Raw genomic sequence first — 144,179 nt, 5'->3', positions numbered from 1 at the left:
GGAGGCGATCAATGAGATTATAAAGAATGTCTTTTGTGTATTCAGGATGGCCTTGAATCCCAAGAATATGATCTCCAATTGTAAACATTTCAACTCCTGTTTTATCCGAAAATGCTATCACTTCTGCCCCTGAAGGCACCTCCCAAACCTCATCTTGATGACACTCTATTATCGAAAGAAATTGTGGGATTTCATTTCCCAATTCCTCCATGAAGCTACAACTTCCCAAATCCCTCACCATGCTCACTCTTCTCAGCCCAATATCCCATCCTGTATAAGCCTTCCCAACTTTCCCACCCAATGCCCTACACAAAACCTGAGAACAAAACCATAGGATCACAAAAGACTCTCGTAAATTATCGGTAAAATTTTCATATGCCAATCTCTGCATTCTTTTAAAATACTTTTCGCTAAGAGTTAAAGAAGGGTTTGTATAAATTTTCTTNACTTTCTATCTGGTTCAGCTATCTCCAATCCAAGCTTCGCATTATCAGCAAAGTCACTCTGCAATTCATCATGAAATTAATTAATATCAAAAACCAACATGATTATATAAATTAATTAATCTGCGTTAATTAAATAATTACTACCTGAATGCAATTGTTATTTAGGAGGCGATCAATGAGATTATAAAGAATGTCTTTTGTGTATTCAGGATGGCCTTGAATCCCAAGAATATGATCTCCAATTGTAAACATTTCAACTCCTGTTTTATCCGAAAATGCTATCACTTCTGCCCCTGAAGGCACCTCCCAAACCTCATCTTGATGACACTCTATTATCGAAAGAAATTGTGGGATTTCATTTCCCAATTCCTCCATGAAGCTACAACTTCCCAAATCCCTCACCATGCTCACTCTTCTCAGCCCAATATCCCATCCTGTATAAGCCTTCCCAACTTTACCACCCAATGCCCTACACAAAACCTGAGAACAAAACCATAGGATCACACAAGACTTTCGTAAATTATCGGTAAAATTTTCATATGCCAATCTCTGCATTCTTTTAAAATACTTTTCGCTAAGAGTTAAAGAAGGGTTTGTATAAATTTTCTTTTAACCATCTCTTTGAGTGAACAGTTTAAAATACGAACGTCTGCAGGAGAGACAGATTTAATTGTTATTAAGAGTTCGTAAAATCAGGACGTCCGCTGCAGAGAATGAAATGAAACTGAAGTTTGAAATTTGGTTACCTGGTGACCAAAGCAAATGCCAAGAACTTTTTTCTCTATGGAATCTAAAATTTGGAGCAAGAAGCAAAGCTTGACAATCCAGTAGTCATTTCCATAGGCATCAAATGGGCTACCACTGACGACAAATCCATCGTATTTCTGAAGCTCATTCATTTCAGGGAATTCTCCTTCAACAACTCTGAACAAATCCCATCTCTCTCCTTCTTCTCCGAAAGCTGCAACGAAGACATTGAAGTATCCGCCATAAACTTTCTTCACATAATCTGAGTCTCTTGCTGCCAGCAAAAGAGCATATCGTTTCTCTTCCATAACAATATTATTCATCTTCTTCACCAAGAAGTTAAAAAAAGCAAGATTTAGAGAATTATTAAGAAGAATAAGAAGAAGCAAGTTGTTGGTTTGTACATGGAAAGATGAAGAAGGGATGGCCAATTTATAGAAGTAGCCCACAAAGGTTCCCTACAATGAGAGATGTGTCAAATAATGGAAATTTCCATGTGGTGGGTGGAGTCACTTTGATAATCCATCAAAAATAAAAATAAAAATACAAAAAATAAACCTGCCAATAAGGAAAATGTTGTAAATTTGTATGTGAAAAGTGAGGGAGACGGAATTCTTTTGATTAAAAATTGAAGTATGACTTTGAGAGCAACGCGGTGGTGTCTTTTTTTTTCTAGGCTAGTTAGGCAAAATAGCATTCTCACGTTTTTTGTAAGCTTGTAGAAGACGGAAAATCATGTGACTTTGGATCAATTAAAATCGATGGTTTATGCATGGTACCATTTTGTACTATAAATTATTAATGATATTATATATAATGATAGAATCTTGGGGTTTTGGATCAATTACAAAACTATGATTCATGCATGTAGTATTTTGTACTAGAAGCTATATTTAGCTTGTGTTCATTGATATGGCCTAAATGTTTTAACATCAGGAAAAGATCTTGATCAGTTCCCAAAAAATATCACTTAACTAAATATAGATAAAGTGGGTGACCCACCCTCGGCTAGTTTAAAATCTTTTTATAGTGATACTCTATATAGTCATAAAAAATTTTGGTCTCAACTTGGACCTGTTATAAATAAGAATAAATTTTACATTATAATAAGTTATAGTTTTTCTAGATCCCGTCTTAAGTAATTTGCCTCTATATAATAATAATTGTATGTATATTATTAAAAAAAATATATTATGTTACATTAAATGTTTAAGATGAAATAAAATATTTATCTAAAGTTGTTTGTGACAATGATTTATGTTTTAGAGTTATTACTATATCTTTTATCTTGAGGGTATGTAATAAGTCGCCAACATGGACACCTTCTTGTTGAAGCCAAAATATTTCTAACTGCATGTTTGGAGCTTCTTGGCACGAAACTTTTGGTATTTGCGTACTATATTCATCCTCAAGATTATCCCCTTCCTCCTCTTGTCTAATACCAATAATGATTTCTTCTTCAATTAAATCATACACGACTTGTTGCTCATTTAGATAATTAAGGAAGATATTAATATCCATTTGATTAGTATGGTGAAGTTGTTGAATCTAATCACTCAATTTTGTAATGACCTCTTTGATATTCATTTCCATACTATCAAAACAATAATTCTTGTAACTACACATCTATTAAGTTATAACATTCTTATAGTAATAAATTTAATTGGTCTCAGTATTGGGGGTGTTGGGGGTGGTGGGGGTGTTGGGGGTTGTGGTGGTGGTGGTGGTGAGGGCCTAAAAACACTTGGAAAGAAAGAAATGAGCTTAGTCAGTTGACAAAGCTTTCGTTTTAGGGTAAATGATTACATGATCTTGGCTAACTAGTTATGTCACTAATTATAATATTACTAAATTTGAATATTATTGTTGCATTTTTTTTTTTTTTTAATCTAATATCAAGGCAAATGAGAAGATGAGACTATCTCATATAAGTTTTTCTCCTCACTCCATCAAATCTATTTCTGTTCTTTCCATTATACATACATAACAAAAATTCATCAATGTAACAATTGAGATACAATAGAAATTAAGAATGTAAACGCACTGGTCGGGTTCCAAAATAGCAGCATTGAAAGCTTTAAAACATATCATGTGAATCGGTCAAATGAAACGTGAAACTGGTAACAAAATACAAGACAAAGAACATAGAATATAAGACTATGGAAAGATAAATCAATCATCCATAGAATTAATATACGTGAAACTCCACCACTTTAATTCGCCACCGGTCTTTGTCCACCGAATAAAATCTTAAATGAACCACCGTTCCTGGTTAAATATTCTTTTTTTGTTATATTTTTTCTTGCATTTGGGCACTAATTCTGTTAGTGTCTTTCCATATATTTGCAGTCTTTTGAAGCTCTCTCACTCTGAGAAATTAAGTCAAAATGTCAAAGGAAACAATTACCGTCACCATGGTCAACTTGAAAATTGATAAATTAATTCCTACATAGTATTTATTGACCATAAAAGTCAAAGTGCTAAGATGTTGCCTCTGTACGCTGTCGTTTGGTTTGTTAAAACTCTGTCTTTTTACGTTGTCGTTTTGAGCAGCAGTTAAGCTACTGAAGTAGCTACTGAGCTAATTCGTATAAGTGTAATTGTTACTGTTCTTCTCTTTAAGAAAATATCAGAAAGTATTTTTGCCCCTTTTTCTTCCTGTTTTTCTTTCGATTTAACTCAATAGTCTTTCTTTTGTACATGGTATCAGAGCCACTGACTTGCGTCAATGGCGAATCCTTCTAAACCTACTAATGGACTCAACAATTCAAACGAATTGTTGAATCACTCAGCAAGTCGAACTTCATCAGCTCTAGCCACCAACTTACAAGTCATCAATCCCAAACTCACTCAAAGCAATTATCGCTTTTGGAGTTCTCAGGTACTATCTACCGTTGGTTCACACGAACTTGAGGATCATCTTCTTAGTAAGATTGCATGTCCCTCACCTCTTATCGTTGTTGATTCTGATATTACGCAAGATTTAGGTCAAATTAGTGGTGAGGTTAAATCAAGTAATGTCTCTGTTAATGAACAATTGAATCCAGCCTATATATTGTGGAAACGAACTGATAAATTTCTAGTCAGTTGGCTCTTGGCTTCAATTTTCGAAAGTATGTTTGGATATGTATCGAAGTGTAGGAATTCCACTGAAATATGGTTTGCCTTAGAGAATGAATTCATTACTGACTCAAAGGCTAGAGCATTACACTTTAAGAATCTTCTTCAAACTACACAAAAAGGCAAGCAATCTAAGTGTAGGTGATTATGTTAAGAAAATGAAAGAAATTGTTGAAAGTTTGTTAGCTAGTGGAATGGTAATTGCTGATGAAGATCTCTTACAGTATGTTCTTGATGGGCTAGGACCTGAATTTGATGTTGTGGTAGTAAATTTAACATCATGCATTGAGTCAAAATTTGATTCTGTCACACTGCAAGAGGCTCAATTTTTACTGTAGAAGTATGAAATAAGACTTGAAAAGTTCAATGCAATAGATTTGTACAACTGTTCAGCACATATAGCCTCAACTGTTACTTTAAACAGTTCACATGGTTCCACCAGTGACACAAATCGTGTTTCCAAACCTGAGGTAGAAGGTTCACAACCTGACAAAGTGCCTAGTTCCCTTTATCCTATTACACCTACCTTAATATCACTAGGTAATCCTCATTATCCCTAATATCCCCTTTTAGCTGCTCCTCAACAGTTTGGTCAGAATTTTGGGTAAAGTCTTGGGCAATCTATATATCATAATAGACCACCTATTTTTGGAAGGATGTCATATGGTAGGGGCAGAGGTCGAAATTCTGGGAGAGGCAAGTTGATTTGTCAATTGTGTAACAAAGCAGGACATTCTGCTAGTCAGTGTTATCATAGGTACAATCCTGCCTATAATGGATTGCTTCAATCCTCTACAGCAAACACATCACAATAGCCAAGCTCCTTTTATGAAAATTTTACTCACTCACAACCCAATAGCCACTTTCACCATAATGTTCTTCAGTTGAACAACACTGGACTGTATACATCTGGCAATCGTCCATACAGTGGATTTGGGAAACTACCTTATGCTTAACAGACTCACTCTTCTCATTTGGGCACTCCATCTAACAGATTTAATTCTAGTGTTACCTTGTCTGTTGATAATGCTACAGCTAATGGTTTTGGTGTTCCTAGTCAACAGATGCCAAGCCAAAGCGAAGCTTACTATGTAAACTCAGCACCTGCTCCACAGTATCACCCTTTAACATCTCCTGCCCAGTCCTCTCCTCAACCGCAGCAGTTTGCTTTTGCCACATCACTCACACCCACTGATCCAATATGGTATATGGACTCGAGAGCAACTGATCATGTTACCTCAGACTTCCATCATCTGAATCTCAGCAAAGGCTATTCTAGAAAGGATCAACTTCAAGTAGGCAGTGGTAAGTATCCCCCTATCTCTCATATTGGCCATTCTGTTATTCCAAGTGCCTTTCATTCTAAGTGTTTACACCTTAAAAACATTCTATGTGTGCCTAAGATAACAAAAAACTTACTTAGCATCTCTAAATTCACTAAAGACAACAATGTTATTGTTGAATTTGACTCTAACTGCTGTGTTGTTAAGGACAAGTACACATGAGCAATTTTACTGCAAGGGGACCTTAAAGGTGGTTTGTATTAGCTAAATTCCTCCTCTACCCAGTCATTACCTATCCCTCATTTGTTATCTGCCACTGCCTTATCATCTAATGTAGCCTCTACCAATACTCCTGCTCTTGCTTCACAAGACTTTCAACATATTTCAAAACATTGTAGAAATTCATTTACTTCAATTGAGTCTGGTTCTTCACGTGTTTCAACTCGACCTGATGATCAAGGTCACTTTGATGCCTCTTTTGTGTCAGTAGAGTCTAATGGTCAAGGTCAATATGACTTCAATAAAATCTGTAGTACTTCTATTAGATACATTGAGTCTGATACTGGTAATCAGTATGTGTCTAACATAAATAATGATGATGTAGCCAATGTTCCTAATACTGCTCAGTGTGGTTCATCTCTGAATAATAAAATTTCTTGTTCTGATATGTGTACTGCTCTAACACATGGTTCTGATTTGTGTTCTATTTCTACTGATGTTAATACTCACACATCTACAACCGAAAATTGTACTGCACATTCATATGTTTCTTATTTGTGTTCTGCTTTTGTTGCTGCCAATAATTGCACACCTATTATCGAGAACTGCACTACACATACACATACCATTGCTCCACATTGCTTGACAGTGAGTGTTGACACTGATGGTTATTTACTTTGGCACAAAAGGTTGGGGCACCCTCACTCACAAGTTCAACATCACATACTAACAATATGCATATCAAGTTTCCTACAAAACTAAACACTTCAAATAGCTCTCATGATACTTTCTGTGATGCCTGCCAATTAGGCAAATTACATCACAATACTTTTCCAGCTTCACATTCTCATGCCTCAGCACCCTTAGAACTAGTGCATAGTGATGTTTGGGGTCCTGCCCCTATGACATCCATTGAAGGTTTTAAATACTACGTTCAATTCCTAGATGACTATAGTAGATTCATATGGTTGTTTCCTCTCAAAACCAAAGCTGAAGTTAGGTCAGTTTTTATAAAATTTCATCACTTAGCTGAAAGACAGTTTGGATATAAGCTTAAAAGCTTACAGTCTGACCAGGGAGGAGAATATAAGGCTCTTCTACCCTACCTAGTTGACCAAGGTATCCAAATTAGGCAATCTTGTGCTTATGTTCACCAACAAAATGGTAGAAGTGAGAGAAAGCATAGGCATGTTGTAGAATCTAGATTAACATTGCTTGCTCATGCATCCATGCCCCTCCAATATTGGTGGTTAGCCTTTGAAACTATTGTATATTTGATAAATAGAATGCCTACTGCCACTCTTTGTAATATGTCACCTTATCAAAAGTTATTTAACAAAGTTCCTGTTTATGATGGTTTAAAGGTCTTTGGATGTACTTGTTTTCCCTACATGAGAAGTTACAATAAACATAAGTTTGATTTTCATACCATTAAGAGTGTCTTTGTGGGGTATAGTTTGGTTCACAAAAGGTACAAGTGTCTAACTCCTGATGGTAAGATTGTAGTTACCCCTAGTGTGAAATTCAGTGAATGTGAGTTCCCTTTTGCTATTAATTTTTTACATCCTGTTTTTCAGTCTTCTAACTGTACACTCTCTAGTTCAGTTTATAATACTGATCCCTCCATAAACACAAACACTTCATCCTTTCCTTTTCAGTCTGTTCCTCATTCCTTGCAGTCTTTAGCAGTCACTGATCCCTCTGCAGTGAATATTACTCTTGATAACCATGTTTCAGAACATACAATAGTTGGTAAGAATTCCTCTTCTCTTAACCCTCCTGCTTTCAATCCAAATACATATTCTTCTGCTTATACTAGTTGTACCAACCTATCCCTACCTAATGATACACCATTACCTACACCTAATAACTCTCCTGACAAATGTTCCTTACCCTGTAACAATCCTGGTGGTTCTTTGGAATTTGATCCTGCCACTAACCCAAATTCACAAGCTACTGTCCCTACAAGGCCTACAGATTGCTCTCTCTCACCATGTCCACTTGTTGTTGATCTTACTTCCTCACAATTTACTGGTGCTTCAGCTGGTTCAAGTCTGGGTTTACACAATACTGTCTCATGTCCTACTACCTCTGCCACTGTCAATATACACGCTATGATCACCAGGTCTAAATCAGCCACTTAGACCTGTTGTTTATCTGATTGTCAAGATGGCTGTCATTTAGCTTTTTCTGCTGAAGAGTTAGAGTCCCCTGAACTGATTGAAGCTAAACCAAACACAGTCTCTGGTAATATATATGTACTTGTATATGTTGATGATATATTGATTACTGGTTCTGATGAGGTCTTTATTGCTCGGTTGATGAAGGATCTTAATGATCATTTTGCATTAAAAACTCTTGGCTCTCTTAAGTATTTTCTAGGGCTAGAAGCAACTAGGAATTCAAATGGTATTCACCTAAAGGAGTCCAAGTATGCATCTGATTTGTTGATAAAAACTAAAATGATGGAAGCACATGCTTGTTCCACTCCGATGGCTGTTGATGTCAAGCTTAGCTCTACAGATAGTGAACTTTTTCAAGATCTTGGATTATACCATAGTATTGTAAGGGCATTACAATATCTAACTCTTACCAGGCCGGATATCAGCTTCACAATGAATAAGCTAAGCCAATTCTTACAAGCTCTTACTGAGTTGCAATGGCAAGCTTGTAAAAGGGTGTTACGGTATATAAAAGGTTCTCTGCATTATGGTCTTCATTTTAAACCATCAAGCACTCTACATCTACATGTAGAGTGCTATGCTGATGTTGATTGGGGTGGTAATTTAGAAGATCAAAGATCAACAAGTGGCTGTTGTGTTTACCTAGGACCGAACTTGATTAAGTGGAGTTCTAGGAAATAGAAAGTTGTTCAAACTGCCACAGAAATAGCATGGTTACAGAGTATGTTTACTGAGTTGGGGTTATCCTTCATACTGTTCCTGTGATATGGTGTGACAATGTTAGTGCTGGAGCACTTGCATCCAATCCTGTGTTTCATGCCAGAACGAAATACATTGAGATTGATGCTCATTACATTCGCGAACAAGTCTTGGCAAAGAAAGTAGTTATCCAATATGTTCCTTCCAACTTACAGATTGTTGATCTTCTTACTAAGGCACTGTCAGCTGCTCAATTTAATGAGTTAAGGTTCAAACTGAATGTGATATCCCTTGATGATAGCTGCAAATGAGTGTGAGATTGTTGTATGTTAGTATGGTCGTATGGTTGGTGTGGTGTGAAAGTTTCTGGTGTGATATTACTTACTGATATCCCTTGATGATAGCTGCAAATGAGTGTGAGATTGTTGTATGTTAGTATGGTCGTATGGTTGGTGTGGTGTGAAAGTTTCTAGTGTGATTCTGGTGTGATATTACTTACTGATAGCTGCACATGAGGTTGATGTATGTTAGTAATGGTAGTTTTTTTATTGATGCTCTGCAATCATCAGTCTGATCCAGGTTTTTTTTTTTTTAATTGGTCTGTGTGCAAGCTTCTGGTGCACTATTTTGCTTATTTTCTTATGGTCTGCAAATGGCAGTTTCAGCTTTTTGGTTCTTTAGTGAGAAACTGCTGATTTGAAGTTGAAGTTTCCTGTGTTGTTCTGCTTCTGCAGATTTGAAAGTTCAAATTTGAAGTTTTTCTTTAGTGAGAAAATGCAGTTTCAGCCTTTTGGTTCTTCAGTGAGAAAATGTAGTTTCAACTTTTTGGTTCTTCAGTGAGAAATTAGTTTCAGCCTTTTTGGTTCTTCAATGAGAAAATGCAGTTTCAGTCTTTTGGTTCTTTAGTGAGAAAATGCAGATTTGAAGTTGAAGTTTCTTGTGTTGTTCTGCTTTTGCCGATTTTTTTAGTGAGAAAATGCAGCTCAACTTTTTCGTTCTTTAGTGAGAAAATGCAGTCCAGCTGTTTGATGGTAGTTTGATCCAGTCTTCTTTGGTTGCAATATGAATAAGCATTTGATCTGTTGTTGGTTGCAAAATGAACAAGCATTTGAACCTGCTGTGCAAGTTTTTTTTTATTTAATTTGTTTCCAGTGTTCTCTCAATAATCAGACAGTTCTAGAATTGCTGCATTAGTTAAGAAGAAGCTCCAAAGTGAAAGCTCAGATTTGCTGCATTAGTTAAGTAGAAGCTCCAAAGTGAAAGCTCATATTAGAAGTGGTTTGGTTTAAGAGGGAATATTGACCATAAAAGTTGATGTTCCCTAAATAAAAGTTGATAATTGAACTACTAGTTAAGAAGAAGCTACCAGTAAACTGCTTAGATTAGAAGTGGTTTAGTTTAAGGAGGAATATTGACCATAAAAGTCAAAGTGCTAAGATGTTGCCTCTGTACGCTGTCATTTGGTTTGTTAAAACTCTGTCCTTTTACGCTGTCGTTTTGAGCACCAGTTGAGCTACTAAAGTAGCTACTCAGCTAATTCATATAAGTGTAATTGTTACTGTTCTTCTCTTTAAGAAAATATCAGAAAGTGTTTTTGCCCCTTTTTCTCTCTGTTTTTCTTTCGATTCAACTCAATAGTCTTTCTTTTGTACAGTATTAAGTGTTAACTGACCTTGTCCTGATAATTAATAAAAAAACTGGTGATGGTGGTTTTCATGATCTTTTGATCATCAGTGTTGGGATATTATGATTCACTTTTCTATTTGTTCCATTTGAAATTGTATGTCTTAAGGAAAACTATTTGGTAAGAAATACAATTGTAAATCAGAATAGAATTTAGGAGTCCTAATAGAAATTGAAATATGAATCATATTAGAAAAAAAAATATATCATATACTACCTATAAATATAGTAGTGATAATCAATTTAAGGTCATGAGAGAATGTAAGAACACGAAATATTTAATGTAAGGGTTATTAAACACCATGAGTAGAGTGTCTTAGAAACTGTGATTGTTTTCGTTCTAAGTACTGGGTTGAGCATGGTTAGAAACTATGATTGTTTCTACTCTGTTAATTATGTACCAGGTTTATGGTGTTGTGTAATCTTGTATACCATGTCACGAAACTATAGTGGATTTCTCTCATCTGTGGATGTAGGCAGGTTATGCCGAACCACGTAAATATCGTGTCTTTTTGTGTGATGTGATTTTATTCTTATGCTATTAATTTCGAATGTATGTTTTCCGCTATGTAATCACCTAACAATCAGTACACATTATTATTTAACAAATTAAAAGAAAATCTTCATATTTTATTTATGATTTTTGTTTGCTCCCTTTCGACAGTGTTCAGTTTGTTGAATGGAATAGATTGAAATGAGAATGGAAGGTGAAGATTATAGTTTATTTGTTTTAATATTTGGTTCTAACAAGTGAATGGAGCTCAATGAATGAAAATCACTTATATATGGAGTGTTTGGGCAAAGTTATCCTCTAATTAAATCGATACTTTAAAATTTTAAAATAGTACCCGTTTGGTACAGTTTTTTAAATAGGATTTGTAAAATCCTATTCTAAATACATTTTAGGATATGATTGAGAGAATGTGTTTGATACATTATTGGAAAGCATTTTCTAAAAATATTTAGATTACTTTTTAACCCCCTACATTTGTTAATTTAGTAAACACCGTCCCACAATAAAAGTTTTATAAATTAAAAAAAACACCCCCACTCACCCAATCGACTTCCAACAGTCGGCCACTACCATCAAACGGTGGCCGTCGGTCGTCAGAATGGTGCACAATCAACTAGGTATGATCAGTCGTGCGTCAATCTTGCCTTTTCCGGCCAGATCTATGGCCAGAAACTAGCTGTCAGTAATGGCCATAATCTGGCCGTTGCCAACTGCCAGATAGATCTGGCTGGAAAAGGCAAAATCGACGCACGATTCACCAAATCCAACCGATCATGCGTCATTTCGGTGGCAGGCTGTTAGAGTCATGAAAGTGACTCTATTTTGGTGATAAAAAGACCCTATGTGTGATTAAAATGAAATCATATTAAGATAATTGAAGAAATTATGAATTTATTCACAAAAATCGCTTTCTTGTATTTTTCTTACGAATTTAACATGTTTGGAATGATTTTGGAAAGGGTATGAGTTGATATTAGGTTGTGGTTTATGGATTAGGGGTGATTTTGTCTCATTTGTGCTGTTTAAAGGGTAAACTATCATATTTATAAGGGTTGATTTTGTCACTTTTCAATCATACAAGGACCAAAGTGATATTTTTTACTTTGTGTATAAAAAGAACGCGAAGGATCATCATCCAGCACGACCCCACCGTGATAATGCATCACCGCTGCAAATCAAGCCATATTTTTCAGTGACACTTCACATTCCAACCGTGATTTCGCCATTTTTCGATGACGTTTCATCTCCCTGGTGGTTGATCTAGCTTTCGCACGGTTAGATCTACCCATTCCAAGCTTCAGCTGCTGCCAAAACCACCGGAATCCACCATCACCGCCGCCGCGGCGACTCTTCACCTTCCAGTTGCGATCTCTCCCATTTTCGGCCACCTTTCATCTCCCCAGGACCTGATATGAATTCCCCATCACCTGAGCTTTCTATTGGTACCTTTGGATCCCATTTTCGCCAACATTTGCCGGAAGACTCACCGGAAAACTAATGTATTCTTGCGAGTGCGACTGTTCATATTCCAGGCTATTTGTTGGTCATTTTCGCCCCTTCTTCACATCATATCGTTGTCGATTACTTCCTCTCTGCCATGATCAGTTTCGTTTCCACCGCTTTAGCCTCTATCGACACTACCATGAGCGGCTGAGTTCTTGGTTGTTTGCTATGGCATAGGCGAGATCGAGATTGACTCCACTGCTCTCCTCATCAGCTCTCAACTAGTTGGATGAGCCCGATTGTAGGACATTTGGTAGTATTGTGTTTTGAATTATATTTGTTTTCGTTTCATGTTTGATTTCGATACTTGAATATGGTTTGAGCATAATTTGTGATGAATATAGTTGTCCATTGTGATTAAATGTTTTCATAAAACTTACTGAATGATAGACATTGGTTTGATATAATTAAATGATGAATATTGCTTTTCATTACTTCGCATCGATTGTAATTGAGTTGTATTTTGATTTAATTTCATTTCTACTGTTGTTGCGTTTATTGTGAAGTTGGTTGATTGGAAGATACGTGTTAACAAATTGTATTTGTTAATCGCATACCAACTAGTGGTATTGTCTTGTAGCGTTTATTGGCATTCAATGATAGTCTTTAACCAATCAAACTTGAGTGATCGGATGAGATAGGATAGATTATACCTAGAGTGCCGGAAAGCCATTTCATTGATTTACCTTGCCTTGTAAGTTTAGGGGATCGTAGAGGGTGGAGGAGAATTGTGTGAGTTGGTCTCGTGTCGAACCAAAACCGTAGTGACAACGTTTTTATTATAAATTCTTCATTAGTTTTAATCTCACGCTTTTATTATTTGCATTTAGTTTGTTTAGTTTAATTAATCGAATTGCTAATTTCATTTCCGCTACTCAAATATACATTAGGTTGTTAGTCTTGCTCTCTATGGATTCGACCCTGCATACCGCTAACTACGGTATTTAGGTTTAATTTTGTGACTGACGATTGGTTCGACACAGGCGATGGCAGCAGCTACTGGCAGATGATAGTGGCTCAAGTGGGTGAGGGTTTGTTAATTTATAAAATTTTATTGTGAAAGGTAATTGTTAAATATTTTGAGTTAAATAGAATATGATTTGATTTTAAATTGGACGGTCAATATTAAAATAAACACGTTTTTCACTGGATTGGATAGAATAGTATAATAGAATAGAGTATGAAAAGTATACCAAACGCATTACTCTTCTTAAATGATATCCTCAAAAACTTCATCTCAAATGATTTATTGTCACGTGTTATTCACATATGACTAATTATTATTAAAAAAACAATTGATAATGGGAATTGACGTGATTCCAATTATAAACTAAAAGAAAAGTGGTGCAAGCAATGAACTAAAACGTGTAAAAACAAGGAATCCAAAAATTCATTAAACGTGTGAATATCTACATTTAAAAAAAAAAATAGTAAATTAATGTAACACAAAGTTTTATGAGGATTAAAACATTATCAAAAAGAAAAAAAAAAATTCCACAAATTATTCTTGTTCTTTTGAGTGCACGCCTTCAATATCAACCTCCACTAAGTCTAAACTTTTTAGAGTAATAGTACGTTGATAAACATTTTTCACTAATTTTTTCTTACAAATGTGACGTGTTAGCTCGCAATGGGTTTCATCAGCCCAATAGTCGATCCCGTCTAACTAAATATGAGCTAACCAATTGTGAGCTGTCTTGTCACGTTTATAAGAGAAAGTTAGTGAAAAGTGTTTGTCAACCTATTTTTAGTCTTAATGTATTAGAGGTCTAGATTCTTAAGAATTTCCGTGTCCGCAATTCAAATGATTATAAATTCAATTTTTTATAGATAATATATGGTCCAGAAACATTTTTGCATCATTGATTTTTCTGTATTATGTCATCAAATTTTATACCGATAAGATTTAAATCTGGTGATATGAATGGACTTAAGTGGCCGTTTGGTTCAGAGAATATTATATTACTGGGAATGTTATATTAATGGGAAGGTGAATTATATTGAAGATTAATAGAAATGTTATATTAAATATGTTTGGTTAGATTGGAATAAATTAGTGGATATAAATAATTAATATGTTTGGTTGGGGGATAAAAGAATGCTAGGAGAAACCCTTCACAGAATTACCCTTCTTTTTCAATAGTATTATTATATTATCATTATTATTAATATTTGGACTTTCTTAACCTCTTTCATTTAAGAATTTAGCTAAAACACTCTAACCACAATAAAAGCTTAAAATTTAACAAAATACCCTCAACCACCCAAGACCACAATCGGCATTAGCCACCATTGCCGATGCACGACAAGAAGAGGAAAGTAAGGACAAGGTTTTGTAGAGGAGAGTGAGGAGGTTTGATAGGTGGTGATGGGGTGAATTTCCGACAGTCCACGTGATGCAATATTATTTGATGGTCTTGGGTGGTTGGGGGTATTAATTTGGTGATATAATTTGGTGGAAATACAAAGGTAATAATGTCTTAAAAATCTTGTATATAAAAATAAAATAGTTCATGAATATTTTTGTATATTGTTTTTAAAATAAGGGCATTATTGTCCAATTTTTTTATTAATTAGGAGTAAAATTATAACAAAATTAAGATTATCAAATAATCTTAGAATATTTAAGAAATAAGTGGTATTCAGATTATTACATATATAACATACAATCATTATTATTAGTATTAGAATATTATCAAAATCTTTTATTACTTAACAATCAAACATGATAATACGAGTAATATAACTGAAATAATGAGATTATCCACTATCAAACGCACCCTAAGATTTTTATTATAATATTATACAAATCCTCTCTTCACGTCAAACAGGAACCTGATAAATTATTTAACCAAATAATCATATTATATTGTATATTATAAAAATATTTAAATCGAAACCATATCTTATCTTCCATGTGATGCAATATTATTCTAATAATTGATACGTAACTTCAGATATCTAATAGGAAGCGACATTACATAATAAACAAAGAAAAGTGACAAATAAAATTAATGCAGGGCTTCGTTCGGTGCACGCATTATTTAATTTTTGTTTGATGAATTATTGTCGTATAATTCCGAGATGATTCACGTGATTAATAGCAAATGTTTTTCTGGCTTTCTTGTCGGATTAAACGATTTGGAAAACAGCCAAATAGCTAGAATTATAAAAGGCTAAATTTATTACTTATAACCACAGCATTAGTGGACAATTAATAAACGTGTTAATTGGATTATGATTGTGAGAGGAGAAATTAAAATTATTTGTCCAGATTTCACGACAATCATTCGATTAAATTGATTAATTAATTTCCATTGTTATTATATGTACGTAATTAACAGTATTAACATGATAAGAGAGAAAGATTTCCTACATTACAATCTTGTTTATTTTCTCTATTAGAAGATAAAATTTTTGTCTTTTTTTTAATATTAAAATTGAAACTTTGTCGTTCTCTAATATTTACGTTGGTTTTAATAAACAAGAGTTTAAATTGTTAAAAAAAAAAAAAAATAGGAACATTAACAAGTGAGAATTTTCAAATGTAGACATAGATGTCCTAATTTTTCTAAATCATTATTTATTAGAAGAAAACATTTTATATTTATGGTTTGAGCTATTATGCTAACAAATGAATCTCATAAACCCAACGTGATACTTCCACTACACCCTAGACAACATCAATTGGCAGAAAAATTTATCAGAAAACAAAAATCAACTAACACATTGGAATTATGAGAGAAAATTTGTAAGATTTGATTGTTAACCTATATTTATTGTTATGGTTTTTAGCATTATCTAATATAATAGACTACTAACTGGTATATAGAATTAAAACAAAATATAGAATTAAAACAAAAACAAAAACGAAACGTAAATGTGCATTAGAGAATAGTTATATATTTAAAAAAAAATTACAAAATCTATATGCTTATATAAATAAGTACTTATTTCTTATTCTAAAAGGTCGTAATTCATGGGGCATCCCAAAAGGATATTTTTATTTATGAACCAACTTAATCTAATACAACTTGAAATTTTAATTAGATCCGTGTAAGATCCGTATTTTTATTTATTGCAATGACTTATATATATAGTTTATATAAGTCAAATTGCAGCTCACGGTTTCACTTGGAAGACAACCTAAAAATATTCTTAGAGGTTTTGGTCAAATTGCACAACAAAAATTTGCCACCTCTTTATTCTTATATTATATTCGTTTTCCTGTTCTTTGTGAAGGATCGATCCTAATTATGATTCAATATTTCACTTTTAACATGTGATAAATTCTTAAAGCAATAAATTAAATTCGACTCTACATGATCGACCTCTAGAGACATAGTAATGGATTAGACTTCTCATGAGGTCATTTTAATGTCCATCATAAAGTGGCGTTATAAAAGTTTATATGCAAATTATGTTTTAAAGCTTTTGAACATAATTTTTTTTTTTTTTAATCGACATATCATGCATGTTTATTTATTAAACATCTATTAAGTTAACATTTTTATATATAGACATCTATTTGTTTAGAAATGCTCAACTACGAATATTTGTATTGACAACTAATGAGATTTACGTTTAAAATATATATATATATAAACATCTACGGAAGAGACGAATAGTCTATTTATTTTGTGACTCGTAATTGTACAGATTATATATATTGAATATTTTATTCGTGTTTGTAGGTAAAAGGAATAATATCTAGTAGATCCAAATAAATCTACAAAAGCTTGATTGGTCCCCTTTTTGTAAGTATATTTGACATATTGCATGGTGATTGTCAAAGAAGAGAACATAATCTTACAAAAATTTAATTTGGGATCCTTTGGAATAACACCTTTATTCTTGGTCACGGCTGGCAAGTGCATTTAAGTGTTAATACTCAATATGGAAATTAACTTATATTTCAAGAAATCTGAATTTTTTAGCCATAGAAATTAAATTTCTTCTCTAAATGTACAAGATGATCATAAGAATTCTTCAAATTGTCCACATGGATATAGTTAAAGTTTAGAAAGAAAAAAAAAAAAAGTGGTAACTCTGGAGCAAATTGGCTTAAGAATCAGCTTCATATGAAAGCAAAATTAATGGTTTAAATTTGGGAATGATACTGTATGATTTTTGGGCAATTGAATCCGAATTTTAATTTAGTGATTTAGAATAAGAACATGGTACTTAATCTTCAATGGTTTAGGATGGATTTGTCAGAATCTTTTATTTGTTGCCACTAACAGGGTCTCCATTTTGCATCTTTCTCAGTTCGTTTCAAATGGGGTGACACATGACCCGTCGTTTTCAAAAACTAAAACAATAAAAAACACTTCATATATTTTGACATCAAAATATTATAAATGGGCATATACAAAACATAAATTATGTGTGTTATTATTTTGTTTCATATTTCAACATCAGATACATTGTTTTTAATTCTTTCCTTATTTAATATTTCATTCTAAACTTCAAAACGAAAAGGGCAATTCAATTTAGTTTTTTAAAATGTCAGTTGGTTGCTTCATTATTTTGTTTCATATTTCAACTTCACATACATTTTATCATCATTTAATTCATTCTAAATTTATAAAAATAAAAATAAAAAAAACTATAAATAGTTTGTTTAATCACAGGAGAAGAATTAACAGGTTTACCCAAAAATATTTAAGTCGATTTATATATATGCATGCGTATGTAATTAATAATTTATAGTTAGATTAGAGATTTATATCAATATATTATAATATATATGTTGAGCCCTCACCTCCAAGTTTAAACTTTTAAATGATACGACAACTTAACAGTATAATAGTATATAAACTATATATGATGCTGGTTAAAATTAAAAGATGAAACTGTGTTTTTATTACTGATTAATTATTGTTATATAAGCTTTAGTTATTTAATTATCCTACACAAGTCTAGCTGTCTCCTTAATTTACAAATTTAACTTTAATTTATTATTAGAAAACACTGAATGCTGGTAAAATAAATTATTTTCTTGACCAAAGAAGAGAATCGAGCATATCGGCAAGCTATTAATTAATCACTTACGTACTCATTTTTAATTCTCTTGTACGTTCAAATTTTGATTCTTGAAAGAAAAATAGTAGTATCCTTTTGGCTTTCAGTTTCTTCTAATTTGACCCTTTGAAAGATGTCAAGATTATGTATATAGCCTGCTTCAAGAACTCAATACATTTCGTCTAGGAACTTCAGTTGAATTGTTCTAAAAGGCTTCCACAAAACTAAATTGTTCGTGCATGACTTAATTTTGTATATATGTTCCATTTTTCTTCAAAGTAAATACCATTCTTGAAAGTTGAATGTAATTTGAAAGTCAGCCTGTATTATACCAGGGAGGTATAACTCAAAAAAAACTTGACTTGAANGAATACTAAATTGTTATTTTAGTTTATGTTGTATTTTCTTTTAATTTTAGTGTTTTTAAATTAGTGTTAATTTTTATTTTGAGTTATTTTAGTTTAATATTTGCATTGAATAAAATTCTATTTTGAATTTTTCATCATTTTTTGAATTATATCATTATTATAAATAATAATCAAATTAAATTAAATACAAATAATCAAATTTGGTGTGATTTTTGGTGTAAAATTTAATACTCAAATTAACTTAACAAAATTAAAAAAAAAATTATTCGTGCTACAGTGCCACGCCATTTTGGTGTGGCGCTATAGTGCTACGCCAAATTAGCACCACGCCAAAATGGCGTGGCGCTTTGACATGGGTTGGAGAATAAATTACGTATTCGTTTTTAATTCTCTTGTACGTTCAAATTTTGATTCTTGAAAGAATAATAGTAGTATTCTTTTGGCTTTCACTTTCTTCTAATTTGACCCTTTGAAAGATGTCTAGATAATGTATATAGCCTGCTTCAAGGGCTCAATACGTTTCATCTAGGAACTCAAGTTGAATTGTTCTAAAAGGCTTCCACAAAACTAAATTGTTCGTGCATGACTTAATTTTGTATATATGTTCCATTTTTCTTCAAAGTAAATACCATTCTTGAAAGTTGAATGTAATTTGAAAGTCAGCCTGTATTATACCAGGGAGGTATAACTCAAAAAAAACTTGACTTGAAAATAGAACTTCAATCCAGCCTGTGCCAATTAACGAGGTTTACATTTTTTTATTTTCTGTAGGCTCCTTAATATGTTTGATAATTAAGAGCAATTAGAAAACAGGTACGGACCCGGATAAATCATGCATTGGAAATTTTATTTATTTATTTTTTAATTCAAAGACCGACAAGATGATTGTGTGCAGGGGCGGACCCAGCCCCGCCTACCCTCACATTTAAAAAAAAAAAAAAAATTTTATATGGGTCATAGATAAATTTCTATTAATATATATATTCAGGTCTATCTTTCACATTTTAAAAAAATAATAATAAAAAATATTATACATATATCCAAGCTTATAAAAAATTTGTTATTAATATATATATTACAGGCTTACATCATATTAAAAGTTTAAAACTCTCACCACTTTTTTCTACATCTACCTATTTTTTATGATTTTATCCCTAAAATTCTTTATTCTCTCGTTCTGTCTTTTATTTTCTCTATATTATTCGTTTTTAAAACTTTTAAAGACTGAAATTGTTGAAGTTTTCACTAAACAAGGTATCACAATTAACTTCGTTTTCTGTTTTATCAGTTTTAAGTATGTGTATTGTTCATTTCATTTTAATTTATTTTAGGATTGAATCATGCTTATTTTTTGAAGGTTTTTTATTCTAATTTGATAGAAAAATGCATGGATCTTGTGAGTTTGTTTTGTGTTTTGTGTTTAAGAATGTGCATGCTTTCCTAAATTAAACCTTAACTATATTTTACTGAACGTTATTCTTCATCTTTCACCCATCACTTTCTTACATTTCAAACGTCACCGTTTGACTGCTCAAAATTATTTAAGAAGTTTGAGTTATTATCTATGTTTATACTAAGAAAATTTCCCCCTTTTTATTAATTCATATTAAAAGTCAAGGCAACGTTGATTTAATTTAAGTTTTGATTGACTTTAGCTTAGGTTAGGCCGGATCAAAATCATGAAAATTTATATTATAATCTTTGAGAGCGAAAAAAAAAATAAATAAAAAAAGAGGAGAAATAAGAAATTTTTGTAGAATATTTTTTGTAGATTGTGATTGTTGTAAACTCTTTTAATTATATTGGATTGAAGTGGATCATTAGATTCCCGTAGTCTTTTGCTCTCTTTAATTGAAGAGATTTTTCCACGTAAAAAATTTCTTATGTTTCCTCGTGAATTGGATGTTATTTTTAACATAATTTGCTCAAGGTTTTGCTTCTCATAGATTTATTCAAGTAGTAAAGTATTGTGTTATTGCATTATTTTCTTTCAAATTTTTGATATTGTATTATATCCTTTGCTTAAGGTTTGGTAATTTTTTTTAAAGTTTTCATTAGTTGTTTGACAAACAATGGAGGAATTGTGGAGGCCCCCTGGGCAAATATCCTGGATCCGCCACTGATTGTGTGCGTGTAAATTGTGAAGAAGATCAAATTAGAAATATTGGGAATAAATTAGAAGCAATTAGAAATTAAACATATACCAACACAAGCCATAGAAACTCAACTAAATCGGTAAAAAAGAAAACCCCATATATCATGCATTAAGATTGATTTAATTTGTAGATGAAGTATGGTGGTAAAATTAATTAACTTAAATTCCTCAAGTGGAAGAAAGTATCAAAATAGAAAAACCAGTTTGCGTTAAGTATTACCATTTAAGATTGTAGACACAGTTTGGCATCGATGTATTGCGAGAACATCGACGCCAAGTTCCTGCGTTGAGCCTTACATTCCGGTGGAACAAAATCGGCTAAATTAGCTAATGCGTTTAGTAGGAGAACATAGAATTTAAAAAAAAAAAAAAAAAAAGGCTAAATTAGCTAATGCGTTTAGTAGGAGAACATAGAATTTAAAAAAAAAAAAAAAAAAATTACGAAAAGGTGATGAACCACATGAGTAATATGTTAAATTAGTTTACACATCATTTAAGATAAAAATAACTATAATTTATTTTTAAGTTATTGATTGCATAAGTTTTAATTACTTCCTACAAGTTCAACAATTATTAGGAGAGTTGTACTTAGTAGGATTTGCGTTACATTTAAGAGGAATGTGATTACGAACAATTATACTTCAATATTACTAAAGACTTGAAAGGATTTTGAAATATGCATTTAAGGAATTAACGAAAGAGATTTGAGAGAAAAATGATTTTATTAGCTTAAAAACTTAATCTGAGTCGCAACAGTAAAGCATATATATATATACAAAATACTTTGCTCTAACAACTAAACCTGTAACTGACTCTTAATACGAAAATATACTATCCGGTAACCCACATGAAGTATATATGCTCAATTTAAGTTTACATCCATTGATATGCTATTCATTTAGATTGTCGTATTACATCACTCATCACAATAATATCGATTACAACATTCATACAATAATAACGACACATCACTTAACTATATAAATTTAGTGCAAAGGTTACTATCATTGATCCAAAATCACATGTTCATTTCTAACACAACATTATTATAAACGTGAAAGAATTGCCCATACCACGAAAGAGACATAACCGTGTCACCGTGTTTTAGAAAACCCTACTTCATTCGTATAGTTTCAAAACAAAACAAAAATAAATAAATAAATAAATTTCTCAATTTCTTCTCTCTCCCTTTGTCACTTTCGATTCAGGCAAAATTACAAAAATTTTCCCAATTGCCCTCCTTTTTTTTTTTTTTAGTGTTTTAGTGACTCACCTCAAGCAATAATTAATTTTCCATTATTTTGTCTCCTCATTAAACAGTAGGGCACCCTCTATAAACTGGCCACGCATTCTTCAGTTTTTCACATGTGCAAATAAACCAATTATTTCTTATCCTCAAACACCAAGAAGTTCAATTCATTCTAAAGAATTTTGATTTTTTTTGTTATGGAAGAGAAACGATATGCTCTTTTGCTGGCAGCAAGAGACTCTGATTATGTGAAGAAAGTTTATGGCGGATACTTCAATGTCTTCATTGCGGCTTTCGGAGAAGAAGGAGAGAGATGGGATTTGTTCAGAGTTGTTGAAGGAGAATTCCCTGACATGAATGAGCTTCAAAAATACGATGGATTTGTCGTCAGTGGTAGCCCTTTTAATGCCTATGGAAATGACTACTGGATCCTCAAACTTTGCTTCTTGCTCCAAACTTTAGATTCCATGGAGAAAAAAGTTCTTGGCATTTGCTTTGGTCACCAGGTAACCAAATTTCAAACTTCAGTTTCATTTCATTCTCTTCAGCGGAACGCCCTGATTTTACGAACGCTTAATAATAAATAAATCCATCTCTCCTGTAGAGTGTTCGTATTTTAAACTGTTAATTCAAAGAGATTATTAAAAGTAAATTTTAACAAACCCTTCTTTAACTCTTGGCGAAAAGTATTGTAAAAGAATGCAGACATTGGCATATGAAAATTTTGCCGATAATTTACAAAAGTTTTATGTGATTCTATGGTTTTGTTCTCAGGTTTTGTGTAGGGCATTGGGTGGGAAAGTTGGAAAGGCTTATACAGGATGGGATATTGGGCTGAGGCGAGTGAGAATGGTGAGGGATTTGAGAAGTTGTAGCTTCATGGAGGAATTGGGAGATGAAATCCCACAATTTCTTTCGATAATAGAGTGTCATCAAGATGAGGTTTGGGAGGTGCCATCAGGGGCAGAAGTGATAGCATTTTCGGACAAAACAGGAGTTGAAATATTTGCAATCGGAGATCATATTCTTGGGATTCAAGGCCATCCTGAATACACAAAAGACATTCTTTATAATCTAATTGATCGCCTCCTAAATAACAATTGCATTCAGGTAGTAATTATTTAATTAACAAATTAATTAACGTAGATTAATTAATTTATATAATCATGTTGGTTTTTGATATTAATTAATGTTAATGATTAATTGCAGAGTGATTACGCTGATAAAGCGAAGCTTGGGTTGGAGATAGCTGAACCAGATAGAAAGTGTTGGGAAAAAATTTGCAGGAATTTTCTCAAGGGATGATTATAGAGAATAATTTTGGCTTATTTTTAGGCTAATTTATGGTTAATTTTCTTAAAACTCTCCAATTGTAATTTAAATGTTTTCTTTATTCTAACCCAAAATGGTTAGAATATATAAGAATTTAAGGTTCAGTAAACTGAAGTGCTATATATTTTGATCACCGACGAAATTTCAAGCCAAAAAAAGAAAAGGGGGAAGTCAACCATGCTACAGGAGAAACCTTGCTTCTAAAATTGCATCATATTAATTTGTATATAGTTAATCAATTATTTATTAACCATGTAACGATTTGAGACTAAACTAAACACCAATCTACCAATCAATCACACAAGGAATCAAAAAACAACCAAACAAACACTCAAGATTTTACCGTGGTTCACTTGCTCTAGATTTGAGCAAGATATGTCCACGTTGAGCTCCGAAACACCGAGGCTCGCTGCACTAAGAAGATTAACAATGTTTACAGAGTACACTTTCAGAATCTCAAACACAACCCAACTTACTTTGTTAATCTAACACAACTCTTTTACCATAATCTTCAAACCCAAGAGAAAGACTTCCTAAGCTTCTCTACCCATAAAGGAAACACCACCTTCACTGACCAATCTAAATGATTGTACAAAGATTACAAGAATTGGAATAAGCAGAAAACAGCCCTAGCAAAGTAAAAAATACAGAGTCGAGGAGAAGAGATCTATTTTGTTGTTATGCGCTGAAGCAGAAAATGAAAAGCTGCTTCTTTTATACCTTGACTTTTAAGTGAAATAATAGCCCTTAGATGTGCCTCTAATCTGCGGTCAAGATTGCAAGATGACTTGAATCTGCAGTAGTTCACTTACGCTGATACGCGTTTTTGGCTTCAACTATTAACATTAAAACTGCAGCATTTCACTTAAACTGATACACTGCGTTTTAGCTTCACATTTTAACATTCTCCACCTTGAAGCTAACAAACTCCTCTAGGTTGTCCCTCCATTAGTGCAGCAAGCTTCTCAATGTTTCTTCTCAGCTCTAATGTGTTACCTTATATGCAGTAGGTCCAAGCAATGCTTGAACTTTGATGCAGTCACAACCTTGGTCCCCATATTTGCTGGATTTTCTTCAGTTTGTATCTTCTCCATGAGTAGTTGTCCACTTGAAATGAGATCTCTGACAAAATGAAACTTCACATCTATGTGCTTGGTTCTCTCATGATACACAAGATTTTTGCTCCAGTGGATGGCACTTTGACTATCCGAATAGACAGTCACAAGTCCATCCAGCATATTGGCTTCTTGTAGGATTCCTTGCAGCCATATGGCCTCCTTGAAAGCATCCGTGACTGCCACATATTCAGATTCAGGTGTGGACAGTGCAACCAAAGGTTGCAACTGGGATTTCCAGCTCACACAATTTCCTCCAAGCGTAAAACAGTAGGCAGTAGTGGACTTTCTACTGTATCTATCACCTGCAAAATCTGAATCCACATACCCTACAAGATCAAGTGTATCATATCTTTTACAATAATCTAAACCAACATGCACAGTGCTATTTATGTACCTTAGCAACCNATATTATAACTTATAACCGTTGGCTGTGACCATTGCCAGCCAACGGTTAAAAATAAAAACATAACCGTTGGCTGTTGCAATATTTATATTATAACTTATAACCATTGGCTGTGACCGTTGCTAGCCAAGGGTTAAAAATAAAAACATAACCATTGGCTGCTGCAGGCCTGTAGCAGCCAACAGTTATTTTAAAACTTTTTTTAATAAATTTTGTAAAATTCTATTTTAACCCTCGTATTTTATGTTTATTTTAAAATTGATAGGGGGTTTTATGTAATTTGATAGGGACTATATTGAAAAAAAAATTGGGCTCAGGCTTGGGACCAGTACTAAGCCCAGGCCTTGGAAAAGGGCCCAATGGAGGGCTCGGGCCCTCCTCCTTAGGCCTAGTCCCAAAGACCGGGTTTTGGGGCTGGGCTTTTGGGCCCAGTCCCAAATGCCCACCTCTACACACACAAGAGTTTACCATGGTTCACTTGCTTAAGATTTGAGTAAGCTACGTCCACGTTGAGCTCAGAAGCACCAAGGCTCGCTGCACTAAAAAGATCAATATTGTTTGTAGAGTACAATTTCAGATTCTCAAACACTACCCAAATCACTTTGCTAATCTATCACTCAACTCTTTTATTGTAACCTTTAAACCCAAGAGAAAGACTCCCTAAGCTTCTCTACCAGTGAAGGAAACACCACCTTCACTCAACAACCCAATTGATTGCATCAAAATTACAAGAGTCAAAGTAAAGTAAAGAACCCAACAAAGCAGAATTTTACGGAGTTGAAGAAGAAAAGAAAAACTGATTTGTTCACTATTGCTTTTAATTGGAGAGCTGCCCTCTTTTATACCTTTGACTTTTCAGGGAAATTTCAGCCATTAGATGAACCTTGAATCAACCATCAGGATTGCATGAAGCTTGAACCAAAACGGCAACAATAGACTTAAACTTATACGGTTGTGGTTTTTTAGCTTCACACTTTTACATTCTCCACCTTGAAGCTAACAAACTCCTCCAAGCTAACAACCCTCCATTAGTGCAGTAAGCATCTCAATGTTCCTTCTCAGCTTTGATGCGTTACCTTATATGCAATAAGTTCAAGCAATGCTTGAACTTTGATGCAGTCACAACCTTGGTCCCCATATCTACTAGATTTTCCTCAGTTTGTATCTTCTCCAGGCGTAATTGTCCACTTGAAATGAGATCCTCACAAAATGAAACCTCACATCTACGTGCTTAGTTCTCTCATGATACACAAGGTTTTTGCTCAAGTGGTTGGCACTTTGATTGTTCAAATAGACAGTCACAAGTCCATCCAACAGGTTGGCTTCTTGTAGGATTCCTTGTAGCCATATGGCCTCCTTGAAAGCATCCGTGACTGCCACATATTCAAATTCAGTTGTGGACAGTGCAACCAAAGGTTGCAACTAGGATTCTCAACTCACACAATTTCCTCCAAGCGTAAAATAGTAGGCAGTAGTGGACTATCTATTGTCTCAATCACCTGCAAAATTAGAATCCACATACCCCACAAGATCAAGTGTATCATATTTTTTACAATAATCTAAACCAACATGCATAGTGCTATTTATGTACCTTAGCAACCATTTTAATGCAACCCAATGTTCAATACCAGGATTTGACATGTATCTACTAAGTAAAGAGATTGCAAAAGGCAAATCAGGTCTAGTATTGATCATAACATACATTTTGGAGCCTATTGCACTAGAGTAAGGTATGTTTTCCATTTTGATCAGTTCACTCTCTGTTTTAGGGCACTGTAGTTTGCTAAGTATGAAAGACTAGATAATGGTATAAAGACTACAAAGAGTCAGACATTCCGAACTTGGATGTGAGTTTATGCAAATATGACATTTGGTGAATTTTTAGTCTATTAGACTTCTTATTTCTCTCTATCACCATTCCTAGGATTCTTTTTGTACATCTTAAATCCTTCATATCAAATTTAGCACTCAATTGTGCCTTTAAGTCATTTATTTTGGACTTAGATTCACTAATCAACAACATGTCATCCACATACAGAAGCAAATATATAGGCATGTCATTTGTAAGTGCAAAGTAAAAGTAATTGTCATATTTGCTCCTATTAAAGCCAATCCCAACAATAAAAGAGTCAAATCTTTTATACCATTGCCTAGGGGACTATTTAATTCCATAAAGTGATTTATGTAGTAAACACACATGCTCAAGCAAGTTTTTATCAATGAAACCAATAGGCTGATTTATGAAAATAGTTTCTTCCAGTTCACCATATAAGAATGCAATCTTAACATCTAATTGCTCTAATTCTAGGTCATAGTGAGCAACAATAGACAACATCGATCTAATTGTTTTAATTTAACTACCGGGGAAAAAATTTCATTAAAATCAATACCTTCTCTTTGTGTGTAGCTCTTTACGACTAACCTGACCTTGTATCTTAGAGGATCTGAAGGGTTTATGCCTTCTTTTATCTTGAATAGCCATCTGCACTCTACATACTTCTGATCCTTGGGCTTTTGAACTAATGACCAGGTTTTGTTCACCTTTAAAGAGTGCATTTTTTCACTTATAACAGCCAGCCACTGCTTTTTGTCCTTAGAACTTATAGCTTCTTCATAAGTGGCAGGTTCAGCCCTTTGAATTTCACCACTAGTAATTAGAGTCGTATAGATAAGTTCTGCATAACTATATCTTGCAGGAGGCCTTATATCCCTCTTGATTCTGTCCCTCATAAGCTAATAATGTGCAAGATCCTCTTGTTGAGACCCTTCACCAATCTCTTCTGTTGCCTCTTCAAGGTCTTGCACAGTAGCAACATCTTGCTGCATTCCTACAGGTGTAGTACCTTCATCAAAATTGGGCAGATCTGTGTGATGAATTGCTAGCTCCACCTCAATTTTGGTGGTACCAGTTTGGTTCAGATTTGCTGTCTTAATATTTAAGGTACCTACAATGGGGTTAGTAGATTTACAAGGAAAAACTGATTCATTAAAGACCACATCCTTGCTAATTATAACCCTGGCCCCTTATGCCTCTCTTTCCTAAAGTCTATACCCCTTTGTCCCCTCTTGGTATCCTAGAAATACACACCTAAGGGACATTGGCTCTAACTTTCCATCATTTGTGTGTGCATAGGCAGCACACCCAAAAACCCTTAAGTGATTTAGGCTAGGCTTCTTATCAGTCCATTTCTCTTCAGGACACTTGAACTCTATAGCACTAGAGAGGGACCTATTGATAAGGTAGGCAGCAGTGGTTAAGGCTTCTCCCCAAAAAGTTTTAGGCAGCCTTGAGGTGAAAAGTAGGTGCCTAACTTTCTTCAACAAAGTTCTATTCATTCTCTCAGCAACCCCATGTTGCCAAGGGGTTCTCCTCACTGTCCTATGTCTTAAGATCCCTTGGTCAATACGATAAGTGTCAAATTCAGAGTTACAAAACTCTAAACCATTGTTTGTCCTAAGTGCCTTGACTCTTTTATCACTCTGATTTTTCCACCAGAGTTTTCTAGCCTTTAAACTTGGTAAGGCTTCATCCTTAGACCTTAGGAGGTACACCCACACATTCCTACTGAAGTTATCCACAATTGACAGGAAGTATGAGTTCCCACCATGTGATTTAACCCTCTCAGGACCCCATAGATCCGCATGTAGGTACTTTAAACATCTAGAGGCCTGATGAGTTCCTTTTGGGAAACTCATCCTATGTTGTTTACCTAACACACATACTTCACAGAATCTAGATCAAAGACTATGTCATTCCCAAAATGGCCCTGTTGTTTGAGAATGCTCATACGATCTTTGGCCTATATGGCCCATCCTTAGATGCCATTTCTCAACTGCAGACAAGTTAGTAGTCAACAAAACAGTATTTAAAGAATCATGATAGTATTGTCCACATAGAATGTACAACCCATTGGTTTTAATTCCTTTTAGCAATACTTCATTATCTTTGTACAAAACTATACACTCATTTTGTGTCTTATAACAGTACCCAACCTTATCAAGGGTTCCTAACGAGATCAAATTCCATTTGAGTTCATGTATAAATCTTACTCTAGTTAGCTTGATTAACATGTCATTATCCAGTTTAAGAGTTATGCCACCGATGCCTTGAACCCTATAGGAGTGATTATTACCCATGAACACAGTTTCACTATCATCAGTCTTAAGGTTTTGGAACCAGTCTCGATTAGGACTCATGTAAAATGAACATCTAGAGTCTATTACCCATTCTTTAACACTAGCATAATTAGACATTGTGAGAGCTTTAGAAAGTTCAATGTTGTTACTAGTACATGCTAGGTTGCTTTCTGTGTTAGATTGTTTCTGTTTCTTAATCTAATCATAGCAATTTTTCTTAAGATGACCAGTTTTATTACAGTAGAAACATTTCCTAGTCTCCCCTTTAGGCCTAGTATTACCCTTAACCTTTTTCTTATTCTTAAAGCTTGAATTACTCTGTGGACCTCTCCCAGTCTCTTTTCCTATATGACCAGTTTATGCCCTACCTTTTACAAACAGGTTATTGCCATTTCTTTTCTGAGTTTTTAACTCTAACTCCCTAGATTTTAGTCCAGTCATAGTCAAGTCAACACTAGGGACAGTCCCACTATACTGTAAAACATTTTTAACCACTAGATAATCTTTAGGCAACGAGTTTAACAAAATCATAGCCAAGCTGGAGTCTCCTAATTCTTGGTCAGTGCCTTTAAGAATTAGTGTCATTTTCAAGAACTCATCTAAAGACTTAGACACATCCATTTTATGTGCAAACAAAGAACCCTTTAAAAACGCTAAGTTAGGGGCATATTGTAATGCAAATAAAGTTTCGAATTTACCCCACAATGCGATTGGATTCTCCAGGCCATCTATCTTTCTTAGGACACTGTCCAACAGGTTCAAGATGATGAGGTTATAAGCTTTTTCATCAATCTCAGCCTTCTTTTTCAGCTTCCCCTCTGGCCATTTGGTAGAGTCTTTCTCCAATGCAATTCCCACCTTGTTGTGAGACAAGAGAGTCTTCATCTTCTTTTTCCAGCTATTGAAATCAATTTTCCCATCGTATTGAGAGATTTCCATGCGAGTGGTGATGGACATTTTGTGGTTTTTTTGGTTGAACACTAGAACTTGGGATTGCTTTCTGATTCCCACGAATTGACAAACTAATTGAAGATTATTGAAGACCAAGATTACCTAAGACTAGCTAAATCAAGAAAACCCCAATTTAGCAAACCATAGAATAAAAAATTTCCCAAATCAAGAACCTAATTGACGATTTCTAAACCCCTTGACTCCTCAAGAACCGTTAAATCAAGAAACCCCCAATTTAACAAACCCTAGAATCAAGAATTTCCCAAATCAAGAATTGAACGAAATCGACAAACCCTATGACTTGGCTCTGGTACCACTGTTACGGTTTGAGACTAAACTAAACACTAATCAACCAATTAATCACAAAAGAAATCAAGAACAAGCAAACACACGCAAAAGTTTACCGTGGTTCACTTGCTTAAGATTTGAGCAAGCTACTTCCACGTTGAGCTCTGAAACACCAAGGCTCGCTGCACTAAGAAGATCAATATTATTTACAGAGTACAATTTCAGATTCTCAAACACTACCCAACTCACTTTGCTAATCTATCACTCAACTCTTTTACTGTAACCTTTATACCTAAGAGAAAGACTCCCTAAGCTTCTCTACCCGTGAAAGAAACACCACCTTCACTCAACAACCCAATTGATTGCACCAAGATTACAAGAATCAAAGTAAACTAAAGAACCCAACAAAGCAGAATTTTACGGAGTTGAAGAAGAAGAGAAAAACTGATTTGTTCACTGTTGCTTTTAATTGGAGAGCTGCCCTCTTTTATACCTTTGACTTTTCAGGGAAATTTCAGCCATTAGATGAACCTTGAATCAACCATCAGGATTGCATGAAGCTTGGACCAAAACGGCAGCATTAGACTTAAACTTATGCGGGTGTGGTTTTTTAGTTTCACACTTTTACAGAAAGCTTTATAGATAATATGTATAATGTAAACTACATATATAGTGGTACATGTTATGAAAAACATTTTAATATGCTTGATCGAGCATTTTCATATCAATTTGAGAATTTTATAAAGAAATGATAGTTTTAAAAAGAAAAAATTAATGAAAGAAATTTTATATGATTCGAGATGTTTAAGACATATGCTATATTTTATCTAGAAAATTAGTACCCTCCTATAGAGTTCAATATGTTGTTTACAAATTAATTATTGATGTTACTTTCTTTTTTTGTACATGTACGTATGACAATTATAGTTTTGCTTTGCCTAAAAGTTGAAATTAAATTTTGCCAAGTATAACATATTATAGCTTTTGCTCTATCGGTACGACGAAATTTGTATGTGGTACATCCATCAAGTTGTGTAGATATTTCCCTGCATGGGTGCTAATTTGATGAGAGTTTTCAGTATTATACGTACTAGATTTCAAATTTTGATATGGTTGTATGAAAGTGCAATCAATATTACTAGTATGTGGATGATCCATGATGTTGCAGTTAACCATTCTTTTCTAATTTGGCCAACGAGAAGCAGCTACAAGGGAATGAAAAGGACTCGAACAAGCCGGAGAATGGACAGTCAGATTCAATCTCAGATTACAGTGACCAGATTGATGAAGAGGATGTCAATTTTATTGCAGGGAACAAATATACATTTGAGGGTGCAAGTTGAAGTGGCTCAATTAGATGGAGATGAGTTCTTTGTTAAGGTGTTTTGCGAACATAAGCCATGGTGGAGTTGTGGGAGACTAATGGGAGCTTTGGGTATGGGAAGTGACAAATGCAAACATAACCAGTTTTAGGGGACTTGTTCATAATGTGTTTAAAGTAGAGGTAAAATTATGAAAACGTTTTAGATAGCAAAATTAAATTACTCTTTTAATAATAATTGTTCTAAATATTAGAACTTTTTTGGTGGCAGAAAAGAGAAAGCGAGATGGTTCAAGCTGATCATGTGAGGGATTCATTACTGGAGCTAACAAGAAACCCGTCTAGAGTATGGCCTCATGAGATTTTGCGAGTGAAAAACTGAAAAGCTAGAAACTTATATGACTTTGTTTTCCTAGTACCGAATGGATAAGCGTCACTCTTCTCTGTAAGTTGATAGGTTCTGAGGTATTCTGGGTTCCTTTAACTCTTGGTTTGACAAGGTGAACAGCTGTCTGCCAATCTAGCAAAACCAAAGTCTTTTTACCATGGCTTGAAAGTTTTCATTAGCAAAATGTTGGAAGACTTTTTATGTCTCATGAAAAGCCAAGGGACCACCCTCTTAGATCTCTCAAAAGATTCCCAGTTTCATACCATAACATCGAGGATAGGAATAACAAATGGTATTCATTCCTCCGGCTCTGCCACCTCCGTAACCGGCCTCTACATTGCCATCAAGAATGTAGATGTCAGATCAATCTTTTTCCACTGGGTACTCTAATAAAACCCGGAAGAGACTCAATCACCTGAACCCTGTGATGGGTTTATTACCATTCAGGGTTAGTGATAAACCAACTCTTGTGATTGACGAGGAGAAGAAGCAGAGGAAACCGATACGGCTGAGCTTGCGTAGAATGCTAAGGTCCTGGCTTTGGCTGTGTTGTGTAACAAAGTGATTTTGCCCTCCAATGGCTAGGAGAAACTTTATTAGAAAGAATACATATTTAATTAAATGACATCAAATTTAATCTTTTAAATAAAAAAACATTAATGGAAATCATAAAGAATAATACTATGCCCACAACTCTATCTCACAATCTTTTCTTACAATCTTAACGTGACAGTTGAGTTAACTCCAACCACATCCAAAGCACTAAATGACTTTGATTAGACATGAACGGTCATTTCTTAGAATCGAATAATCATTCCTTCATAAGAAATGACCGTTCTTTATGAATGAAATAGTTATTCCTTAAGAATGAATTGAACGACCATTTGTATTTAGTTAAAGTCGTCAATTACGTGATAGTGTCAACTATATTACCACGTTAGAGTTGTAAGAGAATGTTGTGAGATTGGAATGTATTTTTAAATAATAAAAGAATAAAAATTCAATCAAATTATATAAAATAATACTTTAATAAATATATATTAGAAGTTTAATATATGAAAGTACAATAAAGAAGATAATAAAATTCATTTTAACATTACTATAAAAGTCTTAATCGTTCACGCCCATATGATATACTCTTGTTAACTGTTCGTTTGTTACTGTAAACAGGATACACATAATACATTACTTTCAGTTAAAAGTTTACAGATGTCTGAATTGAAATTTATGGTGGAAAGGCGGGTTGATGGGTAATTGGGTGGGTAACCCGAACTGATTTAAATTTTAGGGTAACGTTAACATTGGTCGTCCTTCGGTAATATTAAAACGTGACCCAAGAGAACAACAAAATGTACAAGTAACTTGATCGTCCATGAAACACCCTACGTGTACATCTGTCATGCAGCACCAAAATAGTGTACCTTCATACTCTACGTCTTCACAACATGCAGCACCTGATTAATCAAAAGCAAAAAAAAAAAAAAAAAAAAAAAAAATGAAGGTGAAATTGTATTTACTATAACGATAACTATACTGATGCAACGTTTTGATAATATGTTGTTAATGAAATATTATTGTATAATACGAACGGAAATCATTGCTCGAATTATTTTATTACCTATTGACATAGAGTAAACGACTTTTTCTCACTCAAATAATGGTTTAATGGCACATTTTCACTCAAAAATTTTTAAAATACCACTTTATTGTCTAAATTTACCACCATTCTTTTTCTCGATTATCACTTACCAAAGCTCCTCAAACCATACTCCCGTTGATCCCGCCAATTGTTAGAAATCGAGTGATTAGGGTTTACGCAGCCATCATTCTCAAGTCAAATTCTGATCAATCCCAACTACCACAATTTAACTTTCCACCACTAAAAGACACATTAGCCTGATCCCCTCTTCAAAAACTCTAACAGTCTCGACTGAGTTTGCTTCCTATTCATCGTAGGGATATAAAATAAATAGTAAAATGATATTTTAAAAATCCGTGAGTAGAAAAATGTCATTAAGTTATATTTAGCTGAGAAAAAGTCGTTAAGTACTCATTAACATAAGTTTTTAGGTCGAGTAATAAATTAAAAATTGAGCAAAAGGAGAAGTATTCCAACTTACATGCATAAGGCGAGAGAATTACCGCGAAGACAATGAAAACTAGAGCTAATTTAGCTGCATTGAAGCCCTTCATATTATTTTCCTCCATGGATATATACATACAACAGAGGGAATTGGGTAATAAATTAATAAATAAATTTATTACCCCATTAATATTTTGCTGCTAAACAAGTTTTTGAGGCCTTTATATATATAACAAAAATTATTAAGTAATTAGTTACATGGTCATTGATCCATAACCTATCCTAACTTTGGTATGAATTTTAACCTTAAATTCTAAGTTTAGAATATTATTCGTTTTCAAATAAACAATATATCAAAAAAAAAAAAAAAAAAAAAAATTAGGTGGCAAAGACCCTAATTGGGTGTAAATTAATTAATTTAGTTTGAAAAACATTTTACCTTGCCCGAGATTTGCCAAAATAGATTTTATTGATTTTGAAATTGGTAAAATAAACGTCTGTAAAGTTGTCAGAGAGGTTATTTTTTGAAGTTTGGTATATATAAATATATTTGTTGTCATTTTTTAGATTAATCTCGTGACAAATTAATATTATCTTGTTATATAATTAATCTTAAATTTGACAAGCAGGATATAATTATAAAAATATCAAATCAAAATTCTATATCCAAAGCTCAATCCAAAAATATATAAAAATTTGAAATTATAAGATAGTTGTTGTGATATAAAGTCCCAAATTGCTCCTGTGTGAGGATAGTTAAGTGTTTATATAGGCTAACAGGCCTATACTCAAGAGACATGTTTTGGGATTGAAGCCCGAGAACAAAATTGCGAGGCTTTATAGCTCTAAAGCAGACAATATTTATCCTAATTCTTTTAGGAGTGTTAGGCTAAGCTCTATAGGGGATATATGTAAGCCCTAAATTCTAATTCCCTCAGTATTAAATTTGAAATAAAAATTTCAAAATAACCCTTGACATTTCAAATTTCTCTCATACCCACAGTCTCCCGTTTCTCTCAACTCACCACCCATTGTTGACATTGTCGCTAGCCGTTTTCCATGGATCCCTACCTGATTTCTCACACAAATTGACAGGATTCATCACCCTCGTCCCATACCAAACACTTTCCCAACCTCATTTCACCACCTTTCACCAGCCCCAACCACCACTAATCGTCTCTTGTCACTCCTTGCCTGAAACCGTCGCTCCTCACTTTCCTTAGCCACTAGTCTTCCTTCTTCGGCCAATTTGGTCGTTTTAAGGAGTCGTTGGCGTTCCCTGTCACCATCACAAGAATCCTCGGTATCCCAACCTACTGTTCATGGTCCACCACTCAACCTAGGGTTTTTGTGTTTTGTTGAAATTGGTTGTTGAAGGTTGGAATTTTTATGAAATTGAAACTTGGGTTTTGGTTGATTGATTATTTGGAGTGTTTTTGCTTTAGATATGCATGGATATCAATTTATAAATAGTATACACAAACTTCCAAAATTGTTTAATTTACAAGAAAAAATCCATATATATTACTTGTTGCCGAAACATAATTAAAAGTATATAAACATCATTGCTTCATAATTTATTTATTTTTATTGATGTCAATACATTGTGCATTTGCCCTCCACATATATTACTTATAATTATAAGTTTATAATGATCAACCACATTAAACTTATGTAGGGTTATAAATATAATTCATATATTTATAAGGTTATTGTCGCAAGTATGAAATTATAGTAACAAGTAACGATGTTTTGGTAATATTGAAAAACCAATAAATAACATTTGAATGCATATAAATAAAATAAACACATTATCACTCGCACTCCATAAATCTTGGTTACTACAATATCGTACACATATGATATTTCATTAAATGGAAATCTTAATATAAATTAGGAGAAACTTTATTAGAAAGAATAAATATTCAATTAAATGATATAAAATAATACTTTAAACATTATTAAACAAGCCTTAATTCAAGGGAAAACCTAAGACAATTGCCTTACGCGCCAATCCCTTTCAATAATACCATCATTCACGCCCTTATGATATACTCTTATTAACTTTCCGGTTAAACGTTTATAGATGTCTGCATTCAAAGTTCTGGTTGAGACGGGGCGGAGCTTTTCGAAGGTGGGTTGGCGGTGCTTTTTGAAGGCGGATTGGCGGGGCTTTTTGAAGGCAGGTTGGCAGGGTTTTTCGAAGGTGGGTTGATGGGTAATTGGGTAGCTAACCCGAATTGTAATTGATTGAGGGGTACCGGTAAAAATGGTCGTCCTCCGATACTCCTAAAATTTAGCCCAAGATCACAATTAGATATACAAGAGCCTTTATCGTTCTCAAAACACCCTACGTGATCATATGCCATGCAGCAAAAAAATACTGCACCATTATACTCTATTTCATCGCAAGCTTCAGCACCTGATTAATCAAAAGCCAAATAAAAAAAAAAAATTAAAGTAATTAATTTAGCACTTGCATTCTTATTAAACATTGGATATTTTATCCGATTAATTTGGTATAATTACTATAATGATAACTATATTGGTATAATGTTATGATAATACGTTGTTGATGAGATATTATTGTATTATAAGAACGGAAATATTATTGTTCGAATTATTTTATCACCTATTAGCATAAGTTTTTAGGTCGAGTAATGAATTAATAATTGAGCAAAAGGAGAAGCATTTCAACTTACATTTGTAAGGCGAGAGTATTACCGCGACAGCAATGAAAACAAGAGCTAATTTAGCTGCATTGAAGCTCTTCATATTAATAAATCAATTTATTATCCAATTAATATTTTGCTGCTAAACAAGTTTTTTTGAGGCCTTTATATATATAACAAAATTACTAAGAAAAGATAACCTTTTTAATTGGTTATATGGTCATTGGTCAATAATCAATCCTATAACCTGTATTTGGTATATAATATCAACCTTAAATTCTAAATTTAGTATATTATTCGTATTATAGATATACACTTGGTTGAGAGGTTATTTTGAAGTTTGGTATATATAGATATATTTGTTGTCATTTTTCAGATTAATCTCGTGACAAATTAATATTTATCTTATTTTATAATTAATCTTAATTTGGACAAGAAGGATATAATTTCAAATCAAAATTCTATACCCAAAGTTCGATCCACAAAAATATATAAAAATTTGTAACTTTCAATGTATAGAACATGAGGTTAACTGGTAATATTGAATATAAAACTTGTAATATACAACGTAAAATTTGTAATACTATTAATTACGTGTTAATTTGGTATTGGAGGAGATTCATATATGAATGATAAGTACATTTACCTTTTTTTTTTTTTTTTTTTTTTTTTGCACCTTTATCATTTTAGTGTATTATGGTGTAATTTAACGCACGAGTTATAGCATTGTTACACATTCATCCGATCCAAGTTGTGAAGTGAAAAAGAATATAAATTTGTTGTTGTAGTTTGGACTATATTATGGATTTCAACCACATTCTCCATAGGACCACCTTCTTATCTCTTCCTTCTCCAAGCTCGGGCTATGAAGAAGAGAAGAGGAACCGAGAAGAAGGTATCAGCAACAACGGGTTTTATTGCGAGACAACTCATGATGCCCATATCGATCTACAAACTCCTATAAACTCGTCTATTCATAGTTCACAGCTGAATCAAATGCGTATGAACATCTTGAGAATTTAATTTTGGTTTGTTTATCATGGTTTGATTGATGATACTAATGCATTATATATGCACTTGCATAACAAACACTATAACACATATTATAAATATTAATAATACAATTTCTTGGAATCAGAATTCCACACCACAGGAGGAGGCTTGAAGGTCTGGGAAGGTAGACATTTGTCCTCACAATCGTCTTTGATTGGAAAACACATCCTAAATTTGTATCTGTTTTGCAACACCAATATCGAACCCTCGATCTATCTTAACTCTTTTCTTCTCACAATTTCAAACATCAGTCCTCGACCTCCATCGCCTGATTATTAATAAAAAGAATAAATCAAATACATATATGAGTAATAATCAATACGTTCGATATCGATCACAGGGTTTGGAAATAATTTTTATGGTATTATAACGGTTAAATTAACATTCAAGTAGTAATATACAATGATGTTTTAAAAGTTAATCTTAAACGCTAATTAATAGCAAAATTATTGTAATATCCCTTGGTCATCTTTTCCCATGGAGTTTAGAGAATTACGATCAGTACGTGTATTATCCTACTAGCTAGATCAAGTGGTACTCTTTAACTCAAATCTATAGATTATATCTTGGGTTTAAACTAGGGGTGGGTGGGTTTGGGTACTCGCGCCCAAATCCCATGAAATCGAAACTAGAACTGAAACTGACCAATTTTAGTTTCTAAAAGCCTGGAATTGAAACTTGAAACACAAGTTTTGATTCCGCGTATTCGGGCGAATTACATTATTACTACTATTCACAAAAATGACAAATACACCCCAAAAGTTTACAAAAAATACAGTTCAGTCATGATTCCTATCAGGGTACCTGAGTCTCAATTCCAATTCTAGTTCCTATAGTGGTGGAATCGGAACTGGAACCATACAAAATTGCTTTCGATTTTTTAGAAGCAAAATCGACCCTATGAGGGTTAGTTCTGGGTAGGAACCGAAACCTCGAATACCTGTTGATTCCAATTCTATCCTATTTTTTTGCCTACCCCTTGTTTAAACTAATAGGGATGCACTTTAAGTCTCATTAAATAAGTTGGGTAGGACTAAGACAATACATGATGATTGTAATTCTCCAAACCCCATTAAAGCAAGCGGTTGGGAAATATTACAAGTCTATATATAAAAGATAAGAAAAATAAGGAGAAGAATTTTAACATACATCCATGAAGAGGCAACAAAGACGATGCACACAAGTGCAAAATGAAGTGCCCTCAAGTTAAATTTTGACATTGATGTATAAAAATGAGAATTGAGAGCATATTGCAGCTAAGATTTTAGGTCTTTATATACAACCAAAATTAAAAGAAATTAAAACAATAAAAACTTTTAACCTAATATATATAACACTAGCTACCATAGAATTCTAATGAATTTGTAACTGAACTGAAATTCTGGCTCTGTAAAGTGAGATATTATCTTTATTATGTGACCTAGAATAATATACTACTATTATAGAACGCTGAACTTTAATTTATAGGAAATTAAGTTATATAACTTTATTTTTTGTGGTTGAGATTTTACGATTGTCATGTGCTTGTCTCTCGACAAAAATATATTAGATTAGATTGGTTAATTTTTTTTTTTTTTTTTTTTTTTTTTTTTTTTGGTGACTAGGGTGTCTAGGCTAACTTGGCGTGCACCTCAATTAATCCTTGTGGTCTATTGAGCACCCTCTCAACTAGTCCCTGAAGTCTATTGAACCCCTTACAAGTCCAATAGACTAGGTAAGTCACAAACGTGGTCAGTGACCACTTGGTGAGGCTCGAATACAAGACTTCTGGGTAACCATCCCCGGGAGCTATTGAATACCCTTTTAACTAATTTTCGGGGTCCATTGAACACTCTATAAGCCTAATTGGTTAGATAAGTCACAAATGTGGTTGGCGAACCCTTGGTGCGTGAGACTTGAACAAAAGATCTCTGAGTAACGTAAAGTCTTATCATCCCATCATAAGATAAGTGGTTAGATTGGTTAATCTTTGATTAGACAGACATAATTAACTACTAGCATTACTATTTATCCACCCATATAAAATAAGATCCAATCCTTTTATATCCGATTTGTTGGACAAGTTTCTCGTTAATGTGTTGATGGATATGTGGTGATTATGTACGGGCAAAACAAGCCAAATAATATTATCCAAAAAAGTAGGAGGCAGAGGTTGACTTTAAAACATGTCTCCATATATTTAACCAATATTATTATAAGATTTCCTCAATGAAGTATGAATATCTTCAATTACACATCATCAAATTTCTAAATTTCATGTCAAACAAAACGTCCTCCAAGAATTTTCACGGCAAAGATCAACTTTATGATCTCTTGGCCTTTTCCTTTTGAATAACAATGATGCAAGACGTATAAAGAAATTTACAAAGATTTCTTGTACAAAGTGAGATGGTTGGAGATGAATGGAAGAGTACAATATAAAAAGTCAAATTCATTATATTCACTCTTCCATTCATCTTCTATCATATTACTTTGTATAAGAAATCTTTGTGAAGTTTTTTGTACATATAGTATTACCCTTTTTTCCTCATTGTCCGACCATATCAAATTGTGTACACGCAATTGGAAAACAATCACAGCCTTTTTGGGAATTCATATACTATTGGGTTTTTTAATATTGAATGTTTGTGTGTCACCAAATTTGATATTAGTTTTGAATTGTGGCTAACTTTGAAAATTAATAACTATATGGTACAGTTGTTTTTGAACTAATATTATTCCATATGAGATCAGTCAATTTTTCAAGGCTTTGAATATACATTTTTTTCCCTTATTGTTGATATTTGATTTTGACACCAACGATTACACATGTGTAAATGTTATAAAGTTACACATGAGTGATTATGAGAAGTAATTATGGTGTAGTGATGATATTTGTATATGAATACGTAATTAAAAGTTGACAAGGAAGATTTTTAGAATAGTTCGGATGCTATGAGTAAGTCCTACGCCCATTGTGATTGTATTTATAATTTTCTTTGTGATCGATACTGAAAAATAAAAAAGGAGCGATCTCGATCACGTGACACAATCTCTCAAGATGACAAGAGTTGTATGTTCTAAGGGAATGATAAATCAGTCTCTTTTTAATAGTGTTTTTGCTATTTTCGCTATGTAAAATCAGTGTGTATCTAACCCCTTTTTTTAGGGGGAGCTACTTATTTATACCCCTTTTTGCTCAAGGTCAGCTACCTAATAATACTGGCATATGGCCTTTAAATGTATGGATGTTGTAATCTACAAATCCATAGTACTGTTATTTACAGCCCTTCCTATTATACTACTTCGTTTGAGTTTTGTCCAGTAGTGTTGGTTAATACTGGACTTCGTCTTGCATCCTGGTGACGAAAGTACTAGAGCTTATAATCATATAGGTTTTAAGATAAGGTTTATTTTTTCTGATGTTGCTACTTGTCTCTTACTTAATTAAGAAAAGAGTCTAATTCTTTTTACTGAATGATTGCAATATAATCTACAGGTAGCTGTGGCCAAGCAGGTATTTGATTATGCAAGTGAGATGACTTTTCAGGACTTAGAAGAACGGTGGAAGCAAGCAGTTCTGGGGATACGCAGTATAATCAGTAAACAGAGTGTGCTTGACTCAACTCAGCAAGGTGTACTTGAGGAACTTCAAGTCTCTCGTTGGTTTAACAACTAACGAGAGACTGTTAGTTGGGGAATTAGGGAGCCAGAGCAGAGAACATGACCTTTCTGCTGAAGCATCCTATAAGCCCTGTATTTCATGGCCTCGAAATGGATGTATAACCCTGGAGTGGATTCAAGTTCTCATTTCAACCTTAAAGTGGTCTTCGTTGAAAGACCCAAAGGAGTACTATAACGTAATGCCTGTCTTTGTGGAGAAAATTTTGATTAATGCTGCTTCAAAAATCATGAGAGGTGAAAAGAATTGTGTGGAAGTCCATGTTAGAAAGGACTCAAAAGTTATTATAGTTGGTGATATAAACGGACAGTTCCATGACATTATTGCTCTTTATGAAGAAAATACTGGATTTCAGTCTGATCGTCGATATTTCGTCTTCAATGGTTTTTATGTTGTTGCTAAATTTGACTCCACTTGTACAAATAATCTCATTTTTCTTTTCTTGTACCTTATTTTGTTATCGTTTTAAGACCTGCACCCATATAAAAGCAGACATTGTTTCTCTTTAATCCTAATGTGATGTTTAATGCGCATTTTCTTCTGGCTTTTGATATTAAGTGCTCATCATCATTCATGAATCTACTGCAGGTATAGCATAGTAGATTTAATTAATGGTTGAGATGGATAGAATGTTGCGTCCAGATGGAACAGTTATTATTCGAGATTCTCCTGAAGTCATTGACAAAGTAAGTCGCATAGCTCTTGCTATAAGGTGGACAACTGCCATACACGAGAAAAAGCCAGAATCAAATGGGCGAGAGAAGATTCTTGTTGCAACCAAAAATTTTTGGAAGCTACCTTCAACATCGATCCCACTGACAGAAAGTTTTGGTGTTTGTAATAATAGGTATTATTTAGTTTCTTGTCATTTTGATTCTTAATTGAAGCCAATATGTGTTCCCCATTACATCAAACGATTTAGTTTACTTCCTTGTTCCACAATTGATTTGTTTTATCAAGAAACACTAGGGTTAGAATGTGTTGGTGAAAGTATAAAAATGGAAAGACTGTGCAGTTTGATGTTAGTATACAACATATCATGGCAATAATTCCAGTTAGTTTTGACTTTTAAGCAATCTGATAATTGAAGTTTTGTTAAACTAAAGGATTCATTGTCATTTGTTATTAATATGCTGAGAGGAATAGCCAACAGTATTTGAACCACATCCAAGATCATGAAAGTTGCCAGTTTTGTTCTTGAGATGTGGTTTTGCTGGCATTCATTTTCACGGAGTTATAGTCCTGCTGCATTCATGGTATGCGTTGTGAACACAGTTTTTTAGCATTTTATGTTATTAGGAAAATGTGTTTTTCGAATTTAGAAGATTTTCTTCTTGATATGATTTGACAAATAGAACTTTGCAAAAATTGGCAACCATGATCTTCCTCTTCCTGCTCTGCTCGTTCAGTCTGTGAAAACAGTGGTTATCTCTCAGATATTGTAAGATAATTACTTAATATTATGTTAGTTGTTCATGATCTGCTTCATTCAGTTTTTTTTTTTTTAATGATACATAAATGGATATGTAGATGCATTGCCCAATGCGCATATATGTGAGGGTGCACCATCTTATGTTAGTGTTTCATATGCAGTCTATTGGTATATCCATGGCCTTGGTTTTCTCTTCCAACTGTGAACACTTCCAAGAGTATTTCATGGCAGGATCCAAAACATCACAGCTGATCAAGAGATGAAAACGTAATGCCTCAATCCTTATCCATGCATAACCAAGGTTGGAGCTGAAACCTAAAACCACATAATAAATTACAAGATAAGACTCAACAGATCTCATGTGAAAATAAACAAAAAAATGATCAAAAGAAAATATAGTTGTACACCCAGGAACTCAGAAGAGCAAAATAAGCAAATAGACATACCATCATCAGTGGGAAAGCAGTGTAGAAATAGTTCTCTAAGCAATGGCTTAATAAACAGTTGCACCAAAGACTTCAACCTTTAATGGCTTGAAGATGCAATAAGTGGCTATGTATTACTTGTGTTTAGTGAGTTGTCAATTTGCCTCAGGCTTTATACTTGAGACTTTTGAGGTGTGCCTCTTTTATACATGGCAGTATGCCCCCGTTTTGATGAATGTATTATGTTGGTTTATCATTCTTTTGTCTTTCCTTCTTTGGTGGATCAATGTGTTAATAGCTGCTTCGTTGTCTTTCTTGTATACCTAATTAAAATAATTTCTTCTTGCATGAAGATTGTATATCGCCCTGATCCTCTGAAGTTCAAGGCATTGACAAAAAAAATGTGATGAGTTTCTTGAACTTGTTCATTCCTCCATGGATTTGTTGAGTAATACTGCAGTCATGGGCCTTAAACAGGCTATTGACCAAGTGTGCAACTGGCAGGTACTTCTCTTTAAATGGCTGACTTATGCCTGGCAGGACTCGGTTTATTCATTTATGAGATTTCCTAGAGGCTATGGATTTGATTCTGTAACAAAAAACCCCAAAACCAGGGTGCCTGAGTATTATTTCAGTGACGTAGATTCTTCTTCAAACCTCTTTGCATTAGATATAAGTTTGCTGGAGAAGCTGGTCACTTTTTCAAGGGAGGTACGTCAACACTGCAAACGAATTGCTGTTCTTACATAATTAATTGATAATAATATTTAACATCAATTCGGTAGGTAATCTCAAGTAATGGATAAGGCCTCTTTCATGGTTTGATTGCTTTTTTTTTTTTTTTTTTTTTTTTTTTTGATGTTGTTGCCTGGATCGTTATTGGATAAAATTTTCTGTGAGTTTGCAAGGATTTGGATGAACACAAGTCCAATAAAAACCAGGGAAGATCATGCATGATTCTCAACAATACAAATTCAGGCCTCGTGCCTTTACGATTGATAGAGTCTTTGAAGTTGTTTGCAAATCATGAAGTTGTTTGCAAATCATACTTTTCCAGAATGGCAGGAGCTGATTTCTGGAGAAGAAAAAGATGAGAAAAAATAAGGAGAAGAATATTTTTAATATACATCCACGAAGAGCCAAGATTGCAGCAAAGACAATGCACATAAGTGCAAAATGAAGTACCCTCAAGTTAAATTTTGACATTGATGTATAAAAATGAGAATTGAGAGCACGTTGCAACTAAGATTTTAGGTCTTTATATGCAACAAAAATAACAAGAAATTAAAACAATAAAAGGTTTTAACCTAATATATATAACACTAGCTACCATAGAATTCTAATTAATTTGTAAGTGAACTGAAATTTTGGTTCTATAAAATGAGATATTATCTTTATTATGTGACCTAGAATAATATACTATATTATAGAACGGTAAACTTTAATTTATAGGAAATTAAGTTATTTAACTCTATTTTTTGTGGTTGAAATTTTATGATTGTCGTGCACTCGTCTCTCGACAAAAATATATTGGATTAGATTGGTTAACAGTTTTATATTTTGGTGACTAGGGTGTTTCGGCTAGCTTGCATATACCTTAACTAATCCTCCCAAGATCCATTGAGTACCCTTTCAACTAATCTCCGGAATCTATTGAACACTTTACAAGTCCAATGGGTCAGGTAAGTTACAACTGTGGTCGGTGGCCACTTGGTGGGATTCGAACATAAGATTTCTGGATAACCATCCCTAGGGTCCATTGAACACCCTCTCAACTAATCTTCGTCTCCTTGGGGTCCATTGAACACCCTACAAGTCTAATGGGTTAGGTAAGTCACAAATATAGTCGATGATCACTTGGTGGGACTCGAATACAAGATTTATGAATAACCATCCTCAGGATCTATTGAACATCCTACAAGCCTAATGCGTCAGATAAGTCATAAATGTGATAGATGATCACTTGATGAGACTTAAATAAGACTTATGAGTAATCTAAAGTCTTGCCATTCGATCATAAAATAAATAATTAGATTGGTTAATCTTAGATTAGACAGACATAATTACTAGTATTACTTTTTATCCACCCGTATAAAATAAGATCCAATCCTTTTATATCCGATTTGCTTGAAAAGTTTCTCAGTAATGTGTTGATGGGATATGTGGAGATTATGTATGGGCAAAAAAGGCAAATAATATTATCCAAAACAAGAGGAGGCAGAAGTTGACTTTAAAACATGTCCCCATGAAGTATGAATATCTTCGATTACACATCAGCAAATCTTTCTAAATTCCATGTCAAACAAAACGTCTCCCAAGAATTTTCTTGGCAAAGATCAACTTTATAATAATCTTGGCCTTTTCCTTTGAATATTATGGGGCTAGAAAGAAGAAACCACGTGTAATATTTGTTTTATTCATTCAAAAACAAACGAAATCTTTTCAACAATGTCCTACCATATCATATTGTGTACAGGCAATTGGAAAACCATTAATTACACTCTTTTTTGGGAATTCATATATTGGGTTTAATATTGAATGTTTGTCGCCAAATTTGATCTTAGTTTTGACTTGTGGCTAACTTTGAAAATTAATAACTATATGGTACAATTTTTTTGAACTAATAATATTCCATATGAGATCAGTCAATTTTTCAAGGCTTTGAATATATATATATTTTTTCGTATTATTATTGGATTTTTACGTTCAATGATAAATTTTTTAAGTGGGAAACCCCTCATAATTTGATTTTTATTCACTATATTATGTTTACTTTTTCTATCTAATCGTCTTTGATTCCTCATTGGTTCACTTGGCAATGACTTAAATAAAATTTTAGACGGAAAAAGAATTTCTGTCATGCACTCAAAAGAAAAATAATCAATAAAAAATAGAGAAATAATAGATTAAAAGTACAGCCCCACACCTTATATTATACTATATATTAATCGCATACCTTTTCTCGAACGAGCTTACTGCACTTCAATTACCTTCGGAACCAAAGTTAACGACTAGATAAAAATTTTGTTTCGATCACCCGGCCACCCAGGTGTGGTTTAATTCACCTATCATTCCCTGAGTTTATATATTATAATATTATATTATTATATATATATAATATATATATAATATTAATATATATATATATAAAGAAATAGCAGATTAAAAAAAAAAAAACAAATCAAAGGAATACCTTTGACTCCATTTGGTTCATTATTATAATAGTTTTTAGAATAATATTTTGAAAAAAATTAAATTGGGTGGGTATACGATGTACAATTTGAAATTAACAAAAATACCTCATATGTTTGTTTATTACTAAACACCCCTATAATAAATATTAAAGTTACAAAAACACCCCCAAACCCACCATTAAATAACGACAGCTGCCACCACTGTCGAGGATGGCCGTAGTGTTTTTGTAATTTCTAAAAAAAAATATTTGGGGTTGTTTAGTTAAATTCAAATTTTAGGGGGATTTTAAAGAAATAAAAATATAGAATAATATTTGAGAATAATGTATGTTTACCATTTAACTTATTGGAAATACAATAATAGTATTCCCAATAGCTAACAACGAAGCCTTTATTGTTCTAGTTAATCGTAAAATTGAATTTATTACATGTATTTTCTTCACTTTAAATTGAATAAATTCTCATATGTTCCTTATAATATACCACATATGAGCTTACTTTGACCCTTATACAAAAAAGTTTGTCTTTAACTTAATAAAAACAATAATAGATTGCTAAGAAAAGTAAGAAAAAATTTAAAAAAAATCATGGGATGCCTTTATTGTTCTTAAGTTTGTCGTAAATTCTACGTAAAATTGAATATTTATGACATGTATTTTCTTTCTTTAAATTGATAATTATATATGTTTCCTTATAATATACCACATATGAGTTTACTTTGACCCTTATACAAGAGTTGCATGAACTTAATAAAAAATAATAATAGATTGCTAAGAAAAGTAAGAAGTGGTAAACCGATAGCTTCTTGACAATTGTAGTTGTGACAAGATCTACATTTTATTTTGACCCTTATACAAAAAAATTCCGTCTTAAACTTCTCTTCCATGGTATTTCATTCAAAATTCTTTTATTAATAACTTAGATTAAAATTTCTCATTACAAACATTCTAGATAGAATAATACTATACATACATCATTTTATATAACATTTTTATATAACATTATATAATAAAATGATTGGGTGAAATTTATTTTAATTTTAAATTAATCAATCATATTTTACAACAATATTGTAGAAAATAATGTATGTATAGTATTATTCATCTAGATATCATTTTGTAACTATAGAAATGAAGCATATGTACAACTTATTTCTTACTGATTTCTTGAATTTTTTAAAATCTAACTTCCGTACTCGATGAAATTTTGTCTTCTAGAATATTATGGATGTTCCAAATTTTAGAAATGAAACGGATCGAATTTATATTCAACGTTCTATTATATTAAATGGGTATTTGTACGGCCTTCCTATATATAAATCACAAACCGACGCCAGCCATCTTTTACAGGTAATGGTTCTGACTTGTGAAAGCAATCTGATTTTATATTACTTGCAGAACCCTTCTTTTTTAATCTTATCTTTAACCTATTAGATCCACCAATCAATCCCTTATCAAGACTAGTCTATTCTATTTACATATATTTGTGTACTTATCAATAATATAATATATATTTTTAAAATGATATCAGCTGTATGGCTGACATTTGTCTGACAAGTAAATTCAGACAAAAAAATGTTTCGCTATTATATATATATATATATATATATATATATATTATTTAGTAAGGCATGGCAAGGGCAACCTGTTACCTGTACATAGATTAGAGATTAATTTGACTAAACTGTCATGAATTTCTTCTCTTTGACTAAAAATATTTGAATATCCAAATGGTTTTGGGATTCTTTTCCTCCGGCTCTCCTTGAAAGAAGGCTGTTTCTGGTTCAATTGGCCTCAATCTGGAGTTCCACCCGAGGAACAACTCTACCCATGGATTCAACAGCAGTTCAAAAGGTTAACCAAATACTTAGGGGGATACCATTTTCCTACAGAGACAGTAAGATATGCAAATAATACATAGTTTTTTAATCCAAGATTTCAGTTCTTCTTGTTTAAGCGATAAGACGGGTAATTGCATACCTCATTTGCTTGAATATTCAAGCAAAAATTTATAAAATTTTCTCCAACTTGATATTTAAGCCAATTAAGTAATTACCCTGACTTGTTAATTAATCAAACCGGAACTTTAACTTCCAAGAAAACCTTGGAAAAACATGCCACATGTGTTCATGAAAGTTTTGAGACTTGGAGATACTATTTTTCTTAAATAATTTTACTTTACATTTCTAGAAATAAAATGTCATAGGATTGGATTGAAATTGTTTAACAGTTAGTTGTATACTTGTATGCCTACAAAGACACAGTATTAATTAACATTATTCAAGTTTAATTTCATGCCTGCATGATCCATAACATCAGGGCAAGATTGCTCTTGCCCCGCCTTGATCCTTTTTTGGCTTCATGCAGACTTATAAACTGAATTATGGTTCTTTTGTTAGTAATGTGATTGTACAGCATGGATCATCCACTGATTGTTCAATTTAAACTCCAACTATATTATTATTATTATTATATTTTTGCAACTGGGGTGTTTAGACCGTTTGCGTACATCTCAACTAATCTCTTAGGAGTCTTGAAGTTAACGATCTGGTAAACCTCCGGTTGTTATCCCTATTAGTAACTGGGGAAATAAAACTAGATTTCTTTAGTAATTACTCACGACATTCCTTCCCCCCATCCGCCCCCCAGAGTGGTTAACAAGGGTTAATTATTCCTTTAGAGATTGTAGTCCAACAACCAAGAGACAAAATTTATAAAACTTTGATCATAATATAAATTTTAATTATAATGTATATTCAAGGTTGGATTATATTATATTGAAAAGAATTATAATTTGGAAACATATGAGATGGAGACTTCAAGTCGCTAATTATATCACCCCATATTTCTATCAAGGAATAATACAAAGATTGACTTTCACTTGCCTTGGTGAAACCTAACCACACACCCCTTCCAATCTCCTTCAGGCAAGAACGCCCAATCTGCCGCCTCTCCTCAATTTTAATTTATTTCTGTCAAGCCACCATCAGAGAACCTTTCATGTCTTTAAGAAGAATTTCGATCTTTATATAGCCCCCCATTCAGACTCTTAAGCCACCACCAACCCATGGCCATCTCTTCTCTTTGCCTATTCCTTTTGTTCCTCTTTTTCTTGGCCAAGGTGTTTTGAGCTTGAAGCATCTCACCATGTTTACCAAACCTTCAAACTTCTGAATCCACTTCTGAAAGTCAACCTTACAGAACTGGCTACCATTTCCGCCTCCGAAGAACTGGATGAATGTGTCTGTTTTGATTTTCTTCTCATTGTTAACTTCCATTAATCTCTCTTTATTGTTTATATCTCTTGCTAACATGTTTTCTTATGTCTTCTGCATGGAAAAATGGATGTTTCTGGATAGCAGATCCAATGGTTAGTTCTTTAACTTATGCTTTTGCTTTAGTTTTGTTTTAACGTCAATGTTTTTGTGTTGACTTAATAATTTATGATTTTCCAGGGCCTATGATTACAAGGAATTTATCACCTGTTTTACCATACAATCCAAAGGTCGGTGTGGGCAACATTGTGTGGGCTCACTCTACCAACGGACCTGATAATTGGACCCCACATGCGGCAGCCATCTACCCATCACAGAATCTCGTCACGGTTGCTGGTCAGTCTCTGCACAATCCTCCCTGGAGGCAAACCAGCCATGCTGTACACAGGAATTGACCCAAACAACACACAAGTTCAGAACTTGGCCGTGCCAAAAAATTTATCAGACCCTCACCTTATAGAATGGGTCAAGTCACCGAAAAATCCTCTAATGGCGCCCACTGCAATGAATCAAATCAATGTCAGCTCATTCAGAGATCCAACCACAGCCTGGTTAGGTCCAGACAAAAAATGGAGAGTGATAATTGGTAGCAAAATTAACCACAAGGGGTTAGCAATTTTGTACAGTAGCAAAAATTTTGTAGAGTGGACTCAGGCAAAACTCCCTTTACATTCTGCTGAGGGTACCGGAATGTGGGAGTGCCCAGATTTTTTTCCGGTGGCGACTAAGGGCGTGTATGGCGTCGAAACATCGAAGCTGGGATCATCCATTAAGCATGTATTGAAGGTAAGTTTGGATGACACAAAGCATGAGTATTACACCATTGGAACATATGACATTTCTGCAGATAAATATGTTCCGGATAAAGGTCAGGTGGATAGTGATTCAGGATTAAGATATGATTATGGAAAATTTTACGCGTCGAAGACTTTTTTCGATAGCCTTGCTCAGCGGAGAATTTTGTGGGGATGGATTAATGAATCTTCAAGTGTTGAACATGACATCAGGAAGGGTTGGTCCGGAGTACAGGTAATTTGATGATTGAATATCTTTTTTTTTTTTCTTTTCAATTAATTAGTTGCAAGTTCCATGTTACAAACAAACCACCATTGCTAACCATTGGTCGATCATAACTCAGATGTATATTATTCAAAGGTTATAATCTATTTAGATTGATAATAAAACTTGCTACTAAAAACTGTCAATTTCAAAGCCTTGAGATATTTGTTGATGTGCATACATGAACGCCTGAAAGTTCCATGTTACTTGGACGACTTAATTAATTAATAAATTAGCACAGGGGGTTTATTTAATATGAGTCTGCCTACCTGTGCAGTTGGTAAGCCATTAATTATTTCTTAAGTCAATGAAGACTTTTTTCTTTGATTATTTTGGCAGGCGATTCCCAGGAATATTTGGCTGGACAAATCTGGAAAACAATTGATTCAATGGCCTATTGTTGAAATTGAAAAACTACGTGTAAACCAAGTAAAATTGCCAAGCAAATTCCTCAAGGCTGGATCAGTTGTTTGAAGTCAAGGTGTCACAGCTTCACAGGTACAGTTTATATATGAAATACGAAAACACTATTTGAATATTTTTTTAGGTTGTTTGGTGTATTTTAAAAGTGTTTAAAAAAGTTATATAAATTATTTACTGTTTATGAGAGAAACTTGCTTAAAATGTTGAAATTTAAAAATACGCATTTTTATTATATTTTATAAATTTTGACTTTATTATTCTTTCGTATTAAACCCTTTTTTTTTCGTAAATTAATTTGAAAATATTTTGACATTTATTAACCAAAAACTAATATTTTTTTTCATAAATGTTAAATTTTTATAAGTTCTATACTAATAGCTCTACTTAATAAACCCTACTGAATAAATTATATCAAACGAACCCTCTATAATAAGTTTGTAAACGAGATTTACACCCGAGTTGATTATATATAATAAATATATACATATACATACCCCAAACTGTTCACCCACTCAGCTAAAGGCCAAAATTTTGTGGCTCTTGTTTGACAGGCAGATATAGAGGCATCATTTAAGATACCTGAGTTTGAGAAAGCGGAAGTTCTGACCCAAGTTGGACCGATCCGCAGTTGCTTTGTAGCCAAAGGGTGCATCAGTTAAGGGAGCTTTAGGTCCATTTGGGTTTCATTTTGTATTCAAGAGAGCTTGGAAAATACACCAGTCTTTTTTAGAATTTTCAAAGGCCATGGAAATATATGTGGTCCTTATGTCAGTGACCAAAGCAGGTTCCTTTTTATTTCTCTCCATCTCCATCATAACTTTCAACTCTTCTTATTTTTACCTTTATATTTATTTTATGTTTTATTGGCAGGTCTCTCTAGATGCTGATAATGATAAGACCACTTATGGAGCTTTTGTTGATGTGGATCCTGTTCATAAGAGCCTGTCACTAAGAAGCCTGTGAGTTCACAGTAAACTGTGATGTGACTGAGTCGTCAGGACATTCCTGTAGAGAAATGCTCTAAATCACCCTGCATTTTTTTGCAGATTGATCACCCATAGTGGAGAGCTTTGGTGGGGGAGGAAAAGCTTGCATAACAGCTAGAGTTTATCCACATGGCAATTGATCATGAGGCGCACTATATGCATCACATTATGGAACTGAGAAAGAAAACTCCACTAATCTGAGTGCTTGAGTCTGAAGAAAGCTCAAATTAGTTAATTGAAGTTGGAAAGAAGAGAAATTAAACTGCAGTCGATATGACAGATACCACCACTAATCTAATCCTTACCAAATGAAAATTAATTTTCTTTTCAGTGTTAAAGAGAGTTTGTCATTCAATGTTTAACCCTGTTTCCTAACTTGTTTGTAAGATTATCAAAAGAGAATATAATAATAATAGCAATTTATTGAGCAAACGTCTTTTCCCCACCAAAGTTTGCCTTTTCACTTATTTTCCCCTCAAAAATTCAAAAATACCACTTTCTCACCAAAGTTTATATCTCTTACTACCCAAAGCCATTCCGGCCTATTCCAACTGGCAAAAATTTTCTTTCGGTCACCACCATTTGAACCTCCAGTCCCCTCTCTACAAAACCCCTTTTACTTTGGCACCTGATTTTTCACACGATTATTGGCCATCGCAAGCTAGGATTTTTTAGTCTTTGCTAATTTCCGGCTAATGCCACCCGATATTCAATCGGATCACCACTATCTAATCACTAGCCTCCACTTACAAAACTCTCTTACCTGACTTCTAGTACTCGTCGAACATCGACCAAGAAAGTGAATAGTATATTTTGGTATTAACAGAATATAAACTTAGGTGGGAAAGTGATATTTTGAAACTTTTTCGTGGGAAAGTATGATTAGGGCAAACCTTGGGGGAAAAGTCTTTACCCTCAAATTTATTTATATATATAGTTTTCATAATTGTCAAATTATGCATGACCTTTCAATTTTCTTAAACAAAATCATTAGTAACTCAGCAATTCTCATATATAGAATTGTCAAAGATCCAGAGGGGCTTATGGTAGTTCTTGCAAATCTGAAACAGATCATAATAATCAAATAGTAGATGCAACTCATCATAATAAATGTGTTTATCATATATGCATATTTCGGACTTGATTGTGGAATGCACATATATTTTTTTTTTCTCATCAAATTATAAGATGTAAAGTTTTAAAATAGACATTTTAGTTTCCAAATAGCCAATAATTATCTACATAGACCAAAAATCAAGGATTTCTGAGAAACTGAAACCTTAACTCCAGGAAATCCTCAGGTTTCAGCTAATAAATGCATGTTCTCTACCAATCACTTCAAGTTTAATCTTATAAAACCAGCCGGCCAATGGCATAAATCCACAACCTGAAAATCCTGTTCTACACCTGGCCACTTTTCAATCTCTCTAGTCCTATTTTCTCTTTCCTGTCGCATGGCCTTGTGGAACTTGAAGCATCACATCACATTTACAACCACCCTTTCAATATCTCAAATATACTTATATGCTACAGATCAGCTTACAGAACTGGTTATCATTTCAACCTCCCAAGACTGGATCAATGGTGCTTCTCTTTTTATATCACTCCTGAATTTTTACTCTCTATTCTTGTTTATATCTCTTAACAGTTTTTTAACCTTTTGTTTCTCTTTTTTTGTGCCGTTGAACCTGCTGTCATTGTTTGCATGGCACATGCAGATCCCAATGGTTAGTGTTTTTTACTTCTGCTCTTCTTCCTTTAAATGTAAATATCACTTCAGCATATGTGTAAGATTTTATACACACACCACCTTTTGATGAATGAAGCAACAACTAGAACATGAAACAAGAAACATGAATGTGCATGGACATGTGTTCAATAAAGGAAATGATTTTCCTCACTTCAATATTGTAGTATACAACGTTCAATGGATCTATTATATTAATAGGAGGTATGTGAGGGACTTAGCCTTATTAAATGGACATCTAAATTATATAGAACTCTCTAATTTGCAAAAATAAACACACTCTTTTGTGATTATCTCTATCACAGATCCCACAATTTGGTCAACACTAAACATTACGGTTCAAATTGGTGTTAGACATTGTTATTACATAATAGATTAAACTTCCAAGCATATCACTATGTATTTAGCAACCGGTTTTCACCACAAAGAAATAAAGATAGGTTAGATCAACACTTCTCACGACATACAAACAGTCTCACAGTTGGTTAGCTCGTATTTGATCAGTTGGACCTATTCTTAGCCAGGCGGACTATTACAATTTGACTAATTACGGTTACACGTCGCGCTTATGAGAGAAAGTTAGTGAGAAGTGTTTGTTAGCGGAATAGTACTCCTGACAAAAACTATGTAATAAATGGGAAGTCCATATAAAAATTATAATAACAATATGTGCTTTGCAGAGTTATGATTCACAAGGAGATTTATCACTTTTTCTAACTACCATACAATCCCAAGGTGTATGTGGGGCAACATTGTGTGGGCTCACTCTACATCGGAAGAATCTCATCAACTGGATTTCACATGAACCAGCCATCTCCCCTTCTCAGAAATCTTATATCAATGGCTGCGGTCAGGTTCTGCCACAATTTTCCTGAGACAAACCACCATTTTGTACACTGGCATTGACCCTGACAAAAGCAGGTTTCAAATTTTAGCTTTCCCCAAGAATTTTCCCGAACCCTTATCTTAAAGAAGGGAAAAGTTCCCAAACAACCACCTTTGGCACCCCATCCAAAATTGTATCAATGCAACTCATTTAGAGACCCTTCCACTGCCTGGCAAGGCCGCTGATAAGCCTGAGAGTTGTCATTGGAGCAAAAACAATGACTTGGGTTGGCAATTCTTTCAGGAGTAAGATTTTATAACTTGTGTCCGAGCAACGCCCTCTAACTTCTGGAAAGCGCACAGGAATGTGGGAGTGTCCTGATTTTTACCCAGTTCATTGTAATTTACTGGCCTTGATACATCAACCTCGGAGAGAAGGTTAACATGTGCTGAAGGTCAGCTGGATTTAAAACATGATTATTACACAATTGGCTTATAAATTACAATACTGATAAATATGTTTCCAGATAAGGGCTCCATTAAGGAGATAAGGTATGAAATATGATTATGGGAATTTTCTTTCCAAGACTTTCTTTGATAGTGCAGAACAGGAGGGTTTTGTGGGATGGATTAATGAATCATCAATGTGGAGGAATGAGTTAAAAGGGATGGTCCGAATTCCAGGTAATTAGTGATCTTTTAGTCATTGCATAACCATTTACCATCTAACGAAATCCGCATTTTAAAAAAGTTATTCACTACAGACTGTCTTCTTTGATTCAATTTGCAGGCATTCCTAGGGATTTTTGCTTGATAAATCCGGGAAGCAATTGATGCATGGCCAGTAGGCTGAACTCGAGACGCTTCGCGATACCAAAGTAAAATTTAGAGAACAAGTCGCTGGATGCAGTACATTATCAGGAAGTAACTGGCATCACAGCTGCACAGGTAACCTTTACTGCAATATTATCAATAATGGATATCTGAGGCTCAAGATGTTTGTTGATTCTCTCTGTTTCCTTCTGTTTAACAGGCAGATATTGATATTTTCATTTGAGGATAATGACATTAACAAGCAAAGTGCCATTCAAAGGGAAGCATGCTCAAAGCTTTGCAATGAAGAAGGCATCAGGCGCTAGTGGTCTTGCCCATATTGGTTTGAAAGTTTTGGCACAGATGACTCTAAGGAGTTTCCAGCAGTTTTTCTTCTTCAGAATCTTCAAACGCAAATCTAGCAACAAACCTGTTGTGACTAATGTGCAGTGACAACAAGCAGGTCCAACTCTTCTTTCAGCTCACAATCTCTCAGGGAGAAAGACTTAATCCACAATTTGGTCAACTAGTCATATCCGCGTTTTACAATACTCGATTTACCAACTTAAATTAACAAATGTTCACATAATCTCTTCACGACTTCATAGTTTTGAACTATTTTATTGATTGATTTCTTATATATTTACTTGCCATGACAGATCTCCTTAAACAATAACCATGACAAGACCACTTATGGAGCTTCGTGATGTGGATCCAGTTTCTGGAAATATCCTAGGAGCTTGGTAGTGTGATCAATACATTAACATATTAGAATAAAACTGCAAAAATCTATTCTAATCTCATCACCACTTTTGGCCTTTTGGTGCAACCAGATTGATCACTCTATAGTGGCAACTTTGGTGGAGGAGGCAAGAGTTGCATCACAGCCAGCGTTTACCACCTTGGCGGTTGGGATAAGGCTCATTTGTATGTTTTCAATAATGGAGTGAAGCTGTAAAGATTGTAAGCTTGAATGCCTGGAGCCTGAAGGACGCTCAAATTAATTGAAGCAAAAAAAATTATAAAAAAAAAAAAAACTGATAGAAGTTGAGGGATTTTTCAGTGCTAAAGTTGATCCTTTTCTTGTAAATGTGATGTCGAAGAAATTAAGGGAAATGGTATTTTAATAAGGGTACTTCTTTATTTTATTAAAAATAATTTGTATATTAAATGGTGAGTTCTTTTTTATATATATAGCTAATATGTGTATTCGATCAAGAGAGGAATGAATATTCAATTCAGTAACTAGGGAAAAAAGTGTAAAACTTGCTCAAATAATAAGGATATATACTTATTAAACAGTTTTTTTACCATGGAACGTAGTAGATGAAAATAGCTTACATGACACTCAAGGTTCGCTACAAAGTTGAAAAACTGGGACATGCCAAACCCGCAGTCCTTAGGTTTTTTTGAATACACCTAAAACTCAATAAGCCAGATATCAGTAAATGTGGTAGATGTCACTCCCTTGATGAACCGACACAAGATTTCTATGTCCACTAACAAAAGCTGAACCCAATGTTCTACCTCCGCCAAGGGAGTTGGTTTAAACGAGTATTTTTAATATTCAATTTATAAGGTTTAGGGTTGTGTGTTACGAAAAATAATAGACGTTTTTTTGTAGACGAGCTTCTGTAAACTTAGAATGCAACTCATGGGCTTAGACCCATATAATTTTATCGTATTTGCTAAGGTGAACAGCTTTTACTTTATTTGGCTTGAACTCAATAAGTTTGTTGGGCCCAAAGGGATCTAGGGTTTAGCAGCTTGAACCTAAAGTAAGCATTTTCCATTTTAGTTGGGCTTGGACCCATCAAAATTTCTTTTGCTATTTTTAAGCTCTATTGCCATTGGGGAGTAAAATTGTAAAAAATTGCCTTTGGGAAATGAATTAATTACTTCACACCCAAGCTGAATTATTCAAATTAGAGAAAATTATTATATTTGCTCTCTTTTTATTTGTGAAACCAAACTTATTCTTAATAGATAAGAAAACAAACTAATCAAAATAAAATAATCACACATACCAAAGATTTTATGTGATTCGTTAAATTTGCTTACAATACATGAACTTAAGTAATTAATCTACTATAAATATTCAACACAATACATATAAATCCTTGTCAACCCATCTCAATTTTGACACTTAAGATCAATTACTCAAGACTAATACCAACATATTCTTAAAACCTTTGTACACCCGTTCTCAATTTTGACATCCAAATATCTGATTTTTCTTGTCATATATCAATACTATGGAACCAAAAAACTCTCATGTATATTGTACAAAACTCTCATCACATACACAAGGGGACTAAAATATTAAGAGATGAGAAAGTTAAAAAAATCAACTTCCAAATTTGCCTTGAATTTAATCATTCATGATCTTATACATTGAGATGTTTTTTTCATAAATTTTAGTAATAAGAGGGCAGATTTGGTAAAAATTTAAGGGATATTATTATAAACATAATTTAATACAATAAACGTAAAATAAAATAAAGCACAAAAGATATTAGAAAATGTTGACAATTGAAGATTCATATCTGAATTATTGGTAAAATAATAAATTAATGAAGATTGTGATGACGTGTTATGCATTTATTGGCAACTGTACAGTTACAGTTCGAGGGTGTGCAGAGTCTGCGGTCAGGTGAATAAAAGGAGTGACGTGGAGTGGTGCAAAGATGGGTCCTACGGCCACCGACTTAGAGCACGGGGAAGCATGCATAACTTGATCACGTCCAAAGTGCTGAAAATTTGATTCAGTCCGACCCGGTTAGGTAAAATCATTAAACCCCTCTTATGCCAATAGTCAATGAACCCTTGTTGTTTGTAAACATATCAGGATGACCCCTACCAAGAGGGGACGGAATTGTTATTACAGAGGAAAAAAATTGCTTGTTCAACCTACTTTCATTGAAAGTGGTGAAACTACCCAATTAAATCTTATCATATATTATTAACATAATCCCAAAAATGTGCTAGTTTTTTTTTTTTTTTTTTAATAGTGAATTATTGTAACAAGATTTAGTTGATACTTCTTGACTTCTTGTAGTGAGGTACTAGTTTTACACAAGGATTGTATTTCATTAAGTCTATGGTTAATAGACATATGATGTATGATAAACTAACAAATATCCCTCTAAGGTATTTGAAATATCAAAAATTCCTTTAACGTTAATGAACCATTAATGAGTTGTTAAATTCACAAAGTTAAAAGTTTGAAAATATTACTAAATTATCCTTTAATATTTTATTTTAACGCTTAAAACTTAACGATACAAAGATATTTGTTATTCCAAAATGAATTAGGTTTCTTGGGCTTCCTTATCAAATGTATGAGCCGAACTCCACTTGATTTAATGGCTACCTCATTTGAAAAGAATTTTTTTAGGTAAACATGTTTTGATTGAATGACATTTTTGTGAAACTCAAAAGAATAAATTTGTGCTAGTTGGGCTATGATAGAGTTAAAGCTACTCAATCGGTGAGATGCAATAAATTAATAGAAAATTTTATTGTAATTAAATGTCATGTAAAAGTTTAAAATAATTTTTTCAAACCGGGATGTGAAGGGGGTTAAAACCACCCTAAACTGATTTGTAAGAGATGATTAATTGACAATAAATAACTAAATAAATAAAATCAATCACACAAACACACCATATTTTACGTGGTTCGGCAAAATTTGCCTACATCCACGGGACGTGATCAATCCATTAGAAATGTCACAAACACAATACAAGATTATCGCTCCATACTAACCCCCAGCCTAACTCACATTGGTTTAGCTCGTATTTGATCATGTTGGACCTATTCTTAGCCAGGCGGGATCTATTACAAGTTGACTAATTACGAGTTAACACGTCGCGCTTATGAGAGAAAGTTAGTGAGAAGTGTTGTTAGCGGATAGTACTCCTGACAAAAACTATGTAATAAATGGGAAGTCCATATAAAAAATTATAATAACAATATGTGCGTTGCAGGAGTTATGATTCACAAGGGAATTTATCACTGTTCTACCAATACAATCCCAAAGGTGTAGTGTGGGGCAACATTGGTGGGCTCACTCTACATCGGAAGATCATCAACTGGATTTCACATGAACCAGCCATCTTCCCTTCTCAGAAATCTGATATCAATGGTGCTGGTCAGGTTCTGCCACAATTCTTCCTGGAGACAAACCAGCCATTTTGTACACTGGCATTGACCTGACAAAAAGCAGGTTCAAAATTTAGCTTTCCCCAAGAATTATCCGACCCTTATCTTAAAGAATGGGAAAAGTTCCCAAACAACCCATTATGGCACCCAACTAAAAATGGTATCAATGCAAGATCATTTAGAGACCCTTCCACTGCCTGGCAAGGCCCTGATAAAGCTGGGAGTGTGTCATTGGAAGCAAAAAACATGACTTGGGGTTGGCAATTCTTTACAGGAGTGAAGATTTATATACTTGGTCCGAGGCTAAACGCCCTACATTCTGGAAAGCGCACAGGAATGTGGGAGTGTCCTGATTTTTACCCAGTTGCAGTTGATAATTTTACTGGTCTTGATACATCAACTCTCGGAGAGAAGGTTTAAACATGTGCTGAAGGTCAGCTTGGATAATTATAAACATGATTATACACAATTGGGCGTTATTTATATCAAGACTGATAAATATGTTCCAGATAAGGGCTCCATTGAAGGAGATAAGGGATTGAAATATGATTATGGGAAGTTTATGCTTCCAAGACTTTCTTGATAGTGCCAAGAACAGGAGGGTTTTGTGGGGATGGATTATGAATCATCAAGTGTGGAGGATGAGTTAAGAAGGGATGGTCCGGAATTCAGGTAATTTAGTGATCTTAGTCATTGCTTATAAAACATTTACCATTAACGAAACCGCATTTAAAAAATTTAGTCACTAAAGACTGTCTTCTTTGATTCAATTTGCAGGCAATTCCTAGGATTGTTTGGCTTGATAAATCCGGGAAGCAATTGATGCAATGGCCAGTAGCTGAACTCGAGACGCTTCGCGATACCAAAGTAAATTTAGAGAACAAGTCGCTGGATGCAGGATCATTCATGAAGTAACTGGCATCACAGCTGCACAGGTAACTAGTTTTAGCATATATTATCAAATAATGGATAATCTGGCCAAAGAATGTTGTTGATTCTCTCTGTTCCTTCTGTTTATACAGGCAGATATTGATATTCATTTGAGATAACTGACATATAACAAAGCAGAAGTGCTCCATTCAAAAGGGAAGCATGCTCAAAAGCTTTGCAATGAAAAGAATGCATCAGGCGCTAAAGGTGGTTTGGCCCATTTGGGTTGAAAGTTTTGGCCACAGATGACTTAAGGAGTTCACAGCAGTGTTCTTCAGAATCTTCAAACGCAAATCTAGCAAAAACCTGTTGTGCTAATGTGCAGTGACCAAAGCAGGTCCAACTCTTCTTCAGCTCATCAATCTACAGGGAGAAAGACTTAATCCACAAGTTTTGGTCAACTAGTTAGATCCTGCGTTTTAAAATACTCGATTATCCAACTTAAATTTAACAAATGTTCACATAATCTCTTACACGACTTCATAGTTTTGAACTATTTATTGATTGATTTCTTATATATTTTACTTGCCATGACAGATCTTCCTTAAACAATAACAATGACAAGACCACTTATGGAGCTTTCGTGAATGTGGATCCAGTTTCTGAGAAGATATCACTAAGGAGCTTGGTAAGTTGATCAATACATTAACATATTAGAATAAAACTGCAAAAATCTATTCTAATCTCATCACCACTTTGGCCTTTTGGCAACAGATTGATCACTCTATAGTGGCAAGCTTTGGTGGAGGAGGCAAGAGTGTGCATCACAGCCAGAGTTTATCCAACCTTGGCGGTTGAGGATAAGGCTCATTGTATGTTTTCATAATGGAAGTGAAGCTGTAAAGATTGTAAGCTTGAATGCCTGGAGCATGAAGGACGCTCAAATTAATTGAAGCAAAAAAAAATAATAAAAAAAAAAAAAAATGATAGAAGTTTGAGAGGATTTTTAGTGCTAATGTTGATCCTTTTTGTAAATGTGATGTCGAAGAAATAAAGGGAATGGTATTTTAATAAAGAGGTACTTCTTTATTTTATTAAAAAAATAATTTGATATATAATGGTGAGTTCTTTATTATATATATATAAGCTAAATGTGTACTCGATCAAGAGAGGAATGTAATATTCAATTTCATACTAGGGAAAAAAGTGTAAAACTGCGTCAAATAATAAGGATATGATAACTTATTAACAGTTTTTTTACCATGGAACGTAGTAGATGAAATAGCTTACATGACACTCAAGGTTCGCACAAGTTGAAACTGGGACATGCCAAACCCGTCTACCTTAGGGTTTATGAATACCCTATAAACTCAATAAGCCAGATAAGCGATAAATGTGGTAAGTGGTCACTCCCTTGATGAACCGAACACAAGATTTCTATGTCCACTAACAAGCTGAACCAATGGTTACCATCCGGCCATAAGGGAGTTGGTTTAACGAGTATTTTAATATTCAATTTATAAGGTTTGGTTTGTGTTACGAAAAATAAATAGACGTATTTTATGTAGACGACGCTTCTTGTAAAACTTAGAATGCAAACTCATGGGAGCTTAGACCCAATAAATTTACGTATTTGGGCTTAGGTGAACAGCTTTTCTAGTTGGGCTTGAATCAATAAAGTTTGTTGGGCCCAAAGGGGATCAGGGTTTGCAGGCTTGAACCTAAAGTAAGCATTTTCCATTTTAGTTGGGCTTGGACCCATCAAAATTTTCTTTGCTATTTTTAAAGCTATATGCCATTGGGGAGTAATAAAATTGTAAAAATTGCCTTTGGAAATGAATTAAATTACTTCAACACCACAGCTGAATTATTCAAATTAGAGAAAATTATAATATTTGCTCTCTTTATTTTGAAACCAAACTTATCTTAATAGATTAAGAAAACAAAATAATAAAATAAAATAAATCACACAATAACAAAAGATTTATGTGATTCGTTAAATTGCTTACATACATGAGACGTAATTAATCTACTAATAATGATAAGACCACTTATGGAGCTTTTGTTGATGTGGATCCTGTTCATAAGAGCCTGTCACTAAGAAGCCTGGTGAGTTCACAGTAAACTGTGATGTGACTGAGTCGATCAGGGACATTCCTGTAGAGATAATGCTCTAATAATCACCTGCATTTTTTTTGCAGATTGATCACTCCATAGTGGAGAGCTTTGGTGGGGGAGGAAAAGCTTGCATAACAGCTAGAGTTTATCCAACTTTGGCAATTGATCATGAGGCGCACTTATATGCATTCAATTATGGAACTGAGAAGATAAACCTCACTAATCTGAGTGCTTGGAGTCTGAAGAAAGCTCAAATTAGTTAATTGAAGTTGGAAAGAAGAGAAATTAAACTGCAGTCGATATGACAGATACCACCACTAATCTAATCCTTACCAAATAGAAAATTAAATTTTCTTTTCAGTGTTAAATGAGAGAGTTTGTCATTCAATGTTATAGCCCTGTTTCCTAAGCTTGTTTGTAAGATTATCAAAAGAGAATAATAATAATAATAGCAATTTATTGAGCAAACGTCTTTTTCCCACCCAAAGTTTGCCTTAATGACTTTTTCCACTCAAAAAGTTTCAAAATACCACTTTCTCACTCAAAGTTTATATCTCGTTACTACCCAAAGCCAATTCCGGCCTATTCCAATGGCAAAAATTTTCTTCGTCACCACCATTTGAACCTCCAGTCCCCTCTCTACAAAACCCCTTTTACTTTGGCACCTGATTTTTCACCGATTATTGGCCATCGCAAAGCTAGGATTTTTTAGTCTTTGCTAATTTCCGGCTAATTCCAACAGCGAATATTCAATCGGTCACCACTATCTAATCCACTAGCCTCCACTGTACAAAACCTCTCTTATCCTGACTTCTAGTAACTCGTCGAACATCGACCAAGAAAGTGAATAGTATATTTTGGATATTAACAGAATATAAACTTTAGGTGGGAAAGTGATATTTTGAAACTTTTTACGTGGGAAAGTATGATTAAGGCAAACCTTGGGCGGGAAAAAGTCGTTTACTCAAATTTATTTATAATATATAGTTTTCATAATTGTCAAATTATGCATGACCTATTCAATTTTCTTAAACAAAATCATTTTTAGTAACTCAGCAATTCTCATATATAGAATTGTCAAAGATCCAAAGGGGCTATTAATAGGATTCTTGCAAATCTGAAACATGATCATAATAATACAAATATAGATGCATCCAACTCATCATAATAAATGTGTTTATCATATATGCTATATTTCGGATACTCGATTGGTGGAATGCACATATATATTTTTTTTTCTCATCAAATTATAAGATGTAAATAGTTTAAAATAGAAATTTTAGTTTCCAAAATAGCCAAATAATTATCTAATCATAGACCAAAAATCAAGGATTTCTGAGAAACTGAAACCTTAACTCAAGGAAATCCTCAGGTTTCAGCTAATAAATTGCATGTTCTCTGAGCCAATCACTTCAAGTTTAAATTCTTATAAAACCAGCCTGCAATGGCATAAATCATACAAAACCTGAAAATCCAGGTTCTACACCATGGCCAGCTTTTCAATCTCTCTAGTCCTATTATTTTCTCTTTTCCTTGGCCATGGCCTTGTGGAACTTGAAGCATCACATCACATTTACAACCAACTTCAAATATCTCAAAATATTACTTATAATGCTACAGATCAAGCTTACAGAACTGGTTATCATTTCCAACCTCCCAAGAACTGGATCAATGGTGCTTCTCTTTCTTTTAATATTACTCCTGAATTTTTACTCTCATATTCTTGTTTATATCTCTTAACAGTTTTTTACCTTTTGTTCTCTGGTTTTTGTCTGTTGGACCTGCTGTCATTGTTGCATGGACAAATGCAGATCCCAATGGTTAGTATTTTACTTCTGCCCTTCTTCCTTTTAATGTTAAATATTCACTTCATGCTATATGTGTAAGATTTATTATACACACCACCTTTTGATTGAATGAAGCAACAACTAGAACATGAAACAAGAGAACTGAATGTGCAAGTGCATGTGTTCACATAAAGGAAATATTTTCCTCAGCTTCCAATATTGTAGTATACAACGTTCAATGGATCTATTATATTAATAAGAGGAGTAGGTGAGGGACTTAGCCTTATTAAAATGGACATCTAAATTATATAGAACTCTCTTAATGTTGCAAAAATAAACACTCTTTATAAGATTCATCTATCACAGATCCCACAAATTTGGTCTACACTAAAACATTACTGTTCAAATTGGTGTTAGACATGTTATTACAATAATAGATTAAACTTCCAAGCATATCACTTATGTTATTAAGCAACCGGTTTTCACCAACAAAAGAATAAAGATAAGTTGATAAACACTTCTCACGAATACAACGTGATAGCTCACAGTTGGTTAGCTCGTATTTGATCATGTGGGACCTATTGTTAGCCAGGCAGGACCTATTACAAGTTGACTAATTACGAGTTAACACGTCGCGCTTATGAGAGAAAGTTAGTAAGAAGTGTTTGTTAGCGGAATAGTACTCCTGACAAAAACTATGTAATAAATGGGAAGTCCATATAAAAAATTATAATAACAATATGTGCGTTGCAGGAGTTATGATTCACAAGGGAATTTATCACTTGTTCTACCAATACAATCCCAAAGGTGTAGTGTGGGGCAACATTGTGTGGGCTCACTCTACATCGGAAGATCTCATCAACTGGATTTCACATGAGCCAGCCATCTTCCCTTCTCAGAAATCTGATATCAATGGCTGCTGGTCAGGTTCTGCCACAATTCTTCCTGGAGACAAACCAGCCATTTTGTACACTGGCATTGACCCTGACAAAAAGCAGGTTCAAAATTTAGCTTTCCCCAAGAATTTATCCGACCCTTATCTTAAAGAATGGGAAAAGTTCCCAAACAACCCACTTATGGCACCCAACTCCAAAAATGGTATCAATGCAAGCTCATTTAGAGACCCTTCCACTGCCTGGCAAGGCCCTGATAAAGCCTGGAGAGTTGTCATTGGAAGCAAAAACAATGACTTGGGGTTGGCAATTCTTTACAGGAGTGAAGATTTTATAACTTGGTCCGAGGCTAAACGCCCTCTACATTCTGGAAAGCGCACAGGAATGTGGGAGTGTCCTGATTTTTACCCAGTTGCAGTTGATAATTTTACTGGTCTTGATACATCAACTCTCGGAGAGAAGGTTAAACATGTGCTGAAGGTCAGCTTGGATAATTATAAACATGATTATTACACAATTGGGCATTATAATTACAAGACTGATAAATATGTTCCAGATAAGGGCTCCATTGAAGGAGATAAGGGATTGAAATATGATTATGGGAAGTTTTATGCTTCCAAGACTTTCTTTGATAGTGCCAAGAACAGGAGGGTTTTGTGGGGATGGATTAATGAATCATCAAGTGTGGAGGATGATGTTAAGAAGGGATGGTCCGGAATTCAGGTAATTTAGTGATCATTAGTCATTGCTTATAACCATTTACCATCTTAACGAAATCCGCATTTTAAAAAATTTAGTCACTAAAGACTGTCTTCTTGGATTCAATTTGCAGGCAATTCCTAGGATTGTTTGGCTTGATAAATCCGGGAAGCAATTGATGCAATGGCCAGTAGCTGAACTCGAGACGCTTCGCGATACCAAAGTAAATTTAGAGAACAAGTCGCTGGATGCAGGATCATTTCATGAAGTAACTGGCATCACAGCTGCACAGGTAACTAGTTTATGCATGTATTATCAAATAATGGATAATCTGGCCAAAGAATGTTGTTGATTCTCTCTGTTTCCTTCTGTTTATACAGGCAGATATTGATATTTCATTTGAGATAACTGACATTAACAAAGCAGAAGTGCTCCATTCAAAAGGGAAGCATGCTCAAAAGCTTTGCAATGAAAAGAATGCATCAGGCGCTAAAGGTGGTCTTGGCCCATTTGGGTTGAAAGTTTTGGCCACAGATGACTCTAAGGAGTTCACAGCAGTGTTCTTCAGAATCTTCAAACGCAAATCTAGCAAAAAACCTGTTGTGCTAATGTGCAGTGACCAAAGCAGGTCCAACTCTTCTTTCAGCTCATCAATCTCTTACAGGGAGAAAGACTTAATCCACAAGTTTTGGTCAACTAGTCTAGATCCTGCGTTTTAAAATACTCGATTTATCCAACTTAAATTTAACAAATGTTCACATAATCTGTTACACGACTTCATAGTTTTGAACTATTTTATTGATTGATTTCTTATATATTTTACTTGCCATGACAGATCTTCCTTAAACAATAACAATGACAAGACCACTTATGGAGCTTTCGTGAATGTGGATCCAGTTTCTGAGAAGATATCACTAAGGAGCTTGGTAAGTTGATCAATACATTAACATATTAGAATAAAACTGCAAAAATCTATTCTAATCTCATCACCACTTTGGCCTTTTGGCAACAGATTGATCACTCTATAGTGGCAAGCTTTGGTGGAGGAGGCAAGAGTTGCATCACAGCCAGAGTTTATCCAACCTTGGCGGTTGAGGATAAGGCTCATTTGTATGTTTTCAATAATGGAAGTGAAGCTGTAAAGATTGTAAGCTTGAATGCCTGGAGCATGAAGGACGCTCAAATTAATTGAAGCAAAAAAAAATTAATAAAAAAAAAAAAAAATGATAGAAGTTTGAGAGGATTTTTCAGTGCTAAATGTTGATCCTTTTCTTGTAAATGTGATGTCGAAGAAATTAAAGGGAAATGGTATTTTAATAAAGAGGTACTTCTTTATTTTATTAAAAAAATAATTTGATATATTAAGGTGAGTTCTTTATATATATATATAAGCTAATATGTGTACTCGTCAAGAGAGGAATGTAATATTCAATTCAAAAGGGAAAAAAGTGTAAAACTTGCGTCAAATAATAAGGATATGTAACTTATAACAGTTTTTTACCATGGAACGTAGTAGATGAAAATAGCTACATGACACTAAGGTTCGCTACAAGTTGAAACTGGGACATGCCAACACCGTCGCTCAAGGTTTATTGAATACATATAACTCAATAAGCAGATAAGCGATAAATGTGGTAAGTGGTCACTCCCTTGATGAACCGAACACAAAGTTCTATGTCCACTAACAAGCTGAACCACATGGTCTACCATCCGGCATAAGGAGTTGGTTTAACGAGTATTTTAATATTCAATTATAAGGTTAGGTTTGTGTTACGAAAAATAAATAGACTTATTTATGTGACGACGTTCTGTAAAACTTAGAATGCAAACTCATGGGAGCTTAGACCCAATAAATTTTACGTATTTGGGCTTAAGGTGAACAGCTTTTACTTAGTTGGGCTTGACTCAATAAGTTGTGTGGGCCCAAAGGGGATCTAGGGTTTGCAGGCTTGAACCTAAAGTAAGCATTTTCCATTTAGTTGGGCTTGGACCATCAAAATTTTCTTTGCTATTTTTAAAGCTCTATTGCCATTGGGGAGTAATAAAATTTGTAAAAATTGCCTTGGGAAATGAATTAAATTACTTCAACACCACAGTGAATTATTAAATTAGAGAAAATTATTAATATTTTGCTCTCTTTTATTTTGAAACCAAACTATTCTTAATAGATTAAGAAAACAAAAATAAATAAATAAAATAAATCACCAATAACAAAAGATTTATGTGATTCGTTAAATTTGTTACATACATGGACGTAATTAATCTACTAAATATACAACACAATACAATATTAAATCCTTGTCAACCCATCTCAATTTTGACATTAGATCAATTCTAAGACTAATCAAATATCCTTAAACCTTTGTACACCGTTCTCATTTTGAATCCAAATATTGATTTTTCTTGTCATATCAACACTATGGAACCAAAAAATTCATGTATATTGTACAAAACTCTCATCAAATACACAAGGGGACTAAAATATTAAGAGATGAGAAAGTTAAAAAAATCAACTTCCAAATTGCCTTGAATTTAATCATTCATGATCTTATACATTGAGATGTTTTTTTCATAAATTTTAGAATAAGAGGGCAGATTTGGTAAAAATTTAAGGGTATTATTATAAACATAATTAATACAATAAACGTAAAATAAAATAAAGCACAAAGATATTAGAAATGTTGACAAGAAGATTCATATCTGAATTATTGGTAAAATAATAAATTAATGAAGATGGTGATGACGGTTATGATTTATTGGCAACTGTACAGTTACAGTCGAGGGTGGCAGAGTGCGGTGGTGCATACCCAAAGGAACCCCCCCCGTGACGTGGAGTGGTGCAAAGATGGGTCCTACGGCCACCGACTTAGAGCAGGGGAAGCATGGCACTTGATCAGTCCAAAGTGCTGAAAATTTGATTCAGTCCGACCCGTTAGGTAAAATCATTAAACCCCTCTTGCCAATATAAACCTTGTTGTTGTAACATATCAGGATGACCCTACCAAGAGGGGAGGAATTGTTATTACGAGGAAAAAAATGTTTTCAACCACTTATTGAAAGGTGTGAAACTACCCAATTAAATCTTATCATATATTATTAACATACCCCAAAAATGTGTATTTTTTTTTTTTTTAATATGAATTATTGAACAAGATTTAGTTGATACTTCTTGACTTCTTGTAGTGAGGTACTAGTTTTACACAAGGATTGTTTTCATTAAGTCTATGGTTAATAGACATATGATGTATGATAAACTAACAAATATCCCTCTAAGGATTTGAAATATAAAAATTCCTTTACGTTAATGAACCATAATGAGTTGTTAATCACAAGTTAAAAGTTTGAAAATATTACTAAATTATCCTTAATATTTTATTTTAACCTTAAAACTTAACGATACAAGATATTTGTTATTCCAAAATGAATTAGGTTTCTTGGGCTTCCTTATCAAATGTATGAGCCGAACTCCACTTGATTTAATGGCTACCTCATTTGAAAAGAATTTTTTTAGGTAAACATGTTTTGATGAATGACATTTTTGTGAAACTCAAAGAATAAATTGTGCTAGGTGGGCTATATAGAGTAAAGCTACTCAATCGGGGAGATGCAATAAATTAATAGAAAATTTTATTGTAATTAAATGTCATGTAAAAGTTTAAAAAATTTTTCAAACCGGGAGTGAAGGGGGTTAAAACCACCCTAAACTGATTTGTAAGAGATGATTAATTGACAATAAATAACTAAATAAATAAAATCAATCACAAAAACACACCATATTTACGTGGTTCGGCAAAATTTGCCTACATCCACGGGACGTGATCAATCCATTAGAAATGTACAAACACAATACAAGATTATCGCTCCATACTAACCCCCAGCCTAACCTTGAAACCCTTGTACACCCTTCTCAGGTAAATATATCAACATTCTCCCTCTTACTCTCAAAAAAAAAAAAAAAAAAAAAAAAAAAAAAAAAAATCACATTTAGCATTGAACCTCACATACAATATTCAAGTAATCTAATATTTACAAAATAAGTATAAAACTATTCTATCTAAACAAAAGACTTGTATCAAAACTAGAGTTAATCCTACCTTTTGCTTTCAATAAGGAACTGATAGTGAAAATTTTCACAAGCTTCCTCAGGCTGGAGAGTGGAGACTGAAGAAAGCTAAATTAGTTTGACATTGATATTGCTAAACTATTATAGAATTGATAAGATTTACTACCTTGCTTGTAGCCAACCATTTGAAGAAATCAATGTCTATGTGAACAGTTCATTCTGTTAAATTATGATATCACATCACCTTTGTATATCATCTCCTGTTAAGTCCAATACATGACAATGAAACAAGACTTGGAATTCATAATATAAGCACAAGAATGGAACAAGAGATTATGTCATAGAAGTTCGACTGATTTAGAAATACCTTCTTCCAATCCTTCACTTCATTTTTGTCATTAGTTTCTAATTTGATCCTCTTTCAATTCCCCTTCCTTTAACCAAGACATTGCAAGATGAAATTAGTATTTTATTACAAACAGTAGGACAATAACAAAATTAATGTACTTACTTAACAAAATAATACACCATTTTTTTTATGCCAAGCTCATTTAGTATATCAACTCCTAACATTAATTGGTTCTTCAAGCAATTCATAAAATGTTTAAAACTTGCTTCATAGTAATTGCTTTATAAATAAAAAGGCTTTTGTATAAATTAGTTACCTGAATTTACAGCGACCTTTCGAGGAGAATGAAATATTAAGGTCGAATATAAATTCGTGCAATTAGCAACACATAATATTGAGCCAAAGAGTCTTGTAACAAGCAAGAACATGTCAAATTGTTGAATGGAACAGCTAGAAGATTCTAAAGCCATAATTCAATCAAGCATGCAAACAATTTTGCAGAAATAAACCTTTGTTCAACACCTCAAATTTTGGGGTAGCTATGAGTTTCTGACAATCTGATCCTCCATGAAACATCATCTTTAGATGGAATTTGATCCCTGTTTACTCAATACAGCCAAAAGATATACCAAATAACTTAACATGAGGTAGTATGTGTAGATATAAAATGCAAAATGAACCTCATTACTTTGACAAGATTGGTAATTCTTTTTGGCAACCTCGATTGTTCGATCAACACTGAATTCAGATTAATTGTGGGTCTTTTGGCAACCTCGATTGTTCGATCAACACTGAAATCAGAATTAATTGGGTTCATGAGACAAATTTCAAAAAATAAACTGAACACATACTGGAATCATTATAGCAATTGTTTATCGGACATGAAATTCAATGGCTAAGATGCTTGAGGAACTCCTTGATTGCATATATAGAAACTGAAACAATCAGCATTGATGCTCGATAACTTACAAAACGTACTGTGGAGGAGGCTGCAACATTAAATATGAGAAAGATTAGCCAAAACTTAAAAAATCAACTCCAAAATGATAAATACTGGGTGCAGTTTAAATACCATTTGGGTGTGAAATCGTGACCAAAGCAGTGAAAGCTGCAGACCGATTTTCCACTACGTAGAACCAAGAAAACACTGACCAGTCCATAATTCACCATAATAACTTCCCCACATTAGGCCTCCTCAATTCTACACACATTCAGCGCATAGAATATTGTTTCTCCAGCATTTGTCTGTCCCACTCGACAAAAAAACAGAATAAATTTAATCCCAAGTTGCCTCATTTTTTCCTCAGAAACATACTCTTCTTGTTGTCCTCAGCAAACACACGTGAGGATTCAATAAAGCCTACTATGCTAGGGAATCCTATGTTTATTTAGAGCCGCACCATTCAGAGATGAGAGAGACTTAGCCAACCATACAAATCAATTCCTACAGTATAATATAAAGCAAGGATTGGTGAAGTTATTACCTTTTGTTGTGAAATAATGCCACTTGATAGCAGCCAGGAATAACACAAACTAATCCAAAACATTCACCGGAAAAAACTTTCCCACATAAGCCATCATCGATTCTTCCCAAACCCTGATCCTATAGCAAATGTTTTCCCATCATTCTGTCCATTGCTTTGCTCCTCATCAGTAGTCGTTTTAAAAAGTCATTCTCAGTATAAGCAATATCTTACCAATGACACTCCCTCTTGAGAAAAGAAGTGAGCCCAAATCTATCCATTACGCAAAAACATTTGATAGCAGTATCGACATCGTCTCCAGAAACGCAAGCTTGATTTAGTTATTTCATCTTTCAAAACCCTTCTATGCATAATTCTTGCACCCAAATGTAGTTCAAATAAAAGAATAACTCAAAGAGTAGTTCAATCTCCGCAACGAAAACGGAATACAGAAAACAAATGCTATAGTAAAAACTGAAAACAAATGCCATTTTATTTAATCTTTGAACAACCCTGTTCACCAAACTGTATAGGGTCAAACCATGCTGTCTCTATGTTAATTTCATCTGGTAAAAAAATGGACTATAAAAATTACAATCACGAAATATAGAGATGTTAAACAATCTTATTAGGTTGAAGAACTGCAAAATGTGTAAAAGTTAGTTAATGAGCAATTGCGTCTGGTGTTTCTGTATCTTGAAAAAGAAATTAAATATTGGTTAATGAACGAAAAATTGCAAAGCTAAATACCTGACCACCAAGTGGAATCATTCACAGTTATTGAGGATACAGCCAGCACTTGTTGATCATACCAACAAGAAATTTGTCTCTAAAATGCTTGGAGAAGTGTTTGATAGTATTTATAGGAGCCCAACAGACATAAGAATTGAATAAAAGCCTACAAAAGGGCATCCTATGTTTATTTAAGAGATGAGAATGAATTAGCCAACGCTTACAAAATCAACTCAAATACATTATATAATACCAAGCAATAGTTGGTGAAGATTAATACCTTTGGCTGTGAAATAATGGTAAAAGCATCGAAAACCGTATGAGGATTATGCCACCTTATAACAACCAAGAATAACACAAGTTCATCCAAAACATTCACAGGAAAAACTTTCCCACATAAGCCATCATCGATTCTGTCCATTGCTCTTTTCATCAAACATTTTAAAAGGTGACTCTAAGTGAAAGCTAGAATGCAATATCCATAGAATCCCCTGAATCGCAAGCCTAGGCTCATCAATTTCATCTTTCAAACACCTTGCGTGCATAAACATGATAACCCAAATCAGAACTGTAAATGTGAGTTAATGAGCATGTGAGCCCAAACAACAAACGAACAAAAGAGCAAGAGAGAGAGAGAGTGAGAGAGACAGAGAAGAAGAAGAAGAAATTACCGGTGACAATGAGTGGTGACATTGAGAACTATAATTAAAAATTTTAGTAACTAAAGGGCATATATTATCAACAATGGATTATTTTAAAAGAAATATTAAATACATTTTATGAGAGAGAGAGAGAGAGGGGTTTTGATAGAATTAATTGATCCTAAAATTAAGAATATATTTGTTTGGTATTTATATTATAAAGTCAATAAAATAAACATTAGAAAATAAGTTAATAAAGGAAAAAAGAAACGAAGAAGACAAAAGTTTGTTCAATTCTTTTAATTGTAAATAACAACTTACTTTCAAATGGAGAAGAAATTACCTATCACCATCTATATCCTTTAATGCTGACGTCAGGAATGTGAGAGATCTTGTGCCAATCTTCACCTGTCTCCTTATTGTAACGCTCACTTAGAGTAAAACAATACTCTATCTCCAATTGTTTTAGTGTTGGCGATTGAAGAATGTAATTGGGCAGCGTTCTTAATCGACGAGCCTCATAAATCTTCAAGTAATGAAGAGATGGCATAATTGTAATAACTAATTCATCTCCTCTCAAAGTAATATCATCCCACTCTTTCCATTCTAACATCAAACCAAACACAAGATTTTTTAATTTGGGAAAGACAATAGAAGATGTGGTAGTGCCATCACTTTCTATTCCCAAAAATTCATTATCCACTTTTTTTACCCTTAAAGCCTCCTCTATAAAGAGTGACTCAAGAGATGATAATTTTCCTAAAGGAGGCAAATACTCACACTTGTAGCAATTAAAAAGTCTTAACTCCCTCAACTGAGTTAATGATACTATCCACTTTGGCCATATAGTTTTACCCTTATAAGTAGACAAATGTAATTTCACTAAATTTGGAGGTGGTTCAAAGGCCTCAAGAACCATTTCATATCTCTCATCTGTTTTCATTGGGCCATATTCAATTCCAAAATCTAAATATAAAGAGAGGAGGTTTGTCTTATTCCTAAGGTTTGCTTGCTTAACTTTACCCACATCTCTCACATTTTCTAACATCGAAATACCAAGACACCGGAGATTTGTCAAGTTTTTCAAACTTTCAATACTACATGCTTTACCGCCATGGCTACTACTACTCAGTACAAAATTTTTCAAAGTTCGAAGATAAGTTAATTCTTCAATTCCTTTCGGCATGTATTCTATCATAATTAAATCAACAATAAAATGCCTCAAGTTGATTAACTTTCCCATCTCTTGAGGTAATTTTGTTATATTATAACATTTGGCCATGTTTAACGTTTGTAGATTATATAAATCACACAATTCCTTCGGCAATTCTTTTAAATTCATATTATTAGATAAATCAAGATACCTCAAATGTATCATTTTTTTTATTTCTCTAGGGATTTCTTGAATACCAATTAAGCTAAACTTTAATGCTCGTAGACTTGAGTTATCAAATAATTTGGACGTAGTCAGTAGACTTCTCTGATCTTGACTCCTAGCCACAAGACTACGCAATCTTTTTTCATTACTAGTCTCTACACTAAAACATTCATTTTTTGTAAGAAATCGAGCAAAATCATGCACTATATCATGCATCTTACATCTTTCTATGCTACCATCATATTCATTTCTCTCAAAGTCTTGAAAAAAAGAGCGCATTGCTAAGTTTTCAAAGTATTCTTCCCCAATTAACTCCATGTCCTTATTTCGCTCATCCCTAAGGTAACTTTGAGCCATCCATAATTTAATTAATTCATCTTTTTCTATCACATGATCTTGTGGGAAAATAGCACAATATGAGAAGCATTTTTTCAATGGAAAAGGCAAATCATAATAGCTCAATAGTAAAGGTGGAAATATCCCTTGTTCTACCTCTTCTATTTCCCACATTTCGCTATCTAGAACATTTTGCCACTCTCCACTATATGCTTTGTAACGCAAGAGGCTTCCTAAGGTTTTTATAGCAAGAGGTAAGCCCTTGCATTTGGCTACAATTTTTCTACCAATATCTTCTAATTTTTCATTGGTTTCACCTGGAAATGTAATTTGACTAAATAACAACCAAGACTCATTTTCGGGTAATGTCCCTAACATGATTGTGTTGGTGGCTCCTATAGTTTTGGCAACATTTTGCTTACGTGTGGTAACTAGAATTCTACTTCCTTGAGAGCCATGCTTCAAGGCAATCATCAATTGCTCCCAATCTTTGGGATCCTCAGTCCATACATCATCTAGGACGAGAAAAAACTTCTTTCTCTCTAGAGATTTGCTTATCTTTTGCAAAATATTTTCTAATTCAACCGGTGGCCTTTCTAAAGGATTTGTTAGAAGAGGTTCGAGGATTGCTTTTGCAACCCTTGTCTCATCGAAAGGTTCCGAGACACATACCCATATCCTTTCATCAAAATGGGCTTTTACTTTATCATTATTAAAAGCTAGTCGAGCAAGAGTAGTCTTACCTATCCCTCCCATCCCTACAATAGAAATGATAGAGATGGCTGGTTCTTGACTACCCTCATTCAACAACTTGTTTAATAATTTATCCTTATCATCATCTCTTCCATGGACCATTGGCACATCAATAAGAGATGTAGTCATTGGTCGTCTTATTTCGATACTGCGTTCTGTCAAACTAAAACCAAACCTATTTTTTTCCGTAACAATAACATCTATAGTTTTATTTAGACTTTTTATCTTGCGAGCAATGGCACAAGGCAAGATAACTTTTCTAAAACAAAAGCTATAACAAGGGATGAGGGAACATACCTTTGTGATCATAGGCTTGGAGGCATTTCTAACTTCCTTAAGTTGGATTTTCCCAATAGAAGTGTTCCACTCATCCAACACATCATCTAGATCATAAGATGCCTCTTTAAGCTTATCCAACCAATCCCTCACAGCACGATCCTTGAATTGTCTGCTCTCCGCATCTTCAAGGACAGCCATAATGGATTGAAAATTGCTGGTGAGCTTACAGACGTTGTCATCAACACCCACCACCAGCGTCCACTGTTGCTCAATTTGTTGACGAGCGATTGAAGCCAACTGCTCCAAGATAAAAGAAACAAGTGCTTCAGCCATACTAAAAGATGGTAAATGATTGAAGAAAGATGAGAAATTGGTAATTTGTGTTGTGTGTAACAATGCTATGGCACAATTAATATATATAGTGCAATATGGAATAAAGAATACAATTCTTTACTTGCTGCATAGCTCGAACAAAAGTTTACTTAGATGCTGGTTAAGGTATAAATGTAACTGAAACAAGCTGCTTTGCATCATAAAAATTTATGGATTCTGCTGCGTATATATCAATTAAAAGCAAGAATATGATGCAATTGAAGTGTTAAGCCAATGTGCAAAGATCAGTTTGGTTTTAGAAGAAACTTTACTCAAAGAATAATATACCTTTGCTTCATGCGTGCTTATTCCCTCCTGAAGGTTGCAAGTCAAGCATAAAACACATTTGTGGCCATGCTCAACTTTTATTCCATGAAGTACTGTGAATGTTACATTTCTAGGAAGAACTGAGTATGAATCTTACGTACGAAAGGATGTGGTAACGTACCTAAATTGTGAAGAGACACTAAGATATTAATTGTGTTCTTGTAGAAAAAAAAAATGTAAGCAGTGGTGTTACTAAAGGGTGTAAATCAACTGATTAATAAAAGAGAGAAAACAAGAGGTTTAAAATAAATAAATAAATTTTCTCTTAATTGAGTAATGATATACATCCCAAAATATATTCCAAGATTTATATCTTAAAGTGAAGTGTCATTTGTCAAATCACCATTTCATTTGCATCTCAACACTATGATGCTATGTAGAATTACACATAATTTGGGATGAATTTTTTGCGGTAACTTTGAGATGTATAGTATTATTACACTCAAATTATTAAGCACTATATGAGCTTAGAGATAGCGTATAATGGTTATAAGCTTTAATATATTATCTGAAGTACTCAAATTATTGTTTTTCGGTTCCCCATTCACGATATCTGTTATGTATTAATGAAAACATTTCAGTCAATTTTCTTGCATCTGAAAAATATTTCCTTCTAATATAAAACTACCGATCCAAAAAAAAAAATTAAGATCTCAACATAAAAGAATGCTTCCAAATCTTACCATTATGTGTTGACCATTTTTGTGAAAGAACTTTACTTGAGACTCGTTATAAGATTCGGCATTATAATTATAGGACTGATAAATATGTTCCAGATAAGGGCTCCATTAAAGGAGATAAGGGATTGAAATATGATTATGGGAAGTTTTATGCTTCCAAGACTTTCTTTTTTAATGAATCATCAAGTGTGGAGGATGATGTTAAGAAGGGATGGTCCGGAATTCAGGTAATTTAGTGATCATTAGTCATTGCTTATAACCATTACTATCTACCGAAATCCACATTTAAAAAAATTTAGTCGCTAAAGACTGTCTTCTTGGATTCAATAATGGAAGTGAAGCTGTAAAGATTGCAAGCTTGAATGCCTGGAGCATGAAGGACGCTCAAATTAATTGAAGCAAAAAAAATGATAAAATTTTGAGAGGATTTTTCAGTGCTATATGTTGATCCTTTTCTTGTAAATGTGAAGTCGAAGAAATTAAAGGGAAATGGTATTTTAATAAAGAGGGTACTTCTTTATTATATCAAAAAAAAAAAAAAAAAAAATTGATATATTAATGATAAGATCTTATATGTATCGAAAAGCTAATATGTGTACTTGATTAAGAAATGAATGTAATATTCATATTTACGACTAAAGGAAGAAAAGTGTAAAACTTGCATCAAATAATAAGAATTTTACAACTTATTAACAGTATTTTACCATGGGACGTTGTCACAACTGATATTGTTAACAAGCATTTTCTCTTTTTGATAACCGAGGTTTCCGAGCCCCTACTTACCTCAAGGTTTACTACAAGTGAAACCTGGGATATGTCAAGCCTGTCTAATCCTCGAGACTCAATAGATACTCTACAAACTCAATAGATCTAATAAATGACAAATATAGTAAGTGATCACTCTAGTAGTGAATCGAACACAAGATTTCTGGGTTCATTGACAATTCAAACCCAATGGCCTACCATCCAGCCACAACGGAGTTGGTTTAAGAGAGTATTTTTAATATTCAGTTTATAAGGTTTGTTTGTGTTACCAAAAATAAATAGACGTATTCTATGTAGACGACGCTTCTGTAAAACTTGAATGGAAACTCATGGGAGCTTAGACCCAATAAATTTTGCGTGTTTGGGCTTATGGTGAACGGTTTTTGCTTGGTTGGGCTTGGACTCAATAAAGTTTGTTGGGTCTTAAGGGGATCTAAGGTTTGCAGGCTTGAGCCTAAAGTATGCATTTTCCTTTTTAGTTGGGCTTGAATCCATCAGAATTTTCTATTGCAATTGGGGAGTAATAAAATTGTAAAAAATGCCTTTGGGAAATGAATTAAATTACTTCAACACCACAGCTGAATTATTCAAATTAGAGAAAATTATTAATATTTTGATCTCTTCTATTTTGAAACCAAACTTATTCTTAATAGATTAATAAAATAAAATAAAGCAAATCAAACACACAATAACACAAGATTTTACGTGATTTTAACTAAATTTGCTTACATCCATAAGACGTGATCAATTCACTATAAATATTACAAGCACAATACAAGATCAAACCCTTGTCAGCCCATCTCAATTTTGACACTCAAAATCAATCACTCAAGACTAATCCCAACCCAGCACTAAACCACCCGTTCTGTGTTTTGACATTCAAATATCTTACTTTTCTTATCACACATCAACACTCTGAAACCAAAAATCTCCCACTTATATTGTACAAAACTCTCATCACATACAATTTTTTTTTTTTTTCGGTAACCAAGGTATCCAGGCTAACTTACTTGTACCTCAACTAATTTTCATGATCCATTAAGTACCTTACAAACCTCATCAACTGGGTATAACATAATTATGCATTGAGATAGATGACCCCAAGGTTTGAACCCATGAAGTCAAGGAAGGGAGCACACCTCCTTGATCACCAGGCCAACCCCTTGGGGTTACATCCCATTTTACATGGAATCTTAGCTATTTATGAAATAAATTTCTTCCCAAATAGTACTAAAATCCCTTCTTAAATAAAGAACTACAAAATTGTCAAATGCGTTTGAGGAACTTATTATTGCAGGTATTGAGCCCAATACCACCTGGCCTGGCTTCATCACCTTGAAAGACTTTCTTCTGCCATCCACAGTAAATACAAAAATAATCCATCCTCAAAATAATGCTTCATATATTTAGGAGGCAATACTTGCATCAAAGCTAAAGTTTTTCCTACCTTGGCAACAGATCATAGTTAAGTGCCACTTGCTTTTATGCTTTCAATAATGGAACTGATAGAGTAAATGTTTACAAACCGCCACAATGCCTGGAGAATGAAGAAATCTAAAATTAGTTTGAGAAGTTTATCATTCAAAAAATTTTCGTAGCTAAATGTGACATTTTTTATATTGCCAAACTCAGTTATAAGAACAGATTATTGTGATGAACAAAAGAAATTATGAATTGGAATAAACTTTTTTAAATCTATATGTTTTGAATTAAGAATCTTCATTACATAAATTTTCCCAATGAATGGTCAAGATTTACTACCTTGCTTGCAGCCAAACCATTTGAAGTTTTCTATGTCCATGAGAACACTTGATTGTGTTGAATCATTTGATACCATATCGCCTTTGCTATATCATCTCTTGTTAAGTCCACCAGGCGACGATGAAAATGAATCAAAATGAACATATTAACAGCAAAAATTTATAACTTATAATTCTATAATTCAAGCACAAAATGGAAGAAGAAAGGTTATATCCAATTATCCATAGAAGTTTGATTGATATAAATATACCTTCTTCCAATCCTTCATTTCATTAATTGTCTTTAATTTCCAATTTTGATACCCTTTTAAATTCCTCTGCCTTTAGCCAAGATACATGGGAAATTAAAAATTTATCACAAACAGTAAAAGATAACACAAATTATTAAATTAATGTACTTGCTTCACAAAATGGTACACCATTTTAACTCATAAATAATTTTCTTGCTAAAGAAATGATTAATTACGTGAATTCCCAATGACTAAGGAGAATGAAAATAAGCTGAAAATATATAAATCCATGCAATTAGCAAGCGCAGAACACTGGAACCAGTGAGCCCGGTAAGAAGAAAGAATGTATCAAATGTTCACCATTTTCCTTACACTGGCTTTCTAAATCCTGACAATACAGCTAAAACATATTCAATAGATAGAATTTGATGCCTTTTTTACATGAGGCCACAATATTTTTAAATAATATATCTTAAATTGTTGTAGCTCAGTATATGGAAAAGGAAAAAAGCACCTCATTATTAAACATGCCACGCTTGTTTAGTACACCAACTGCTGACATTTATTTATTCTTCAAGCAATTCATCAAAATTTATGAGGTGCTTTACAATGGAGAGCTCCGGTGGAGGGGGCAAGATTGCATCATAGCTTGAGTGCCTGGGTCATGAAGAAAAGTCAAATTAACCAGTTTAAGCAAAGAATCATGGAAGATGATGAAAGAAATTTGAATAATTGCTCTAAAGACTCTTAGAGAAATTTCACCAAATAATGTTCAACATTATACCATTGATGTACTTTGTTTATAAGAAAAAAAAAATGCGGTTTCTTTATAAACTATTACCTGAATGTCCAACGAGCTTTTGAGGAGAATGGAAAACAAAGGTGAAATATCTAATCCGTGTAACTGGCAAGCACATAACATTGGGGCCAATGAGTCCGTAACAAGAAAGAATATATCAAAATGTCGAATGGAACTGCTACAAGTTTGTAAAAGCCTTAATACATTCAATCATGCAAACCTTAAATTTTAGTGGTAAAAGAATCCTGACAATTTGACACGAAACATCTTCTTTAGATGGAATTTGATGCTTGTTTATTAAATGAAGCCAAAACATAAACCAAACATCTATATATGTAAAAGCAAAAAGAACCACATTACTTGGCCAAGCTTGTAATGCATCAACTCTTGAATTTTTTTTTTTTTTCTTGACAACGTTAATGATACGACCAATGCCTGAAACTTATTCTTCAAGAAATTTATGAAATAATGAACTTGCACCATTGTTGGAATGGAAATATCAAAATCAAATTTCTTAACTGAAAAATAAAAAAAAGGCCTTCCAAGATGTTAATAGACAAAAGAAAGAATAATTGAAATTAGCAAAGGAAATTACCTCCAGAGTTCTGTATGTATAGCTTCACCACATCCTCCTGTATCGCAACCAAAAAGAAAATATTATTTTTATAGTAATTTAGAATTACTTGTATGTCTATGAGCACAAATACTGGAATAATTCATAGCAATTATTTATGTAGCCAAAACTTCTTGATGATACTGACATGAAATTCAATGGCTAAGATGCTTGGAAAAACACCTTGATCACATTTACAGCAACTCAAAACACTTCTGGATTGATGCCTTCAGTAACACAGAGCAATCCAATAATTCACCATAATTGCTTCCCCACATTAGGCCTTCTCAATTCTACACACACTTCATTGAATAGGAAATATTGTTTCTCCTGCATTCGGTTTGTCCCAGTTGAGAAGAAAAACAAAACAAACTTATCCCAAGATGCCTTGTTTTCTCCTCAAGAAACGTACTCTTCTCAGTTGTCCCCGCAAACCAACAAAGGATTCAATAAAAGCCCCCAAACAGGACATCTCATTTTTTTATTTTTAAGAGCCTGCAACATTAATAGATGAGAAAGACTTAGACAAAATATTAACAAAATACATCCAACATTATATGATATAAAGCAATAGTTGGTGCAGTTTAATACCTTTGGTTGTGAAATAATGGCCTTAGAATGGAATTCTGCATGAGGATTACGCCACCTTATATCATCGTAGAATAAATCAAACTTATCCAAAACATTCACAAGAAGAACCAATATAAGCCATCATGATTCTGCCCAAACCCTTGATCGTATTAAAAAGTTTCTCCATCATTCTGTCCATTGCTCTGCTCATCATCAACTAAGTCATACTTAAAAGGTCATTCTCAGTATAAGCAATATCTTGTCACTGACAACTCCTTTGAGAAAAAATAGTGAGCTCAAATTTTATCTGTTGATCAAAAAACATTTGATAGCAGTATCGATATGGTTCCCTGAAACGCAAGCCTTGGTTCAGCCATTTCATCTTTCAAACACCTTCTATGCATAATTCTGTTCACCCAAATGTACAATTTCAAATAAAAAGAAGTAGTTCAACATCCGCAACAAAAATGGAATATACAAAACAAATGCCATAGTAAAAACTGTAAAGGAGAGTTAATGAGCATATGAGTCCATCCTGAAGAAAGAAGACAAAGAAAGATAAAACCAGATTTAATTAAGAGTAACATTGAGTCTACCCGGCCTCAACATAATTTTAGCGTAGAGATGTTTCAATTAATTGCAGATAACAACAAACTTAGAAAAGGAGAAGAAATTACCAGTGGGTGGATCATCTTAATGTAATTTATGGATTCTGCAATTAAAAGCGAGAATATGATTCAATTAAACCTTGGTAACTAGAATTCTATTTCTTTGAGAACCAACCTTCAAAGCAATCATCAATTGCTCCCAATCTTTAGGATCCTTCGTTCATACATCATCTGGGATGGGAAAAAACTTATTTCTCTCAAGAGATTTCACATATTTTTTGCAAAACATTTTTGAATTCAACTATTGCCTTTCGAAGAATCTTTCACAAGAGATTCAATGACTACTTTTGCATTAATTCAATACATAGTTCATGGAATAGAGAAATGGACTCTTTACTTGACGTAGAGTTCAAATCAAAGTTTATTTAGATGCTCGCCCCATATATAAGAGATCTAAATAAGTCCAAGACAAGCTGATTTTGCCTTTTGGATTAAAGAATTGATGAATTGATGAAAAAAAGTATCTGATGCAATTAAATTATAGGTTTAAATCCCAAAAGATTTACTGAACGAACAACTAAGCTAAGATTTGCTTCATGCGTGCTCATTCCTTCATGCGTACAAGTTTTAGTATTAATTGCTGTTAAACATTAACTAATAAAAATAAAATATGAACATATCTTATATTAATTCATTGAAATGTAAGAACTTATCAGCATATGAACACATCTCCAGGAGCTTATAATTCTATAAAAATCAAAAGTTGGAACAACCGAATAAATAGAATATATACATGTAGCCTCCACATTATTATTGTTGGCCCAGCCCTTTAATTGACTTAGGCTTCATGGGCTTGTATATCACCATGTGCAAGCCGGAGTCCACTTGATTTCATAGCTAGCCCACTTGAAGATACCTCTTATATCTGCAAATTAGTTTCAGTGGCCATTAATGATAATATCATCACTCAACAAAGCTTCAACTATGCTTCATCCATTTCATCTCTTTGATGTTGATTGGCTACCTATTCATTTTTTGAAACTCCTTTGTGTAGTCCTCTTTAATCTCTTCACATTCTTGAAGTAGTACTTAGTTTGATTCATTAATATCCATTTAAACTCCTCAAAGTATTCAATTGCTATTTGGGAGTCGTTTAACAAAATAATAATAATAGCAAATTAAATGAAATCAGTCACACAATAACGTCAGATTTTACGTGGTTCGATTAAATTTGTCTACATCTACGGGACGTGATCAATTGACTAAAAATATAACAAATAGAATACATGATTAATCGCTCTAGACTAATCACAACCCAGCCTTGAAACTTTTCACACCCCTTACAATTTTGACAATCTAATGCCCAGCTTTTCTAGTCACATATATCAACACTCTCAAACAAAAAGAAAAAAAAAGCTCTCACGAACAACTTTACAGAGAATCTAACCTGCTTACAAAATAATTTTTTTCTCAAATTGTACTTAAAACCATACTTAAATAAAGAACTACAATATTCTCAAATGAGTTTGAGCAACTTCAATACCACATAACTAAAAACATTTTGAATATTCAACTTCAATACTCTACAAACCCAATAGACCAAGTAAGTGACAAATATGACAGGTGGTCACTTTCTTGATTAATCAAACACAAGATCTCTATGTCTATTGACAAGTCGAACCCAATGGTCTACCATCCGGCCATAAATGAGTTGGTTTAATGATTATTTTTAATATTCAATTTATAAGGTTTGCTTGCGTTAACAAAAATAAATAGATGTATTTTATGTAGATGATGCTTGCTTAAAACACGAATGCAAACTCATGGGAGCTTAGACCCAATAAATTTTACGTATTTGGGCTTAAGGTGAACAGCTTTTACTTAGTTGGGCTTGAACTCAATAAAGTTTGTTGGGCCCAAAGGGAATCTAGGGTTTGCAGGATTGAACCTAAAGTAAGCATTTTCCATTTTAGTTGGGCTTGGACCCATCAAAATTTTCAATTGCTATTTTAAAAGCTCTATTGCCATTGGGGAGAAATAAAATTGTAAAAATTGCCTTTGAGAAATGAATTAAATTACTTCAAGACCACAGCTGAATTATTCAAATTAGAGAAAATTATTAATATTTTGCTCTCTTTTATTTTGAAACCAAACTTATTGTTAATAGATTAAGAAAAAAAAAATAAAATAAAATCAATCAATCACACCATAACACAAGATTTTATGTGATTCGTTAAATTTTTTTGCACTCATGAGACATGATTAATCCACTATAAATATTACAAACACAATACAATATTAAACCCTTGTCAACCCATCTCAATTTTTGACACTCAAGATCAATCGTTAAGACTAATTTCAATCTATCCTTGAAACCTTTGTACCATCATTCTCGGTTTTGATATTCAAATACATAATTTTTCTTGTCACATATCAACACCTTGGAACCAAAAAATTATCACGTATATTGTCCAAAACTCTCATCACATACACAAGGGGACTACAATACTAGAAATGAGAAAGATTAGCCAAAACTTAAAAAAAACTCCAAAATGTGCTTTGATTTAATCATTCATGATCTTATACATTGAGATGTTTTTTTCAAATTTTAGTAATAGAGGCAGATTTGGTAAAAATTAAGGCATATTATATAAAACATAATTTAATACAAAACGTAAAATAAATAAAGCACAAAAAATATTAAAAAAATAAGTTTATTAAGGAAAAAGAAACCAAGAAGACAACCACAAGAGATATCATGTTGACAATTAAAGATTCATATCTGAATTATTGGTAAAATAATAAATTATGAAGCATGGTGATGACGTGTCATGATTTTATTGGCAACTGTACAGTTACAGCCGAGGGTGGGCAAAGTTGTTGTTCTACGGCCACCGACTTATTGAGAACCGCGGGCCACCCATCTATCTTTTGGAAAAGGAGCGAAGATGGTCCCAGTGCTGTGCTACGGCACCGACTTAGAGAGCGTGGAAGCATGCGTCACTTGATCAAGTCCAAAGTGCTGAAAATTTGATTCAGTCCGGACCTGGTTAGGTAATATCATTAAACCGCTCTTGTGCCAAGAACTTTATAAACCCTTGTTGTTTGTGAACATATCAATGACCCCTACCAACGGGGATGGAATTGTTATTACAGGCAAAAAAAAAAAAAAAAATGTTATTCAACCCACTTTTATGAAAGTGTGAAACTATCCAATAAATCTTATCATTATTATTAACATAACCCCAAAAAGTGTTATTTTTATTTATTATTTTTAATAATGAATTATTGGAACAAGATTTAGTTGATACTTCTTGACTTCTTGTAGTGAGGTGCTAGTTTTACACAAGGATTGTATTTCATTAAGTCTATGGTTAATAGACATATGACGTATGATAAACTAACAAATATCCCTCTAAGGTATTTGAAATATCAAAAATTCCTTTAATGTTAATGAACCATTAATGAGTTGTTAAATTCACAAAGTTAAAGTTTGAAAATATTACAAATTGTTCTTAATCTTTTATTTTAACACTTAAAACTTAACGATACGAAGATATTTGTTTTTCAAAATGAATTAGGATTCTTGGGCTTCCTTATCAAATGTATGAGCCGAACTCCACTTGATTTAATGGCTACCTCATTTGAAAAGAATTTTTTAAAGTAAACATGTTTTGATTGAATGACATTTTTGTGAAACTCAAAAGAATAAATTTGTGCTAGTTGGGCTATAATAGAGTTAAGCTACTCAATCGGTGAGATGCAATAATTAATAGAAAATTTATTGTAATTAAATGTCATGTAAAGTTTAAAAAAATTTTTCCAAACCGGGATGTGAAGGGGTTAAAACCACCCTAAACTGATTTGTAAGAGGTGATTAATTGACAATAATAACTAAATAAATAAAATCAATCACACAAAAACACCAGATTTTACGTGGTTCGGCAAAATTTGCCTACATCCACGGGACGCGATCAATCCATTAGAAATGTCAAAACACAATACAAGATTTATCGCTCAATACTAACCCCAGCCTAACCTGAAACCCTTGTAACCCCTTCTCAGTAAATATATAAAAATTCTCCCTCTCTACTCTCAAAAAAAAAAAAAAAAAAAAAAAAAAAAAACACATTATAGCATTGAACTCTCACATACAATATCCAAGAATCAATATATCAAAATAAGTATAAAAACTATTCTATCTTAAACAAAGACTTGTATCAAAACTAGAGTTAATCCTACCTTTTGCTTTCAATAATGGAACTGATAGTGAAAATGTTCACAAGCTTCCTCAGCGCCTGGAGAGTGGAGACAAGAAAGCTAAAATTAGTTTGACATTGATATGCTAACTCATATGGAATGATCAGATTTACTACCTTGCTTGTAGCCAAACCATTTGAAGAAATCAATGTCTATGTGAACAGTTCATTCTGTTAAATTATTTGATATCACATCATCTTTTTATATCATCTCCTGTTAAGTCCAATACATGCAATGAAAACAAGACTTGTAATTTTCAAATATAAGCACAAGAATGGAACAAGAGATTATGTCCATAGAAGTTCTACTGATTTAGAAATACCTTCTTCCAATCCTTCACTTCATTTTGCATTAGTTTCCAATTTTGATCCTCTTTCAAATTCCCCTTCCTTTAACCAAGACATTGCAAGATGAAATTAGTATTTTATTACAAACAGTAGGACAATAACAAAATTAATGTACTTACTTAACAAAATAATACACCATTTTATTTATGCCAAGCTCATTTAGTATATCAACTCCTAACATTAATTGGTTCTTCAAGCAATTCATAAAATGTTTAAAACTTGCTCATAGTAATTGCTTTTAAATAAAAAAGGCTTTTGTATAAATTAGTTACCGAATTTACAGCAACCTTTCGAGGAGAAGAATTATTAAGGTCGAATATAAATTCGTGCAATTAGCAACATAATACTTGAGCCAAAGAGTCTTGTCAAGCAAGAACATGTCAAATTGTTGAATGGAACAGCTAGAAGATCCTACAAGCCATAATTCAATCAAGCATGCAAACACATTTTGCAGAAATAACCTTGTTCATACACCTCAAATTTTGGGTAGCATGAGTTTCTGACAATCTGATCCTCCATGAAACATCATCTTTAGATGGAATTTGATCCCTGTTTACTCAAATAAGCCAAAAGATATACCAAATAACTTAACATGAGGTAGCATGTGTAGATATAAAATACAAAATGAACCTCATTACTTTGACAAGATTGCGTAATTTTCTTTTTGGCAGTCTCGATGGTTCGATCAACACCTGAAATTCAGAATTAATTGTGTGAGTCCATGAGCACAAACTTCCAAAACAAATAACTAAACACATACTGGAATCATTCATAGCAATTGTTTATGTAGCCAGAACTTGTTGAGAATACTGACATGAATTTCAATGGCTAAGATGCTTGAGAAAACTCCTTCATTGCATATATAGAAGCTCAAAACACGTCAGGATTCATGCGTCAATAACCTTAATAAAAACGTCCACAGCGTGACATCAAATTTGTACTGTTGAGGAGGTTGCAACATTAAGAGATGAGAAAGATTAGCCAAAACTTAATAAATCAACTCCAAAATGTATAATTACTGGGTGCAGTTTAAATACCATTTGGGCGTGAAATCACGGTCAAAGCAGTGAAAGTCGCAGACCGATACCAAGAATAACACTGACCAATCCAATAATTCACCATAATAACTTCCCCACATTAGGCCTCCTCAATTCTACACACCCTTCAGCGCATAGGAAATATTGTTTCTCCAGCATTCCGTCCGTCCCACTTGACAAAAAAACAGAACAAATTTAATCCCAAGATGCCTTGTTTTCTCCTCAATAAACATACTCTTCCTTGTTGTCCTCAGCAAACACACATGAGGATTCAATGAAAGCCTACTGCGCTACAGCACATCGTATGTTTATTTAAGAGCCTACAACATTAAGAGACGAGAGAGACTTGGCCAACACATACAAAATCAATTCCCACAGTATATAATATAAAGCAATAATTGGTGAAGTTTATTACCTTTGGTTGTGAACTAATGCCACCTGATAGCAGCCAAGAATAACACAAACTCATCCAAAACATTCACTGGAAAAAGCTATCCCATCTTTTCAAAGATGTAATATCTAGTCAGAAATGCTTCATCAGTCTCAAAGACTTTCTTCTGCCATCCATTGTAAATATAAAAATATTCCGTCTTAAACATAACACTGCATGCATATGTTTAGGGGGCAAGACTTGCGTCAAAGCTAGAGTTAGTCCTACTTTGGCAACAAATCATAGTTAAGCCCCTTGATTTTATATGCTTTCAATAATGTATCTGATGATGTAAATGTTTATAAGCCGCTGCAGTGCCTGAAGAATGAAGAAAGCTACAATCATTATCATTCAACGAAAAGCTAGAGTATTTATTTTCAGACCTCAATGTGACATTTTTGACATTGCTAAACGTAGTTATTACAACAAAGTATTGTGATGAAAAAAAAGAATTTGTGAATTGAAACAAACTTTTTAACATGTTTTAAAATAAGAATATCATTACATGTACTACCTTGCTTGCGGCCAAACCACTGCAAGTTTTTAATGTCCAGATTCTATTGAATTATTTGCTATATCATCTCCTGCTAAGCCCACCAGGTGACATTGAAAATGGATAAAATGAACATATTAGCAGCAAAAATTTCCTACTTATACGTCTATAATTCAAGCACAAAAATTGAAGAAGAAAGGTTATATCCAATTATACATAGAACTTTGATTGATATAAATATACCCTCTTCCAATCCTCAGTAGAACGATAACAGAAATTAATGTACTTGCTTCACAAAATAATACAGCCTTTAAACTCATAAATAACTTTCTTGCTGAAAAAAAGATTACCTAAATTCCAAGTGACAGAAGAGAATGAAAAATAAGGTGAAAAATATATAAATCCATGCAATTAGTAACCACAGAACATGTAGCCAGTGAGCCTGGTAAAAAGCAAGAATGTATCAAATGTTCACCATTTTCCTTACACTGGCTTTCTGAATCTTGACAATCCAGCTAAAACATCTTCAATATATGTAATTTGATAACTGTTTTACATAAGGCCAGAATATTGATAAACAATAAATCTTAAAATGTTGTAGCTGAGTATATAGAAAAGGGAAAAAGCACCTCATTATTAAATATGCCACGCTTGTAGTACACCAACTCCTGACATTAATTGATTCCTCAAGCAATTCATTAAAATTTATGGCTTGCTTTTCAATGGAGAGCTCTGGTGGAGAGGGCAAGATTACATCACAGCTTGAGTGCCTGGATCATGAAGAAACGTCAAATTAACCAGTTTAAGTGAAGAATCACAGAAGATGAAGAAAGTAATTTGAATAATGGCTCTCACAAATTAATAGATGCTTAAGAGAAATTTCACAAAATAATGTGCAACATTATATCATTGATGAAAGAAAAGAAAAGAAAAGAGGTTTCTGTATAAACTAATTACTTGAATTTACAGCGACTTTTTAAGAAGAATGAAAAACAAAGGCGAAATATATAATCTGTGAAATTAGCAAGCACATAACACTGGGGCCAATGAGTCTGGTAACAAGAAAGAATATATCCAAGTGTTGAATGGAACTGCTAGAAGTTTTTACAAGCCTTAATTCATTCAATCATGCAAACCTTAAATTTTAGTGGTAGACATGAGTTTCTGAATCCCGACAATTTGGCCCAGCAAAAAACATCTCCTTTAGATAGAATTTGATGCCTGATTATTAAGCGAAGCCAAAACATAAACCAAACATCTTAACATGATGTAGTATCTATAAATGTAAAAGCAAAAAGAACCATATTACTTGGCTAAGCTTGTGTAATGCATCAACTCCTGAAATTTTCTTTTTGACAACCTCAATGATACTACCAATGCCTGAAATTGATTCTTCAAGAAATTTATGAAATAATGAACTTGCACCATTGATGGAATGGGAATATCAAAATAAAATCTTCTTAACTAGAAAAAAAAGGCCTTCCAAAATGATAATAGACAAAAGAAAGAACAATGCAAATTAGCAAAGGAAATTACCTCCAGAGTTTTGTATGTTTAGCTTCACCAACATCACTCGTATATCGCAACCCAAGAAGAATATTTATTTTTATAGTAATTTAGAATTAATTGCATGTCTATGAGAAAAAATACTGGAATCATTCATAGCAACTGTTTATGCAGCCAGAATTTGATGATACTGACATGAAATCAATGACTAAGATGCTTGGAAAAACACCTTGACTGCATTTACAACAGCTAAAAACACTTCTGGATTGATGCCTACAATAACTTCAATAAAAACGTCCACAACATGACATCGAATTTGTACTTAGAGGAGGCTGCAACATCAACAGATGAGAATGATTAGCTCATACTTACAAAACCAACTCCAACAATATATAATAAAGAAATTGTTAGGTGAATTTTAAATACCATTTGAGTGTGGATTATTGATCAAAGCAGGCATAATTATTTGCCGCTTCATAGAACCAAGAATAACACACAGCAATCCAATAATTCACCATAATTGCTTCCCCACATTAGGCCTTCTCGATTCTACACACACTTCATTGCATGAGAAATATTGTTTCTCTTGCATTTGGCCTATCCCAGTTGAGAAAAAAACAGAACAAACTTATCCCAAGATACCTTGTTTTCTCCTCAAGAAACATACTCTTCTCAGCTGTCACCGCAAACACACAAGGATTCAATAAAAGCCCCCAAATAGGAATCTTATTTTTTATTTTAAGAGCCTGCAACATTAATAGGTTAGAAAGACATAGACAAAATATTAACAAAATCACCTCCAACATTATATGATATAAAGCAATAGTTGGTGAAGTTTAATACCTTTAGTTGTGAAAAATAATGGCCTCAAGCATGGAATTCTGCCTGAGGATTAAGGCATCTTATAGCATTCTAGAATAAATCAAACTTATCCAAAACATTCACAAGAAGAACTTTACAATATAAGCCTTCATGATTCTGCCCAAACCCTTGATCGTATTAAAAAGTTTCTCCATCATTCTGTCCATTGATCTGCTCATCATCAGCTAGTCCTATTAAAACGTCATTCTCAGTATAAGCAAATATCTTGCCACTTACCCTCCCCCTTGAGGGAAAGTGAGCTCCAATTTTTTCGTTACTCAGCAAACATTTGATAGCAGGATAGATATGGAGCCCTGAAACGCAAGTCTAGGTTCAGCCATTTCACCTTCTGGACACCTTCAGTGCATAAAACTGTTCGCCAAATGTAACAGTTCAATTCAAAAGAATAACTCAAAACTCTTACACAGTAGTTCAACATCCGCAACAAAAATGGAATATAAAAAACAAATGCAATAAGAAAAACTGTAAAGGAGAATTAATAAGCAGATTTAATTACGAGTAATATTTAGTCTACCCGGCCTCATAACATAATTGTAGTGTAGAGATGTTTCAATTAATTGCAGATAACAACAAACCTAGAAAAGGAGAAGAAATTACCAGTGGGTGGATCACCTCAATGTAAAGGTAACATTAGGAAGGTGGGAGATCTCAGACCAGTTGTCACCTGTCTCCTCCTTGTAACGCGGACCTAGAATATCGAATCTCCAATTGTTTTCATGTTGGCAATTGAAGAATGGAATTGGGCAGCTGTCTTCAATGAAAACCGACATCAAATTTGTATTGCAGAGGAGGCTGCAACATTAAGAGATGAGAAAGATTAGCCAAAACTTATAAAAAAAATCAATTCCAAAATGTATAAATGACTGGTGCAGTTGAAATACCATTATAGTGTGAAATCACGGGCAAAGTAGTGAAAGCCGTAGACCGATTTTCCACTACATAGAACCAAGAATAACACAGACCAATTATTATAGAGCGCAAAGGATTATTTAATTTTACTTTTAAAAGAAATATTAAATACATTTTATGAGAGACAACTTTAGATAGAATTAATTGATCCTAAAACTTTTGAATAAAGTCAATAAATATTTTTGGTATTTATATTATAAAGTCAATAATATAAACAACAAACATTAAAGAATAAACAACACTCTTCCCAATAAACAACAAACTTAAAAATGGAGAAGAAATTACCTATGGCCAAATGCTGACGTCAAGAATGTGAGAGATCTTGTGCCAATCTTCACCCGTCTCCTTCTTGTAACGCTGACTTAGAATATCGCAATACTCAATCTCCAATTGTTTTAGTGTTGGCGATTGAAGAATGTAATTGGGCAGCGTTTTTAATTTGGGGGCTCCAGAAATCTTCAAGTAATGCAGAGATGGCATGATAGTAATAACTAATTCATCTCCTTTCAAAGTAATATCATCCGACTCTTCCCATCCAGCTGACATCCCATCAAACACAAGCCTTTTTAATTTGGGAAAGACAATACGAGATCTAGCAGTGCCATCACTTTCTATTCCCAAAAATTCATTGCCCACTTTTTTTACATTCATAGGCCTATCTATAAAGAGTGATTCAAGAGATGGTAACTTCCCGAAAGGAGGCAAATACTAACAGTTGTAGCAATGAATAAGTGTTAACTCCCTCAACTGAGTTAATGATGCTATCCAATTTAGCCTTATAGCTTTACCTCCACAATCCTTTAACCATAATTTCACTAAATTTGGAGGTGGTTCAAGGGCCTCAACAACCATTTCATCTCTCTCACTGTCAACCATTTCAATTCCAAAATCTAAAACTAAAGAGAGGAGGTGTTTGCGTCCATAATGAGCGTTTGCATCCGGTGTTTCTTACTTGTATCTTGAAAAAGAAAATCTACAACAGGAAATGCAAAATTAATATTGGTTCATGAACGAAAAATTGCAAAGCTAAATACCAGACTACTAAGTGGAATCATTCATAGTTATCGGCAACACAGCCAGCACTTGTTGACGATACTGACAAGAAATACATCTCTAAGATGCTTGGAGAAATGTTTGATAGCGTTTATAGTAGCCCAACAGACATGAGGATTCAATTAAGGCCTATAACAGGGTATCCTATGTTTATTTAAGAGATGAGCATGGCTTAACCAACACTTAAAAAATCAACTCCTACATTATACAATACAAAGCAATAGTTGGTGAAGATTAATACCTTTGGTTGTGAAATAATGGCCAAAGCATTGAAAGCCGTATGAGGAAAATGCCACCTTATAACAGCAAAGAATAACACAATTTCATTCAAAACATTCACAGGAAAAACTTTCCCACATAAGCCATCATCCAGTCTGTCCATTGCTCTTTTCATCAATCATTTTAAAAAGTCATTCTGAGTGAAAGCTAGAATGCAATATCCATAAGGTCCCCTGAAACGCAAGCCTTGGTTCATCCATTTCTTCTTTCAAACACCTTCCCTGCATAAACCTGGTAACTAAAATCAGAACTAATGCATAGTAATTCAATATTCGCAATATAAAATAAATGTAATAGAAAAAACTGTAAAGGTGAGTTAATGAGCATATATACAAAGAGAGAGAGAGAGAGAGAGAGAGAAGAAATTACCAGCGACAGTGAGTGGATGGCGATTGTAGCTCTTGTAATCATATTTCAACAAGCCAGTCTTCACCTGTCTCCTTGTAATGCGGACGTAGATTTTTTTTCATGTTGGCGATTGAAGAGTGTAATCTATAGAGGGACTATGACTAACCCAAAATTTAGAATAAAGTCAATATATATTTTTGGTATTTATATTATAAAGTCAATAAAATAAAAAATAAAGCACAACAAACATTAGAAAATAGTTGAAGCATCAAACATGAATATGATTTCATTGACAATTAACAAAACAGCATCATATATCATGACAAAAAGTTTGGTTTTAATTGTAGATAACGACAAGCTTTAAAATGGAGAAGAAATTACCTATCTTCGTTACTTTCCTCGTCTTCGTCTTGTGCCAGGAATGTGACGTCATTAGGAGATGGTGACGTCAGGAATGTGAGAGATCTTGTGCCAATCTTCACCTGTCCCCTTCCTGTAACGCTGACTTAGAATATCGCAATACCCGATCTCCAATTGTTTTAGTGTTGGCGATTGAAGAATGTAATTGGGCAGCCTTTTTAATTTATCGGTGCAAGAAATTTTCAAGTAACAAAGAGATGGCATGATTGTATTAACTAATTCATCTCCTCTCAAAGTATTATCATCCCACTCTTCCCATTCATCCATCAGATAAAACTCAAGATTTTTTAATTTGGGAAAGGCAATAAAAGATCTGCAAGTGCCATCATTTTCTATTCCCAAAAATTCGGTACCCGCTTTTTTTACACTCTTAACTCGTATAGAGAGTGATTCAAGAGATGATAATTTTCCTAAAGGAGGCAAATACTCACACTTGTAGCAATTAAAAAGTCTTAAATCCCTCAATTGAGTTAATGACACCATCCAATTCGGCCATATAGTTTTACCTCCATATTTCCATAAACGTAATTTCACTAAATTTGGAGGTGGTTCAAAGGCCTCAAGAATCATTTCATCTCTTTCATCCGTTTTAAGTTGGCTATATCCAAAATCTAAAAGTAAAGAGAGGAGGTTTGTCTTATTCCTAAGGTTTGATCCCTTAACTTCACCCACATCTACCACATTTGCTAACCCCGAAATACCAAGACACCGAAGATTTCTCAAGTTTTTCAAACTTTCAATACTGCATGCTTTACCGCCATGGCTACTACTACTCCATACAAAATTTTCCAAAGTTCGAAGACAAGTTAATCCTTCAATTCCTTTTGGCATGTATTCTACTTTAGTATCATTAATTATCAAATGCCTCAAGTTGATTAACTTTCCCATCTCTTGAGGTAATTTTGTTAGACTATAACAACGGCTAATGTTTAACGTTGTAGATTATATAAATCACATAATTCCTTCGACAATTTTTTTAAACTGAAATTATTAGATAAATCAAGATATCTAAGATGTATCATCTTTTTTATTTTTCTAGGGATTTCTTGAATAGTAGTGAAGCAAAACTGTATTGCTCGTAGACTTAAGTTATCAAATAATTTGGACAGAATCAGCAGTCTTTCCATATATTTACTCTTAACCACAAGACTACGCAATTTAATTTCATTATAAATGCATACAGAAAACGAGGCTCCTTCTCTTTCTATAGGAAAAAAGTTTCCTCCAAATATTAAGTATGGTCTTTCTCTAAGTATTACCATTGAGTGTCGAACATTTTTTAATGAAGACTTTAACTGAGACTCATTGTAATTATCAATCTCTATCTCTATACTAAAACATTCATTTTTGGTAAGAAATTGAGCAAAATCATGCACTATATCATGCATCTTAAAACTTTCTATGCTACCATCATATTCATTTTTCTTAAAATCCTGAAAAAAAGAGCGAACTGCTAAACTTTCAAAGTATTTCTCACCAATTAATTCCATGTCCTTGTTTCGCTCATCCCTAAGATAACTTTGAGCCATCCATAATTTAATTAATTCATCTTTTTCTATCTCATAATCTTTTGGAAAGATAGCACAATATGAGAAGCATTTTTTCAATGTAGAAGGCAAATCATAATAACTTAATAATAAAGGTGGAAAAATCCCTCTTTCTACCTCTTCTATTTCCCACATTTCATTGTCTAGAACACTTTGCCACTCTCCAATATTTGTTTTGAAGCGCAAGAGGCTTCCTACGGTTTTTATAGCAAGAGGTAAGCCCTTGCATTTGGCTACAATTTTTCCACCAATATCTTCTAAGTTTTTATCGACTTCACCTAAAAATGCAATTTGCCTAAATAACGACCAAGACTCATTTTCTGATAATGTCTCTAACATGATCATGTTGGTGGCTCCTATAGTTTTGGCAACATTTTGCTTACGAGTGGTAACTAGAATTCTACTTCCTTGAGAACCACATTTCAAAGCAATCATCAATTGTTCCACATCTTTGGGATCCTCGGTCCATACATCATCTAGGACAAGAAAAAAGGTCTTTCTCTCTAAATATTGACTTATCTTTCTCAATATAGTTTCTAGTTCTCCTAGATTTGATGCATCACCTGTAAGAGATTCAAGGATTGCTTTTGCAATCCTAATCTCATCAAAAGGCTCCGAGACACATATCCATATCCTTTCATCAAAATGGACTTTTACTTTATCATCATTAAAAACTAATCGGGCAAGAGTAGTCTTACCTATTCCTCCCATCCCTGCAATAGAAATGATAGAGATGGCTGGTGCATGACTACTCTCATTCAACAACTTGTTTAATAATTCATCCTTATCAGTATCTCTTCCATGGACCGTTGGCACATCTATAAGAGATGTAGTCGTTAGTCGTCTTACTTCTACGTTGCCCTCTTTCAAACTAAAATCAAACATATTTTTTTCTGTAGTAATAACATCTAGTGTTTTATTTAGACTTTTTATCTTGCGAGCAATGGCACAAGGCAGGATAACTTTTCTAAAACAAAAGCTATAACAGGGGATGATGGAACATACCTTTTTTATCATAGGCTTGGAGGCATTCCTAACTTCCTTAAGTTGTAATTTCCCAATAGAAGTGTTCCACTCATCCAACACATCATCTATATCATAAGATGCCTCTTTAAGCTTATCCAGCCAATCCCTCACACCACTATCCTTGAATTGTCTGCTCTCTGCATCTTCAAGGACAGCTCGAATGGCCTGGAAATGGCTAGTGAGCTTTTGGACTTGGTCATCAACACCCACCACCAGCGTCCACTGTCCATCAATCTGTTGACGAGCGAATGAAGCCAACTGCTCCAAGACAACAGAAACAAGTGCTTCAGCCATACTAAAAGATGGTATATGATTGAAGAAAGATGAGAAACTGATATTTTGTGTTGTGTGTAGACAATGCTACGACACAATCAATATATATAGTGCAATATGGAACAAAGAAAACAATTCTTTACTTGCTGCATGGGTCGAACAACAGTTTACTTAGATTCTGGTTAAGGTATAAATGTAACTAAAACAAGCTGCTTTGCATCATAAAAATGATGGATTCTGCTTCTGCAAGCAAGAATATGATGCAATTAAAGGATTGAACTTGAGATAATGTATAAAGATCAATTTGGCCATGCTCAACTTTTATTCTATGGAGTACTGTGAATGTTACAATTCTAGAAAGGACTAATTATTTTTTTTATTAGTCATTTATCTACTTAATTATTTGTCCCATAGTTGATTAATTGATTAATTTTGAAGTGTCGAAATGTTTAATTTAATTTTTGGGTGGAATGACGTGCCTCATGGAGAGACTTGGGGATACCCTCTCTGGGGGTTCAAGGTTTGTGCTTTTCTTTGTTGCTCCATTTTTAAAGTTAAATTTCAGATGAGAACAGTATATATAGGCTGTTCATATCATATTGCTGGGACCAAGGGAAAAAGGATCAACAGCTGCATTTTCTCTTAATTTTCTAAATAAAAGTTGGTTTTGAACGAGGATATTGTTTAAAATCATGTTATTCACATTTTCAATTGAAAAATTATTGACTAAATAATAAATGGATAGAATTCATTCCCAAAAGCTAACTCAAAAGAAAATGGAATACAACCACATATATTAATATACACAATAACAACTCATCAATTTAGAAATATGGGACAAATACAACTTTTTAAATCCTCTCTCACACTCGATGTCCAAGGTCAAGGTCCAAGCTAAACAAATATGAGTCTACTATGATAAAGTGGGTTTCATAGAACATTAACATGGATCCTTTAACATGGATCCTTAAATTATGATTAAAAAAAACTACATTAGAGTATGCTTTGTTGGTTTATGTGATCAGTAATTAAGGTACGGAAAATATTACTCTTTTTTTTTTTATACAAACTCATAAATCATTATTTGATGATTCAAACGAGGGTTAATTATTTATACTATAGGAACCATTCATTTTGAAGCAATGGATTTGGGGGGAAGCCTGTGGTCCATGAAAGTATAAAGAGTAGTTGCGTCATCGATACATTAATTTAGTCATTATTTATAGGCAAAACGACAGACCAAAAGGGCTATGGTGATTCTGATTTTGTATTATATTACAAGCTTTTAGAAGAGTTTCCATACATCTTTTCATGCCAACCAGCCGGATTAAAACAGGCCCATTTCAAAACTTTTCTGGTCCATTTGATGTATAAAATGTGCACTTCATATATGTAAAGCGTGTAAATAATAGATACCCTCGTCTTGTTGAAGACTTAATGACGAGTTTATATTAATGAAGTTTACTATATGAAGTTTAATCTTGATCTCATGAAAAGTATAAATTCTTCATTATATATCTTTAGTTGAAGAGCATTATCCTTAAAATGATAGGTTTCGTTCACTCGAAACTAACTATATCGCATGAAACCCTCATGACCCCCTTTTTTTTCACCGCACCACGACTTCTTACTTAAATCGCAGATGCTTAGATGAGAAATCGAACCTAAGATCGTACACTTATTTATATTATCCCTAATTCATCCTCACCATCTGAACCATCCACGGATGGGGATGGGTTAAAATGTAGGATCTAGATGTGAATTTTTTTCAATAAAGGCAGAGGGGGTATTATCATACTGCTTAATTACATCTTAAGGATATCTAAATGATATAATAATCATCAAAAGATAAGAACTGTTGTCAAGCCATGTTATAATATTCAATTATTGGATCTCTTTTCCATGTATAATAATAACTTAATAACCTACATTTGACCTGCAATCCAGATACAAGTTTTCTGTTTTGGAAAGCAAAAGATATAGATTGAAACGTTTCCAAAAACAAAAACCTTCTGAGAGATCATCTTTACAAAACACGTTTGATTGAAATGTTTTTGGAAACGCTTTTTAACGAAGTTTAGAAGTGTAGAAGCAAAAGACCATCTAAATTTTCCTACCCTTTTTCCTTCCTGCCAAACAGTCTCATGGCTGCAACATTACAGCCAGAAAATATCTTACAGATGCAATCTATAAGCCACATTTCACTGTAACCTTGCTAAGAAAGACTAAGTTTCATTACAGCTATGGATACAATTCATGAACGAAAAAGCAGAAAGTCTTCACTACCTTGGTCAAGTTGTTTTATTGAAATTTTGTCACAAAGGACTAGGATCTAGCTATTAGCAACATTGGTGCTAATTACAATTTAATTATATAAGAAGTTGAAAAGGCCTGAAAGGTATAAGTTTCTTGGGTAACTATAGACAGCAAGTTTTATGACAGGATTTTGCAAAATTAGAACAAAGATTCACCTTTTTACACTTATAAGTTGACGACTTGAAACAGCAGCAAGCACTGTGTAGACATGAGAGTCCTGTAAAATTGCAGCAGCTTTGACACGTGACTTTCCTGGAGCAGCAGCAGCAGCAGCTGGGACATGGACATGGTGAGCAACATGACACAGAGCAAGTACCGCAGCAGGTTTGTGTTTGTAGATGATGCAGGCAACCACAACAGCAACAAATCCACAGAAGATTGGAGTATAATTTTCCCCTGCTCAGAATTAGTGCATCCCATCAATTTCACATAGTCTTCATTATACTAGTGTACTCAATTTCATACTGACAGTGGAAATTTGTATAAAATGTAACAGTTTACAAAGCATCATATCATAAAAACACATAATTATATAAGTAAATTTTTACAAGTGAAACAGGCAGTGATCAAAATGAAGCTGCATGCATTTTGCTGAATTTAGTCACATATTGTCCAACCGAGGTTGTGCCAGAGCAGCCCGGGTTGAGAATATTCACTCCAATGCTAAAATATCAAGCACACATTGGAATTATATGAGGCAAACCTACTTTAACTCAAGGCTCAAGGACACTTTCTTCTCTGAACTAAGACTCGAGAATTTGTCCACAATGACTATGAACTGTTCTTGCAATGTCACAGGATGTATTTTGCTAGAAAAATGTCCTTTAAACTAAAGTTTTGGTGTAAATGCAAGGGTGATTAGAGCTTAAAACAGGAGCATGTAAAACCAAACAAAATAAGCGAGAGATGAAGTACCAGATTCTCTTCCAGAAGGGCTTGGATTTACACGTCTCCTGATTTCTGATTTAAGAAAAAAATAATCATCCAGTGTTAGTGAAGTAAATTTTACATCGGAATTCATATCAAACAAAACAGAAAAAGGGTTATCTTCAAGGGCCATACATAGTGATTAAAGGATCCGCTTTAGCCCTTACAAACTCATCAACCCTGCCAATGAGAAGTTAAAGATCAAATGGGATAAAGACTGATACAATAAACAACATTACGATGATTTCACTGAGTATATTATGCATAAGACAGTAAAACAACCATACATACTCTTTGCAGCATCTTGAAGCTAGCTGAAGATCTTCAACAGTTTTCAACTCCTCCTGCTTGAACAAAAATCTATAAGTATACACCTATTTTACATTTACTTCTATCATACAGTTTAGCTTCATAAAAATACGGTACACACACATTGCATATACAGAGACTTCAATCTATCATTCAAAATAGCAGGGGACTTCACCAAGCAGAACATTCAAGGAAATGTGCATTTGCCACTAGATTCTAGCTAATAATCAAAATATGCCTAATAGTAAAATTAAAACAAAATTATGTATAATAGAGGTAGTAATAAGAATCACTAATTCAATGTGCCATGTAAATCTAAGGCTAGAAACACAATCACTAATTCAGATCAGGAATCATTTACTCTACAAATTACACATAATTTGGGGAAAAGGATCAAAGATTTTGGCTTAAATCAAGATTATTCAAGCAATCAAACTAAGAAATACTACTATGGGCTAAGTCATCAACATTGCACATAGATTAAAAAAAAAGATCCAAAATCAACAATGTCAATCAAACCCTTTTCATTCTAAACATTAATAACCCACCAAAAGAATAAATATTAAAATCACTACTAAAAAACAAAACACAAAAACTGACCTGAAGCTGACCAATCTCTCTCTCCAAAACTTGAACCTTGACCATCTGTCTCCTCTTGCCATACAAATCCACACAAGCAGGTGGAGACCTTGGACTCTTTGGTGGCTCCTCCAATGTAGACCCACCTGCAAAATCCATCACTAAAACTAAAACTTAAAATAAAATAAAAAAACCAATCTTCCTTGTTTGTCTCTCCACAAATAAGAGTTCATGCAAAGACTGGCTACTAAGTGAAGTCAAGAGAGTGTTGTGTTGTACGTGAAATTGGAAAAGGGTGAGTGTGAAAAGAAGAAATGAATGAATGGAAGCAATGTGGACGTGGAAGAGAGAGCAAGTAATAAAGAACATACTAAAAAAAGGGTTGTTGTTGAAAGTTGAGTTTGTGAGAGAAGTGAAACGTTGTTAGTTTGTGAGGGTTGGCAGAAGCTTAAAAAGGACGAATACTTCTGCAACATTGCAGAGAACACACGTGACTGAGTTGTGTAAGACACAAAAAATATTTTACTCTTTTCAACTTCTCAGTTAATGCTTCTGGTTTTGGTCCCTCTCACACACACACTTCTTGGTCCCTGTGGACTTCGCATAGGAACCAGCTAGGATTCTTTTGTTGTTTTTGTTTCCTCTTTTTTTTTTCCATTCACAATCACTTAGTCACTTACAAAGATTATAAAGGAAAAAAAAATTTGAAGAAAAAAGGTTTAAGATTTAAAAAAAAAAAAATGTATAAAATCATGTTCTAAAGGAGTCAGAAATGTCTACTCTTTGATCCTTGAAATACTCAAGCATCTAAAATTTGTATTATTTATCTTGTCTATTTTAGGACCTACTTGTTTAAATAAAGATACTTGGTGTTGGCGGTGGCAGTGGCCTTGTTGAACTTCCGTTTCTCAAATATTTATTGCCCTGCTTTACCATCTCATGCTGCCAGGCCTTTACTGGTGGCCCAAATCCCCCTGGTTTTGTTCAATGCTCAGCTGCTCTTCTCTGCTCAAATTTTTCTGCCCAACTATTTTTAGCACTTATTATATGGTGTGCCTTATAGTCTAAGCTAAACCATCTAACCTACCTTATTTTCTATGCAAACTGACATGTTGACGGGGAGATTATTGTTTGTAGTTGTCATAAAAATATTAGAATTTAGCCTTGAGGAGAAATGACAAATCTGTTCACAATGCAATAAAGAAAACAAAACTTCAAGAATAAATGTATCTGAGATTGATCAAACAAGCACAAAAATGAGCCTCGTCTTGCCTTAATATCCGAAGTAACATATCCACAATCCTGAAATCACTAGATTAGGATTTATTACAATGTACATATACAGTATATGCCTACAATTACAACTATATCTTTTTTTGCTAATAAAACATCATTGCTTTGTGAGGAATGCAAACTAATCAGGAAATCAATTTTGAGACTCTTCTCTCACATCTTACATTCTCCATGTCTATTTAGTTGATCAAAAGAGAAGGTCAATATAAACTACCCATTGGTATTAATCCCATAGCGCCGAGTAACCTGAGAGAAAGAAATATCAGATAGAGCGTAATAAGGCCTGCTCCCAGCAATTTACTTGGGCGCATGTCATTCCGAGGTAATACTACAAGTGCCCAGATTAGTCCTGATACGAGAAATCCCATTGTGTAAAACAAGCTCTGGTCCTGGGGAATCACATATGAAGCTGGTCTGTTTGACCAGGCTCCGAGCAGCAATGACATACCCAAACCAACAAGTGTGTTGAACATGGGACCTGCATAGCATCCAGACAAAGCAATCTGTACACCATCCCCACCATTCCTCGCCAACGCAACATTTGACACCAAATCGCCCATAGAGTTACCCCATGCCAAGACAGTTAAACCAAGGATGGAGGGATTGATTCCGAAGATTATACCAAATGCTACCAGCAAAGCAACAAGCTCATTAGCAATCATGTAAAACCATACAATACTCATAAGAAATCCACCTAAAACCCAGAGAATTAAGTAATTCTGAGGTGGATGATCAGATACAGTGAAACGATAAGCAAGAGCACCAAGTGAGCAACCCACCGCAACACCAATAAAATATGCAACCCATATGCTTTGAGAACTTAAATTGTCTCCGCTACTCCACAGAAATGCCAGGAGAATTGGTGCCAATAAAGCACTGGCAACAGCATATGGCTTTGACCACATTTCCTCCTCAACTGATGGAATTGTTAGACGTCTTGGCACTGTCAATGGCAACTCCAAGAGTGAAATTATTTTAGACCTTGAACAAGATGAATTGTTATTTTGAGTTGCCTCATCAGTCCAGCCCCATGGTCTTTCATGATCAAACTCACTGGCTTTCATTAAATGGTTTGAATATATTGCCACATTTGAAGCCCACATCCATTGAGGTAAGGAAGGGTGGAGTCGTGGTGGATCATCTTCTGTATCGAGGTCAAGCAAAGAACTATACACTGAAACATCCTCTTCACTTCCTTGAGAAAATACACTTCCTCTGACAGGGAGCAGGGGAGTAACAACATCCAATTTCAACCGTTGTGCATGTTTCCTAAAAATCTCATTTGCAGCCACTAAAAATGCATAAACCACATAGATTGACACAAATGAAAGAGCCACCCCAACACTCACTTTCCCAAAAACTAAAATCATCAACAAGCACACAAGTGTAAAGAGAAAGAAACCAACATCCCTAATAAAACATTTCCTATCAATCTGAACTCCCTTCTCCGCGACACACAGTGAAACAGTCCCAACAACAATAGAAGTAACAAACACTGCGCCACCCAACACACTATTAAGTCCAACTTCACCAGTGTTTGTCCCCATAAATGCAGCTATGCTCGCAAACACATCCGGCGCTCCATTGCCAAGAGGAAGGAGCGTAACTCCAGCAACAGTCGGAGGCAACTTCAACAGACTTGAAAGCTTCTCCAAAGAACAACAAAAATAATCCGCAGCAGTGTTACCCAACAGATAAAACAATGCAGCCAACCAAATAAGCAATACTGCATAACCGAAAAGCGTAAATCCTCCACAACCACAATACAAGAACTTAACGTAATTAAAGAAACCCCCTGATGAACATTCCGGGTTCGCTTTCAAGAACTCACACTTGTTAGCAAAACCCTTATGATCACTCAATCCAGTACACAAAGCAGGATCGCCCACAGTGAAATTATTAGCTAAACTTGATGAATTGTCATTGATTTCTATTGTTTTTCGATGAATTACCAAAAACTGACTTAACCCATTATTCATAACAGGGTTTTGAGTCGAACTATGATCAATAAACGATGAAGATTGCCTTAAAATTGGGCTTTTCATCACATCTACATGGTTGTACAATAAGAAAAACAAAATCAAGCTACAGAGTCCATTTAAAACCCCACGAAACTTGGGGTTTCTTGAACTATACAAACCATTTAACACCTTCATTTTCCAATATCCTTACCTATGAATCTCCCAAAAAACCCAGAAATCAAATTAGCCTAGGGTTTCATTTCTTGAACAAAAACAAAACCCTACACACTAACTAGAACAAAGCAATCAAAAAAAAAAAACCCAATTACGTATTGCTGAATCTGGGCAAGAAATTTGATGACTTACCGGTAAAGATTGATAAAGTTGAGAGATTTTGCCCGAAGAAATTATTTTTTCTGAAAAAGAAAAAATTGAAAAAAAATATGGGATTTCGTTTATCACAAGTATTGATTTGATTGTCTTGTTGTTTGAAGTAGTTTCTTGGTTACTTCCTCGGGTTGTCTCTGTCAATTTCTGTGCTTATGAACACGTGTAAAGCAGTAGGGGTTTTTTTGAATGTTAGATAACATATAGGGTTCCAATGGTAAAATTAAAACTTAATAGAAAGCTAATTGATTTTTACTTTTCCTAATTTTAAAAGCATAATACAAAATAGTAAGTATAAATTGGAGGTTATTAATTATTATACCATTCAATTTGGCTTTAACAATCCTGATTAATCAACATTTGATTAATGTAATTAATATAGAAATATTTTTAAAATTTAATGCAATAAAATTTGCATATAAGCTTTAGCTTGAAAATTGAGATATAAATACTCCAATTCTATAAATATAGTATTCCTTTAATATCCATTAATATAATTTATTTTTTCAAAAGTAAATATGAGTGCAGAGCTTAGTGAGCGAGCAAAGTCCAAGAAAGAGGAACGTTTGTCATAGATAGAGCAATTGATTAGAAGAAAAAAAACGGTTGGTTAAGAGAAGGTGAATTCTCTCGAGAAAGATGACCAAATTTTCTTATTTCTTTTTTAAATAGAATAATATTTGACACTTACCTCCCCCTTGAGGGAAAGTGAGCTCCATTTTTTCGTTACTCAGTCAAACTTATAGCAGGATAGATATGAGCCCTGAAACGCAAGTCTAGGTTCAGCATTTCACCTTCTGGACAACCTTCATGCTAAAACTGTTCGCCAAATGTAACAGTTCAATTCAAAGAATAACTCAAAATCTTACACAGTAGTTCAACATCCGCAACAAATGGATATAAACAACAAATGCATGTATAGAAACTGTAAAGGAGAATTAATAGCAGATTTAATTACGAGAATATTTAGTCTACCCGGCCTCATAACATAATTGTGATGTAGAGATTTTCATTAATTGCAGATAACACAAACTAGAAAGGAGAAGAAATTACCAGTGGTGGATCACCTCATGTAAAGGTAACATTAGGAAGGTGGGAGATCTCAGACCGTTGTCCCTGTCTCCTCTTGTAACGCGACCTAGAATATCGAATCCCCAATTGTTTTCATGTTGGCATTGAAGAATGAATTGGGCAGCTGTCTTCAATGAAAACCGACATCAATTTTGTATTGAGAGGAGGCTGCAACATTAAGAGATGAGAAAGATTAGCCAAAACTTATAAAAAAAATCAATTCCAAAATGATAAATGACTGTGCAGTGAAATACCATTATAGTGTGAAATCCGGGGCAAAGTAGTGAAAGCCGTAGACCGATTTCACTACATAGAACCAAGATAACACAGACCAATTATTATAGAGAGCAAAGGATTATTTAATTTTACTTTTAAAAGAAATATTAATACTTTTATGAGAGACAACTTTAGATAGAATTAATTGATCCTAAAACTTTTGAATAAAGTCAATAAATATTTTTGGTATTTATATTATAAGTCAATAATATAAACAACAACATTAAAGAATAAACAACACTCTTCCCAATAAACAACAAACTTAAAAATGGAGAAGAAATTACCTATGGCCAAATGCTGACGTCAAGAATGTAGAGATCTTGTGCACATCTTCACCGTCTCCTCTTGTAACGCTGACTTAGATATCGCAATACTCAATCTCCAATTGTTTTAGTGTTGGCGATTGAAGAAGTAATTGGGCAGCGTTTTTAATTTGGGGGCTCCAGAAATCTTCAAGTAATGCAGAGATATGATAGTAATAACTAATTCATCTCCTTTCAAAGTAATATCATCCGACTCTTCCCATCCAGCTGACATCCCATCAACACAAGCCTTTTTAATTTGGAAAGACAATACACGATCTGCAGTGCCATCATTTCTATTCCCAAAATTCATTGCCCACTTTTTTTACATTCATAGGCCTATCTATAAAGAGTGATTCAAGAGATGGTAACTTCCCGAAAGGAGGCAAATACTAACAGTTGTAGCAATGAAAAGTGTTTAACTCCCTCAACTGAGTTAATGATGTTACCAATTTAGCCTTATAGCTTTACCTCCACAATCTTTAACCATAATTTCACTAATTTGGAGGTGGTTCAAGGGCCTCAACAACCATTCATCTCTCTCCACTGTCAACCATTTCATTCCAAATCTAAAACTAAGAGAGGAGGTGTTTGCGTCCATATGAGCGTTTGCATCCGTTGTTTCTTACTTGTATCTTGAAAAAGAAAATCTACAACAGAAATGCAAAATAATATTGGTTCATGAACGAAAATTGCAAAGCTAAATACCAGACTACTAAGTGAATCATTCATAGTTATCGGCAACACAGCAGCACTGTTGACGATACTGACAAGAAATACATCTCTAAGATGCTTGGAGAAATGTTTGATAGCGTTTATGTAGCCAACAGACATGAGGATTCAATTAAGGCCTATAACAGGGTATCCTATGTTATTTAGAGATGAGCATGCTTAACCAACACTTAAAAAATCAACTCCTACATTATACAATACAAAGCCATAGTTGGTGAAGATTAATACCTTTGGTTCTGTGAAAATGGCCAAAGCATGAAAGCCGTATGAGGAAAATGCCACCTTATAACAGCAAGAATAACACAATTTCATTACAAACATTACAAGGAAAATTCCCACATAAGCCATCATCCAGTCTGTCCATTGCTCTTGTTCATCAATCATTTTAAAAAGTCATTCTGAGTGAAAGCTAGAATGCAATATCCATAGGTCCCCTGAAACGCAAGCCTTGGTTCATCCATTTTTCTTCACACACCTTCCCTGCATAAACCGGTAACCTGGTAAAAATCAGAACTAATGAATAGTAATTCAATATTCGCATATAAAATAATGTAACTAGAAAAAACTGTAAGGTGAGTTAATGAGCATATATACAAAGAAGAGAGAGAGAGAGAGAAGAGAGAGAGAGAAGAACTTCCAGCGACAGTGAGTGGATGGCGATGTTGTACTCTTGTAATCATATTTCACAAGCCAGTCTCACCTGTCTCCTTGTAAGCGGACGTAGATTTTTTTTCATGTTGGCGATTGAGAGTGTAATCTATAGAGGGACTATGACTAACCAAAATTTAGAATAAAGTCAATATATATTTTGGTATTTATATTATAAAGTCAATAAAATAAAAAATAAGCACAACAACATTAGAAAATAGTTGAAGCATCCAACATGAATATGATTCTTGACAATTAACAAAACAGCATCATATATCATGGACAAAAAGTTTGGTTTTAATTGTGATAACGACAAGCTTTAAAATGAGAAGAAAATTACCTATCTTCGTTACTTCTCGTCTTCGTCTGTGCAGGAATGTACGTCATTAGGAGATGGTGACGTCAGGAATGTGAGAGATCTTGTGCCAATCTTCACCTGTCCCCTTCCTGTAACGCTGACTTAGAATATCGCAATACCGATCTCCAATTGTTTAGTGTTGGCGATGATGAAGAATGTAATTGGGCAGCTTTTTAATTTATCGGTGCAAGAAATTTTCAAGTAACCAAGAGATGGCATGATTGTATTAACTAATTCATTCCTCTCAAAGTATTATCACCCACCTTCCCATTCTCCATCAGATAAAACTCAAGATTTTTTAATTTGGAAAGGCAATAAAAGATCTGCAAGTGCCATCATTTTCTATTCCCAAAAATTCGGTACCGCTTTTTTTACACTCTTAACTCTGTATAGAGAGTGATTCAAGAGATGATAATTTTCCTAAAGGAGGCAAATACTCACACTTGTAGCAATTAAAAAGTCTAAATCCCTCAATTGAGTTAATGACCACCACCAATTCGGCCATATAGTTTTACCTCATTTCCATAAACGTATTTCACTAAATTTGGAGGTGGTGTCAAAGGCCTCAAGAATCATTTACATCTCTTTCATCCGTTTAAGTTGGCTATATCCAAAATCTCAAAGTAAAGAGAGGAGGTTTGTCTTATTCCTAAGGTTTGATCCTTAACTTCACCCACATCTACCCATTGCTAACCCCGAAATACAAGACACCGAAGATTTCTCAGTTTTTTCAAACTTTCAATACTGCATGCTTTAACGCCATGGTACTACTACTCCATACAAATTTCCAAAGTTCGAAGACAAGTTAATCCTTCAATTCCTTTTGCATGTATTACTTTAGTATCATAATTATCAAATGCCTCAAGTTGATAACTTTCCCATCTCTTGAGGTAATTTTGTTAGACTATAACAACGGCTAATGTTTAACGCTTTGTAGATTATATAAATCACATAATCCTTCGACAATTTTTTTAAACTGAAATTATTAGATAAATCAAGATATCAAGATGTATCATCTTTTTTTTTTTCTAGGGATTCTTGAATAGTAGTGAAGCAAAACTGTATTGCTCGTAGACTTAAGTTATCAACTAATTTGGACAGAATCAGCAGTCTGTTCCATAATTTACTCTTAACCACAGAACTACGCAATTTAATTTCATTATAAATGCATAAGAAAACGAGGCTCCTTCTCTTTCTATAGGAAAAAAGTTTTCTCCAAATATTAAGTATGGTCTTTCTCAAGTATTACCATTGAGTGTCGAACTTTTTTAATGAAGACTTTAATGAGACTATTGTAATTATCAATCTCTATCTTATACTAAACATTCATTTTTGGTAAGAAATGAGCAAAATCATGCACTATGTCATGCATCTTACAGATTTCTATGCTCCATCATATTATTTTTCTTAAGTCTTGAAAAAAGAGCGCACTGCTAAACTTTCAAGTATTTCTACCAATTAATTCCATGTCCTTGTTTCGCTCATCCCTAAGAAACTTTGACCATCCATAATTTAATTAATTCATCTTTTTCTATCTCATAATCTTTTGGAAAGATAGCACATATGAGAAGCATTTTTCATGTAGAGGCAAATCATAATAACTTAATAATAAGGTGGAAAAATCCCTCTTTCTACCTCTTCTATTTCCCACATTTCATTGTCTAGAACACTTTGCCACTCCCTATTTGTTTTGAAGCGCAAGAGGCTTCCTACGGTTTTTATAGCAAGAGGTAAGCCCTTGCATTTGGCTACAATTTTCCACCAATATCTTCTAAGTTTTTATCGACTTCACCTAAAAATGCAATTTGCCTAAATAACGACCAAGACTATTTTCTGATAATGTCTTTAACATGATCATGTGGTGGCTCCTATGGTTTTGGCAACATTTTGCTACAGTGGTAACTAGAATTCTACTTCCTTGAGAACCACATTTCAAAGCAATCCTCAATTGTTCCACATCTTTGGGATCCGGTCCATACATCATCTAGGACAAGAAAAAGGCTTTCTCTCTAAATATTGACTTATCTTCTCCAATATAGTTTCTAGTTCTCCTAGATTTGATGCATCACGTTAAGAGATTCAAGGATTGCTTTTGCAATCCTAACTCCTCAAAAGGCTCCGAGACACATATCCATATCCTTTCATCAAAATGGACTTTACTTTATCATCATTAAAACTAATCGGGCAAGAGTAGTCTACCTATTCCTCCCATCCCTGCAATAGAAATGTAGAGGATGGCTGGTGCATGACTACTCTCATTCAACAACTTGTTAAATTCATCCTTATCAGTATCTCTTCCATGGACCGTTGGCACATCTATAGAATGAGTCGTTCGTCTTACTTCTACGTTGCCCTCTTTCAAAACTAAAATCAAACATATTTTTTTCTGTAGTAATAACATCTAGGTTTTATTTAGACTTTTTATCTTGCGAGCAATGGCACAAGGCAGGATAACTTTTCAAAACAAAAGCTATAACAGGGGATGATGGAACATACCTTTTTATTCATAGGCTTGGAGGCATTCCTAACTTCCTTAAGTTGTAATTTCCCAATAGAAGTGTTCCACTCATCCAACACATCATCTATATCATAAGATGCCTCTTAAGCTTATCAGCCAATCCTCACACCACTATCCTTGAATTGTCTGCTCTCTGCATCTTCAAGGACAGCTCGAATGCCTGGAAATGGCTAGTGAGCTTTTGGACTTGGTCATCAACACCCACCACCAGCGTCCACTGTCCATCATACTGTTGACGAGACGAATGAAGCCAACTGCTCCAAGACAACAGAAACAAGTGCTTCTAGCCATACAAAAGATGGTATAGATTGAGAAAGATGAGAAACTGATATTTTGTGTTGTGTGTAGACAATGCTACGACACAATCAATATATATAGTCAATATGGAACAAAGAAAACAATTCTTTACTTGCTGCGGGTCGAACAACAGTTTACTTGATTCTGGTTAAGGTATAAAGTGTACTAAAACAAGCTGCTTTGCATCATAAAAATGATGGATTCTGCTTCTGCAAGCAAGAATATGATGCAATTAAAGGATTGAACTTGAGATAATGTATAAAGATCAATTTGGCCATGTCTCAACTTTATTCTATGGAGTACTGTGAATGTTACAATTCTAGAAAGGACTAATTATTTTTTTTATTAGTCATTCTCTACTTAATTATTGTCCCATAGTTGATTAATTGATTAATTTTGAAGTGTCGAAATGTTTAATTTAATTTTTGGGTGGAATGACGTGCCTCATGGAGAGACTTGGGATACCCTCTCGGGGGTTCAAGGTTTGTGCTTTTCTTGTTGCTCCATTTTTAAAGTTAAATTCTCAGATGAGAACAGTATATATGGCTGTTCATATCATATTGCTGGGACCAGGGAAAAAGGATCAACAGCTGCATTTTCTCTTTTTTCTAAATAAAAGTTGGTTTTGAACGAGGATATTGTTTAAAATCGTTTATTCACATTTTCAATTGAAAATTATTGACTAAATAATAAATGGATAGAATTCATTCCCAAAAGCTAACTCAAAAGAAAATGGAATACAACACACATATATAATATACACAATAACAACTCATCATCATTAGAAATATGGGACAAATACAACTTTTTAATATCTCTCTCACACTCGATGTCCAAGGTCAAGGTCCAAGCTAAACAAATATGAGTCTACTATGATAAAGTGGGTTTCATAGAACATTAACATGGATCCTTTAACATGATCCTTAAATTATGATTAAAAAAAACTACATTAGAGTATGCTTTGTTGGTGTATGTGATCAGTAATTAAGGTACGGAAAAATTACTCTTTTTTTTTTTATACAAACTCATAAATCATTATTTGATGATTCAAACGAGGGTAATTATTTATACTATAGGAACCATTCATTTTGAAGCAATGGAATGGGGGAAGCCTGGGTCCATGAAAGATAAAGAGTAGTTGCGTCATCGATCATTAATTTAGTCCTTATTTATAGGCAAAACGACCGACCAAAAGGGCTATGGTGATTCGTTTTGTATTATATTACAAGCTTTTAGAAGAGTTTCCATACATCTTTTCATGCCAACCAGCCGGATTACAACAGGCCATTTCAAAACTTTTCTGGTCCATTTGATGTATAAAATGTGCACTTCAATATATGTTAAAGCGTTTGTAAATAATAGATACCCTCGTCTTGTGAAGACTTAATGACGAGTTTATATAATGAAGTTTACTATATGAATTTAATCTTGATCTCATGAAAAGTGTAAGTTCTTCGTTATATATCTTTAGTTGAAGAGCATTATCCTTAAAATGATAGGTTTTCGTTCACTCGAACTAACTATATCGCATGAAACCCTCATGACCCCCTTTTTTTTCACCGCACCACGACTTCTTACTAAATCCAGATGCTTAGATGAGAAATCGAACCTAAGATCGTACACCTTAATATATTATCCTAATTCATCCTCACCATCTGAACATCACGGATGGGGATGGGTTAAAATAGTATCTAGATGTGAAATTTTTCCAATAAAGGCAGAGGGGTATTATCATACTGCTTAATTACATCTAAGGATATCTAATGATATAAAATTCATCAAAAGATAAGAACTGTTGTCAACCATGTTATAATATTCAATTATGGATCTCTTTCCATGTATAATAATACTTAATAACCTACATTTGACCTGCAATCCAGATAACAAGTTTTCGTTTGGAAAGCAAAAGATATAGATTGAAACGTTTCCAAAATCAAAAACCTTTTGACAGATCATCTTTACAAAACCGTTGATTGAAATGTTTTCGGGAAACGCTTTTTAACGAAGTTTAGAAGTGTAGAAGCAAAAGACCATCTAAATTTTCCTACCCTTTTTCCTTCCTGCCAAACAGTCTCACGGCAGCAACATACAGCCAGATATCTTACAGATGCAATCTAGAAAGCCACATTTCACTATAAGCTTGCTAAGAAAGACTAAGTTTCATTAGAGCTATGGATACAATTCTGACGAAAAAGCAGAAAGTCTTCACTACCTTGGTCAGTTGTTTTATTGAAATTTGTCACAAAGGACTGGATCGAGCTATTAGCAACATTGGTGCTAATTACAATTTAATATATAGAAGGTTGAAGGCCTGAAGGTATAAGTTTCTGGAACTATAGACAGCAATTTATGACAGGATTTTGCAAATTAAGCAAAGATTCACCTTTTAACTTATAAGTGACGACTTGAAACAGCAGCAAGCACTGTGTAGACATGAGAGTCCTGTAAAATTGCAGCAGCTTTGACACGTGACTTTCCTGGCAGCAGCAGCAGCAGCTGGGACAATGGACATGGTGAGGAACATGACACAGAGCATGTACAGCAGCAGGTTGTTCGTAGATGATGCAGGCAACCACAACAGCAACAAATCCACGAAGATTGGAGTCAAATTTTCCACCTGCTCAGAATTAGTGCATCCCATCAATTTCACATAGTTCTTCATTATACTAGTGTACTCAATTTAGCATACTGACAGTGGAAATTTGTATAAAATGTAACAGTTTACAAAGATATTCTAAAAACAACATAATTATATAAGTAAATTTTTACAAGGTGAAACAGGCAGCGATCATAATGACGCTGCATGCACGAGGTTCTTAAGATAACATGATTTATGTGCGACAGCAGCCGCTTTGAGAATTTCACTCCAATTCTAAAGTATCAATACACGTTAGTATCTATGAGGTAATCCTACTTAACTCAAGGCTCAGGGACACTTTCTTCTCTGAACAAGACTGAGAATTGTCCACAATGACTATGACTGTTCTTGCAATGCCACAGGATGTATTTTGCTAGAAGTCCTTTAAACTAAAGTTTTGGTGTAAATGAAGGGTGATTAGAGCTTAAACCAGGAGCATGTAAACCAAACAAATAAGCGAGAGATGAAGTACCAGATTCTCTTCCAGAAGGGCTTGGATTTACACGTCTCCTGATTCTGATTTAAGAAAAAAATATCATCCAGTGTTAGTGAAGTAAATTTTACATCGGAATTCATATCAACAAAACAGAAAAAGGGTTATCTTCAAGGGCCTACATAGTGATTAAAGGATCCGCTTTAGCCCTTACAAACTCATCAACCCTGCCAATGAGAGTTAAAGATCAAATGGGATAAAAGACTGATACATAAACAACATTACGATGATTTCACTGAGTATATTATGCATAAGACAGTAAATCAACCATACATACTCTTTGCAGCATCTTGAAGCTAGCTGAAGATCTTCAACAGTTTTTAACTCTCCTGCTTGAACAAAAATCTATAAGTATACACCTATTTTACATTACTTCTATCATACGTTTAGCTTCATAAATACGGTACACACACATTGCATATACAGAGACTTCAATCTATCATTCAAAATAGCAGGGGACTTCACCAAGCAGAACATTCAAGGAAATGTGGCATTTGCCACTAGATTCTAGCTAATAATCAAAATATGCCTACTAGTAAAATTAAAACAAAATTATGTATAATAGAGGTAGTAATAAGAATCACTAATTCAATGTGCCATGTAAATCTAAGGCTAGAAACACAATCACTAATTCAGTTCAGGAATCATTTACTCTAAAAATTACACAATAATTGGGGAAAAGGATCAAAGATTTTTGGCTTAAATCAAGATTATTCAAGCAATCAACTAAGAAATACTACTTGGGCTAAGTCATCAACATGCACATAGATTAAAAGAAAAGATCCAAAATCAACAATGTCAATCGAACCTTTCATCTCTAAACATTAATAACCCACCAAAAGAATAAATATTAAAATCACTACTAAAAAACAAAACACAAAAACTGACCTGAAGCTGACCATCTCTCTCTCCAAAACGTGAACCTTGACCATCTGTCTCCTCTTGCCATACAAATCCACACAAGCAGGTGGAGACCTGGACTCTTTGGTGGCTCCTCCAATGTAGACCCCACTGCAAAATCCATCACTAAAACTAAAACTTAGAATAAATTAAAAATCATCTTCCTGTTTGTCTCTCACAAATAAGAGTTCAGCAAAGACTGGTCTACTAAGTGAAGTCAAGAGAGTGTGTGTTGTACGTGAAATTGGAAAAGGGTGAGTGTGAAAGAAGAAATGAATGAATGGAGAGCAATGCGGACGTGGAAGAGAGGCAAGTAATAAGAACATACTAAAAAAAGGGTTGTTGTTGAAAGTTGAGTTTGTGAGGAAGTGAAACGTTGTTAGTTTGTGAGGGTTGGCAGAAGCTTAAAAAGGACGAATACTCTGCAACATTGCAGAGAAACACGTGACTGAGTTGTTAAGACACAAAAATATTTTACTCTTTTCAACTTTCAGTTAATGCTTGGTTTTGGTCCCTCTCACAAACACAACTTCTGTGTCTCTGTGGACTTCGCATAGGAACCAGCTAGGATTCTTTTGTTGTTTTTGTTTTCCTCTTTTTTTTCCATTCACAATCACTTAGTCACTTACAAAGATTATAAAGGAAAAAAAAAATTTGAAGAAAAAAGGTTTAAGATTTAAAAAAAAAAAAAGTTAAATCATGTTCTAAAGGAGTCAGAAATGTCTACTCTTGATCCTTGAAATACTAAGCATCTAAAATTTATATATTTATCTTGTCTATTTTAGGACCTACTTGTTTAAAAAAGATACTTGGTGTTGGCGGTGGCAGTGGCCTTGTTGAACTTCCGTTTCTCAATATTTATTGCCCTGCTTACCATCCATGCTGCCAGGCCTTTACTGGTGGCCCAAATCCCCCTGGTTTTGTTCAATGCTCAGCTGCTCTTCTCTGCTCAAATTTTTCTGCCACTATTTTAGCACTTATTATAGGTGTGCCTTATAGTCTAAGCTAAACCTCTAACCTACCTTATTTCATGCAAACTGACATGTTGACGCGGGAGATTATGTAGTTGTCATAAATATTAGAATTTAGCCTTGAGGAGAAATGACAATCTGTTCACAAGCATAAAGAAAACAAAAACTTCAAGAATAAATGTATCGAGATTGATCAAACAAGCACAAAAATGAGCCTCGTCTTGCCTTATATCCCGAAGTAACATATCACAATCCTGAAATCACTAGATTAGGGTTTATTACAATGTACATATACAGTATATCTACACTTACAACTATATCTTTTTTTGCAATAAAACATCATTGCTTGTGAGGAATGCAAACTAATCAGGAAATCAATTTTTGAGACTCTTCTTCACATCTTAATTCTCCATGTCTATTTAGTTGATCAAAAGAGAAGGTCAATATAAACTAACCCATTGGTATTAATCCCATAGACGCGAGTAACTGAGAGAAGAATAATTCAGATAGAGGTAATAAGGCCTGCTCCCAGCAATTTACTTGGGGCATGTTCATTCCGAGGTCATACTACAAGTTGCCCAGATTAGTCCTGCATACGAGAAACCATTGTGTAAAACAGCCTCTGGTCCTGGGGAATCACATATGAGCTGGTCGTTTGACCAGGCTCGAGCAGCAATGACATACCCAAACCAACAAGTGTGTTGAACATGGACCTGCATAGATCCAGAGAATAGAACACTCGTACCCATCCCCACCAGTCCGAGAGCTCCTGCGGAGGGGGCAAGATTGCATCATAGCTTGAGTGCCTGGGTCATGAAGAAAAGTCAAATTAACCAGTTTAAGCAAAGAATCATAGAAGATGAAGAAAGTAATTTGAATAATTGCCTCTCACAAATTAATAGACTCTTAGAGAAATTTCACAAAATAATGTGCAACAATATAACATTGATATACTTGGTTTATAACAAAAATAAATAAAAATAAAATAAAAGCAGTTTCTTTATAAGCTAATTACCTGAATTTACAATGAGCTTTTAAGGAGAATGGAAAAGAAAGGTGAAATATATAATCCGTGTAATTAGCAAGCACATAACACTGGGGCCAATGAGTTCGTAACAAGAAAGAATATATCAAAGTGTTGAATGGAACTGCTACAAGTTTGTACAAGCCTTAATACATTCAATCATCTTCTTTAGACAGAATTTGATGCCTGTTTATTAAATGAAGCCAAAACATTAACCAAACATCTTGACATGAGGCAATATCTATATATGTAAAAGCAAAAAGAACAACATTACTTGGCCAAGCTTGTGTAACCACATTACTTGGCCAAGCTTGTGTAATGCATCAACTCTTGAATACTATTATTATTTATTTTTTCCTTTTTTTTTGACAACCTTAATGATACGACCAATGCCTGAAATTGATTCTTCAAGAAATTTATGAAATAATGAACTTGCACCATTGATGGAATGAAAGTATATATCAAAATAAAATTTCTTAACTTAAAAAATAAAAAAAGGCCTTCCAAAATGATAATATAAAAAAGAAAGAATAATTCAAATTAGCAAAGGAAATTACCTCCAGAGTTTTGTATGTTTAGCTTCACCAACATCCCTCCTATATCGCAACCCAAAAAGAAGATATTATTTTTATAGTAATTTAGAATTACTTGTGTGTCTATGAGCACAAATACTGGAATCATTCCTAGCAATTCTGCAATTGTTTATGCGGCTCGAACTTGTTCATGATACTGACATGAAATTCAAAGGCTAAGATGCTTGGAAAAATACCTTGATCGCATTTACAGCAGCTCAAAACGCTTCTAGATTGATGCCTTCAGTAACTTCAATAAAAATGTCCACAACAAGATATCAAATTTGTACTTAGAGGAGGCTGCAACATCAACAGATGAGAATGATTAGCCAATACTTATAAAACCAACTCCAACAATATATAATAAAGAAATTGCTAGGTGAACTTTAAATACCATTAGAGTGTGAAATAATGGTCAAAGCAGGCATAATTATTTGCCACTTCATAGAACCAAGAATAAGACAGAGCAATCCAATAATTCACCCATAATTGCTTCCCCACATTAGGCCTTCTCGATTCTACACACACTTCATTGAATAGGAAATATTGTTTCTCCTGCATTCGGTCTGTCCCAGTTTGAGAAAAAAACAGAACGAACTTATCCCAAGATGCCTTGTTTTCTCCTCAAGAAACATACTCTTCTAGGTTGTCCTTGCAAACCGACAAAGGATTCAATAAAAGCCCCCAAACAGGACATCTCATTTTTATTTTAAGAGCCTGCAACATTAATAGATGAGAAAGATTTAGACAAAATATTAACAAAATATCTCCAACAGTATATGATATAAAGCAATAGTCAGTGAAGTTTAATACCTTTGGTTGTGAAATAATGGCCTTAGAATGGAATTCCGCATGAGGATTATGCCACCTTATAGCATCGTAGAATAAATCAAACTTATCCAAAACATTCACAAGAAGAACCTTACAATATAAGCCATCGTGATTCTGCCTAAACCCTTGATTGTATTAAAAAGTTTCTCCATCATTCTGTCCATTGCTCTGCTCATCATCAGCTAGTCATATTTAAAAGGTCATTCCCAGTATAAGCAATATCTTGTCACTGACACCCGGAGAAGCTACTGGTTCACGGTCCAACCGGTCAAACCGGCTGGTCCAGTCCGGTTTTAAAACAGAGGTTTTGACATTCAAATATTTACTTTCCTTATCACACATCAACACTCTGAAACCAAAAACTCCACATTATATGTACAAAACTCTTATCACATACAATTTTTTTTTGTTTTTTGGTAACCAAGGTGTCCAGGCTAACTACTTGCACCTCAACTAATTTCCATGATCATTAAGTATCTTACAAACCCATAAAATGGGTACAACATAATTATGCATTGAGATAGGTGACCTCAAGATTTGAACCCAAAAGTCAAGGAAGGGAGTACACCTCCTTGATCACCAAGCCAACCCCTTAGGGTTACATCCCATTTTACATGGAATCTTAGCTATTATGAAATATTTCTTCCCAAATAGTACTAAAATCCCTTCTTAAATAAAGAACTACAAAATTGTCAAATGAGTTTGAGGAACTTATTATTGTAGGTATTGAGCCCAATACCACCGGCCTGGCTTCATCACCTTGAAAGACTTTCTTCTGCCATCCACTGTAAATACAAAAATAATCCATCCTCAAAATAATGCTTCATATATGTAGGAGCCAATACTTGCATCAGAGCTAGAGTTTTTCCTACCTTGGAAACAGATATGGTTAAGTGCACCTTGTTTATGCTTTCAATATGGAACTGATAGAGTAAATGTTTACAAACCGCCACAAGCCTGGAGAAGAAGAAATCTAAAATTAGTTTGAGAAGTTTATCATTCAACAAATTTTCGTAGCTAAATGTGAAATTTTTATATTGCCAAACTCAGTTATAAGAACAGATTATTGTGATGAACAAAGAAATATGAATTGAAATAAACTTTTTAAATCTATATGTTTTGAATTAAGAATCTTCATTACATAATTTCTCAATGAATGGTCAAGATTTACTACCTTGCTTGCAGCCAAACAGTTTGAAGTTTTCTATGTCCACGAGAACACCTGATTGTGTGTGAATCATTTGATACCATATCGCCTTTGCTATATCATCTCTTGTTAAGTCCACCAGGCGACAATGAAAATGAATCAAAATGAACATATTGACAGCAAAAATTTACAATTCTATAATTCAAGCACAAAATGGAAGAAGAAGGTATATCCAATTATCCATAGAAGTTTGATTGATATAAATATACCTTCTTCCAATCCTTCATTTCATTAATTGTCTTTAATTCCAATTTTGATACCGTTTTAAATTCCTCCGCCTTTAGCCAAGATACATAGGAAATTAAAAATTATCACAAATAGTAAAAGATAACACAAATTAATGTACTTGCTTCACAAAATGGTATACCATTTTAAATCATAAATAATTTCTGCTAAAGAAATGATTAATTACCTGAATTCCCAATGACTAAGGAGAATGAAAATAAGCTGAAAATATAAAATCCATGCAATTAGCAAGCGCAGAAAACTGGAACCAGTGAGCCCGGTAAGAAGAAAGAATGTATCAAATGTTCACCATTTTCCTTACACTGGCTTTCTGAATCCTGACAATACAGCTAAAACATATCAATAGATAGAATTTGATGCCTTTTACATGAGGCCACAATATTTTTAAATAATATATCTTAAATTGTTGTAGCTCAGTATATGGAAAAGGAAAAAAGCACCTCATTATTAAACATGCCACGCTTGTTTAGTACACCAACTGTGACATTTATTTATTCTTCAAGCAATTCATCAAAATTTATGAGGTGTTTTACATGGGAACCGAAATCATCATTTTATCATTTCCCAACCTTGATAGCCCTCGATTTGACTAATTTTTTATGAATCTCGCAACCCAACTCCACCACACGACAGCCATTTCCAGCTTTTTGGCATGTACCCGACATTGTTGGCATTCCCCGACACCACCATCTTCCTCCCCTCAGCCCTCTTACCAAAACCCCTGTCATACCTTATCCGTTTACTCTGCCAATCGTCGGCCATCGATACCTTTTGGGTCGTGACTTCTCAAGCTTTTTCTTATCAATCTTGGCATTGAAAATCACCAATTTCACCACCCATCACTTCTCCAACATCTACTCTCCAAAACCCCCCACCAACCTAACCTTGTTAGCCTGCCGATTGCTGTCCACCTCTCCTAGTGATTTTTCATCTCAAAAGGTAAAAAAATAATAATAATAATAATAATAATAATTTTTTTTAATATACGCTTATATTATTAGAGATTCCCAAAATAACTCTTGCCTAGGGTCACAAATGTTCTAGAGACGATCCTGGATTCAACATTATAATAACAGGACTGATAAATATGTTCCAGATAAGGGCTCCATTGAAGGAGATAAGGGATTGAAATATGATTATGGGAAATTTTATGCTTCCTAGGCTTTCTTTGATAGTGCTAATAATCGGAAGGTTTTGTGGGGATGGATTAATGAATCATCAAGTGTGGAGGATGATGTTAAGAAGGGATGGTCCGGAATTCAGGTAATTTAGAGATCATTAGTCATTGCTTATAACCATTTACTATCTAGCGAAATCCACATTTAAAAAAATTTAGTAGCTAAAGACTGTCTTCTTGGATTCAATAATGGAAGTGAAGCTGTAAAGATTGCAAGCTTGAATGCCTGGAGCATGAAGGACGCTCAAATTAATTGAAGCAAAAAAAATGATAGAATTTTGAGAGCATTTTTCAGTGCTAAATGTTGATCCTTTTCTTGTAAATGTGAAGTCGAAGAAATTAAAGGGAAATGGTATTTCAATAAAGAGGGTACTTCTTTATTATATCAAAAAAAAAAAAAAAAAAAATTGATATATTAATGATAAGATCTTATATGTATCGAAAAGCTAATATGTGTACTTGATTAAGAAATGAATGTAATATTCATATTTACGACTAAAGGAAGAAAAGTGTAAAACTTGCATCAAATAATAAGAATTTTACAACTTATTAACAGTATTTTACCATGGGACGTTGTCACAACTGATATTGTTAACAAGCATTTTCTCTTTTTGATAACCGAGGTTTCCGAGCCCCTACTTACCTCAAGGTTTACTACAAGTGAAACCTGGGACATGTCACGCCTGTCTAATCCTCGAGACTCAATAGATACTCTACAAACTCAATAGATCTAATAAATGACAAATATAGTAAGTGATCACTCTAGTAGTGAATCGAACACAAGATCTCTAGGTTCATTGACAATTCAAACCCAATGGCCTACCATCCAACTACAACGGAGTTGGTTTAAGAGAGTATTTTTAATATTCAGTTTATAAGGTTTGTTTGTATTACCAAAAATAAATAGACGTATTCTATGTAAACGACGCTTCTGTAAAACTTGAATGGAAACTCATGGGAGCTTAGACCCAATAAATTTTGCGTGTTTGGGCTTATGGTGAACGGTTTTTGCTTGGTTGGGCTTGGACTCAATAAAGTTTGTTGGGTCTAAAGGGGATCTAAGGTTTGCAGGCTTGAGCCTAAAGTATGCATTTTCCTTTTTAGTTGGGCTTGAATCCATCAGAATTTTCTATTGCAATTGGGGAGTAATAAAATTGTAAAAAATGCCTTTGGGAAATGAATTAAATTACTTCAACACCACAGCTGAATTATTCAAATTAGAGAAAATTATTAATATTTTGATCTCTTCTATTTTGAAACCAAACTTATTCTTAATAGATTAATAAAATAAAATAAAGCAAATTAAACACACAATAACACAAGATTTTACATGATTTTGACTAAATTTGCTTACATCCATAAAACGTGATCAATTCACTATAAATATTACAAGCACAATACAAGATCAAACCCTTCTCAGCCTATCTCAATTTTGACACTCAAGATCAATCACTCAAGACTAATCCCAACCCAGCACTAAACCACCCGTTCTGTGTTTTGAGAAGGGATTTTAGCATTGTTTTAAAACCCGGACCGGAGGGCAAGCCGTTTTGCTGTCCGGGTCACGGTTCAATCGGTCCAACCGGTTGGACCGGTCGGTTAGACCGGTGACGTCAGCAATATTTTATTTTTAAAAAATTACATAATAACCCCTTAAATTTTAATATATTACAAAATTCCCCTAAAAAAGTTCAAATTGGTCCCTAAAATTTTTATTTATTCCAAAAATACCCCAATAAAATTACCAATTAATCCCTAAACTTTTGATATATCTTCAAAATACCCCTATAAAATTACAAAGTAACCCTCATAATTTTAAAATATTTCAAAAACCCCCTTGAGACCTAAACCGGACCGGAGAAGCTACTGGTTCACGGTCCAACCGGTCAAACCGGCTGGTCCAGTCCGGTTTTTAAAACAGAGGTTTTGACATTCAAATATCTTACTTTCCTTATCACACATCAACACTCTGAAACCAAAAAACTCCCACTTATATTGTACAAAACTCTTATCACATACAATTTTTTTTTTGTTTTTTCGGTAACCAAGGTGTCCAGGCTAACTTACTTGCACCTCAACTAATTTCCATGATCCATTAAGTATCTTACAAACCCCATAAACTGGGTACAACATAATTATGCATTGAGATAGGTGACCTCAAGATTTGAACCCAAAAAGTCAAGGAAGGGAGTACACCTCCTTGATCACCAAGCCAACCCCTTAGGGTTACATCCCATTTTACATGGAATCTTAGCTATTTATGAAATAAATTTCTTCCCAAATAGTACTAAAATCCCTTCTTAAATAAAGAACTACAAAATTGTCAAATGCGTTTGAGGAACTTATTATTGCAGGTATTGAGCCCAATACCACCTGGCCTGGCTTCATCACCTTGAAAGACTTTCTTCTGCCATCCACCGTAAATACAAAAATAATCCATCCTCAAAATAATGCTTCATATATTTAGGAGGCAATACTTGCATCAAAGCTAAAGTTTTTCCTACCTTGGCAACAGATCATAGTTAAGTGCCACTTGCTTTTATGCTTTCAATAATGGAACTGATAGAGTAAATGTTTACAAACCGCCACAATGCCTGGAGAATGAAGAAATCTAAAATTAGTTTGAGAAGTTTATCATTCAAAAAATTTTCGTAGCTAAATGTGACATTTTTTATATTGCCAAACTCAGTTATAAGAACAGATTATTGTGATGAACAAAAGAAATTATGAATTGAAATAAACTTTTTTAAATCTATATGTTTTGAATTAAGAATCTTCATTACATAAATTTTCTCAATGAATGGTCAAGATTTACTACCTTGCTTGCAGCCAAACAGTTTGAAGTTTTCTATGTCCACGAGAACACCTGATTGTGTTGAATCATTTGATACCATATCGCCTTTGCTATATCATCTCTTGTTAAGTCCACCAGGCGACAATGAAAATGAATCAAAATGAACATATTGACAGCAAAAATTTACAATTCTATAATTCAAGCACAAAATGGAAGAAGAAAGGTTATATCCAATTATCCATAGAAGTTTGATTGATATAAATATACCTTCTTCCAATCCTTCATTTCATTAATTGTCTTTAATTTCCAATTTTGATACCGTTTTAAATTCCTCCGCCTTTAGCCAAGATACATAGGAAATTAAAAATTTATCACAAATAGTAAAAGATAACACAAATTAATGTACTTGCTTCACAAAATGGTATACCATTTTAACTCATAAATAATTTTCTTGCTAAAGAAATGATTAATTACCTGAATTCCCAATGACTAAGGAGAATGAAAATAAGCTGAAAATATATAAATCCATGCAATTAGCAAGCGCAGAACACTGGAACCAGTGAGCCCGGTAAGAAGAAAGAATGTATCAAATGTTCACCATTTTCCTTACACTGGCTTTCTGAATCCTGACAATACAGCTAAAACATATTCAATAGATAGAATTTGATGCCTTCTTTACATAAGGCCACAATATTTTTAAATAATATATCTTAAATTGTTGTAGCTCAGTATATGGAAAAGGAAAAAAGCACCTCATTATTAAACATGCCACGCTTGTTTAGTACACCAACTGCTGACATTTATTTATTCTTCAAGCAATTCATCAAAATTTATGAGGTGCTTTACAATGGAGAGCTCCGGTGGAGGGGGCAAGATTGCATCATAGCTTGAGTGCCTGGGTCATGAAGAAAAGTCAAATTAACCAGTTTAAGCAAAGAATCATGGAAGATGATGAAAGAAATTTGAATAATTGCTCTAAAGACTCTTAGAGAAATTTCACCAAATAATGTTCAACATTATACCATTGATGTACTTTGTTTATAAGAAAAAAAAAATGCGGTTTCTTTATAAACTATTACCTGAATGTCCAACGAGCTTTTGAGGAGAATGGAAAACAAAGGTGAAATATCTAATCCGTGTAACTGGCAAGCACATAACATTGGGGCCAATGAGTCCGTAACAAGAAAGAATATATCAAAATGTCGAATGGAACTGCTACAAGTTTGTAAAAGCCTTAATACATTCAATCATGCAAACCTTAAATTTTAGTGGTAAAAGAATCCTGACAATTTGACACGAAACATCTTCTTTAGATGGAATTTGATGCTTGTTTATTAAATGAAGCCAAAACATAAACCAAACATCTATATATGTAAAAGCAAAAAGAACCACATTACTTGGCCAAGCTTGTAATGCATCAACTCTTGAATTTTTTTTTTTTTTCTTGACAACGTTAATGATACGACCAATGCCTGAAACTTATTCTTCAAGAAATTTATGAAATAATGAACTTGCACCATTGTTGGAATGGAAATATCAAAATCAAATTTCTTAACTGAAAAATAAAAAAAAGGCCTTCCAAGATGTTAATAGACAAAAGAAAGAATAATTGAAATTAGCAAAGGAAATTACCTCCAGAGTTCTGTATGTATAGCTTCACCACATCCTCCTGTATCGCAACCAAAAAGAAAATATTATTTTTATAGTAATTTAGAATTACTTGTATGTCTATGAGCACAAATACTGGAATAATTCATAGCAATTATTTATGTAGCCAAAACTTCTTGATGATACTGACATGAAATTCAATGGCTAAGATGCTTGGAAAAACACCTTGATCACATTTACAGCAACTCAAAACACTTCTGGATTGATGCCTTCAGTAACACAGAGCAATCCAATAATTCACCATAATTGCTTCCCCACATTAGGCCTTCTCAATTCTACACACACTTCATTGAATAGGAAATATTGTTTCTCCTGCATTCGGTTTGTCCCAGTTGAGAAGAAAAACAAAACAAACTTATCCCAAGATGCCTTGTTTTCTCCTCAAGAAACGTACTCTTCTCAGTTGTCCCCGCAAACCAACAAAGGATTCAATAAAAGCCCCCAAACAGGACATCTCATTTTTTTATTTTTAAGAGCCTGCAACATTAATAGATGAGAAAGACTTAGACAAAATATTAACAAAATACATCCAACATTATATGATATAAAGCAATAGTTGGTGCAGTTTAATACCTTTGGTTGTGAAATAATGGCCTTAGAATGGAATTCTGCATGAGGATTACGCCACCTTATATCATCGTAGAATAAATCAAACTTATCCAAAACATTCACAAGAAGAACCAATATAAGCCATCATGATTCTGCCCAAACCCTTGATCGTATTAAAAAGTTTCTCCATCATTCTGTCCATTGCTCTGCTCATCATCAACTAAGTCATACTTAAAAGGTCATTCTCAGTATAAGCAATATCTTGTCACTGACACACGCATTTGAGAAAAAATAGTGAGCTCAAATTTTATCTGTTGATCAAAAAACATTTGATAGCAGTATCGATACGGTTCCTTGAAACACAAGCCTTGGTTCAGCCATTTCATCTTTCAAACACCTTCTATGCATAATTCTGTTCACCCAAATGTACAATTTCAAATAAAAAGAATAACTCAAAACTGAACCAAAGTAGTTCAACATCCGCGACAAAAATGGAATATACAATACAAATGCAATAGTAAAAACTTTAATCGAGAGACAATGAGCGTATGATTCTATCCTGAAGAAAGAAGGCAAAGACAGATAAAGCCAGATTTAATTAAGAGTAATATTGGGTCTACCCGGCCTCATAACATAATTTTAGTGCAAAGATGTTTCAATTAATTGCAGATAACAACAAACTTAGAAAAGGAGAAGAAATTACCGGTGGGTGGATCATCTTAATGTAAAGGTGACATTAGGAATGCGGGAGATCTTGGACCAATCGTCACTTGTCTCCTTGCAACACGAACTTAGAATATAGCAGTACTCAAATCGCCAATTGTTTTCATGTTGCGATTGAAGAATGTAATTGGGTAGCGTCTTTAATAAAAACGTGCACAACAGGACATCGGATTTGTACTGTAGAGAAGGGTGCAACATTAAGAGATGAGAAAGATTAGCCAAAACTTAAACAACAAAAAAAAAAAAAAATCAATTCCAAAATGTAAAATTACTGGGTGTAATTTTAATGTGCCTTGAATTTAATCGTTCACGAATCATGATCTTAGAATATTCTTTCAATTCTTTCAATTGTAAATAACAACAAACTTAAAAATGGAGAAAAAATTACCTATGGGTCAATCATTACCAGATGGTAACGTCAGGAATGTGAGAGATCTTGTGCCAATCTTCACCTGTCTCCTTCTTGTAACGCTGACTTAGAGTACTGCAACCGGCGATCTCCAATTGTTTTAGTGTTGGCAATTGAAGAATGTAATTGGGCAGCTTTTTAAGGGGGCTTAAAGTAATGCTCAAGTTACGAAGACATGGCATGATTGTAATAACTAATTCATCTCCTTTCAAAATAATATCATTCCACTCTTTCCATCCATCCATCCATAAAAACTCAAGATTTTTCAATTTGGGAAAGACAATAGAAGATGTGGGAGTGTCATCAATTTCTATTCCCAAAAATTCATTACCCACTTTTTTTACTCTCTTGGCCTTTTTTATAAAGAGTGATTCAAGAGATGGTAATTTTCCCAAAGGAGGCAAATACTCACAGTTATCACAATGATAAAGTCTTAACTCCCTCAATTGGGTTAATGAAACTATCCAATTTGGCCATCTATTTGTACCGAAATAATACCACAAACATAGTTTCACCAAATTTGGCCAAAGGTTTGCTCGCTTAACTTCACCCACATCTGCCACATTTTCTAACCCCCAAATACCAAGACACCGAAGATTTGTCAAGTTTTTCAAACTTTCAATACTACATGCTTTACCGCCATGGCTACTACTACTCACTACAAAATTTTCCAAAGTTCGAAGACAAGTTAATCCTTCAATTCCTTTTGGCATGTATTCTACTCTACAAGTACGAATTATAAAATGCCTCAAGTTGATTAACTTTCCCATCTCTTCAGGTAATTTTGTTAGACTATCACATCTGCCCATGTTTAACGTTTGTAGATTAAATAAATCACACAATTCCTTCGGTAATTCTTCTAAATAGTAATGAATTGATAAATCAAGATACCTCAAATGTATCATCTTTTTTATTTCTCTAGGGATTTCTTGAATATCACAGCCACCAATCTGTAATGATCTTAGACTTAAGTTTTCAAATAATTTGGACAGAGTCAGCTGGCTTCTCGAATATTGACTCTTAACCAAAAGACTACGCAATTTAGTTTCATCAACAATGCCTATAGGAAAAAAGTCTCGTCTTTTAAGAATCACCATTGAGTGTCGAGCATTTTTTAAAGAAGATTTTAAATGCAACTCATTGTAATTATCAGTCTCGACACTAAAACATTCATTTTTTGTAAGAAATTGAGCAAAATCATGCACTATATCATGCATCTTACAACTTTCTATGCTACCATCATATTTATTTTTCTTAAAGTCTTGAAAAAGAGAGCGCATTGCTAAATTTTCAAAATACTCTTCCCCAATTAACTCCATATCTTTGTTTCGCTCTTCCTTAAGATAACTTTGCGCCATCCATAACTTAATTAATTTATCTTTCTCTATCTCATGATCTTTTGGGAAAATAGCACAATATGAGAAGCATTTTTTCAATGAAAAAGGCAAATCATAATAGCTCAATAGTAAAGGTGGAAATATCCCTTGTTCTACCTCTTCTATTTCCCACATTTCACTATCTAGGACATTTTGCCACTCTCCAATATTTGTTTTGAAACGCAAGAAGCTTCCTAAGGTTTTTATAGCGAGAGGTAAGCCCTTGCATTTAGCAACAATTTTTCTACCAATATCTTCTAATATTTCATTGGCTTCACTTGGAAATGCAATTTGACTAAATAACAACCAAGACTCATTTTTTGATAATGTCCCTAACATGATCATGTTGGTGGCTCCTATAGTTTTTGAAACATTTTCCTTACGTGTGGTAACTAGAATTCTACTACCTTGAGAGCCACACTTTAAACAATCTTTCAGTTGTTCCCAATTTCTGGAATCTTCAGTCCATACATCATCTAGGACAAGAAAAAACTTTTTTCTATCAAGATATTGACTTATATGTTGCAATATAGTTTCTAGTTCACCTAGTCTCGATGCATCACCTCCAAGAGATTCAAGGATTGCTTTTGCAATCCTAATCTCATCAAAAGGTTCCGAGACACATACCCATGTTTTTTTGTCAAAATGGGTTTTCACCTTATCACTATTAAAAACTAATCGAGCAAGAGTAGTCTTACCGATTCCTCCCATCCCTACAATAGAAATGACAGAGATGGCTGGTTCTTGACTACTCTCATTCAACAACTTGTTTAATAACTTCTCCTTATCATCGTCTCTTCCATGAACCATTGGTACATCAATAAAAGATGCAGTCATTGGTCGTCTTATTTCTGTAGTGCGCTCTTTCAAACTGAAATGAAACGTATCTTTTTCCCGAGCAATAACATCTAGTGTTTTATTTAGACTTCTTATCCTGCTAACAACGGCACAAGGCAGGATAACTTTTCTGAAACAAAAGCTATAACAAGGGACGAGGGAACATACCTTTTTTATCATAGGCTTGGAGGCATTTCCAACTTCCTTAAGTTGTAATTTTCCAATAGAAGTGTTCCACTCATCCAACACATCATCTATATCATAAGCTGCCTCTTTAAGCTTATCCAACCAATCCCTCACAGCACTATCCTTGAATTGTCTGCTCTCTGCATCTTCAAGAACAGCTTGAATGGACCGAAAATTACTGGTGAGTTTTCGGACGTCATCATCAACACCCGCCACAAGCTTCAACTCTTGACGAGCGATTGAAGCCAGCTGCTCCAAGACAAAAGAAACAAGTACTTCAGCCATACTGAAAGACGGTAAATGATTGAAGAAAGATGAGAAATTGATATTTAGTGTTGTGTGTAGAGTAGACAATGCAACGGTACGCACATTCAATAAATATAGGGCATGGAACAGATAGAGGGAATCTTAGTTTAACCAATAAGATAGAGGGAAGACTGGGGAGGGGATAAGAAATAACTTCGCCGCCCTGCCAACCATCAAACATATAGCCGGCTGGGTCCTTTTCTCATAAAAGCTGTCACTAAGTTTTGGGAATGATTTTTCATTAAGCAAAGAGTAAGCACAGTGTAGTTCTTATATATAGTAACAAAGTTTACTGTAGGAGGTAAAACGCACCGTTTTGTTAATGGTGTTATTAACAGTTAAACATCCTTTAACAAACTTAAAAGTAAACTAACTCCTTATTAATCCCATTTAATAAAAATTATATCAATAATATTAACCTCACTAATCCCTCTCACTAACCCCTCTCACTAATCCTATGTGGGAGTTTGTGATTGGCTTGGTTAGGTGGGACTCATTATTAGACAGACGAACCCCATGTAAATTGACGAATTGTGAACTGACATATGGTGTTAGTAAGAGAAGGTTAGTGAAAAGTGTTAATGAGTGTAGTTGTACTCAAATTATATATATAAATAATATAATTTGATGTAATAAATAACTTAATACGAAGTGATTTTGTAAAGATTCATATCTGAATTATAGGTAAAATAATACATTAATTATATCTCTAAAGTTGGGTTGATGACGTGTCATTATTTTATTGCCCACTGTATAGTTACAGTTCGAGGGTGTGCACAGTCTGCGGTTCTGTGCTACAGCCACCGAGCCGCCCCATGTATCTTTTGGGAAAAGTGGACGGCCTGATCGCCGCCTCCTTTAGAGCGCGTGGAAGCACGCATCACTCGATTACGTCCAAAGTGCTGAAAAATTGGTGCAGTCCGCACCCGGTTAGGTAAAATCATTAAACCCCTCCTGTGTCAATAATCTTACTGGCACTATAGTTGTTTGTAAATATATCAAAATGACCCCTACTAACTACTAAGAGGGGAGGGAACATTTATTATAGAGCAAAAAAATTGCTTATTCAACCCACTTTCATTGAAAGTGGTCAGACTACCCAATTAAATATTATCATATATTATGGATATAATGCCAAAATGTGTTAGTTTTTTTTTCTTTTTTTTTTTTAATTATGAAATATTGTAACAAGATTTAGTTGATAGGTCTTGTAGTGAGGTGCTAGAATATATTATTATAGGATTGTATTACATTAAATTTAATAAATTAAACAAACGTTGAGGTATAATAAAATAATAATATCCCTCTAAGGTATCTGAAATAACAAAAATTCTTCTAACTTTAATGAACTATTAACAAGTCATTAAAAGTTTGTAAATATTATAAAATTGTCCTCCTCTCTTTTATTATAACACTTAAAACTTAACGATAAGAAGATTTTTATTATTTCGAAATCTCATACCTCAATGAGGTTAATGTTATTAACCCTAAATTATTTAATATTATATTGAATTTACTATATATCTACCATTCGGTCTAGCGGACAATTATGAAAATCATGGATCAAAATAAACAAATTAGTGGAAATTGGCCATCACATAATAATGGAGCCACTGAGCATAGTAACAAGCAAGAGTATCATAAAGCTTCAACGGTATTAATAGATTGACAGTGCAAATAAACCTATAAAACAGTAATTTAGAAAAAAAGTTGGAGGTTACTGGATAAAAATTCTAAATCTAAAATTAATAAAAAAAGTGAAAAATAAATTTGAAAACAATTAAGCTTGTATTATTATTGTTAATTAGTCCAGCCCTTAAATGAAGTGGGCCTCTTGGGCTTCCTTATCAAATGCATGGGCCTAAGTCAACTTGCTTTGATGGCTACCTCATTTAAAGAGATTTTTTTTAAGAAATTGAATCCCAAGTTCCTATTTACCCCCTTAAGTTTAACAAACATTTACATAATCTGTTAGAGGATTTTTTCTATTTAAAGACTACAATACCTCTCATTCTGACATTGTCACAGTTTTAAAAACCCAAATTTTGTTATCTGACTATCTATTTCTCCTCAACGTTTATTATAATCAGAGAGTATACTAGATTTACCTAAAATTTAACAAACGTTTACATAATTAGTTAATTAGAAGGATTTTTCTGTTTAAAGAACAGAATATCTCTCATTTTGATATTATCAAAGTTTTTAAAGCCCATATTTTCCCTCCTGACTGTCTATTTCTCCTTAACGTTTGTTACAATCAGAGAGGATATATCCTAATACTTAAAACTATAAGACTTGGACTGGTGAACCTAAACCATGGGGATCAATATGGAATTAACTCATCTCTTACACAGCTTCATAGGTTTGAACTATTTTATTGATTGATTTTTTATTTTACTTGCCATGAGCCCACGACGGATCTTCCTTAAAAAATGACAATGAGACCACTTATGGGGCTTTCTTGAATGTGGATCCAGTTTATGAGAAGATATCACTAAGGAGCTTGGTAAGTTGATGAATACATTAACATATTAGAATAAAACTGCAAAATTTTAGGGAAAAAAAAACACATTGAATACTCAATTTATAAGGTTTGGCAGGCTTGAGTCTAAAATAAACATTTTCTACTTGGTTGGTTTTGGATCCATTAAACTTGCTAAGCTCAAAGCACAATTTCTACTTAGTTGAGCCGAGATTTCACGTGAAGATACATTTTATACTTAGAAACTAAATGCCAAACATACACTATACAATACTCCATCTCTTGATGTTGGTCCACTGGCTATTAATTTTTTTTGAAGCTCCTTTACCTCAGCATAATTCATTTGGTTAACTAAAATCCATTGAACTGACATTTTTAAAAGCTCTATTGCTATTGGGGAGTAATAAAATTGTATACATTGCCTTTGGGAAGTGAATTAAATTACTTCAACACCATAGCTGAATTATTCAAATTAAAGAAAATTATTAATATTTTGCTCTCTTCTATTTTGAAACCATAACATCTGGTTTTATGCGATTGGACTAAATCTGTCTACGTTTACAGAACGTGATCAATTCACTATAAATATAAAAAACACAATACAAGATCAAACCGTAGTAAAGCCCTCTCCATTTTAACACTCAAGATCAATCGCCCAAAGATTAATCCCAACTCGCCTCTGAAACCATTGTACACCGGCTCTCAGTTTTAACATACAAATACTTGACTTTTATTCAAGAGTATGCAAGTCTGCAACATCAAGAAATAAGAAAGATGAAGCCAAAATAAACTCCTACTTTATATAATACAAAGCAATAGTAGGTGATAGCCTAAGCATCGAAAGCTGCATGAGGGTTATGCCAGTTGATAGCAGTCTGTCCATTGCTCTGCTCCATCATCGACAGTCATTTTAAAAGATCATTCTCATTATAAGCAACTATCTTGCAACTTAGACTCCCTCTTGAGAACAAGTGAGCTCAAATTTTCTCCATTACTCAGCAAACATTTAATAGCAGTATCGAATATGGTTCTTGGAAACACAAGCCTTGGTTCAGGTATTTCATCTTTCAACCACTTTTCTGACCTTTACGTTGAAGAAAGAAAACAAAAACAGGGTTTACCAGATTTAATTAAGAAATTACCAGTGAGTGGATGGCCATTATAGCAGCTCTTGGAATCATTACGTAATGGTAATGGCATGATTGTAAAACTTCCATCTCCTCTCAAAGTAATATCATCTCACTCTTTCCCTCATACAAAAGCTGCTATTAAGGTAAACGAATTCTCCCACATCGACACGATAATAGAAAGCACAATGCTTTATAAACGACTTGGCAGAGTTTTTCCTTCGCCGGGCTCAGCAACGAGGGCCTGTAACCAAGTGGGGCAACAAAGTGGTTGGACGCTGGCTGGGCTTTTCAGGTTGGGTTTGCTGGGTCTTATATTGGCTCGCCCAATCCAAGTAAAGAGTTGAACCTTGTGGGCTGGGCGAAGGCCTGGACCATACGGTTCCTAAAGTGGAGGATACAGCGTGAGGCTGGTCACAGAGCAGCGACTACCTCCCGCTCTTGTCAGTGGATGGATAACGGGTCGGTTCCCATCATGCTCACCAATGCCTGGCAAGCCCATCTCAATTGGACACCCACTTTTTTTTTATTTCATTTATCTCATTTGATATTTACTCCATAACACGTACGTGAATTGGCTGAAAAGGAGCCTGATAATCTTCTCTCTAAAATGCTCCCCAGTTATGTTAGTTTTCAAATAGTCTCATCGGCAACAAGAGAACTACTGTGGTTAGTAATGTCAGAGAAATTACTACCTGCCAACTGCTGCACTTAATTAGGTATGTGTTCTTCAGGTTACTTTATTATTTGAATTGATTTTGGAGTTAATGATTTTTTTCCACCCAAATAATGGTTTAAAGATATTTTGCCATCCAGAAACTTTTAAAATATCACTTTATTAATCAAATTTATATTCTAATAGTAAACCAAAAGCAAACTCGGTTTAAGTGGTTAAAGTTTTTTAAGAGGGGAGGTCGATGAATCTTTTGGTGGTAAAAGGTTGGATTTTGATGATTTGAATTGATCGGAATTTTACTTAAAAGGGACGATTGCACAAGCTTTAATCGCTTAATTGCCAATAATTGGCAAGGTTAATGGGAGTAAGGTTTGAAAGGTTTTTGTGAGTGATGATAGGGAAAGAGAATAGTGGTTGTATGCGGTTGCAACGATGCTGAAATTAGAAACAGAATATAAATTTAGATAATAAAGTGGTATTTTAAAAATATGTGAATGAGAAAGTATCACTAAACCATTATTTGGGTGAAAAAAAGTCGTTTACTCTTGATTTTGAGTTCATATTTACATTACACAATTAAGATAGGAAATGGGTGAAGATTTAACATTTTGTATTCATTTTTGCCGTATACATGGGCCAAGACCAATTGCACCAAAATACAAGTTCTTTGAAAGTTCCATTTCTGTTCCTAATGCTATAATTTCTATTGTCACCTGAGGAAAAAAGTAAACGCCTTGACTTCTGACTTTGAATTTTCTCTGCTCATAATTTTCAATGTTCATTTGGCCCTGCATATGATTTCATACATTGATATTTAGTGTTGTGTGTAGAGTAGACAATGCAACGGTACGCACATTCAATAAATATAGGGCATGGAACAGATAGAGGGAATCTTAGTTTAACCAATAAGATAGAGGAAGACTGGGGGAGGGATAAGAAATAACTTCGCCTCCCTGCCAACCATCACCATGTAGCCGGCTCGGTCGTTTTCTCATAAAAGCTGTCACTAGGTTTTGGGAATGATTTTTCATAAGCAAAGAGTGAGCACAGTGTAGTTTTCTTATATAGTAACAAAGTTTACTGTAGGAGGTAAAACGCACCGTTTTGTTAATGGTGTTATTAACAGTTAAACATCCTTTAACAAACTTAAAAGTAAACTAACTCCTTATTAATCCCATTTAATAAAATTAATCAATAATATTAACCTCACTAATCCCTCTCACTAACCCCTCTCACTAATCCTATGTGGGAGTTTGTGATTGGCTTGGTTAGGTGGACTCATTATTAACGACACGAACCCCATGTAAATGACGAATTTGAACTGACATATGGTGTTAGTAAGAGAAGGTTAGTGAAAATGTTAATGAGTGTAGTTGTACTCAAATTATATATATAATATATAATTTGATGTAATAAATAACTTATACGAAGTGTTTTGTAAGATTCATATCTGAATATAGGTAAAATAATACATTAATATATTCTCTAAAGTTGGGTTGATGACGTGTCATTATTTTATTGCCCACTGATAGTTACAGTTCGAGGGTGTGCACAGTCTGCGGTTCTGTGCTACAGCCACCGAGCCGCCCCTGTATCTTTTGGAAAAGTGGACGGCCTGATCGCCGCCTCCTTTAGAGCGCGTGGAAGCACGCATCACTCGATTACGTCCAAGTGCTGAAAAATTGGTGCAGTCCGCACCGGTTAGGTAAAATCATTAACCCCTCCTGTGTCAATAATTTACTGGCACTATAGTGTTTGTAAATAATCAAAATGACCCCTACTAACTACTAAGAGGGGAGGGAACATTTATTATAGAGCAAAAAAATTGCTTATTCAACCCACTTTCATTGAAAGTGGTCAGACTACCCAATTAATATTATCAATATTATGGATATAATGCCAAAATGTGTTAGTTTTTTTTTCTTTTTTTTTTTAATTATGAAATATTGTAACAAGATTTAGTGATAGGTCTTGTAGTGAGGTGCTAGAATATATTATTAAGGATTGTATTACATTAATTTAATAAATTAAACAAACGTTGAGGTATAAAAAATAATAATATCCCTCTAAGGTATCTGAAATAACAAAATTCTTCTAACTTTAATGAACTATTACAAGTCATTAAAAGTTTGTAAATATTATAAAATTGTCCTCCTCTTTTATTATAACACTTAAAACTTAACGATAAGAAGATTTTTTATTTCGAAATCTCATACCCAGAGTTAATGTTATTAACCATAATTATTTAATATATATTGAATTTACTATTATCTACCATTCGGTCTAGCGGACAATTATGAAAATCATGGATCAAAATAAACAAATTAGTGGAAATTGGCCATCACATAATAATGGAGCCACTGAGCATAGTAACAAGCAAGAGTATCATAAAGCTTCAACGGTATTAATAGATTGACAGTGCAAATAAACCTATAAAACAGTAATTAGAAAAAAGTTGGAGGTTACTGGATAAAAATTCTAAATCTAAAATTATAAAAAAAGTGAAAAATAAATTGAGAAACAATTAAGCTTGTATATTATTGTTAATTAGTCCGCCCTTAAATGAAGTGGGCCTCTTGGGCTTCCTTATCAAATGCATGGGCCTAAGTCAACTGCTTTGATGGCTACCTCATTTAAAGAGATTTTTTTTAAGAAATGAATCCCAAGTTCCTATTTACCCCTTAGTTTAACAAACATTTACATAATCTGTTAGAGGATTTTTTCTATTTAAGACTACAATACCTCTCTTCTGACATGTCACAGTTTTAAAACCCAATTTGTTATCTGACTATCTATTTCTCCTCAACGTTTATTATAATCAGAGAGTATACTAGATTTACCTAAAATTTAACAAACGTTTACATAATTAGTTAATTAGAAGGATTTTTCTGTTTAAAGAACAGAATATCTCTCATTTTGATATTATCAAAGTTTTTAAAGCCCATATTTTCCCTCCTGACTGTCTATTTCTCCTTAACGTTTGTTACAATCAGAGAGGATATATCCTAACTTAAACTATAAGACTTGGACTGGTGAACCTAAACCATGGGGATCAATTGGAATTAACTCATCTCTACACAGCTTCATAGGTTGAACTATTTTTTGATTGATTTTTTATTTTACTGCCATGGCCCACGACGGATCTTCCTTAAAAAAGACAATGAGACCACTTATGGGGCTTTCTGAATGTGGATCCAGTTTATGAAGATATCACTAAGGAGCTTGGTAAGTTGATGAATACATTAACATATTAGAATAAAACTGCAAATTTTAGGGAAAAAAAAACACATTGAATACTCAATTTATAAGGTTTGGATCCCTCACACCACTATCCATGAATTGTCTGTTCTCTGCATCTTCAAGGACAACCCGAATGGATCGGAAATGGCTGGTGAGCTTTCGGACTTGGTCATCAACACCCGCCACCAGCATTAACTGTTGGTCAAGTTGTTGACGAGCGATTGAAGCCAACTGCTCCAAGACAACAGAAACAAGTGCTTCAGCCATACTCAAAGATGGAAAAGGATTGAAGAAAGATGAGAAATTAAATTAAACTAACTGTTTATGAATCCAGGTTTAGAAACTAACCAGCAGCTTAACTAAACTACATTGTTTAACTCAACTTGATACTAAACTAACTCTTTATTGAACAGGTGGTGTTTAAAAAATTCATTAAACCTGGCGGCCACCTTGTCTTGGGAAATATATTTTATGCGTAAGAAAATTGATTGAAATTTTGGCATTAAATGCACAACAGATGCCTTGGGAAATATTTTTTATGCCTCAGAAAATTGATAGAAATTTTGTCATTACTACTGCATGACAGATGTCTAGGGTACGTGGCATCAGCTTTAATTAATGGGTAATGCTATGACCGAAATTTTACACTGAATTTTTGTACTTAAGGACATGACAACCAATCAGATTTTATTAGTCTTTTATGAATAAAAAATTATCTAATATTTATAGACATTCTTCCATATTTAATGAACTTTCATTTATATTGTATGGACAGGTATCTATTTACTAGATAGATGTTCATTCAAAATATTTAAAATAAAATAATAGATGCTCGTCCATCTTATATGGACGTGTGTCTATATAAGATGGACACTCATTCAAAAAATTTTAAAAAATTTTACATTCAATGGACAAGCGTCTCTTTATTTAATTTAAAAAATTTTACATTCAATTTGGGAGGCCCAAATTTTAGTTTAATAAAAAAATTTCTTTAAATTTTTCAATTAGAATGTTTAAAAATTTAGGTCTCCCAAAATAGGTTTCATTTCTCTCTTGCATTTTATTTATAAATGAAAAAAAAAAATGAAAAATTTGAGAATGGATGCCAGTCCACTCATGTGGATGACGATCATCCAAATAAGTGGACCGATCATCCAAATGAGTGGACTGGCATCCATTCTTTTACTTAAAATCAAATTTTTTTTCTTTTATTTCATCTAAAAATTTTATATTTTAAAAATAAATATTTCATCTAAAATTATATGGACGCCCGTCCATATAATATGGACGATCGTCCATAGTAAAAGGATATGGACGGGAGTCCGCGTCGGTGTCCGCAGCATTTTTCTTAATTAATTATTGAGCAATGCTATAGTTATCGAAGAATGCGCTTCGAATTCATGCACCGAATGACGTGACGTCATTATGTTTTCTTAAAAAAGGATATTCATAATTAATCGACGTCAAGATGGCATCACGTCATTCGGTGTATAAGTTCGGTGTACATTATTCATTAACTGTATTATTTTCCTTAATTATTTTATGAATTATGGGAGTGGTGATTTTAATGAAAAATATTTAAAATTCCATAATAATTTTTCCACTTAAAAAAAAACCTTAATTAAATAAGGAAAAAAAACAACTCATTTTGAAGGGTGTGTTCTTTTTTTATTTTTAAATGTTAAAATTGATTGAGAAGAGTGAGAAATGAAAATCTATTGGACATATTTGTCTAAAAATGTATTTTTCAAAAGGCCATTCTAAGTGAGGCCGAAATGACAGATTAGTACCTAAAAGGTTTGAAAATGACAAACTAATACTTTCCGTCATGTACTGTTACTGATTTCTGTTTGCAAAAGGATAATATAGTAATTTAATGTACAGTTACCAAACTTTTAGGCTCCGTTTGGTTCACAATTTTGTGTTTTTGGGAAAAGTTTTTGAAAAAAGTTTAAAAAAAAGTTGAATTGGGCGGGTATTACAATGTAGGATTTACAAATTATAAAATACCCCTTATGTTTGTTTATTTACAAAACACCCCCATAATAAAACATTAAAAGTTAACAAAAACACCTCTAACCCACCCTCAAATACGGACAGCCGGCCACCACCGCCAGAGGGTGGCTGGATTCACTGTATCGGTGCATGACCGGCTGGATCTTACCGATCGGGCATCGATATGGCCAGATCTAGCCGTATTTGCTCCTCAACGACGGCCAACAAACGGTCGTCGTTGATGGTCAACGACGATCGTTTTTTGGCCGTCGTTACCAACTAGTTACGGCCAAAGATCTGGCCTTTTCTGAACAGATCCACTGTGGATCTGATCGGAAAGGGCTAGATCAGCGCACTACCGACCAGATTCAGCCGGTAGTGCGCCATCCTACTAGATTCTGGCCATTTTCCAGCGGTGGTGGTCGAAATATGGTAAATGTGGATTGTTGGGGTGTTTTTACAATTTTTAAAAAAATATTTAGAGGTATTTAATTAAATTAACAAATTTAGAGGGTTCAAAAAAAGTTGAATAATATTGAAAGTAGTATTCCCAAAAACCAGGGCTCCATTTGGTTCGCTTTTGGGAATACTAATAATAGTATTCCCAAAAAAGTTAAACAGTAACATGTCGACTCCATTTGGTTGCCAATTGGGAATACTACTTTTAGTATTCCCAAAAAAGTTAAACAGTAAAATACCCCAAAACTTTGATTTTTTGGAATATTACTCCAAATATTATTCAACTTTTTTTAAACCCCTTAAATTTGATAATTTAATTAAATACCCCTAAATATTTTTTTTAAAATTACAAAAACACCCCAATAATTCATATTTACCAGATTTCGGCCACCACTGCCGGAAAATGGCCGGAATCTGTTAGGATGGCACACTACCGGCTGAATCTGGCCGGTAGTGCTTTTTTGCAGAGATTATGGTTATCTCCAAGCTTCCTTGTGTTTTGAGAGCTTGAAATGAAAAAGATATTGGGATTGGAGGTGGCGGTGGGCCGTGTCTAAAAATTCAAGGCTCATCGTATCGTGGGCCGTGTCGTGCCAAGGCCCACAAAAATTCGTGCCGTGTCGGCCCATCAAATTTGAAGGCCTACAACACGGCCCACTACATATTGTGTCGTGAGTCGGCCCACTTGTTTTGTAAAAATATATAATTTCAATATTTATAAATGATAGTAATTTTGATTTATAATTAATAATTATTATAAAAATATTTTATATGTTATATTTAGTGACATTTTGTATTTATATTAATTAAAAAAATATATAATCATTATAAAATGTATAAAATAATGACACATTGAAATATTAATTGAATTTCAACACTTTTTATTGTTTATAAGTTATAATTATAAATACAAACTTAAAAATTAGGATTAAGAATTATTATACATCTTAATTTTCATTAATTTCTAAGGGTGTATTTGGTTTATTATTTTGGATAAGATTTTGGGAAAATATTGGGTAGTTGAATAGGAGAGTATTACGAGGTAAAATTTAAAAATTTCTAAAAAACCCCATAAGTTTGCTAATTTAATTAAATACCCCAATATATAAATTTTTTGTAAAATAACAAAAACACCCCCATCACCCGCAGTGCCAGATTCCGGCCACCACCACGGGAATTTGGCTGAAAAATTGTGTTACGACACAGACATGTTGAATCTGTGTCGTACTGCGTCGATATGACCTTTTTTGGCCAGATCTATAGCCAAATGTGGTCGTCGAAAGCCGGAAAAAGCCAAAGATATGGTCGTGGTTTTCGGTCAATGATGGCCAGATTTGGCCTTTTCTGGCCAGATCCACTGTGGACTGGCCGAAAAAGGCTAGATCGGTGAACTACTGGCCAGTTATGGTCGTGGTGTAGGCCGTTGTATATATTTCGGCTACCACCGACGGTGATTACTGGAATCTAGCAAGTATGGGTTGATGGGGGTATTTTTGTTAATTTTTAAACCTTTTTTTTTTGGTATTTATGAAATTAATAAACTTTAGGGGTCTAAAAGTAATTAAATTTTTTTTCAAAAAATGTGTCAAACAATATTTGGGGAATATGGATAGAAATAGGGAGCCAAACACACCCTAAATTCTTATAATTTAATTTTTCATAATTTTTTATTTTTTTGGTGCTATGCCTATGTGCCGACACGGCGCCGACTCTAATTGGAATTTATATTATATATGCAGTAGCTAGGACGCAATGAGACGTTTACTTTGAAGTGCCAGTTGCAATGCAAGAAAATTGCAGAGTCTGATTCCTGAAGATATGAGAAGAATTATCTGCTATGTTATTAATTAGGAAGGAACGTCAAAAAGTCAACATGATAGGCTATGTTTGGCTTAGTATTTTTATCTATATTCTGGATCTATTCTCAAAATAATGTTTGACGCATTATTTCAGAAATATTACCCTATTTTTTAATTACTTTTAGACCCTATAAGATTATTAATTTCACTAAATACCCCTTGAAAAAAAGTTTAAAAATTAACAAAAACACCCCCATCAACCCAACTCGTAAGATTCCGGCAACCACCGTCGGTGATAGCCAGAATCTGTACAACAGCCTAACTTCCGACCAGAAATGGCCGGAAGTTCACCAATGTGGTCTTTTCCGGTCGTCGACGTCCATAACAGACCGTAGATCTGGCCTTTTCCGGCAAGATCCACCATGGATCTGGCCGAAAAAGGTCATAACGACGTGTTACAGCACAGATCCAACCGGTCTGTGCCGTAACAAAATTTTCCGGCCAGATTCCGGCGGTGGTGGCCAGAATCTGGCACTGCAGGTGGTGGGCGTATTTTTGTCATTTTATCTGTTAGGGTCTTTAATTAAATTAGTAAACCTGAGGGTTTTTTTACAAATTTTTAAAATTTACCTCGTAATACTCCCCTATCCAATAACCCAATACTATCCCCAAAATTCTATCCAAAATACTAAACCAAACGCACCCATAATTATCCGAAATACAAGTCAATATGGGAATATGAACACTTTGCATCGGTCAGTGCACTGTCACTGGTTCATGCCTGCCTACAGCGGCGGTACTGAATCGAATTTGTGTATAGAATGACGTGATAAAATCTTGATCATTGATTAATTTTAACTTAATATTAATCAACGGTTGATTAATTTTAACTTAATATTAATCAACGGTCAAAATTTTATCACGTCATTCGGTGCACAAATTCAGTGCACTACTATCAGTGGCTATAGCATTACTCGCCTAACAAATGATAAATTTTCGTTTGTTTCACTTTTGGGAGTATTCCCAAAAAAGTTAAACGGTAAAATATTATTATTCTCAAAATATTATTTTATATTTTTCAATTTATTTTAAATTTTATGAATTTATTAATTTAACTAAACACCCTCAAATATTTTTTTTAGAAATTACAAAAATACTCTGATCATCCTCTAACGGTGACGACCGACTGTCCATATTTAATGGATGGGTTAAAGGTGTTTTTGTTAATTTTTAATATTTTATTATAGAGATGCTTAGCAAATAAACAAACATAAGTGCGTTTGGTTTAGTATTTTGGATAGGATTTTAGGGATAGTATTGGGTTATTGGATATGGGAGTATTATGAGGTAAATTTTAAAAATTTATAAAAAAGCCCTTAGGTTTACTAATTTAACTAAAGACCCTAACATGTAAAATGACAAAAACACCCCCACCACCTGCAGTGTCAGATTCCGGCCACCACCGCCGGAATCTGGCCGGAAAATTTCGTTACAGCACAGACTTGTCGGATCTGTGCCGTAACACGTCGTTATGGCCTTTTCCGGCCAGATCTACGGTTTGTTATGGCCGTCGACGGCCGGAAAAGGGCAAACGAGGGCCATCTTTGGCCGTCAGCGACGGCCAAAGATGTGGCCGTCGTTTTCGGTCAACGACGGCCAGTTCTTTGGCCGTGATCTGGCCTT

At 33.9% G+C, this 144,179-nt stretch overlaps 11 protein-coding genes, 7 long non-coding RNA genes and 2 pseudogenes across 29 annotated transcripts in view; 4 read left to right on the top strand and 16 right to left on the bottom strand.

The window, feature by feature from the left end:
- LOC116121936 (gamma-glutamyl peptidase 5-like) overlaps nt 1-1,607 on the bottom strand; it is a 2,025-nt gene extending 418 nt beyond the window's left edge. Inside the window, exons 1-2 of one of the 2 annotated variants that reach the window (XM_031407844.1) lie at nt 1,193-1,607; nt 591-926 (exon numbers count right to left, since the gene is read on the bottom strand). In XM_031407844.1, the coding sequence (XP_031263704.1) occupies nt 591-926; nt 1,193-1,516 (660 nt within the window). In that variant the 5' untranslated portion in view covers nt 1,517-1,607. Of the gene's footprint in view, nt 317-590; nt 927-1,192 lie in introns of both variants that reach the window. The other variant, XM_031407843.1, reaches the window with a different exon arrangement.
- Nucleotides 1,608-22,297: 20,690 nt separating this feature from the next.
- LOC116121937 (gamma-glutamyl peptidase 5-like) lies at nt 22,298-23,661 on the top strand. Its single transcript, XM_031407845.1, has 3 exons — nt 22,298-22,699; nt 22,968-23,303; nt 23,403-23,661. Exons 1-3 carry the CDS (start codon nt 22,391-22,393, stop codon nt 23,496-23,498), a joined length of 741 nt encoding a protein of 246 aa, XP_031263705.1. The 5' UTR covers nt 22,298-22,390; the 3' UTR covers nt 23,499-23,661.
- Nucleotides 23,662-41,781: 18,120 nt separating this feature from the next.
- Nucleotides 41,782-56,104, top strand: LOC116121859 (annotated as a pseudogene).
- A 3,663-nt stretch (nt 56,105-59,767) lies between these two features.
- Nucleotides 59,768-63,393, top strand: LOC116121914 (annotated as a pseudogene).
- Nucleotides 63,394-64,203: 810 nt separating this feature from the next.
- LOC116121915 (beta-fructofuranosidase, insoluble isoenzyme CWINV1-like) lies at nt 64,204-67,501 on the top strand. Of its 2 annotated transcripts, XM_031407820.1 has the most exons (7): nt 64,204-64,604; nt 64,742-64,750; nt 65,471-66,333; nt 66,443-66,601; nt 66,690-66,937; nt 67,145-67,235; nt 67,322-67,501. In XM_031407820.1, exons 1-7 carry the CDS (start codon nt 64,418-64,420, stop codon nt 67,499-67,501), a joined length of 1,737 nt encoding a protein of 578 aa, XP_031263680.1. In that variant the 5' UTR covers nt 64,204-64,417. The 2 variants fall into 2 exon arrangements, with proteins under 2 accessions (XP_031263680.1, XP_031263681.1); XM_031407821.1 differs by lacking the exon at nt 64,742-64,750.
- A 5,082-nt stretch (nt 67,502-72,583) lies between these two features.
- LOC116121812 lies at nt 72,584-73,623 on the bottom strand. The gene is made up of 3 exons (XR_004126791.1): nt 73,588-73,623; nt 73,197-73,450; nt 72,584-73,097 (listed from the first exon to the last, which is right to left on the bottom strand). It is a non-coding gene; the product is annotated as an uncharacterized LOC116121812 (long non-coding RNA).
- A 280-nt stretch (nt 73,624-73,903) lies between these two features.
- LOC116121858 (putative disease resistance protein RGA3) lies at nt 73,904-76,636 on the bottom strand. The gene has a single exon (XM_031407775.1). It carries the CDS (start codon nt 76,634-76,636, stop codon nt 73,904-73,906), a length of 2,733 nt encoding a protein of 910 aa, XP_031263635.1.
- A 3,258-nt stretch (nt 76,637-79,894) lies between these two features.
- LOC116121813 lies at nt 79,895-80,539 on the bottom strand. The gene is made up of 3 exons (XR_004126792.1): nt 80,459-80,539; nt 80,209-80,305; nt 79,895-79,984 (listed from the first exon to the last, which is right to left on the bottom strand). It is a non-coding gene; the product is annotated as an uncharacterized LOC116121813 (long non-coding RNA).
- Nucleotides 80,540-88,206: 7,667 nt separating this feature from the next.
- On the bottom strand, nt 88,207-89,414 carry LOC116121810. 2 transcript variants are annotated; one of them, XR_004126788.1, is made up of 4 exons: nt 89,087-89,414; nt 88,672-88,991; nt 88,449-88,574; nt 88,207-88,326 (listed from the first exon to the last, which is right to left on the bottom strand). It is a non-coding gene; the product is annotated as an uncharacterized LOC116121810 (long non-coding RNA). The 2 variants fall into 2 exon arrangements; XR_004126787.1 differs by having other exon boundaries at nt 88,672-88,843.
- A 247-nt stretch (nt 89,415-89,661) lies between these two features.
- On the bottom strand, nt 89,662-92,323 carry LOC116121808. 6 transcript variants are annotated; one of them, XR_004126782.1, is made up of 7 exons: nt 92,199-92,323; nt 92,060-92,120; nt 91,944-91,981; nt 91,527-91,776; nt 90,904-91,432; nt 90,731-90,815; nt 89,662-90,364 (listed from the first exon to the last, which is right to left on the bottom strand). It is a non-coding gene; the product is annotated as an uncharacterized LOC116121808 (long non-coding RNA). The 6 variants fall into 6 exon arrangements; XR_004126780.1 differs by having other exon boundaries at nt 91,944-92,120; XR_004126783.1 differs by having other exon boundaries at nt 90,904-90,986; nt 91,131-91,432; nt 91,944-92,317.
- Nucleotides 92,324-93,176: 853 nt separating this feature from the next.
- Nucleotides 93,177-94,326, bottom strand: LOC116121857 (probable disease resistance protein RF9). The gene is made up of 2 exons (XM_031407773.1): nt 94,186-94,326; nt 93,177-93,599 (listed from the first exon to the last, which is right to left on the bottom strand). The coding sequence occupies exons 1-2, from the start codon at nt 94,324-94,326 to the stop codon at nt 93,177-93,179; spliced, it is 564 nt and encodes a 187-aa protein (XP_031263633.1).
- Nucleotides 94,327-95,003: 677 nt separating this feature from the next.
- LOC116121856 (putative disease resistance protein RGA4) lies at nt 95,004-95,879 on the bottom strand. The gene has a single exon (XM_031407772.1). The coding sequence runs from the start codon at nt 95,877-95,879 to the stop codon at nt 95,004-95,006; it is 876 nt and encodes a 291-aa protein (XP_031263632.1).
- Nucleotides 95,880-95,942: 63 nt separating this feature from the next.
- LOC116121855 (putative disease resistance protein RGA3) lies at nt 95,943-97,858 on the bottom strand. Its single transcript, XM_031407771.1, has 2 exons — nt 96,251-97,858; nt 95,943-95,972 (listed from the first exon to the last, which is right to left on the bottom strand). Exons 1-2 carry the CDS (start codon nt 97,856-97,858, stop codon nt 95,943-95,945), a joined length of 1,638 nt encoding a protein of 545 aa, XP_031263631.1.
- Nucleotides 97,859-100,130: 2,272 nt separating this feature from the next.
- Nucleotides 100,131-102,943, bottom strand: LOC116121806 (guanine nucleotide-binding protein subunit gamma 3-like). Its single transcript, XM_031407741.1, has 6 exons — nt 102,817-102,943; nt 101,990-102,135; nt 101,372-101,424; nt 101,216-101,260; nt 101,069-101,113; nt 100,131-100,549 (listed from the first exon to the last, which is right to left on the bottom strand). Exons 2-6 carry the CDS (start codon nt 102,125-102,127, stop codon nt 100,255-100,257), a joined length of 576 nt encoding a protein of 191 aa, XP_031263601.1. The 5' UTR covers nt 102,128-102,135; nt 102,817-102,943; the 3' UTR covers nt 100,131-100,254.
- Nucleotides 102,944-103,204: 261 nt separating this feature from the next.
- On the bottom strand, nt 103,205-105,676 carry LOC116121805 (cation/calcium exchanger 4-like). Its single transcript, XM_031407740.1, has one exon. The coding sequence runs from the start codon at nt 105,415-105,417 to the stop codon at nt 103,462-103,464; it is 1,956 nt and encodes a 651-aa protein (XP_031263600.1). The 5' UTR covers nt 105,418-105,676; the 3' UTR covers nt 103,205-103,461.
- Nucleotides 105,677-117,579: 11,903 nt separating this feature from the next.
- Nucleotides 117,580-119,470, bottom strand: LOC116121811. 2 transcript variants are annotated; one of them, XR_004126789.1, is made up of 6 exons: nt 119,223-119,470; nt 118,804-119,126; nt 118,607-118,709; nt 118,395-118,433; nt 117,829-118,023; nt 117,590-117,619 (listed from the first exon to the last, which is right to left on the bottom strand). It is a non-coding gene; the product is annotated as an uncharacterized LOC116121811 (long non-coding RNA). The 2 variants fall into 2 exon arrangements; XR_004126790.1 differs by lacking the exon at nt 117,829-118,023 and having other exon boundaries at nt 117,580-117,619.
- Nucleotides 119,471-124,374: 4,904 nt separating this feature from the next.
- LOC116121809 lies at nt 124,375-125,574 on the bottom strand. 3 transcript variants are annotated; one of them, XR_004126786.1, is made up of 4 exons: nt 125,417-125,574; nt 124,932-125,290; nt 124,689-124,785; nt 124,375-124,464 (listed from the first exon to the last, which is right to left on the bottom strand). It is a non-coding gene; the product is annotated as an uncharacterized LOC116121809 (long non-coding RNA). The 3 variants fall into 3 exon arrangements; XR_004126785.1 differs by having other exon boundaries at nt 125,139-125,290; XR_004126784.1 differs by having other exon boundaries at nt 124,689-125,290.
- Nucleotides 125,575-127,163: 1,589 nt separating this feature from the next.
- Nucleotides 127,164-128,306, bottom strand: LOC116121820. Its single transcript, XR_004126794.1, has 3 exons — nt 127,993-128,306; nt 127,585-127,781; nt 127,164-127,293 (listed from the first exon to the last, which is right to left on the bottom strand). It is a non-coding gene; the product is annotated as an uncharacterized LOC116121820 (long non-coding RNA).
- A 124-nt stretch (nt 128,307-128,430) lies between these two features.
- Nucleotides 128,431-130,697, bottom strand: LOC116121853 (putative disease resistance protein RGA3). Its single transcript, XM_031407770.1, has 3 exons — nt 128,905-130,697; nt 128,568-128,814; nt 128,431-128,490 (listed from the first exon to the last, which is right to left on the bottom strand). Exons 1-3 carry the CDS (start codon nt 130,695-130,697, stop codon nt 128,431-128,433), a joined length of 2,100 nt encoding a protein of 699 aa, XP_031263630.1.
- Nucleotides 130,698-138,300: 7,603 nt separating this feature from the next.
- The window catches only part of LOC116121852 (putative disease resistance protein RGA1), a 6,840-nt gene continuing 961 nt past the window's right edge, over nt 138,301-144,179 (bottom strand). The window contains exon 2 of the mRNA XM_031407768.1: nt 138,301-138,474. Within this exon, the coding sequence (XP_031263628.1) occupies nt 138,301-138,474 (174 nt within the window). The remainder of the gene's footprint in view (nt 138,475-144,179) is intronic.

This window comes from Pistacia vera, unplaced genomic scaffold, assembly GCF_008641045.1.
Source record: "Pistacia vera cultivar Batoury unplaced genomic scaffold, PisVer_v2 Contig129, whole genome shotgun sequence".
In the NCBI taxonomy this organism is placed as follows: Eukaryota; Viridiplantae; Streptophyta; class Magnoliopsida; order Sapindales; family Anacardiaceae; genus Pistacia; species Pistacia vera.
The sequence above is the reverse complement of the archived record's forward strand: the minus strand, read 5'-3'. Positions and strand labels throughout refer to the sequence as shown.

Excerpts from the sequence above, each read along its gene's own strand:
- LOC116121937 (XM_031407845.1), top strand. The coding sequence starts at position 22,391 with ATGGAAGAGAAACGATATGCTCTTTTGCTGGCAGCAAGAGACTCTGAT. Across the intron at positions 22,700-22,967 it reads GCATTTGCTTTGGTCACCAG|GTTTTGTGTAGGGCATTGGG; the intron begins GTAACCAAATTT and ends TTTTGTTCTCAG. Across the intron at positions 23,304-23,402 it reads TAAATAACAATTGCATTCAG|AGTGATTACGCTGATAAAGC; the intron begins GTAGTAATTATT and ends GATTAATTGCAG.
- LOC116121915 (XM_031407820.1), top strand. The coding sequence starts at position 64,418 with ATGGCCAGCTTTTCAATCTCTCTAGTCCTATTATTTTCTCTTTTCCTT. Across the intron at positions 66,334-66,442 it reads AGGGATGGTCCGGAATTCAG|GCAATTCCTAGGATTGTTTG; the intron begins GTAATTTAGTGA and ends TTCAATTTGCAG. Across the intron at positions 67,236-67,321 it reads AGATATCACTAAGGAGCTTG|ATTGATCACTCTATAGTGGC; the intron begins GTAAGTTGATCA and ends TTTTGGCAACAG.
- LOC116121858 (XM_031407775.1), bottom strand. The coding sequence starts at position 76,636 with ATGGCTGAAGCACTTGTTTCTTTTATCTTGGAGCAGTTGGCTTCAATC.
- LOC116121857 (XM_031407773.1), bottom strand. The coding sequence starts at position 94,326 with ATGGACAGACTGGATGATGGCTTATGTGGGAAAGTTTTTCCTGTGAAT. Across the intron at positions 93,600-94,185 it reads CCATTATTTCACAACCAAAG|TATTTGCCTCCTTTCGGGAA; the intron begins GTATTAATCTTC and ends TACAACTGTTAG.
- LOC116121856 (XM_031407772.1), bottom strand. The coding sequence starts at position 95,879 with ATGGGAAAGTTAATCAACTTGAGGCATTTGATAATTAATGATACTAAA.
- LOC116121855 (XM_031407771.1), bottom strand. The coding sequence starts at position 97,858 with ATGGCTGAAGCACTTGTTTCTGTTGTCTTGGAGCAGTTGGCTTCATTC. Across the intron at positions 95,973-96,250 it reads AAAATGTTCGACACTCAATG|TTTAAAAAAATTGTCGAAGG; the intron begins GTAATACTTAGA and ends TAATAATTTCAG.
- LOC116121806 (XM_031407741.1), bottom strand. The coding sequence starts at position 102,127 with ATGGATTTTGCAGGTGGGTCTACATTGGAGGAGCCACCAAAGAGTCCA. Across the intron at positions 101,261-101,371 it reads GCTTCAAGATGCTGCAAAGA|GGTTGATGAGTTTGTAAGGG; the intron begins GTATGTATGGTT and ends TCTCATTGGCAG. Across the intron at positions 100,550-101,068 it reads CCCTTCTGGAAGAGAATCTG|GGGAAAATTATACTCCAATC; the intron begins GTACTTCATCTC and ends AATTCTGAGCAG.
- LOC116121805 (XM_031407740.1), bottom strand. The coding sequence starts at position 105,417 with ATGAAGGTGTTAAATGGTTTGTATAGTTCAAGAAACCCCAAGTTTCGT.
- LOC116121853 (XM_031407770.1), bottom strand. The coding sequence starts at position 130,697 with ATGGCTGAAGTACTTGTTTCTTTTGTCTTGGAGCAGCTGGCTTCAATC. Across the intron at positions 128,815-128,904 it reads AAAAAGATGATACATTTGAG|ATGTGATAGTCTAACAAAAT; the intron begins GTATCTTGATTT and ends AAACATGGGCAG. Across the intron at positions 128,491-128,567 it reads GGTTAGAAAATGTGGCAGAT|ATGGCCAAATTGGATAGTTT; the intron begins GTGGGTGAAGTT and ends CGGTACAAATAG.